The sequence below is a fragment of the Malaclemys terrapin genome, chromosome 12 (genome assembly GCF_027887155.1).
Source record: "Malaclemys terrapin pileata isolate rMalTer1 chromosome 12, rMalTer1.hap1, whole genome shotgun sequence".
Lineage (NCBI taxonomy): Eukaryota > Metazoa > Chordata > Testudines > Emydidae > Malaclemys > Malaclemys terrapin.
The window spans coordinates 49,964,871-50,083,625 of NC_071516.1; the positions used below are offsets into that span (position 1 = coordinate 49,964,871).

At 61.6% G+C, this 118,755-nt stretch overlaps 6 protein-coding genes across 7 annotated transcripts; 2 read left to right on the plus strand and 4 right to left on the minus strand.

The window, feature by feature from the left end:
- The first annotated feature begins 1,332 nt into the window (after nucleotides 1-1,332).
- Nucleotides 1,333-5,859, plus strand: NGDN (neuroguidin). The gene is made up of 11 exons (XM_054046185.1): nucleotides 1,333-2,032; nucleotides 2,338-2,397; nucleotides 2,487-2,558; nucleotides 2,898-3,035; nucleotides 3,345-3,429; nucleotides 3,516-3,568; nucleotides 3,798-3,912; nucleotides 4,830-4,998; nucleotides 5,188-5,344; nucleotides 5,427-5,487; nucleotides 5,760-5,859. The coding sequence occupies exons 1-11, from the start codon at nucleotides 1,517-1,519 to the stop codon at nucleotides 5,774-5,776; spliced, it is 1,443 nt and encodes a 480-aa protein (XP_053902160.1). The 5' UTR covers nucleotides 1,333-1,516; the 3' UTR covers nucleotides 5,777-5,859.
- Nucleotides 5,858-8,739, minus strand: THTPA (thiamine triphosphatase). The gene is given in 5 exon segments (XM_054046186.1): nucleotides 5,858-6,688; nucleotides 6,691-6,730; nucleotides 6,733-6,959; nucleotides 7,040-7,677; nucleotides 8,607-8,739. Coding segments are annotated over 4 exon segments (1,032 nt in total). The 5' UTR covers nucleotides 7,668-7,677; nucleotides 8,607-8,739; the 3' UTR covers nucleotides 5,858-6,551.
- A 2,130-nt stretch (nucleotides 8,740-10,869) lies between these two features.
- On the plus strand, nucleotides 10,870-37,000 carry ZFHX2 (zinc finger homeobox 2). The gene is made up of 11 exons (XM_054045256.1): nucleotides 10,870-10,906; nucleotides 23,311-25,493; nucleotides 26,464-26,972; nucleotides 27,312-27,552; nucleotides 28,546-28,611; nucleotides 28,901-28,953; nucleotides 29,313-29,516; nucleotides 29,953-30,079; nucleotides 30,990-31,051; nucleotides 31,106-34,127; nucleotides 34,545-37,000. Exons 2-11 carry the CDS (start codon nucleotides 23,366-23,368, stop codon nucleotides 35,348-35,350), a joined length of 7,218 nt encoding a protein of 2,405 aa, XP_053901231.1. The 5' UTR covers nucleotides 10,870-10,906; nucleotides 23,311-23,365; the 3' UTR covers nucleotides 35,351-37,000.
- A 17,277-nt stretch (nucleotides 37,001-54,277) lies between these two features.
- AP1G2 (adaptor related protein complex 1 subunit gamma 2) lies at nucleotides 54,278-68,845 on the minus strand. Its single transcript, XM_054045257.1, is given in 23 exon segments — nucleotides 54,278-54,445; nucleotides 54,529-54,627; nucleotides 55,194-55,360; nucleotides 55,698-55,827; nucleotides 55,893-56,046; nucleotides 56,400-56,504; nucleotides 57,807-57,826; nucleotides 57,828-57,935; nucleotides 58,032-58,123; nucleotides 58,292-58,412; nucleotides 60,578-60,633; nucleotides 60,716-60,861; nucleotides 60,955-61,068; nucleotides 61,957-62,012; nucleotides 62,617-62,715; nucleotides 62,844-62,924; nucleotides 63,118-63,213; nucleotides 63,899-63,975; nucleotides 64,624-64,720; nucleotides 65,811-65,952; nucleotides 66,912-67,036; nucleotides 68,194-68,398; nucleotides 68,807-68,845. Coding segments are annotated over 22 exon segments (2,394 nt in total). The 5' UTR covers nucleotide 68,398; nucleotides 68,807-68,845; the 3' UTR covers nucleotides 54,278-54,340.
- A 3,231-nt stretch (nucleotides 68,846-72,076) lies between these two features.
- JPH4 (junctophilin 4) lies at nucleotides 72,077-84,057 on the minus strand. Of its 2 annotated transcripts, XM_054046536.1 has the most exons (7): nucleotides 83,874-84,057; nucleotides 83,159-83,297; nucleotides 79,516-81,503; nucleotides 78,158-78,950; nucleotides 75,756-75,874; nucleotides 74,852-75,384; nucleotides 72,077-74,127 (listed from the first exon to the last, which is right to left on the minus strand). In XM_054046536.1, the coding sequence occupies exons 3-7, from the start codon at nucleotides 79,892-79,894 to the stop codon at nucleotides 74,047-74,049; spliced, it is 1,905 nt and encodes a 634-aa protein (XP_053902511.1). In that variant the 5' UTR covers nucleotides 79,895-81,503; nucleotides 83,159-83,297; nucleotides 83,874-84,057; the 3' UTR covers nucleotides 72,077-74,046. The 2 variants fall into 2 exon arrangements, with proteins under 2 accessions (XP_053902511.1, XP_053902512.1); XM_054046537.1 differs by lacking the exons at nucleotides 72,077-74,127; nucleotides 74,852-75,384; nucleotides 75,756-75,874 and adding exons at nucleotides 76,107-76,167; nucleotides 76,385-76,435.
- A 12,752-nt stretch (nucleotides 84,058-96,809) lies between these two features.
- On the minus strand, nucleotides 96,810-106,267 carry LOC128846447 (dehydrogenase/reductase SDR family member 4-like). The gene is given in 10 exon segments (XM_054045545.1): nucleotides 96,810-97,474; nucleotides 99,896-99,951; nucleotides 100,078-100,107; nucleotides 100,109-100,224; nucleotides 100,503-100,552; nucleotides 100,801-100,868; nucleotides 101,180-101,281; nucleotides 101,616-101,793; nucleotides 105,310-105,464; nucleotides 106,162-106,267. Coding segments are annotated over 9 exon segments (849 nt in total). The 5' UTR covers nucleotides 105,444-105,464; nucleotides 106,162-106,267; the 3' UTR covers nucleotides 96,810-97,359.
- Nucleotides 106,268-118,755: the final 12,488 nt, after the last annotated feature.

Here is a 118,755-nt window from a genome sequence, read left to right on the forward strand (position 1 = left end):
TTATGTACACTGGCCCTTTGCTCTGCAACAATTACAGCCCCTTATCCCACCACCTAGAGACTTAAGAACTGCATAGGGGAAACTGAGGCACCCACAAAGTATTCAGAGGAAACATTAAGAACAGTCCTGCTTCGTCACAGGGGCAGACTCTGTGGGGCTAGTGGTTGGGGGGGAGCCAGGACTCCTGGGATCTCGGGGGGGCTAGTGGTTAGAGTGGGGGGGCTGGGAGCCAGGACTCCTGCATTCTGTGGGGGGGGATTAGTGGTGGTGGTGGGGGGATGGGAGCCTGGACTCCTGCGTTCTGTGTGGGGGGGGTTAGTGGTTGGGGGGGATGGAAGCCAGGACTCCTGGGTTTTCTGGGCGGGGGGCTAGTGGTTGGGGGCGTGACAAAGTGGGGGGATTGTCTTGTTTTTTCCTTGTTTTTCCAATGTGTTGCATGCAGAGGGGGTGGGACTCAGTTTCCCTGGATGTTACTGGTTTAACGAGGTGAAGGGAGAGGGAGTTTGTTGTTACAGAGGACCAGTGAGAGAACTTGGGACCCCATCTGATGGCCTGGGGGTGGACACCCCAGCGACTGGTGACCTGACGATCCGGAGACCCAGCTCAGGAGTCACAGCCGGGTCTGGCCAGTGGGAGGACAAAGGGCTGCGGAGAGAGGACCCTGGTGACCTGACCAGCCGGGTCCAGCCAGAGGGGGCCAGAGGACAGAAGAGGGGAGAGGAGGTCCAGGAGACCCTGTTTCCCTGGAGAGAAGACAATGGACAGAGGCCGGGCTTGGGGCCGGGGGTATCAGATGCCCAGCTGGGAAGCAGGGGGGCTCTGGGCTGGAGAGGGGGAGCAGGCAGAGCCCCCCTGGATGCAGGGAGACTGGGATGTGCTGGGCTGGGGAGGCCAGGCCTGAGGCCCTGAGAGTTTCCTGTGCTGGGTTCAACACTCAATAAATCCTCCTGTTTTACGCTGGCTGAGAGTCGCTCCGGTCTAGAGAACAGGGCAGGGGTGGGGGGGGGGGCATCGTCCCCTTCGGGGGTGGAGGCTCCGGGGGTCCAGAGCGAGTGGACTCCCTGGGGGGGCCCACGGCGGAGACAGACGTGCTAAGGCTCAGAGAGGTGCGGCTCCAGGAGGTGGAGGGGCCTGACCCCGGGAGAGAGTGGACCCCGAGAAGGGCTGTTGCCCTGGAAGGGGCACCTCCCGCAGACCGCACGGGGCCAAGAGTGGGCACGATCTGTGAGTCCGTGACACGGGGGCTGGGAGCCAGGACTCCTGGGTTCTGGGGGGGGGGGGGGGGGCTGGGAGCCAGGACTCCTGGGTTCTCGGGGGGGGGGGGGGGGGGGCGGCTGGGAGCCAGGACTCTTAGCTTCCATGCAGGGCGGGGGAGGGGAAATCAAACAAGCCCCGCCTCCCCCTGCCTGTTTTCCCCTCAGGCTCCATCCTTTAGGCTGCTAGGGCAGCTCTCCCTCTCATTGGTCTCAGTCCCTGCCAGTCACTCTCAGCCCGCCCCCCGACCCGATCCCAGTTTATGTTTGGCCCCTTAGGGCCATGTGGGAGGAACGCGGGGGCTGATTGGCTTAAACTTTGTGCGCTGAGGCGGACACGGGGCTCTGATTGGTTGATTCCACTCCCCGCCGGAGGCGGGGTTAAGGGGGGGGGGAGCCGTGTTAGTCGGTATCTGGCCCCCCAGAAGACGAACAGGTGTATTGGGGCCGAAGCTTTCGTGGGTGCAGCCGAAGAAGCGGGTTTTACCCACGAACGCTTCTGCCCAACTCCATGTGTTCCTCGTTACGGGGCCACCGGCCTCCGGGCTGTTTTTGAGGCGGGGTTAAGCTTATTAGGTGCCACGCCCCGATTGGTCGGGTCCGCGCTAAGGAGGCGGAAGAGAGGCTCTGATTGGCTCGAGCAGCCGTCAGGAGGCGGGACCCGGGGCGCCGATTGGCTGAGGCGGGCACCGAGGCGGAAGTGGCGAGAGCGCCCAGCGCCGCGTGTCCCACTGTGCGGGGAGGCCGGGATGGAGGCGGCGGCGTGGCCCGGGCTGCGGGTGAGGGATCCGGGTGTGGGGCTGGGGAACGGGGTCTGTGGGGCACACGATGGGGGTTGGGGAAGGGGATCTGGGTGGGGCTGGGATCCGGGTGTGGGGTACGGGGGGGGGGTCGCTGAGAGAGGGGGTCTGGGTGTGGGGTATATGGGGGAGCTCTGGAGGGGGCTGGGGGAGGGAGTCCGGGGGGCACACGGGGCAGGGCTGGGAAGGGGATCTGGGTGTGGGGCACATGGGGAGGCTGGGGGTGCACTGGTGGGAGGGGGAGTGGCAGGGGTGGCTCGGTTTAAAGTCTCCCCACCCTGCAGGAACAGCTGGTGTCCGACCTGTCCCCCGCGCTGGCCCTGCTGGGATCACTCCAGGAGCAGGTGAGAGAGACCCCGACCCCCCAGATCCTGGATCGTTGCCGCCCCCCAGGGGAAAGGCCCCTACTCACCCCCTTTCTGCCCCCCCCCAGGTTGTCGGGGTCACGGCCCATGTCCAGGGGCTGCTGCAGAGGGTCCGGGCTGGCGCCTTCCCCACGGAGAAGGTGAGAGCGCGACGACCTGCTGCGTCCTCTTCTCCCACCCCCCCCCATGGTGATCCGCCCCCGACTCTGACGCCAGACCCCCCCCAGGTGTTCCCCCATCCTGCCCCCACCCCTACTCTCCCCTACCCTGGGTGTGCCCCCCCCCATATTGCCCCTGTCGCCCTGTCCTTCTCCCAGGTGTCCCCCCCATCCTGCCCTGTCCCTCTCCCGGGTGCCTCCCCAATCCTGCCCCTGTCCCCCCGTCCCCACCCCCCCAATCCTGCCCCTGTGCCCCCATCCCTCTCCCGGGTGTCCCCATCTCCCCCCCCCCCCCCTGTGATGCCTCTCCCTCTTCTGCAGGGGCTGAGTTTCCTGGAGCTGAAGGCCCAGCTGCTGCTGTTCTATCTCCAGGACCTGGCCCAGCTGGTGCTGGAGAAGACCTCAGGCCGGTCCCTGGCCGCCCAGCCGGCTGTCCTGCGCCTGGCCGAGCTGCGCACGGTGGGTGGGTGATGGAGCTTATGGGGGCCCAGGGGGAGAGGTCTTGGGGGGGCGGGGGGACTGCTGGAGGGCAGGTTCTGGCTCTGGAGGGTATCTCCAGGAGGGGAGTGGGGTCCAGTGGTTAGAGCGGGGGGAGGGGCTGTGAGCCAGGACTCCAGGGTTCTATCCCTGGCTCTGGGAGGGGAGGGGGACTAGTGGTTAGAGCAGAGGGGGGTACTGGGAGCCTGAACTCCTGGGTGCGGTGGGTGGTTCTTAGGGGGCAGGGTCTCCCCACGTCTGACCCCCCCACCACATTCTTCCTCCCCGCAGGTGTTGGAGAAGATGCGCCCCATTGAGCAGAAACTCCGGTACCAGGTTGACAAGCTGGTGAAGGTGGCTGTGACGGGCGCCGTGGGTGAGTTGGGGGCACCGAGGGGGGTGGGGGTGGGGTGACTGGGCCCTCTGCTGACCACCCCCCCCCCCGGGGCGCTCTCTTTGCAGGAGACGACAATCCGCTGAGATTCAAACCAGACCCCGGGAACATGATGAGCAAGGTGAGGGGGAGGGGCAGGCAGGACTCCTGGGTTCTGTCCCTGGCTCTAGGAGGGGAGTGGGGGCTGGTAGTTAGAGCGGGGCGGGGGAGGGCCCGGGAGCCAGGACTCCTGGGCTCTGTCTTGACTCTGGAAGGAGGAATGGGGTTCCCCACATTCCCCTGGGATTGGCCTGCCGTGGGGGGGAGGGCAGGACCAGCCCTTGATTGACAGGCTGTTTTCTCTTGGGCAGCTGAGTGACGAGGAGGAGGAGGACGGCACTGAAGGCAAAGCTGCTGGGAAGAAGCCCCTGGCCAAAGGAGGGGTCCGGAAATACGTCCCACCCCGGCTGGTCCCGGTGCATTATGGTACGTGCTGGGAGCCTGGCCACCTGGGCTCTAGCCAGAAAGAGAGCGGGGTTGTATAAGCAGCCTCTGCACCCAGCCCCGCGCCCCAGCCAGAGGTGGCTGCATCTCAGCACCGGGTGAGGGGTCCCCCTATACTCCGCCTCCGTGCCCCACCCCAGAGGTGGCCGCATCTCAGCGCTGGGTGAGGGGTCCCCCTATACTCCGCCTCCGTGCCCCACCCCAGAGGTGGCCGCATCTCAGTGCTGGGTGAGGGGTCCTCCTATACTCCACCTCCGCGCCCCACCCCAGAGGTGGCTGCATCTCAGCGCTGGGTGAGGGGTCCCCCTATACTGAGCCCCTGTGCCCCACCCCAGAGGTGGCCGCATCTCAGCACTGGGTGAGGGGTCCCCCTATACTCCGCCTCCGCGCCCCACCCCAGAGGTGGCCGCATCTCAGCGCTGGGTGAGGGGTCCCCCTATACTGAGCCCCTGTGCCCCACCCCAGAGGTGGCCGCATCTCAGCACTGGGTGAGGGGTCCCCCTATACTCCGCCTCCGCGCCCCACCCCAGAGGTGGCCGCATCTCAGCGCTGGGTGAGGGGTCCCCCTATACTGAGCCCCTGTGCCCCACCCCAGAGGTGGCTGCATCTCAGCGCCGGGTGAGGGGTCCCCCTATACTCCGCCTCCGCGCCCCACCCCAGAGGTGGCCGCATCTCAGCGCTGGGTGAGGGGTCCCCCTATACTGAGCCCCTGTGCCCCACCCCAGAGGTGGCCGCATCTCAGCGCCGGGTGAGGGGTCCCCCTATACTCAGCCTACGCGCCCCACCCCAGAGGTGGCCGCATCTCAGCACTGGGTGAGGGGTCCCCCTGTACGCAGCCCCCGCGTCCCACCCCAGAGGTGGCCGCATCTCCATCCGTCCCCCCTTCTGCCCCTCCTCAGATGAGACGGTGGCCGAGCGGGAGAAGAAGGTCCTGGAGCAGGCGAAGAAGCGAGCGCTGAGCAGCTCCGTCATCCGGGAGCTGAAAGAACAGTTCTCGGAGGCACCGGAGGAAATCCGCGAAGGGCGCTACCTGCACGCGACCAGGCAGAGCCAGGAGGATGAGCACAGGTGAGTGGGGGCTAGTGGTTAGAGCACGGGGGGGCTGGGAGCCAGGACTCCTGGGTTCTGTCCTGGCTCGGGGAGGGGAGTGGGGGGCTGGGAGCCAGGACTCCTGGGTTCTCTCCTGGCTTGGGGGGCAGAGGGGAGTGGGACCGACGGTTCGAGCGGGACCCAGGCTCCCCGTTCCGGTCGTTGCAGGAGGCGCTACGAGGAGGCCATGCTGGTGAGGCTGAACGTGAGCCGGCAGGACAAGGCCCGGCGGCGCCGGGCGGCCGCGCTGGGGGCCCAGCTCCACTCCCTGACCCACTTCGGTGATATCAGCGCCCTGACCGGGGCAGCGCCCCCCACTGGAGAGGTGAGGCAGCGTGGAACGTGGGGGGAGGGGAGGAAGCTGGGGCTGAATCTCCCTCAGCTAATTGTCTCCATTCCCCTGCCAGGCTCTGAGCCCCCAGCGGAAGAGGAGGAGGAAGATGAGTGCGAAGAGGGGAAGGAAGAAGGGTGAGTGGAAGGGCAGCCCCTCCAAAGCCAGTGGCGGGGGGTTCCACAGGTGAACAGCAGCCCGCAGAGCTGTTAGAACCAGCTGGGAGTCCGGTCACCAGGGGCCTGGCCCTGGAAGGCGAGTGGGCTGTAATGGGTTAGAGCTGGGGGGGGGGGGCAGGAAGCCAGGACGCTGGGGTTCTCTCCTGGCTCTAGGAGGAGAGTAGGGGCTGGGATCTGTCACTCGTCTGCTTGCTCTCCTTCCGCACTCCCTTATTCGCTTTCTTTTGTAGGTTTCCGGAGGCAATAGTGGAGCGATGCTTCCCCCCCCCGCTCCCCCTCCCATGGAGCGATGACCCCACCCCCACATCACCCCCCAGCAACTCTCACATGTGGACAGAATGTTTAGACAATAAAAATCAAGCCCCTGAACATGTCTCTTGGTCCAAGTGTCCACTAGGGGGCGCTGCACCCTGGGGCCCATCGCCTGGCCGGTCACTGGGGGGGCTGTGCCCTGTCACCCAGTCTGTCCCTACGGGGCGCTGGGGCCCGTCCCCGGGCTGGTCACTAGGGGGTGCTGTGCCCTGGGGCCCCTCCCTCGGCCACGGGTCCCCCCAAGGGAGCTGACGGCCGCTGGGTCCCCGTCCTATCCCATTGCTCGGCCAGGGGGCAACCGGAGCCCAGCATAACCCTTAACACCCCCCCTAGCCCCCAGCTCTTTGCCATGTCTGAACTTCCCTCCCCCCCTTGGTCTGGCTGCCTCATCCTAGCGTAACTGGGTTGAATTGGGGGGGGGGGGGGCAGCTGTCCATGCTCTCCCCCAGGGGATCAAACGGGGGCGGGTCCCACAGCTGCAGCTTTCCTCTGTATCCGCCCTCGGGCCTGGGGCCAAGCCGGGCGCGTGCTGGCGTGTGACTGGGGGTCACGCTGCAGTGAGCCACCGAGGCCAACGGAGCAGGGAGCCGCTCGGCCGTGGGCCGGCCCCATGGCGCTCTGGTGTTAGAGCCCTGTTCTGTGAGCGTGGGATCCTTAGATGGGCTGCAGCTGGGGGGAGGGGGCCGGTCCGTGCCCAATCACTCCCGGCGCTAGGGGGCGCTGTGCTGCAGAGGGGGGCCGGTCCATGCCCACTCTGCCCCCAGTGCTAGGGGGCACTGTGCCCAATCCCCACCCCAGCAGTAGGGGGCACTGTGCTGCGGAGGGGGGGGCTGGTCCATGCCCAATCTCCCCCGGCACTAGGGGGCCAGTCCATGCCCAATCCCCCCCCCCGGCGCTAGGGGGCCCCGTTTCACCCTCCGGCCCCCCCGCCAGTTCCATGACTTTGGAGGGGCCCCGTGTGGCCAGCATCTCTGGCTCGGAAGTGTTGTCGTCATGGGGGGGCAGCTGCGAGTCCCCGGCCAGCACCCCCGCCCGGAGTAGCTCCTGGTAGTGCCGGGGGCGATGCCGCTGGAGGTAGACGCTCATCTTGCCCGGCACACGGGTGGCACCGTCCCGCCCTAGGAGGGGAGAGAAGCCCTGGTCAGTGGGGGCGTCCCTATCCCCCAGCCCCTGCTCTGGTGCCCCCAGCGCTGCTCACCCAGTGCCCGCCAGAGCTGCAGCACCTCCTCCAGCGCCGCCGGCACGTCCTCCTGGGCCCCCACCAGGGCTTCCACCTCGGCCACGGCGTAGCCGAAATCCGCCTGGTCCAGGTCCACCCGCAGGCCCCCCAGCCGGTAGCTGCGGCGCCGGGTCACGAAGCTGGCAAACTCCTGCAGGCCCAGCCCAGTCACGGCCCCAGGCACCTGGTCCCAGCCAGGCACGGGGGCCACGCCTAGCACCCCGCATAGCCGGCCCATGATGGCGCGGGGGCTCGTCAACTCCTGGTAGGTGGTGGCCATGGCGGGAGGCTCCGGGGACACGGCATCTGGGACATGGCTGGAGTCTCTGGCGCCCCCTGCTGGCGGCTCCGGGGACGCGGCACCCAGGCCATGGCTGGACCCTTCGGCTCCTCCGCGTGGCACCGGGGGGCACTTGAGCTCCCAGCCGGCCCCCTGGCGGAGCCGCAGCCAGTGGTCAGCCCGCGTGAGGCGCAGGTCGGGGGTGTCGTAGTAAAGGTCACGGAAGGACGAGCTCCCGGCCGGGGCTGCCCCCAGTGCCGCCAGCCTGGCCTCCGTGTCCGGCCCGGCCTCAAACTTCGACTCCACCTCGATGCTGCCCGATGGCATTGCGGCCCCTCTGGGGACAGGAGAGGGGGAGTGAGCCACGGAGCGACCCCCTGGTCCCGGCCCCCCGCTCCTTCCCTGCTTTTTCCCCAGAGCACCCCAGCCCAGCTCCCTGCCCCACATTACACCCCCCACCCAGCCCAGCTCCCTGCCCCACAGCACCTCCCATCCAGTCCCACTCCCTGCCCCACAGCACCCCAGCCCAGCTCCCTGCCCCACAGCACCTCCCATCCAGTCCCACTCCCTGCCCCACAGCACCCCAGCCCAGCTCCCTGCCCCACAGCACCCCAGCCCAGCTCCCTGCCCCACGGCACCTCCCATCCAGCCCAGCTCCCTGCCCCACGGCACCTCCCATCCAGCTCCACTCCCTGCCCCACAGCACCCTAGGCCAGCTCCCTGCCCCACGATACCTGCCATCCAGTCCCACTCCCTGCCCCACAGCACCCCAGCCCAGCTCCCTGCCCCACGATACCCGCCACGGTACCCCAGCCCAGCTCCCCGCCCCACAGCACCTCCCATCCAGTCCCACTCCCTGCCCCACAGCACCCCAGCCCAGCTCCTTGACCCACAGCACCCAGCCCCACTCCCTGCCCCACGATACTCCCACCCAGCCCCACGGTGCCCCAGCCCAGCTCCTTGCCCCACAGCACCTCCCATCCAGTCCTGCCCCACGGCACTCCAGCCCAGCTCCTTGCCCCACGGCACCTCCCATCCAGTCCCGCTCCCTGCCCCATGGCACCCCCCACCCAGCCCCCTGCCCCACGGCAGCCCAGCCCAGTTCCCTGCCCCATGGCACCCCGCATCCAGCCCCGTTCCCTGCCCCATGGCACCCCGCATCCAGCCCCGTTCCCTGCCCCAGGGTGCCCCACTCCCGACACCACGTGCACCTCGCTCACCCCCGCCCCACTCCCTGCCCGAGGGGGTCCCGGGGCCAGCACTGACCTGACCTGGCCCGTCCCAGCTGTCGCGCGGCCAGCGGCGTGGGGGCGGGGCTGGAGTTTTCTCTTTGGAGAATTAATTTGCTTCGTCGCAAAGTGGTGGGGAGCGGGGCATGCTGGGAGCTGTAGTTCCAGTGGAGCAGGGCATTCTGGGAGTAGCAGTTCCAGGGGAGCAGGGCATTCTGGGAGCTGTAGTGCCAGAGGGAGCAGGGCATTCTGGGAGCTGTAGTGCCAGAGGGAGCAGGGCATTTTGGGAGCTGTAGTGTCAGAGGGAGCAGGGCATTTTGGGAGCTGTAGTGTCAGAGGGAGCAGGGCATTCTGGGAGCTGTAGTGTCAGAGGGAGCAGGGCATTCTGGGAGCTGTAGTTCCAGGAGACCAGGGCATTCTGGGAGCTGTAGTTCCAGACGACTAAGGGATTGGGAAAACCGGTGTCTTTGGCCTCTATCTCTGTCTCACTCCCCCGCCCCGCCAACAGCGTCTGTCTCGCTTCTTTGCTCCCAGTTGCTATGGTGACCGGAAAGCTGAAATTAAGAGCAGCAGGATGGGGGGTCCTTAATGTGGAGATGGGGTTAACCCCTTGTGGACCAGGAGGCAGGGACTACTGAGTTCTCTCCCTGGCTCTGGGATGGGAGTGGGGGCTAGTGGTTAGAGCAGGAGGGGGCTGGGGGCCAGGACTCCTGGGTTCTCTCCCTGGCTCTGGGAGGGGAGTGGGGGCTAGTGGTTAGAGCCAGGGGGCTGGGAGCCAGGACTCCTGGGTTCTCTCCCTGGCTCTGGGCTGGGAGTGGGGTCTAGTGGTTAGAGCCGGGGGGCTGGGAGCCAGGACTCCTGGGTTCTCTCCCTGGCTCTGGGAGGGGAGTGGGGTCTAGTGGTTAGAGCCGGGGGGCTGGGAGCCAGGACTCCTGGGTTCTCTCCCTGGCTCTGGGAGGGGAGTGGGGTCTAGTGGTTAGAGCCGGGGGGCTGGGAGCCAGGACTCCTGGGTTCTCTCCCTGGCTCTGGGAGGGGAGTGGGGTCTAGTGGTTAGAGCAGGGGGACTGGACTATTTGGCAGGCACACAGCTGATTATTGGTGTTCTCTCTTAGTCTGACAGCACCACTGACCACGGAAATGAGTGCAGAGGCAGCCGGGAGGGGGGGGGGGGGGATGCGGGCTGAAGAAGGCGGCGGGGCGGGGGGGGGTTGATTATGAGGGAAAGGCTGTGAGGCGGAGGGGAGATGGGGAGGTTGTAGGGGGCATGAGCGAAGTGCTCTGGGATCAAGGGTGGGTTGGGAGGGGGTCAGGGGATGTGGTGTGGGGCAGATTTAGGGGGAAGGGAAGGGATCTAGGGTGTATGGAAGGTGGGGTGTGGGAGGTTCAGGGCTATGGGTGTGGGGGGCATTGGAGCAATGGGAGTGGGGGTTAGCAGGGGCTGGAGGATTGGGGTTGGGAAAGGGCTGGAGGGTCAGGTTGGGGTGGGGTGAGGTGAGGGAGATGGGAAGGGGGGAGGGTTGGGGGAGGGGCACAGACACCCCTGCCACTTTCCCCATCCCCCCAGCTGTCACCCCCAAGGCAGGGTGGAGTTCAAGGGTGCCCTGTCCAGACAGGCTGGCTGACCCCAAGCTCCCGGCCCTGCCACGGGCTGGGCCGGGGGTGGGATGAACCCCCTGAGCTGCTCCGTGACTCAGTTTCCCCATGCAGAGAATAGCCCTGCTCTCCCTCGCAAGGGGGTCGGGAGGGGAAAGCTTGTGGGGGGCTGGGATACGGTGGGACTGGGTTGGGGGCCCTGGCTGGCTCAGAGGGGCGCTGCCACCAGGCCCAGGGGGGACTTGCTGGCTGGGGTGGAGACACAAGGCCTTTCCCCTCTAGGGGCCGCTGTGGGGCAATGGGGGAGGCAGTGCACCTGCTCTGGGGGGGTCAGACACTCCCAGCCCACCCCCCTGGCTCCCCCTCCCGCACACTTTGGTCCTTCCCAGGGTGCAGAGGCGGGGGGGGGCAGAGCCTGCGGGGGGGGGGGCGAGAGACTACATTTCCCATCATGCTCAGCTGCACCTGCTCCCTGCCGCCCCCCCGCCGGGGCGCTGGAGGGCGGGGGGGGGGAGGGAAATTGATTATTCCATTGTGTGGCGCGGCTGCCGGCAGCTCCGGAGCGAGGGAGCGGAGCAGGGCGGGCGCGGGCCAGTGTAAATCAATGGGGAAGCCCCGGCGGCGCCCCGATCGATCCGCGGGCCGGGCCTGAGCCAGGGGGAGGCGCTGGAGGAGGGGAGCGGCCGGAGCCCAGCTCCCCCCCCATCCCCACCCCCGGCGGAGCCCCCTCTTCCAGCGAGCAGAGTAAGTGGGATCGATTTCCCATCGCTTCACTCCGGCTGGCAGCGTGTGAACGGGCGGGGGGGGGAGAGGGAGGAGGATGGAGAGAGGGAAGGAGACAGGAGGATGGAGGGGGGATGGAGAGAGGGAAGGAGACAGAGGAGGATGGAGGCGGGATGGAGAGGGGGAAGGAGACAGAGGAGGATGGAGGGGGGATGGAGAGGGCAAAGGAGACAGGAGAGAGGGAGGGGGATGGAGAGGGGGAAGGAGACAGAGGAGGATGGAGAGGGGGAAGGAGACAGAGGAAAGAGGGAGGGGGATGGAGAGAGGGAAGGAGACAGAGGAGGATGGAGAGGGGGAAGGAGACAGGAGGATGGAGAAAGGGAAGATGACAGGGATGGTGGGGCATGGAGAGGGGGACGGAGAGAGGGAAGGAGACAGAGAGGGATGGAGGGTGGGGAAGAAGACAGAGGGATGGAGAGGGGGAAGGAAACAGGAGGATGGAGGGATGAGGAGGATGGAGGTGGGATGTGGAGGGGGAAGGAGATGGAGGGGGATGGAGAAGGGGAAGGAGACAGAGAGGGATGGAGGGGGAAGGAGACAGAGGAGAGAGGGAGGGGGATGGAGAGAGGGAAGGAGACAGAGGGGTATGGAGAAGGGGAAGGAGACAGAGGAGGATGGAGAGAGGGAAGGAGACAGGGGGAAGGAGACAGGAGGATGGAGGGGGGATGGAGAAAGGGAAGGTGTCAGGGATGGAGGGGTATGGAGAGGGGGAAGGAGACAGAGGAGAGAGGGAGGAGGATGGAGAGAGGGAAGGAGACAGAGAGGGATGGAGAGGGGGGAAGGAGACAGAGGGAAGGAGGGGGGAAGGAGACAGAGGAGGATGGAGGGATGAGGAAACAGAGGAGGATGGAGGTGGGATGTGGAGGGGGAAGGAGACAGAGAGGGATGGAGGCGGGTGGAGGGGGAAGGAGACAGAGGGGAAGGACGGGGATGGAGAGAGGGAAGGAGACAGAGCAGGACAGAGAGGGAGAGGGGGAATGGGACAGGGAGAATGGAGGGAGGGGAAGGAGACTGAGGACAGGGAGGAAGGAGAGGGGGAATGGGATAGGGAGAATGGAGGGGAGGGGAAGGAGACCGAGGACAGGGAGGAAGGAGAGAGGGAATGGGACAGAGAAAATGGAGGGAGGGGAAGGAGAGGAGAGTGATGAAGGGGGGATGGAGGAAGAGGAGAGAGGACTTGAGACAGGAAGATGGAGGGGTGTGGGGGATGAAGTGAAGGATGGATGGAGAGGAGGATGGAGGGGGTGTAGTGATGGGGGATGGGAGGATGGATGGAAGGTGGGATGGGAGGAGGGATGGAGGGGGTGGACGGGGCATGGAGAGCTGGAGGAGATGGGAGGAGGGATGGGGGTGGATGGAAGGAGGGGTGGAGGGGTGGATGAAGGGATGGGGATGTGAGGATGGATGGAGGGGATGTGGAGATGGAAGGATGGGGGATGGAGGGATGGGAGGAGGGGTGTGGAGATGGAGGGATGGGGGTGGGAGGATGGATGAAGGGGTGGATGGAAGTAGGGATGGAGGGGATGTGGAGATGGAGGGATGGGGGTGGGAGGATGGATGGAGGGGATGTGGAGATGGAGGGATGGATGGAAGGATGGGTGGATGGAAGGAGGGATGGAGGGGATGTGGAGATAGAGGGATGGATGGAAGGAGGGATGGAGGGGATGTGGAGATGGGGGGTGGGAGGATGGATGGGAGGATGGGATGTGGAGATGGAGGAGGGATGGGGAATGGAAGGATGGGTGGATGGAAGGAGGGATGGAGGTGATGTGGAGATGGAGGAATGGGAGGAGGGGTGTGGAGATGGAGGGGTGGGTGGTGGGAGGATGGATGAAAGGAGGGATGGGAGGATGGAGGGAGGGAGAGGCGGATGGAGGGAGGGGTGGAAGGAGGGATGGGAGAAGGAGTGTGTGGAGGGGTGAGGGCCAGGCCCAGACAAGGGGTGTGTGTTCTGCTGGGGGTCCCGGTATTGGGTCCTCCCCCAGCAGAGCCCCCTTGTTTGGTTCCAGACACCCACTCCTGCCAGAGGTGGGGGATGGGGGTGGGTAGCAATGTGGGGAGGTGGAAGGAAGCAGACAGGGATGGAGGGAAGGAAGGAGCCGGGCTGGTGGAGGGATGGAGGGAAGCAGACAGGAATGGAGAGAAGGAAGGAGCCGGGACGACGGAGGTATGGAGGGAAGGAAGGAGCCGGGCCGGTGGAGGGATGGAGGGAAAGAAGGAGCCGGGCCAGCGGAGGGATGGAGGGAAGCAGATAGGGATGGAGGGAAGGAAGGAGCCGGGCCGGTGGAGGGCTGGAGGGAAGCAGACAGGTATGGAGAGAAGGAAGGAGCCGGGCCGGAGGGAAGCAGACAGGGATGGAGGGAAGGAAGGAGCCAGGCCGGCGGAGGGATGGAGGGAAGGAGGGAACCGGGCCGGTGGAGGGATGGAGGGAAGCAGACAGGGATGGAGGGAAGGAAGGAGCCGGGCCAGCGGAGGGATGGAGGGAAGCAGATGGGGATGGAGGGAAGGAAGGAGCTGGGCCAGCGGAGGGATGGAGGGAAGCAGACGGGGATGGAGGGAAGGAAGGAGCCGGGCCGGCAGAGGGATGGAGGGAAGCAGACGGGGATGGAGGGAAGGAAAGAACCGTGCCAGCGGAGGGATGGAGGGAAGCAGACGGGGATGGAGGGAAGGAAGGAGCCGGGCCATCAGAGGGATGGAGGGAAGGAAGGAGCCGGGCCAGCGGAGGGATGGAGGGAAGCAGACAGGGATGGAGGGAAGGAAGGAGCCGGGCCAGCGGAGGGATGGAGGGAAGGAGACAGGGATGGAGGGAAGGAAGGAGCCGGGCCAGCGGAGGGATGGAGGGAAGCAGACAGGGATGGAGGGAAGGAAGGAGCCGGGCCAGCGGAGGGATGGAGGGAAGCAGATGGGGATGGAGGGAAGGAAGGAGCTGGGCCAGCGGAGGGATGGAGGGAAGCAGACGGGGATGGAGGGAAGGAAGGAGCCGGGCCGGCAGAGGGATGGAGGGAAGCAGACGGGGATGGAGGGAAGGAAAGAACCGTGCCAGCGGAGGGATGGAGGGAAGCAGACGGGGATGGAGGGAAGGAAGGAGCCGGGCCATCAGAGGGATGGAGGGAAGGAAGGAGCCGGGCCAGCGGAGGGATGGAGGGAAGCAGACAGGGATGGAGGGAAGGAAGGAGCCGGGCCAGCGGAGGGATGGAGGGAAGGAGACAGGGATGGAGGGAAGGAAGGAGCTGGGCCAGCGGAGGGATGGAGGGAAGCAGACAGGGATGGAGGGAAGGAAGGAGCCGGGCCAGCGGAGGGGTGGAAGTCGGAGTGTATCAAGGAAGCTCATATATCCATGTGGGCGACAGCTCCGTGCCCTGGCTGGCTCAGCCCATCGATTTTACAATCCTTCTTCCTCCGTCACCTGCTTCTTCGTTCCCTCGCTCCTCCCTTCCCCCCCGCAGCATAGAACCCACAGCGCGGGAGGGGGGCGGGTTACAGCGGGTGGGCTAGGAGCCAGGACTCCTGGGTTCTCTCCCTGGTTTTATGGGACTTCCCCCCTCTGGGCAGCGTGGGGTATTTGAATCACTTGTTCTCTCTGGCTGGGGCCCAAAGGAGTTGTTGCCGTGTTGCCGTTCTGTGCGCGTTGAGTTGTGTAGCAGCCCCAAGGGGCTCGTGATGGGACACAGCAGAGGAGATGGCAACACAAACACACCAAACACAAGCCAACAGCAGGACACAACACATGCAAAACACAACCAGGCAGGGGTATCCAGCGCACAATCGCACAGGAGAGAATCACAATGCAGACCCACAACACAACAGCTAACCCCTTACCTCCAAAGTCCCACACAACGCAAAGATAGAACACAACCAACCGACATGCCACACAAAAACACACCCTCGCAAAACACAACCTGCCAGAGGGATGCTGCACCACAAACACACAACCAGGCCACACAAGAGGCAAATGAAGCAACAAATGACAACACCACAACAGCCCAGGACAAACACATCTCCCAAAATGAAGCCAAACACAACATGACAAATGTAATACAGAATCATACAAACCCCACCAAGGTTTCACAAAACACCCCCTCCAAATGATGACACAACCCCCCAGAAATCAAACACCAAAAAGCACAACCAAGCAACAACACACAAAATACAAATCACACAACCTCAGAGAACCCACAATACAACCAGAAACATACAAAACCCTCACAACGCAAACCCACAAAACAATGCACAAAGCCCCAAACCCAACCCCACAAAAACTCCACCGCCAAGACACAAAATACAAAACCCACAACACCCCCTGCCAAAAACACAACCAGCCAACACAAAATCCAACCAATAACACACACTATACAAAACCCTCAACAACCACAAAGGACAAACAGCCAACAATATGCAAAATGCAAAACCCACAAGAAACACAGACCACAATCAACAACACACACAAACCCAACCTTCACAAAAAGTACACAACAGACACCCAGAAAACCAGTCACAACAAACAAAGTAGAAACATTGTCTAATACAACCCAAAAAACATATGACTTCAACACAAACCCTAAAGACACCCACACACCCTAACTGCACACTACACCACAACAGAAACCCACAGCACACAACCGGAGAACAAATACAACAACACAAAACCCACCTGACACACTCTCCAAATGGAAACAACATCACAGCACATACCCCCCTGCAACAACACAACCACCACCACATACCCCTCCCATTCCTTGCCACAGTAATACAACCCATCCCACCAACACACCACCGTCTTTTTCTCTCTCTCTCTCACACACACAATCCACTCCCACAGCCAGATACAACCACACAATCCCCAGTAACCTAACACTTGCTGTCAGCCACACACACACCCCGACACTGAATAATGTACACACAACCACCAACACCCAGATGCACACAACTCACATGTGGACACTTCTATATGACCCCCCAATCACACACGCCATATACATATAGGTACAAACCAAAACACACAACACCGTCACACCACTACACAACACCACAACATATACACAAGCATCTCACAGGAATACACAGGAATACACACAACATGCACGTCAACACACATGCAACCCTCCACCCTCCAAAAAGATGGGTCACTCAACTGCGACTACACAAATGCAACACACTGAGCCACACAACCCAGGACACACGGAGACAGCACTCCCTGCACAACCCCATTCTGTAACACCCAACAAACATCCCCACACAGAGGCTACACACAGAGTAGCACAATGACACACTTGGCACAAACATGACAGTCGCACATGTGTGCAGTCGACACACACAGCAAGTGCACCAATGCACAGCTGGTACACAATTGACACACACAACATAAACAGCACACACAATAGATATACACAACACACACAATATACACATACACAATTGACACACTCAATTGATAAACACAACACACACCCAAGTGACACACCCAATCAATATACACAACACACACACGCACAGTTGACACACTCCATCGATATACATAACACACATCCAAACGACACAGCTTGTTGATATACACCACACATACAGTTGACACACCCAATTGATATACACAACACACACACAGAGTTGATGCACCTGGTGGATATACACAACACACACCCAATCGATATATACAACACACACTTGATGGATATACACAACATGCACATGCACAGTCGACACATCCGATGGATATACATGCCACACACACAATCAATACACACAACACACAATCAATACACACAACACACAAGCACACACAGTCGACACACCCTACCGATATACACAACACACACCCGATTGATACACACAACACACACCTGCAAAGTCGACACACCTGTTGGATCTATATAACACACACCCGATTGGTATAGAAAACACACACCCAATGGATATACACAACACACACCCGATTGATACACACAACACACACATGCACAGTTGACACACCTGATGGATCTACACAGCACACACCTGATTGATATACAAAACACACCCACGATAGATATACACCACACACACGCACGGTCAATACACCCGATGAATATACACACATCCGATTGATACATACAACACACACATACAAAGTGGAACACACCTGATGGATCTACATAACACACACCTGATCGATATACAACACACACACACAATGGATATACACAACACACATATGCACAGTTGACACACCTGATCAATATACACAACAGCCCCCTGATGGATATACACCAGGCACACACAGTCAACACACCCGATGGATATACACAACACACATCTGATTGATACACACAACACACACATGCACAGTTGACGCATCTGATGGATATACACAACACACACCCAATTGGTATACAAAATGCACACCCGATGGATATACATGACACACACCTGATTGATACACACAACACACACAGTTTACACACCCTACCGATATACACAACAGACACCCAATCAATACACACACATACACACACAGAGTTGACACACCCAATGGATATACATAACACACACCTGATCGATACACACAACACACAGTTGACACATCCGATGGATATACATGACACACACCCGATTGATGCACACACACACACAAACACACAGTCGACACACCCTACCGATATACACAACACACACCCGATTGATACACACAACACACACATGAACAGCCAACACACCCGATGGATATACATGACACACACCCGATCGATACACACAACACACAGTTGACTCACCCGATGGATATACATGACACACACCCAATCCGTACACACAACACACAATTGACACACCCGATGGATATACACAAAACACACACGTTTGATGCACACACACACTCACAGCCGACACACTGATGGATATACACGACACACACCCAATCGATGAACACACATGCACACACAGCTGACACACCCGATCCGTACACACAACACACAGCCAACACACTCGATGGATACACATGACACACACACACGCACAGCCAACACACCCGATGGATATACACGACACACACCTGATCGATGCACACACATGCACACACAGCCGACACATCCGATCCATACACACAACACACAGCCAACACACTCGATGGATACACATGACACACACACACAGCCGACACACCCGATCCGTACACACAACACACAGCCGACACACCCGATGGATATACATGACACACACACTCACACGCACAGCCGACACACCCGATGGATATACATCACACACGCACATGCACAGCCGACACACCCGATGAATATACATGACACACAACCAATAGATACACACACGCACATGCACAGCCGACAAACCCAATGGATATACATGACACACACGCACACGCACTGCCGACACACCCGATGGATATACAGGACACACACACGCACAGCTGACGCCCGATGGATATACAGGACACACACCCAATCGATACACACACGCACACGCACAGCTGACACACCCAATGGATATACACGACACACACCCAATCGATACACACACACGCATGCACACACACAGCCGACACACCCGATGGATATACAGGACACACACACGCACAGCCGACACACCCGATGGATATACAGGACACACACACACGCACAGCCGACACACCCGATGGATATACAGGACACACACACACACGCACAGCCGACACACCCGATGGATATACAGGACACACGCACACACGCACAGCCGACACACCCGATGGATATACAGGACACACACACACGCACAGCTGACGCCCGATGGATATACAGGACACACACACGCACAGCCGACACACCCGACGGATATACATCACACACACACACACAGACATGCAGCCGACACGCTCGATCCGTACACACAAGAGAGCAAGAGAATGTTGAGGCTTTTACAGTAGCTCTGCCCTGGGCCCTCTGATGGGAGTTGCATATTTGCATATGCAGATGAGTGGGCGGAGCCTCCAATCCACCACTCCCCCATCCCTTCAGCACATGGAACAAGATCAGAGCAGCTGCTTAGATACCCAAGGCTCACTATTGTATGCAAATTTGAGGCAAATGAGTGCCCTTGTGCATTGTGGGATGCCAGGCATAGGAGAAAGGCCAACCACTGCAGGCCTTGCCCCGCTCCAGCCAGGCCCTGCCCCCCCAGCGCCCTCTGCTGGAACCATCTGGAGTAGCTGGGGGCTCCCCTCTCTGGGCTGCACCTGCTGCTCCAACAGGCCCTTGGCTGGTAATGAGCGTTTCTCATCTCCCGCCAATTTGTGCCATAATCCAGCCCTGCTCCCCAGGCGAGGGCGAGGGGGGCAGGGGCTGCGGGTTGGGAGTGAGGGGCACTGGCAGGGCTGTGGGGGGGCAGGGCTGTGGGTCAGGAGTGAGGGGCACCGGCAGGACAGGGGGGCAGGGGCTGCGGGTTGGGAGTGAGGGGCACTGGCAGGGCTGTGGGGGGGCAGGGCTGTGGGTCAGGAGTGAGGGGCACCGGCAGGACAGGGGGGCAGGGGCTGCGGGTTGGGAGTGAGGGGCACTGGCAGGGCTGTGGGGGGGCAGGGCTGTGGGTCAGGAGTGAGGGGCACCGGCAGGACAGGGGGGCAGGGGCTGCGGGTTGGGAGTGAGGGGCACTGGCAGGGCTGAGGGGGGGCAGGGACTGTGGGTCGGGAGTGAGGGGCACCGGTGGGGCTGTGGGTCAGGAGTGAGGGGCACCGGCGGGGCTGGGGGGGCAGGGACTGTGGGTCGGGAGTGAGGGGCACCGGCGGGGCTGGGGCGGGACAGGGCAACTCCCGTTCCCCACAGGTTGGTTTCTCCTTGGCCCTGTCGCCCCCTGACACGAATCTCCCCGAATCGGCCTGCGCAGATCCCGCCCCTCCCCTCCCCCACTGCCCGCGGCACGGACCCCTGTGTCACGCCCCTATCGCTGCCTTGTTCTGTCCCCTCTGCTCTCTCGTTCCCTCCTTCCTCCTCTTCTCCCTGCTTCGTTCCCTCCATCCTCCTCTTCTTTGTCCCATTCCCTCCATCCTCCTCCTCTTCCTGCTTCATTCCCTCCATCCTCCTCTTCTCTGTCCCGTTTCCTCCTTCCTCCTCTTCTCCCTACTTCGTTCCCTCCATCCTCCTCTTCTCTGTCCCGTTCCCACCTTCCTCCTCTTCTCCCTGCTTCATTCCCTCCTTCCTCCTCTTCTCTGTCCCGTTCCCTCCATCCTCCTCTTCTCCCTGCTTCGTTCCCTCCATCCTCCTCTTCTGTCCCGTTCCCTCCTTCCTCCTCTTCTATGTCTCATTCCCTCCATCCTCCTCTTCTCTGTCCCATTCCCACCTTCCTCCTTTTCTCCCTGCTTCGTTCCCTCCATCCTCCTCTTCTCTGTCCCGTTCCCTCCATCCTCCTCTTCTCCCTGCTTCGTTCCCTCCATCCTCCTCTTCTCTGTCCCGTTCCCACCTTCCTCTTCTCCCTGCTTCGTTCCCTCCTTCCTCCTGTTCTCTGTCCCGTTCCCTCCATCCTCCTCTTCTCCCTGCTTCGTTCCCTCCATCCTCCTCTTCTCTGTCCCATTCCCTCCGTCCTCCTCTTCTCTGTCCCGTTCCCTCCTTCCTCCTCTTCTCCCTGCTTCGTTCCCTCCATCCTCCTCTTCTCTGTCCCATTCCCTCCATCCTCCTCTTCTCCCTGCTTCGTTCCCTCCATCCTCCTCTTCTCATTCCCTCCTTCCTTCTCCATTTCCTTCGTTCTCTCCTTCCCTGTCTGGTGCATCCCCTCCCTCCGTCCCTTTCTGTCTCATTCCTTGCATCCGTCCGTCTGGCTTCTGCCTCCAACCCTCTTTTCCAGACTCTCGCTCTCCCCAGCTCGCTCCCTCCATCCTTCCCTTTTCCTCCGACCAGCCCCTGTTTTCTTCCCTCCATCTCTCTCCCCTCCCCCACACGGCTCCCTTTGTGTCGCTGATAAGAAATACAAGGCCCAGGCTAATTACCCGCCTGCCGCTGGCTCCTTAATGAGGTGATTTGCATCCACAAGCCTCCCCTCCCTTCCCCTCACCGAACCCCAGAGCGGAGCAATGAAAGAGTGAGATGGGGGGGGGAGATGGACGGGGAAAGGGGGTTGAATGATGGCAGATAGAGGGGGCTGCGGCAAGGGATGGGTAGGAATCAATATCTGCCTATGGCCTCCCCTCCGCATCCGTCCATCCCCATCCACCCTCCTGTCTGTCCATCCACCCCCTGCACTCATCCACCTACTGTCCCCACCCTCCTATCGATCCATCCATCCACCCACCCACCCACAGTCCCCACCCACCCTCCCTCCATCCATCCATCCACCCACCATCCCCACCCACCCCTGCACCCATCCACCCTCCTATCCATTCATCCATCTACCCATCCACCCTCCTACCCAACCATCCATCCACCCACCCACCTGTCCCCATCCACCCCCTGCACCCATCCACCCTCCTATCCATCCATCCATCCACCCACCCACCTGTCCCCATCCACCCCCCGCACCCACCCACGCTCCTATACATCCACTCACCTGTCCCCATCCACCCTCCTATCCATCCATCCATCCACCCACCCGTCCCCATCCACCCCCTGCACCCACCCACCCTCCTATCCATCCATCCATCTACCCACCCACTCCTGCACCCATCCACCCTCCTATCCATTCATCCATCTACCCACCCATCCCCTGTACCCATCCACCCTCCTATCCAACCATCCATCCACCCACCCACCTGTCCCCATCCACCCCTTGCACCCACCCACCTTCCTATCCATCCACCCTCCTATCCATCCACCCACCTGTCCCTATCCACCCCCTGCACTGATCCACCCTCCTATTCATCCATCCATGCACCCCCTGCACCTACCCACCCTCCTATCAATCCACCCACCTGTCCCCATCCACCCACCCTCCTATCTATCCATCCACCCACCTGTCCCCATCCACCCCCTGCTCCCATCCATCTATCTACGTTCACCCCCTGCACCCATCCACCCCCTGCACCCAACCACCCCCTGCACCCAACCCATCCATCCATCCCCATACACCCCCTCCATCCATCCCCATCCACCCCCTCCCCATCCATCCCCATACACCCCCTCCATCCATCCATCCCCATACACCCCCTCCATCCATCCATCCATCCCCATACACCCCCTCTATCCATCCATCCCCATACACCCCCTCCCCATCCATCCCCATACACCCCCTCCATCCATCCATCCATCCCCATACACCCCCTCCCCATCCATCCATCCCCGTACACCCCCTCCCCATCCATCCCCATACACCCCCTCCCCATCCATCCATCCCCATACACCCCCTCCATCCATCCATCCATCCCCATACACCCCCTCCATCCATCCATCCCCATACACCCCCTCCCCATCCATCCCCATACACCCCCTCCATCCATCCATCCCCATACACCCCCTCCCCATCCATCCCCATACACCCCCTCCATCCATCCATCCATCCCCATACACCCCCTCCATCCATCCATCCCCATACACCCCCTCCCCATCCATCCCATACACCCCCTCCATCCATCCATCCATCCATCCATCCCCATACACCCCCTCCCCATCCATCCATCCCCATACACCCCCTCCCCATCCATCCATCCATCCCCATACACCCCCTCCCCATACACCCCCTCCATCCCCATACACCCCCTCCCCATCCATCCCCATACACCCCCTCCATCCATCCATCCCCATACACCTCCTCCATCCATCCATCCATCCCCATACTTATCATCTATCTATCTATCTATCAAGGAGGTGGAGGTGCATTTTGCAGCTCTTGGGCCCAGTTTCCCCTGAGCCAACTGGTCTCAGGGCTCCCATGCCCTGGTGATTCTGTCTCTCAGCGCGAGCCCACCAAGTGCCCCCAGTGGTTCTCAGCCCCTCCCCTGTGTCCTGCCCCCCGCCAGTGGCTCCCAGCCGGTGCCCAGCTCCATTTGCAATGGAAATTCCTCCTCCAGCCTGGGTGACTCTTATTTGCAATTTAAACAACCTCTCCCCTCCCCACCGGTCCCTCCCCAACCGGTACCCCAATCCTCCAGCCAGTGCCCCATTGAGGGGACAGGCCCCATGTCCCATTCTCCGCCCCCGAACCAGCCAGTCCCCAGCCTTGGGGCCGGATAGGAGCCGGTGCCCCCTCCAGGGGATGGGTGGAGCGGAGTCCTGGGGCCCTGGTAGCTGGTGTGGGGGGATGCAGTACTAGTCACTGCCCCAGGGGGCTCTGCTCACCCTTCTCATTCCATGCAGATAATGGTCCCAGCCTGAGTCAGGTCATGGCTGAGTGGATGGGGAAGGGGACGGGGGTAGGGGGCTCCCAAGCACTCCATTTTTCTCACCCTCCCTCTCTCACTCTGTTCTTCCCCCCTCCCCCCGCAGGGTCTCGGCTCCTGCGCTGAGATGACCCCTCCACGCGCCTCCTGCCTCCACCGCCATGGACGCTCCCTCTAACTCTGCCTCCTCCTCCTCCTCCTCTGCCCCCACAACCGACGGGCAGGATGCCAGGGCTGCGGGCTGGCCACCTCAGGACCCCTCCGCCCCTCCAGCCACCAAAGAACCCTCCCTGCCGGACCGCCCCTCCACCTCCCCTTCCCCTGCTGAGACCATGAGGCCCAGCCCCGTCCCCCAGCCGGAACCAGGCCCTGCCAATCTCCCAGCGGCCATCTTGTCCGCCCCACAACTCCAGGCAGGCTTCGGCCTAGTAGCACCAAGCCCATCCCTCCTCCATCCCTCCGCCCCCAGGGAAGATGCCAAGGAGGAGGAGGAAGAAGAAGGCAATGATGATGATGAAGAGGATGAGGAAGATGGTGGCAGCACAGCCCATCTGCTCTTCTTCCCTGATGGCTCAGCCTATCTCCTCAGCGGCGGCCATGTTCTCTTACCAAAGGGCTACCCTGGCGCCACGGCAACCCTGCCGGTGTCCACCCTCCACGTCCAAGATGGCGGCCCCAACCAAGGCTTTACGTCTACTGACCAAATGTCCCAGAATACCTCAGCGCCGGGCGAGCAGCCCCCATCCGGCGCCTTCCGCAGATACCGACTAGCCAGGGCCTCTGCTCCCACCACCTCTGCCAAAAACTCTCCCACCGAACCCAAAGATGCCGTCACCGACGGGGAGGGGGAAGCCAAAGTTGGCCAAGAGGAAGAACCATCATGGCCACCGTGGCTGTGCTTGGCCTGCTGTCTCTCCTTCCGACAGGGCCGCTCCTTGGCATCCCACGCCCTCTCAGCCCATGGGGTGCGGCTCAGCCCCGGGGAGCGCCGGGCCCTGTCCCAAGGAGTCCCCGCCGTGCTCCAGGGCACTGCCCTCAGCTTCCTAGAACCAAATAACCCCCCCAGCGGGGTGGACCTCAGCGCCGGAATGTGTAGTGGATGGGTGAATGTAATGAAGGAGGAGGAGGAGGAGAGAAGCCCCCGAGAAGGACGCAAGCCACCCGATGCCAAAGATTCAAGGGCCGGCGGCGTGGACTGGGCCAACGGGGGAGAGGAGGAGGAGCAACAGGAGGAGAAGGCTGAAGGCAGGAAGGAAGAAGGGGATGGGCTGAGGCTTCTGCCGGACCAAAGCTCACATGGCCAAAGCCCACCCAGAGGCACCAATGTCCCGGATGACCCACTGTCAGGGAAGGCCAACACCGAGCTCAACAACGAGTCCAACAGCGAGTCCAATGTTGGGTTGGCCAACAGCGGGGTCAACTCCAACACTGGAGGGGTCCCTCTTGGCTTTGGGGATGATTACACGGCCATGGCCTATCCTGGGCTCAGTCTCTCTGGCCACATGTCCCTGCTGCATTCCCGCAACTCCTGCAAAACCCTCAAGTGCCCCAAATGCAACTGGCACTACAAGTACCAGCAGACCCTCGATGTCCACATGAAGGAGAAGCACCCTGAGAGCAACAGCCACTGCGCCTACTGCAGTGCCGGAGGCCCCCATCCGCGCCTGGCCCGGGGTGAGAGCTACAACTGTGGCTATAAGCCGTACCGCTGTGAGGCTTGCAACTACTCCACCACCACCAAGGGGAACCTCAGCATCCACATGCAGTCGGACAAGCATCTGGCCAACCTTCAGGGTTTCCAGGCCAACACAAGCGGCGGGGCCCAGCCAGTGCCCCCAGCCACCCCCACAGCCCCGACCCCAGTGGCCCCTGAGGAGAAAGAGACCAAAAGCAAGACATCCTGGCAGTGCAAAGTCTGCAGCTATGAGACCGGCATCTCCCGCAACCTTCGCATCCACATGACATCGGAAAAGCACATGCAGAATGTGCTTCTCCTCCACCAAGGGCTGCCATTGGCCTTGCCCGGGCTCCTGGGACAGCCGGGGGGCAGCAGTGGGGGGAAACAGCAGCCGCAGACCGAGCTCTTCCAGTTCTATGGGGTGCAGGCTCTGGGTCACCACCACGGCCATCACCATGCAGGAGCCACCGGTGCCGTCCCGGGACTGCGGGTGGAGAAGCCCATGGACCCAGCACAGCTGCTGCTCAATGGCTTCCACCCACTGGGTCCCGCTGGGAGGAAGGGGGCGGTTTCAGCACCAGGTAAGGGGCTGCGGCCCTTTGCCTCACACCATGTCTTCACATCTCCCACTGCCACCACCATCACCGCCAGTGACCTGCCCACACTGTGTTCCCCACAGTAGTTAATGTTGGGTGAGTTGGCCAACAGTGGGGTCAATGTTGGGTTGGCCAACAACTGAGTCGACATTGGGTTGGCCAACAGTGGGGTGGCCATCAATAGGGGGATCCCTGTTCACATGCTCCCATGTCTCTCCTTCCTCCCCATGTCTCCCCATGTCCACCCCACCAGTGAGCTCCATGCCCCCTTCCCAACCCTACTCCCACCTCTGAGAGCCCCATCCCCTCCCTCCTGCTCCATTCCACCATTCCCCTTCCTCCTTCCATGGGGAAGGACACTGATAACCTGGAGGGGGCTGGAAAGGCTGGGATCCCCCAAGAGAGTTTGTGGGGGCAGTAGGGAAAATGTCTTTTCAGGTTAATATTAACAGATTTCATCCATTCTCTTCTGTCTATCTTCTCTACATTTCACTCTCTCTTTCTTTTCATTCCTTCCTTCCTTCCTTCCACTTTCATTTTTTATTCATTCCTGTTTTTTCTTTTGTTCTTTCCTTTTCTCTCTCATTCATTCATTGTTTCTTACCCATTCTCTTTCTTATACATTCATTTGTTCTTTCATTCCTCCTTTCTTGCTCACACATATTCATTCTTTCTCTCTTTCCTCTCCATTCATTCTTTCAATTGTTTCCCCTTTCTGGCTGTCTTTCTTGCTCATTTCTTCCTGTTTCATTTGTTCATTCTTTTTGTCTTCTCTCTCCCTCATTTGTTCATTCTTTCCTTCTCTCTCTTATTCATTCTCTTGTTCATTTTCTTTCAATTTCTTATTCATTCTTTATTCCTTTCTTTTGCATTCATTCTTCCCTTGACTATCATTATTTCTTCCTTTTACTCGTTCCTTTGCCTCTCATTCATTCTTCCTTTTCCTCTTTCGCTTTTCCCTTGTCTTGTTCTCTCTCTGCCCCACCGCCAGCGGCTCCGGTGCCGCTTTCCCCATCCCCATGTCCTCCGCCCCCACTGGCCCCTGCCTCCCCGCCACTGGCTGCGCTGGTGGCATCGGAGCGGCTCTTCGGCTGCCTGGTGTGCCAGCGCTTCGGCACGGACAGTGTGGAGGAACTACTTCGCCACTCCACCGCTCCGCGCCGGCTGCCCGAGGCTGAGTGGAAGGAGGTGGCGGGGGATCTCCACCGCTGCCGGCTCTGCGCCTACGGCACCCAGCTCAAGGCCAACTTCCAGCTGCACCTCAAGACCGACAAGCACGCCCACAAGTACCAGCTAGCCGCCCACCTGCGCGAGGGGGGTGGGGCTTTGCCCACCGCCACCCCCGCAGGGGCTGAGCTGCAGCCTGGCCCCGCCCCTGCCCCGCCCCCCCTCCACCTGCGCTGCAACCTCTGCGACTACGAGACCAACAGCAAGGAGAAGATGCGGCTGCACGTGCGGGGGGCGGGGCACGAGGAGGGCGAGCGAAGCTACAAGGTGAGGGGGCGGGGCTATGGGGAAGGGTGGGGCTTCAGGGTAAGGATGAGGCAGGGCTGTGGGAGGGGGCGGGGACAAGATACAAGGTGAGCAGGGGAGGGCAGGGCTACAGCAGAAGGGGTGGGGCATGAGGTGTGTGACGGGCTATGAGAGGGCACAGCTGCCATGCATTGGAGGTGGGGAATGAAAGGTGAGGGCCTGGCAACCAGGCATGGGGATGAGGCAACCAACAGAGGGGGGACCCATCGGTTCTGGGGGGGGGAGGGATATACACTGGGGGAGGGCAGGGTTCAGGAGGGGCTCCCCCCAACACCTCTGATCTCTCTCTCCCCACCCCAGTTCCTGCTGGAGTTGGAGGCGTCGGCACTGGGTCCCGACCCCCCCCACTTCCACTGCCTGCTCTGCAACACCACCGCTCCTTCCTGCCTCGCCATGTTGTGCCACCTGCGGGCCCCCCGGCACCGTGACGCCCACGGCCAGCACCGCCTCCACCTGCTGCAGGGCGGGCGACCCACAGACGAGGGCACCATGGCCCTGGAGAGATGCATCCGCCTGGCCGAGCCCGTGCCACGGAGCACCGGTACCCAGGGGCTATGGGTCAGGAGTGAACTGGGAAAGGGGGGAGCCCAGGGCTGGCAGCGCATGGGGCTGTGGGTCGGGAGTGAGGAACGCCATCACGGCCACTGTTCCCCACCCCGCTTGGTGTTTAATTCTCATGCCGCCCTGGGACACATTCAAGCGCGAAGCGGCCGCGGAGAAACGCTCCCCTCCTAATGGATTATGACAGACACCGGGACTCGTTGCCTAGCAACCAGCAGGGAGAACGAAGGAACAGGAAAAAAATGAGCGAGAGAAAGAGAGAAATTATCTCTCTGTGACTGACAGCCCCTGTGAGGTTCCCAGAACCTGCCCCCCCTTCCCGTTCCCCTGAACCTGGGGGGTTGCAGTTTGGGAGTGAAGGGCATTGGTAGAGCTGGTCTGGAGGGGAGCCCAGGGCTGGGCTAGCAGGGGGTGCGGGTCGGGAGTGAGGGGCACTAGCAGGGCTTGGGGGGGCCCAGGGCTGGGCTAGCAGGGGGCTGCGGGTCGGGAGTGAGGGGCACCGGTAGGGCTGGGGGAGGCCCAGGGCTGGTCTGGCAGGGGCTGCAGGTCAGGAGTGAGGGGCACTAGCAGGGCTGGGGGGGGGGCCAGGGCTGGGTTAGCAGGGGCTGCAGGTCAGGAGTGAGGGGCACCGGCAGGACTGGGGGGGGGGCCCAGGGCTGGGTTAGCAGGGGGCTGCAGGTCGGGAGTGAGGGGCACCGGTAGGGCTGGGGGGGGCCCAGGGCTGGGCTGGCAGGGGCTGCAGGTCAGGAGTGAGGGGCACTAGCAGGGCTGGGGGGGGCCCAGGGCTGGGCTAGCAGGGGCTGCAGGTCAGGAGTGAGGGGCACCATCTGGTTCTGGGGCCTGTCTAACAAAGCTGATGCAGGGATGGGGGGAAATGAAGCGGGGGGGGGAGCGTTTCATCAATCACATCATGCCCCCGGCCCCACCCCACTGCTCCCACTCCCCTAACCCATCTCGTCTGCCCTCCCACCAGGGAAGGAATCAAACTCTGAGCCCAGGACCCCGGAGAAAGAGACTCTGAACAAAGCCCCGCCCCCAGGTGAGTGGCCCCTTCCCCTCGCAGGACGCCTGGGTTCCTGCACCCCCATGTGAGATTCCAGCTTTGCCCTCCCTGCTTGACTCTCCTGGAGCTGGGCGGCCTAGGACGGGGGGGCCCTGACCCCACACGTGCTCCGTCCTCTCCCCCAAGCCTCGGCCCAACCCGGAGGGAGCTCTGCTTGGCGGGTGCTGGGGGGGAGGGGCCGCGTGGAGCCCCAAGGGGGGACAGGTTGGGCGGGAGGGGAGGGGAAGCAGAGCAAGTCGCTAACACCCCCCCACACACACTGCAGGACTGGACGAGACCGAGACGAAGAGCCGAGCAGCCGGGGAAACCCAGACCACGGTGAGCACCCCAAGTGGGAGGGGGCAACTCCCCGTCCCGGACACCTGGGTCCAATTCTGGTCCCTCCACCATGCCCCAAGGCCTGACAGCTGCAGGGCTGCTGTCCTAGATGCCCGAGTCTCTTTCCCCCGTCCCGGACTCCTGGGTCCGCTTTTGCCCATCCCTGTCTCTCCCTGGCCCACCCCCTGGGACCGGGAGCTGCAGGACAGCTGTCCCGGATTCCTGGATCCACTCTCTGGTCCTGGATGCCTGGGCCCCTTTCCCCCATCCCGGATGCCTGGGTCCTTTTACCCTGTCCCAAACGCCTGGGCCCCTCCCATATGATCTGACAACCCCTCTCTCCGCCGCCCCCCACCCAGGTGTTCTGCTGCCCGTACTGCAGCTATGTGAGTCGGGCGCCGGCGGGGGTGCGCAGCCACGCCGTGTCCCAGCATGCCTTGCAGCCGACCTACCGCTGCCCGCTGTGCCAGGAGGAGCAGCTGGTGGGCAGAGGCAGCCTGCGCGTCCACCTCAGTCACGTCCACAACGTGGTGCCCGAATGCGTGGAGAAGCTGCTGCTTGTGGTGAGCGCCCCTAGTGCCAGGCTAGGACCCCCCCCATGACACAATGCCCCTAGTGCCAGGCTGGGACCTCCCCCACGGCACAGCACCCCTAGTGCCAGGCTGGGACCTCCCCCACGGCACAGCACCCCTAGTGCCGGGCTGGGACCTCCCCCACGGCACAGCGCCCCCTAGTGCCGGGCTGGGACCCCCCCATGACACAACGCCCCTAGTGCCAGGCTGGGACCCCTCTGGCACAGCGCCCCTAGTGCTGGGCTGGGACCTCCCCCACGGCACAGCGCCCCCTAGTGCCGGGCTGGGACCTCCCCTGGCACAGCGCCCCCTAGTGCCGGGCTGGGACCCCAGAGCACAGCGCCCCCCAGTGCCAGGCTGGGAGATGGGGTCCAGGCCTGGTATAACTTTGCACTCATTGAATTCTCCTGTTTCATTCTCTCCCCAGGCCACGACTGTGGAGATGAACTTTGCCACCAAAGTCCTACCCAGCCCCAGCCCTGCCCTTGAACCCCCCGAGACAGGAGCGGCCCCCAACCCTGAGTGCGGGGGGGAGTGTGAATTGGCACCCACAGGTGAGCGCCCCCTGGGGCCGGGCGGGGAGATGGAGCAGTGTGGGGACCCCCTGGCACAGTGCCCCCTGGGGCCGGGCGGGGAGACGGTGGATGGCCAGGGATTGCGGAGGAAATTGGGGATGGGGGAGGGTCAGGGCCGGCTCCAGGCAACCAAGCACGTGCTTGGGGCGGCACCTGGTAAGGGGCGGCCAATCTTGGAGTGGCGGGGGAAAGTGCGGTGCTCGGCGGGGGGCGGGTTCCGGCGGCGCAGTGCTCGGTGGGGGGTGTTTGGCGGTGCTCTGTGGGGGGGGGCTTTCGGCAGCGCAGCACTCCGCGGGGGGGCAGGGGGTGTTTGGCGGCGCGGTGCTCGGTGGGGGGTGTTTGGCGGTGCTCTGTGGGGGGGGCTTTCAGCAGGGCAGCGCTCCGCAGGGGGGTGTTTGGCGGCGCGGCGCTCCGCAGGGGGTGGGGGTGTTCGGCGGCGTGGCGCTCCGCGGGGGTTTTGGCGGCGTGGCGCTCCGCAGGGGGCGGGGGTGTTCGGCAGCGCAGCGCTCGGCGGGGGTTTTGGCGGTGCAGCACTCCGCGGGGGGGCAGGGGGTGTTCGGCGGCGTGGCGCTCGGCGGGGGTTTTGGCGGCGCGGTGCTCCGCAGGGGGCGGGGGTGTTCGGCAGCACAGCGCTCGGCGGGGGTGTTTGGCAGAGCGGCGCTCGGCAGGGGTGGTTTCGGCGGCACGGCACTCGGTGAGGGGGGGTTTCGGCAGGGCGGCGCTGCGGGAGGGGGGGTGTTACGGCGGGCCGGCACTTTTTTTTGCTGCTTGGGGCGGCAAAAAAGTTAGAGCCGGCCCTGGAAAGGGTTCACCCCTGGGGGGCTGGAGTTGGGGTTATTGGAGCCTCCGTTATTGATTCCCCCCCACCTTTCTCTCGCTCCCCCTGCAGCGCCCCCTGCTGGAGATGCTGCCACCTCAGCCCCACTCCCCCCTGCCCCCTCACCCCCTCCTCCAGCGGCCGACCTGCCCCCCCCACCCCGCCCGGCCTCCCCCCTGGCTCCGAAGGCCGACGACCCGGAGGAGGAAGCCGCTGTCCAGCTTCCGGCCCCCTCTGAAGAGCAGCAGCGCCCCCCCGAGACCTCGCCGGCCCTGCAGGACCCGCGGCACCCCCTGTCCTACCGGAAAGCCACCAACTTTGCCCTGGACAAGTTCTTGGATCCGTCGCGGCCCTACAAGTGCACGGTTTGCAAAGAGTCCTTCACCCAGAAGAACATCCTTCTGGTCCACTACAACTCTGTCTCCCACCTCCACAAGATGAAGAAGGCTTCATCCGACCCCACCGCCCCATCCCGGGGCGACTCGGGGGCTCCCGGGGCCCCCCAACCCTCCTCCGACAAGCCCTACAAATGCACCACGTGCCGGGTGTCCTACAACCAGAGCTCCACCCTCGAGATCCACATGCGCTCGGTGCTCCACCAGACCCGCTCCCGGGTGGTCAAGGCGGAGGCCGCCAGCAAAGGAGAGGCGCCGGAGGCGGGGGAGGTGGGAGAGGCAGCCCCGGCGCCCCCCACCGAAGCCGAGCCCCCCAAGATCCTGGAGGTGCCAACGGCGCTGCCCTTCCCAGCACCGCTCTTCTCCCCGCCACTGCTGCCGCCGTTCCCGGTCGTGCCGGAATCACTCCTCAAGCTGCAACAGCAGCAGCTCCTCCTGCCCTTCTACCTGCACGACCTCAAGGGGGCGCCCAAGCTTGCGCTGGCAGCGCCGGCCCTGGCCCTGCCGGCCCCATCCGCCCCGCTGATCCTGGCTCCGCCCAAGGAGCCGCCCCCTCCGCCGCCACCCCCGCCGCCTGCCCCAGCCAAACTGGAGACGGAGGAGGACGCTGGTGGAGAGGAAGCCAACGTGGCCTCCCACCCAGCGGCCAAGGCTCTGCTGGAGAACTTCGGCTTTGAGCTGGTGATCCAATACAACGAGGGCAAGCAGGGGGCGGGGGGCGCGGCTCCCCCTCCGGTGGCCCCGCTGCCCCGCCCGCCAGCCGAGAAGCTGCGGTGCGGGACGTGTGGGAAGGTCTTCTCCAACATGCTCATCCTGAAGACGCACGAAGAACATGTTCACCGGCGCTTCCTGCCCTTCGAGGCCCTCAGCCGCTATGCCGCCCAGTTCCGGAAGACCTATGACAGCATGTACCCGCCGGCCGAGGGCACTGCCCCCACAGAGACACCCCCGGTGCCCCCAGGCATCACCCCTCTCTGCCCACCCTTCCTGATGCAGCCAGTGCCGGTGGTGGTGCCCCCGGCACTGCCCGAAGCTGAAGGGCGGTGGGTCCGGGGTGAGGAAGAGGAAGCAGGGACAGACCCATCCCGGGACGGTCAGTCAAGCCGGCGGTTCTCCCGCACCAAATTCACCGAGTTCCAATCGCAGGCTCTCCAGTCCTTCTTTGAAGCCAGCGCCTACCCCAAGGATGGCGAGGTGGAGCGTCTCTCTGTCCTCCTGGGCTTGGCCAACCGGGTCATCGTGGTGTGGTTCCAGAATGCCCGGCAGAAGGCCCGGAAGAATGGCGCCGAGGCTGGGGGTGCTGGAGGGGGCACCGTCACCAGCCAACCCAGCTGTAAGAAATGCCAAGCCGCCTTCCGATGCATCTTCGACCTGGTGCGGCATCTCAAGAAATGCTATGACGACCAGCCCTCAGCGGAAGGCAATGAGGAGGAGGAGGAGGAAGAAGGAGAGGAAGAGCCGGAGGAAGAGGAGCCGGAGGAAGAGCCCGAGCCACCAGCTGAGGAAGAGGAGGAGGAAGAGGAGGAAGAGGCACCAAGGGGCGATGGAGACCCCAAGGAAGATCAACCAGTGAGTGATGGAGCCATGGAGCCCCTGGAGAGCAATGCCCCCACATTCTCCTCTGATCCACCAGGAGTCCATGGCTCAGCATTCCTGGCCCCTCATGACCCGCTGCCGGAGCTGCCCCACAGCCAGGGGGCCCCCATGAAGAGGAAGCACGAGGACGGGAGCCAGTCACCGGGCGGCGGGAGCGGCGGCGAAGGGGATCCTCCGCGAGACAAGCGTCTCCGCACCACCATCCTCCCGGAGCAGTTGGACATCCTCTACCGCTGGTACGTGCAGGACTCGAACCCCACCCGCAAGATGCTGGACTGTATCTCAGAGGAGGTGGGGCTCAAGAAACGGGTGGTGCAGGTGTGGTTCCAAAACACCCGCGCCAGGGAACGCAAGGGGCAATTCCGGTGCAGCGCCAGCACCGGGATCCCCCCCATCAAGACCTCCCCATCTTCTTCCTTGGCCAAGTTGAGTCCTGGTGGCGGGATGGCCAACGTCTCCGTTGGTGGGACCCCCAACCTCTCTGTTGGTGGGACCTCCAAGGTCTCCAGCGGCGGGATGGCCAATATCTCTGGTGGCGGGACCTCCAGTGTCTCCGGTGGCAGGATGGCCAATGTCTCTGATGGCGTCTCTGACGGTGCGACAGCCACTGTCCTCTACAGCAGCAACCAGGCCGAGCCAGAGCCGTCAGAGTTGAACGAAGCACGGAGCCCATCTGGCGGCGATCTGAGTGATTCTTCTTCCTCCTCTTCCTCCTCCTTGGCCGATCCAGAGTCGCCAGGCGGGCATGGGCCGGCGTCGGAGGGGGCGGCCGGGCTGGATCTGCTGGGCCAGCGCCGCTACCGGACCCAGATGTCCAGCCTGCAGCTGAAGATCATGAAGGCGTGTTACGAGGCCTACCGAACGCCCACCATGCAGGAGTGCGAGGTGCTGGGTGAGGAGATCGGCCTGCCCAAAAGGGTCATCCAAGTCTGGTTCCAGAATGCCCGGGCCAAAGAGAAGAAGGCCAAGGCGGCCTTGGGCGAGGGGGGCCCTGGGGCTCCCTCCGAGGGCCCCCCTGAGCCTCGGGCTGAGTGCCCCGTCTGCCAAGTCAAGTACGACTTCTATGTCTCCTGCCGTGGCCACCTGTTCTCCCGTGGCCACCTGGCCCAGCTCAAGGAGGCCGTGCAGGCCCAGCTGCGCAGCGAGGGCCATGATGGAGCGCCAGGGCCCCCGCTCCTGCCCGTCCCCCCTGGAGCGCCTCCGGCAGCCGGTGCCACAGGTGAGTGGCAGGGCATGGAGAGGTGAGGGGGGTCAGTGGGGGGAGGGGAAGGGGGCTTCCCTGTCCCTGCTTCCAGTGTTCTCCCACATGCCCCCACGCCTCTACATTGCTCCTCCCTCTCCCTCCCCGGGCCCAACCACCGTCCCCCTCTCCTGTCCCACTTCCGCATGCTCCCCACTCCCTCTCCTCTAGCGGTGCCCCCCAGCTTCGAACCTCTTCCCCTCTGCTCCCCCATTTCCCTCCCCCTTCCCAACTTCCTGCCCTCTCTGGGACCCCATCGGGTGGGGGTGGGGTTCCCGTGGTTGTGCAGGGGGGTGGGGGAAGAGTGGGACTGAGGGGGAGGGGCAGGGATATTCAGCCCACCATGGTGACCTCCCCACAATGCTTTTCCCCTCCCCTTCCCCATCCTCTGAACAGGCCCCTCCGCCGCCCCCAGCACCGGACTCCTGGGTTCCACACCGTCAGGACGTCCCTTACCTCAGAGCCAGCTCGGCTCGGCGCCGGAGCCCGCCGGGGAGACCCAGCCGGAGCCGGGAGCCGCCGGAGTGTCGGTCGCCGGAACCACCAGAGTGTCCGTTGCCGGAGCCGCCAGACCTCCCAGCACCGTGGCCAACCCCACCTCGCCCACCCTAAAGACCCTGAAGGGTTTGAAGCCGACGGTGCCCACCCTCCTGGGCACCCAGTTCCTGCCCTTCTCCGTACCAGCGGGCGCCCCAGCCTCCCTGTTCAGCGCCCCGCTGCCCGGCGGCTACTTCCAGCAGCTGTATGGCATGAAGAAGGGGCTGTTCCCCATGAATCCCGTCATACCTCAGACCCTCATCAGCCTGCTGCCCGCCCCCGAGGCCCCCGAGCCAGCCGGGGTCTCGACGGTGGACGTGGCCCACCGCTACTTGTGCCGCCAATGCAAGGCGGCGTTCGAGGGGGAGGAGGCGGCCGCGGCCCACCAGGCCAGCTTCTGTTACTACGGCCAGCCGGCGCCGGCGCCGCTGCGGGTGCCCGTCTGCACCTACCACTGCCTGGCATGCGAGGTGCTGGTAAGCGGGCGGGAGGCGCTGGGGGCCCACCTCCGCTCCAGCGCCCACCGCCGCAAGGCCAGCCCCGCCCCCGCCGCCAGCCCCGCCCCTGGCCCCGCCCTGGCCTTTGCCAAAGAGGAAGCAAAGTTACCTCACTCGGACCCCAGCCCAAAAAGCAACTCTACCTCGACCACGCTTCTAGCTTTATGAACAGCGCGGGGTGCAACTGGAGATGGGGGGTGCCTGGACCCCCCCCTGCCCTGGGGAACCGCCTCCCGGAACCCTCCACCCTGGGTGACCCCCATCCTGGAACCCCCCAGTGCCAGCCCCCAAACCCCCTCACTCTGGGGAACCCCAGCCCAGGACTGCCCCGTGTCCTGAGGGACCCCCAACCTGGGACACCCACTGCCAGCTCCCAACATATCCATATACCCTCCCAACCTGCTCCTGGCTGCCTCCCCAATCCTAATGTGCCAACCCCCCATACCCAAATACCCCCTTGCCCCCCCCATACTCCCAACCCAGATGTAGAGAGCTGGCACTTCTGAGTGCGTGTGTGTGGGGGGGTGAATTCAAAGCACACACCCCGCCTTCTAGGTTGGCGAGGTGCCCACACATGTGCTAGGCGTGTTCCCAACACAGCTGGCCCCCAGACACCCCCTCCTCTCCGCATATGTGTGTGTCAGGCATGTTCCCACCATGCAGGCTCCCCCAAAGGCCTCCAGCCTTTGGTCTCACACATGCTCCCCGTGTGTCCATCCGTGTATCACGGGTGGCTCCCCAGATACACCCCAGATTCTGCCCCCCCACACATAACATAAGACAGGGCTTCCACATTATCCACCCCCCACCTCTCTCTTCCCCCCCCCAGCCTCCCTTCCCCCCATGCCAACTCCCAGGTACCCCCCCAGGTGCCCCCCCAGCACCCCATACTGTTACCGATCAAGACAGGCCAAAACCAAAACTCAACTCAACGGACAGCACGAGAGACAAACTCAAGGAAACGAAAAATGGGGGGGGCAACTCTTGGTGCCCCCTATCCGTCCCCCCCATATCCTGCCTCTTCTCCCCTCCAGCATGCTCCGCCCATTGTGTATAGAACTCGTCGGGACGGACGGACAGACAGACACTGGCTCCAGCCCCAACCAAACAGGAGACCGGGGGTCCATCCCCCCTCCGGTCTCTCTCCTCACGGCCGAGGGCTTCGCGGGACCAGCCCTCGCTCCCCAATTTTTTCGGGGTGGGGAGGAGGGCGTGGATTGACAGACGCTCCCCCACCCCCATCCTTCGAAGGCTTTAAAAGATCCCCACGCGCCCGGTTCCCCACCCAAAAAACCCCCATCCAACCAAGCTGCCGGACGGGGAACGAATTCACCCCCCTCCCGCCCGCCGCCCCGCGAAGCCAAAGCTTCTCCTACCGCGGCACCACAACCAAAAATCCCACCAACCACGCGACGGCCCAAGCAAGGACCTAACAGACGCCCCCACCCCTCCACCAGAGAACTCAGCCCCAGGTCGCACCCCAACGTCTGATGGCTGTTCCCCCTCTTCCCGGCCTCGTCACCGGGGCGGAGATTTTAAAGCTTTTTTTCCCTGTGTCCCCCGCACCCCAGGACCGAGTCATTTGTACGACGGGAAGGGGCCGTTTTCTGTGCCCACTCGTCGTCGCGAACCAAACGAACTACAAAGCGCGGGAGGGGGTGGAAAGGGGGGGAATAAAACTTGGGCTTGTGCCCCCCCCGTCTCCAACCCCCCCTCCCCACCGGAGCACCAAAAAAACCCGGCGTTTGTTGTGTATTTAAAGAAAAGGGGGGGACAAGGGAAAAGATCCCCCCCAAAAAGGAAATAAAAGGAATTGAAAATAAATGCTATGAAAGAAGAGAGGGTCGTGGGGGGCATCGGGTCACGGAGCGGATGAGCAAAGCGGGGGGAAGAGTCAGAAGAAGAAAGTGGAGGGAGATGGTGGAAATTCCCATGGTTTTAGACCTGTCCTGTTTTTTCCCGCCCCTGGCTCCGCCTCCTGTGGAAGGAGCCCCGCCCCCTGCAAGGCTCTGCCCCCTCTGGGCTGACTCTACCCCTTCCTTCCTAGCTCTGCCCCTCTACCTCAGCCCCTTTCCCTGCTCTCCCCACTCCTCCTGCAGAGACTCCTCCTTCTCCCATTGACCCCGCCCCTCCTGCCATTGGTCCTTCCCACCTCCCTAGGCCCATCCTTCCCACCCCTTTCTCCATGAGCCCCCCAACCTCTCTCCTCACCCTAGTCCCAGCCTTTTCCCCATTGGGCACCATCTCTTCCTCCTTAGCCCCGCCCCTTCCCCTTATTGACCCCTCCCACTTCCTAAGAGCTACTCCTTTGGCCCAACCCCTTCCTGCATTAGTCCCTCCCATCTCCCTGGTTCCCCCTCACCCCCATAGTTCTGTTTCTTTATTTGTGACCAGAATTGACCCCGCCCCTTTTTCTTTGACCGCCTCTCATGCTCCATGTGGGGGAAGAGGGGGAGCATAAGGAGACTCCACATACTTATCCAGACCCCTGCCTCCTTCCCTGCATGGGAAGAGGTGGGGCTAAGGAGGTGGGAGGGGCCAACGGAGGAAGGGGTGGTGGCTAAGGAGGTGGGCGTGGCCAGGGGAAGCGGGAGTGGGGCCAATGGAGTTGTGGGGCGTGGGTTATGAGGTAAAAATGAGGTGGGGTGACCATGGAGGTGGGCCTGTGGGGATTGGCATATGGCGAGGAACTAACTGGATGCCATTTTGGTGTGACCCACCAAAATTAAAACCTGGCTGTATTACCCTTTCACCCCCAAATCTAGCCTCATCTATCCTGGGAGGTCAGGAAATAGTCTTGGGGATGCAGGTGGGAAGTGGCAGACAAGGTGTTCCCCCAATTCCCCATCATGCACCCCACATACGGGCCCCAAGCTCCCCATAGCCCTCCCCTCCATCCTGCCCTACAACTTCACTCCCCCCACCACTGGTCCCCTCCCCCTCTCCCATCCCAGCCCCACCTCACCCACCTACTGCCCCACCCCCTCCCTTCTCCCCACCTCTCCCCCTTCCTCTCACCCCATCATCTCAACCCCTTCACCCACCTGACTCCCCCCTTTCCTTCCCCAACGATTCCCCAAAGCACCCACTTGGCATTTTCTAACCCAAGGGCAAGAGAAGACGGAAGAAACAGGAGGAGTAAAGTGGGGTGGGGGGGTGGTTCCCCCATCCACCCCATGTTTCCCTCTCCACCAACACCAAAGATCTGAAGAAATTGGATGTGCAGATCTCAAAGCACTTCACAAAGGAGGCCGGGTCATCAGCTCCCACTTCACAGATGGGAAACCTGAGGTATGGAGCAAGGTCACCCAATGGTAGAGCTCGGAATTGAACCCAGGAGTCCTGGCCTCTAGTCCAGTGCTCCACCCATTAGGACTCACCCCCCGCCCCCCCAACACAGCCAGGACCCAGGCACCCTCCCCACAGCTGGGGCATCTTGCCAGTTCTGCTTTGGTAAGCGAAAAAACATCCCCTGTGGCTCAGGGTGATTGCGTTCACCTGGACTTTTCGATTCCAGTCCAGAGCTAAATAGCCTAGATCTGGATTATACATATAATATGAAAGGCGATGGACAGAGCAGAGGGTGGTGAATTTTTCCCTTCAGAAAGGGTTGTTGTTGTTTTTTTAGCAAAAATGCCACTTTAGTCTAAATTAAAAGACTTCGACCAACCTGACCGTTTCAATAACATTTCGTTTAGGGAAGAAACCAGGACGTGTTTTTGAGACGGCAGGAAAATGTTCAGAAACAAAATCCATTGAGTGCCTTTAACAACGTTCAAAAAGCTCACCAGCCGAGCGAAATGTTTTGATTTTATCGGGGGAAAGCCCCCCCAACATTTCAATCACCCAAAATGATTTTTTCCCCACAATTTCGTTCTGGGGGAAATTGTAAACATTGTGGTTTTCCTGCCATTTTTCACAGTTTTCCATTGAGCAATTTCCCATAACCAGAAAATCCAATTCCCATCCATCGCTCTGTATGATTGAATATAGCATAGAATATTAAAAGAGTTAATCTATTTCTGTATGTATACATATATTAATTACTATATTATTTAAGATTATTGCTCTATCAAATAATTTTTTCACCAGATCTAGCACCAGGCTGGCACTCAGGAAACTTGGGTTCAAACCCCTGATCCACCCCAGACTCCATGGTCAACTCAGTTAACCGATCCATGCCTCAGTTTCCCTTCTTCCTAACATTCACATTTCCCTACCTGATAGAAGTATTGCAAGAGTAAATACGGTAAAGGTTGTGAGGGACTCAGATCTCATGGTAAGTACCTTTGGTAGACACGGATACCCCAGTTTTGATGGGAATTGTGTACCTAAGAATCTCTTGAGAGCTCTATCGATTTTTACACCCAAGGTGAAATATCGTGAACCCCAACTGGTGCCATGGCTGGGCAGAAAGGGTTCACCTTTGTGGGGCCTGGGGTTATTAACCATGAAACAATGCCAATGTGAGAAGAACATAAGATACGGGTCAGACCAAACGTCCATCTAGCCCAGTATCCTGTCTTCCGACAGCGGCCAAAGCCAGGTGCCCCAGAAACAGACGGGTCACGATGCTCATTCTCTTGTCCTGCCTCTCTTGTTCTCCTCTTCGCTGGAGTTCCCACCCAAAACAATTGGCTCTTTTGCCAAAGGAGGGGAAGAGGGACCTGTCTTTGGGGAGGAGGAGAAAAGAGATGGGGAAGGTGCAAGGAAGGGGAAGCGATGGGAAAATAGAGAAGATGGAAGTGGAAACTCTCAGGGTGAAGGGAAGGGGACAGGATCTGTGGCACGAAGGGAAAGATGGGTGGAAAACATACTGTCCATGTGGCAATTTGGAAAAAATGAAGAAAATCTTCATTTTGGGTGGATACGTAAATGAATTGTTTCAAACCTTTCAGCGCGTGGAAAAGTGAAAAGAAGTTGAATTCAGGTGGCACAAGACGGTGGGTTTTTTGGACAAAATTGGCTTCAGTTGTGACCTTTGCATCCAATCGGACCTGTTCACTGGTTATTGGAAGGGAACTAAGGGGAAAGGGGAGAGAAAAAGTCGTTCAAAACCCAAATGTCAAAATGTTGGAAAGCAGTGAGAGAAAATACCAAGATTTTCCTGGGATTGTTTTTGAGGTGGGAGGTTGACAAAAGGTATCTGGTGAAATGGCCACAAATTTGCCAGAAGATTTTGTGTCTGTCTTTCATAGGGCAGCAGCTCTCTGCAACGTGGACCCGTAGCTCGAACGCGGGGAAGGGGATGCGACAAGGACTTGGGTTGAGCTGGAAACCCATCAATCTCCATGATGGGAATGACGGGAGAATTATGGATGAACAGACACAAAGGCAGACACGGCTACATGTCCCCTGCTATATCCCCGACACCCAGACACGGCCCCTTCCCCCCCCCATTACATCCCAGCCCCCGGGAACCCCCGGCACCCAGACACGGCCCCATCCCCCCCCACCATTACATCCCAGCCCTCGGGAACCCCCGGCACCCAGACACGGCCCCATCCCCCCCGCCATTACATCCCAGCCCCCGGGAACCCCCGACACCCAGACACGGCCCCATCCCCCCCGCACCATTACATCCCAGCCCCCGGGAACCCCCGGCACCCAGACACGGCCCCATCCCCCCCCCCCATTACATCCCAGCCCCCGGGAACTCCCGGCACCCAGACACGGTCCCATCCCCCCCCCCACCATTACATCCCAGCCCCCGGGAACCCCCGACACCCAGACACGGCCCCATCCCCCCCCCCACCATTACATCCCAGCCCCCGGGAACCCCCGGCACCCAGACACGGCCCCATCCCCACCCCCATTACATCCCAGCCCTCGGGAACTCCCGGCACCCAGACACGGCCCCATCCCCCCGTCCCCCGCTACATCCCAGCCCCCGGGAACCCCCGACACCCAGACACGGCCCCATCCCCCCACCACCATTACATCCCAGCCCCCGGGAACCCCCGACACCCAGACACGGCCCCATCCCCCCACCACCATTACATCCCAGCCCCCGGGAACCCCCGACACCCAGACACGGCCCCATCCCCCCACCACCATTACATCCCAGCCACCGAGAACCCCCGACACCCAGACACGGCCCCATCCCCCCACCACCATTACATCCCAGCCCCCGGGAACCCCCGACACCCAGACACGGCCCCATCCCCCCACCACCATTACATCCCAGCCCCCGGGAACCCCCGACACCCAGACACGGCCCCATCCCCCCCCCCATTACATCCCAGCCCCCGGGAACCCCCGGCACCCAGACACGGCCCCATCCCCCCCCCATTACATCCCAGCCCCCGGGAACCCCCGGCACCCAGACACGGCCCCATCCCCCCCCCATTACATCCCAGCCCCCGGGAACCCCCGGCACCCAGACACGGCCCCATCCCCCCTCCCCCCACCATTACATCCCAGCCCCCGGGAACCCCCGGCACCCAGACACGGCCCCATCCCCCCTCCCCCCACCATTACATCCCAGCCCCCGGGAACCCCGGCACCCAGACACGGCCCCATCCCCCCCCCACATTACATACCAGCCCCCGGGAACCCCCGGCACCCAGACACGGACCCATCCCCCCCGTCCCCCGCTACATCCCAGCCCCTGGGAACTCCCGGCACCCAGACACGGCCCCATCCCCCCACCACCATTACATCCCAGCCCCCGGGAACCCCCGACACCCAGACACGGCCCCATCCCCCCACCACCATTACATCCCAGCCCCCGGGAACCCCCGACACCCAGACACGGCCCCATCCCCCCCCCCATTACATCCCAGCCCCCGGGAACCCCCGGCACCCAGACACGGCCCCTTCCCCCCACCACCATTACATCCCAGCCCCCGGGAACCCCCGGCACCCAGACACGGCCCCATCCCCCCCCCCATTACATCCCAGCCCCCGGGAACCCCCGGCACCCAGACACGGCCCCTTCCCCCCACCACCATTACATCCCAGCCCCCGGGAACCTTCAGCACCCAGACACGGCCCCATCCCCCCCCCCCACCATTACATCCCAGCCCCCGGGAACCCCTGGCACCCAGACACGGCCCCATCCCCCCATCCCCTGCTACATCCCAGCCCCCGGGAACCCCGGCACCCAGACACGGCCCCATCCCCCCATCCCCCGCTACAACCCAGCCCTCGGGAACTCCCGGCACCCAGACATGGCCCCATCCCCCCGTCCCCCGCTACAGCCCAGCCCCCGGGAACCCCCGGCACCCAGACACGGCTCCATCCCCCCCGTCCCCCGCTACATCCCAGCCCCTGGGAACCCCTGGCACCTTGCCACGGCCCCATCCCTCCGTCCCCCACTACATCCCAGCCCCCGGGAACTCCCGGCACCCAGACACGGCCCCATCCCCAACTCCCCCGCTACATCCCAGCCCCCGGGAACCCTCGGCACCCAGACACGGCCCCATCCCCCCCCCACATTACATACCAGCCCCCGGGAACCCCCGGCACCCAGACACGGCCCCATCCCCCCCGTCCCCCGCTACATCCCAGCCCCTGGGAACTCCCGGCACCCAGACACGGCCCCATCCCCCCCCCACCATTACATCCCAGCCCCCGGGAACCCCCGACACCCAGACACGGCCCCATCCCCCCACCACCATTACATCCCAGCCCCCGGAAACCCCCGACACCCAGACACGGCCCCATCCCCCCACCACCATTACATCCCAGCCCCCGGGAACCCCCGACACCCAGACACGGCCCCATCCCCCCCCCCATTACATCCCAGCCCCCGGGAACCCCCGGCACCCAGACACGGCCCCTTCCCCCCACCACCATTACATCCCAGCCCCCGGGAACCCCCGGCACCCAGACACGGCCCCATCCCCCCCCCATTACATCCCAGCCCCCGGGAACCCCCGGCACCCAGACACGGCCCCTTCCCCCCACCACCATTACATCCCAGCCCCCGGGAACCTTCAGCACCCAGACACGGCCCCATCCCCCCCCCCACCATTACATCCCAGCCCCCGGGAACCCCTGGCACCCAGACACGGCCCCATCCCCCCATCCCCTGCTACATCCCAGCCCCCGGGAACCCCGGCACCCAGACACGGCCCCATCCCCCCATCCCCCGCTACAACCCAGCCCTCGGGAACTCCCGGCACCCAGACATGGCCCCATCCCCCCGTCCCCCGCTACAGCCCAGCCCCCGGGAACCCCCGGCACCCAGACACGGCTCCATCCCCCCCGTCCCCCGCTACATCCCAGCCCCTGGGAACCCCTGGCACCTTGCCACGGCCCCATCCCTCCGTCCCCCACTACATCCCAGCCCCCGGGAACTCCCGGCACCCAGACACGGCCCCATCCCCAACTCCCCCGCTACATCCCAGCCCCCGGGAACCCTCGGCACCCAGACACGGCCCCATCCCCCCCCCACATTACATACCAGCCCCCGGGAACCCCCGGCACCCAGACACGGCCCCATCCCCCCCGTCCCCCGCTACATCCCAGCCCCTGGGAACTCCCGGCACCCAGACACGGCCCCATCCCCCCCCTCACCATTACATCCCAGCCCCCGGGAACCCCCGACACCCAGACACGGCCCCATCCCCCCACCACCATTACATCCCAGCCCCCGGAAACCCCCGACACCCAGACACGGCCCCATCCCCCCACCACCATTACATCCCAGCCCCCGGGAACCCCCGACACCCAGACACGGCCCCATCCCCCCCCCACCATTACATCCCAGCCCCCGGGAACCCCCGACACCCAGACACGGCCCCATCCCCCCCCCCATTACATCCCAGCCCCCGGGAACCCCCGGCACCCAGACACGGCCCCTTCCCCCCACCACCATTACATCCCAGCCCCCGGGAACCCCCGGCACCCAGACACGGCCCCATCCCCCCCCCCATTACATCCCAGCCCCCAGGAACCCCCGGCACCCAGACACGGCCCCTTCCCCCCACCACCATTACATCCCAGCCCCCGGGAACCTTCAGCACCCAGACACGGCCCCATCCCCCCCCCCCACCATTACATCCCAGCCCCCGGGAACCCCTGGCACCCAGACACGGCCCCATCCCCCCATCCCCTGCTACATCCCAGCCCCCGGGAACCCCGGCACCCAGACACGGCCCCATCCCCCCATCCCCCGCTACAACCCAGCCCTCGGGAACTCCCGGCACCCAGACATGGCCCCATCCCCCCGTCCCCCGCTACAGCCCAGCCCCCGGGAACCCCCGGCACCCAGACACGGCTCCATCCCCCCCGTCCCCCGCTACATCCCAGCCCCTGGGAACCCCTGGCACCTTGCCACGGCCCCATCCCTCCGTCCCCCACTACATCCCAGCCCCCGGGAACTCCCGGCACCCAGACACGGCCCCATCCCCAACTCCCCCGCTACATCCCAGCCCCCGGGAACCCTCGGCACCCAGACACGGCCCCATCCTCCCGTCCCCCTGCCACATCCCAGCCCCCGGGAACCTTCAGCACCCAGACACGGCCCCATCCCCCCATCCCCTGCTACATCCCATTCCCCGGGAACTCCCGGCACCCAGACACGGCCCCATCCCCCCTTCCCCTGCTACATCCCAACCCCCGGGAACCCCCGGCACCCAGACACGGCCCCATCCCCCCATCCCCTGCTACATCCCAGCCCCCGGGAACCCCCGGCACCCAGACACGGCCCCATCCCCCCTCCCCCCACCATTACATCCCAGCCCCCGGGAACCCCCGGCACCCAGACACGGCCCCATCCCCCCTCCCCCCTCCATTACATCCCAGCCCCCGGGAACCCCGGCACCCAGACACGGCCCCATCCCCCCCCCCCATTACATCCCAGCCCCCGGGAACCCCCGGCACCCAGACACGGCCCCATCCCCCCCGTCCCCCGCTACATCCCAGCCCCTGGGAACTCCCGGCACCCAGACACGGCCCCATCCCCCCCCCCACCATTACATCCCAGCCCCCGGGAACCCCCGACACCCAGACACGGCCCCACCCCACCCCCATTACATCCCAGCCCCCGGGAACCCCCGGCACCCAGACACGGCCCCATCCCCCCCCCCATTACATCCCAGCCCTCGGGAACTCCCGGCACCCAGACACGGCCCCATCCCCCCCCCCATTACATCCCAGCCCCTGGGAACCCCCGGCACCCAGACACGGCCCCATCCCCCCACCACCATTACATCCCAGCCCCCGGGAACCCCCGACACCCAGACACGGCCCCATCCCCCCCCCCATTACATCCCAGCCCCCGGGAACTCCCGGCACCCAGACACGGCCCCATCCCCAACTCCCCCGCTACATCCCAGCCCCCGGGAACCCTCGGCACCCAGACACGGCCCCTTCCCCCCACCACCATTACATCCCAGCTCCCGGGAACCTTCAGCACCCAGACACGGCCCCATCCCCCCCCCCACCATTACATCCCAGCCCCCGGGAACCCCTGGCACCCAGACACGGCCCCATCCCCCCATCCCCTGCTACATCCCAGCCCCCGGGAACCCCGGCACCCAGACACGGCCCCATCCCCCCATCCCCCGCTACAACCCAGCCCTCGGGAACTCCCGGCACCCAGACATGGCCCCATCCCCCCGTCCCCCGCTACAGCCCAGCCCCCGGGAACCCCCGGCACCCAGACACGGCTCCATTCCCCCCGTCCCCCGCTACATCCCAGCCCCTGGGAACCCCTGGCACCTTGCCACGGCCCCATCCCCCCGTCCCCCCACTACATCCCAGCCCCCGGGAACTCCCGGCACCCAGACACGGCCCCATCCCCAACTCCCCCGCTACATCCCAGCCCCCGGGAACCCTCGGCACCCAGACACGGCCCCATCCTCCCGTCCCCCTGCCACATCCCAGCCCCCGGGAACCTTCAGCACCCAGACACGGCCCCATCCCCCCATCCCCTGCTACATCCCATTCCCCGGGAACTCCCGGCACCCAGACACGGCCCCATCCCCCCTTCCCCTGCTACATCCCAACCCCCGGGAACTCCCGGCACCCAGACACGGCCCCATCCTCCCATCCCCCTGCCACATCCCAGCCCCCGGGAACCTTCAGCACCCAGACACGGCCCCATCCCCCCCCCACCATTACATCCCAGCCCCCGGGAACCCCCGACACCCAGACACGGCCCCATCCCCCCCCCCATTACATCCCAGCCCCCGGGAACCCAGACACGGCCCCATCCCCCCCACACCATTACATCCCAGCCCCCGGGAACCCCCGGCACCCAGACACGGCCCCATCCCCCCACCACCATTACATCCCAGCCCCCGGGAACCCCCGACACCCAGACACGGCCCCATCCCCCCATCACCATTACATCCCAGCCCCCGGGAACCCCCGACACCCAGACACGGCCCCATCCCCCCCCCATTGCATCCCAGCCCCCGGGAACTCCCGGCACCCAGACACAGCCCCATCCCCCCGCTACATCCCACAGCCCCATCCCCCCTCTACATCCCAGCCCCCGGGACTCCCCGGCACCTAGACACGGCCCCATCCCCCCGTCCGCCCGCTACATCCAAGCCCCGGGGACCCTCAGTAATGAGATATGGCCCCATCCCCCGCCCGCTACATCCCAAATCCCAGGAACTCCCAGCACCAAGACACGACCCCATCCCCCCCACATTATATCCCAACCCCAAGGAACCTGCAGCACTGAGACGCACCCCCCCTCCTGTTTATCCCAGCCCCCAGGAACCCCCGTCCCCGAGCCACGTTCCCGTCCCCTCCCCCGCTATATCCCCACCTCCGGGAACGCCCGGCACCCAGACACGGCCCATCCCATGTTTTTCACTATTTCTCTTTCACAACCAATGTGCGTGAAGGGACATTTTCCACTCACCTCTGGCTGGGATGTTTTTGCTCTTTGAATCCTTCCACTGTCCTCAGCCTGCAGGAGATTCGACTGCAAAGTCGCTTGCCTTTGTCCCGTTGCATTTATAAATCATTTCCACACCTCCGAAGGTCTCCCAAGTCTGACACCCCAAAAGGAGCTGGTGGAATCTCGCATTTTCCCTTCCGAGGGGAATTCCGGCTTTTCCCAATTTCCTTTGGTTCCGGACCGGGACGGGAAGTGAGGGATGGAGTCTGACTGAGAGAAGAAAATCCCTGAAAATTGTGTGTCCAAAGTATCAAAAAAACTTCATGGAAACACTTCTCTGGAATGAATTTGTTTTGACTTCAATATACATGGAATTAGATTGGACTAGATAAGATATCTTTCTAAAAGATAGACGAAATATATATATAATACACACTCATCTATCTAGCTATCCATCCATTCCCATACACATCCACCTAATCTAAACTATCTAGTTAGCCTTCTCAATAAACATCCGTATATCTAATCTAGCCATCCATTGACCCCCGTCCTCAGCAATCTATGTAATCCAGCCATCCACACCCATCTATCTAGCCAGGCAACCCTCTCCATCCACACATCTATTTACACAGCCATCCATCCATCCATCCATCCATCCTTCCAGATACATGTCTAGCTATCTATTCGTCCATCCATCCATCCCCATCCACACCCATCTAATCTATTTATCTATCCAGCCAGCCAGCCCCTTATCTATCTATCGATCGATCGGCTGGTCTACACTGGGGTGGGGGGGTCGATGTAAGATACGCAACTTCAGCTACGGGAATAGTGTAGCTGAAGTCAACATATCTTATTTCGACTTACCTTGGGTCCTCACGCGCGAGATTGACGGCCGCGGCTCCCCCGTCGACTCCGCTACCGCCGCTTGCTCCGGTGGAGTTCCGGAGTCAGATTCATAGATTCATAGATTCATAGATTATAGGACTGGAAGGGACCTCGAGAGGTCATCGAGTCCAGTCCCCTGCCCGCATGGCAGGACCAAATACTGTCTAGACCATCCCTGATAGACATTTATCTAACCTACTCTTAAATATCTCCAGAGACGGAGATTCCACAACCTCCCTAGGCAATTTGTTCCAGTGTTTAACCACCCTGACAGTTAGGAACTTTTCCTAATGTCCAACCTAGACCTCCCTTGCTGCAGTTTAAACCCATTGTTTCTGGTTCTATCCTTAGAGGCTAAGGTGAACAAGTTCTCTCCCTCCTCCTTATGACACCCTTTTAGATACCTGAAAACTGCTATCATGTCCCCTCTCAGTCTTCTCTTTTCCAAACTAAACAAACCCAGTTCTTTCAGCCTTCCTTCATAGGTCATGTTCTCAAGACCTTTAATCATTCTTGTTGCTCTTCTTTGGACCCTTTCCAATTTCTCCACATCTTTTTTAAAATGCGGCGCCCAGAACTGGACACAATACTCCAGCTGAGGCCTAACCAGAGCAGAGTAGAGCGGAAGAATGACTTCTCGTGTCTTGCTCACAACACACCTGTTAATGCATCCCAGAATCATGTTTGCTTTTTTTGCAACAGCATCACACTGTTGACTCATATTTAGCTTGTGGTCCACTATAACCCCTAGATCCCTTTCTGCCGTACTCCTTCCTAGACAGTCTTTTCCCATTCTGTATGTGTGAAATTGATTTTTCCTTCCTAAGTGGAGCACTTTGCATTTGTCTTTGTTAAACTTCATCCTGTTTAACTCAGACCATTTTTCCAATTTGTCCAGATCATTTTGAATTATGACCCTGTCCTCCAAAGTAGTTGCAATCCCTCCCAGTTTGGTATCATCCGCAAACTTAATAAGCGTACTTTCTATGCCAATATCTAAGTCGTTGATGAAGATATTGAACAGAGCCGGTCCCAAAACAGACCCCTGCGGAACCCCACTCGTTACGCCTTTCCAGCAGGATTGGGAACCATTAATAACAACTCTCTGAGTGCGGTTATCCAGCCAGTTATGCACCCACCTTATAGTAGCCGGGAGCGCGTTCAGGGATCGATGTATCGCGTCTAGACGAGACGTGATATATCGATCCCCGATAGATCAATTACTAACCACCGATTCGGCGGGTAGTCTGGATGTACCCTATCTATCTATCTATCTATCTATCTATCTATCATACACCCCCTCTATCTAATCTAATCTATCTATCTATCTATCTATCCCCGTCCACCCCCTCTATCTATCTATCTATCTATCCCCATGCACCCCATCTATCTATCTATCTATCTATCTATCCCCATCCACCCCCTCTATCTATCTATCTATCTATCTATCCTCATACACCCCCTCCAGGGCCGGCTCCAGGCACCAGCTGAGCAAGCTGGTGCTTGGGGCGGCAGATTGTTGGAGGCGGCATTCTGCCCAATCCTAGGGTGGCACGGCCGCTTTTTTTTGTTTTGTTTTGTCCTTGTTCCGCTCCGGCCGCCCTGTAGGGGGCGGTGGCGCAGAGAACCAGAGCGCCCTGCAGGGCAGTCCTCTTCCTTCCCTCCCCGCCGACCAGAGCGGAGCCCTTGCGGCAGGCAGCAGGAGGCGGCGCAGCGGGAGGGGCATCCCATGGAGCAGCTGCCTGGAACTGGTGTTTGGGGGGGCTCCTGGGGGATGCCGTGACTTTGTCCGGTTGGGAAATGTCGGAAAGTTCTGAGCCCATTTGGCTCATTCTGGTGGCCGAAAGTGGATGAAAGGAAGGGACGGGCCCTTCAGGAGTAGTACAGAGAAGACACCCTTTGTCATCCCATCCCCTCAGCCAATCCGAACATAGCATTGGCTTTTCACAGGTGTGGACATCCCTCCCTTGGCCAATCAGGAAGCATGGCTGGGAAGATGCCCCACCTCCCCTTTTCTTTAACACCTCCATTGGTTTCCCCACCTCTGCTCTTGCCAATGCCTCCCTTCCCTCCACCACGTGCTCACCCTGCGAGATGAAGAAACTCTTCGCGTCTAGGTGGCAGGACCAACAGGGGGGTTGAGATCTTCCTCGGTGACATCTCCTCCTCTTCCTCAGCCAGTCTCTGTGGAAGATAGATAGATAGATAGATCTTTCTCTTTGCTCTGGGATGTCCCCATCTCTCTGCTCCAGCCCTGGGTCTCACCCATCCAGCTATTGCCCATGGTGCCCCACTGGTATCTGGCCAGCCCCACTGCGGCTAGCTAGGCCTGGATGCGGCTGGCTGGCCTCCTTCCTCTCTTCTCTGCCTCTGCGGCAGTGCCGGGTCAGGCAGGCTGCTCATCCGCAGGGCGATGGCAGCCCTGCTTGGAGGGTACCAAGGGCCATGGTACCCAGGGGTGGGCGACAGGGAGGGGAGAGAAAAGCGGAAATATTAAAAGTGCTGAAAATTCTCAATGGCCGGTTCCAAGCCTCTTTCTACCTCCCGGCCTGGTGAGTGAAAGGATCTCACTCCTCCGCCACTTCTATATCCCTCGCTCCATCCACACCCCGCTAACCCTGCATCTGTCCCACCCTCGATAGGTATCCATCCCTCCCTCCATCCCTCCCCACTCCTCTCTCTCCCCCAGCTACCTACCTAAGCCAGCCATCCAGCCCCATACGCCCCCTCTGTCTATCGTTCTACCCATCCCTGTACATCCCTTTTTCTATCTAGCCATCCAGCTCTGTGCACACTCGTCTATCCATCCCCATGCACTCCCTTTTTCTCTCCATCGATCCATCCATCCCCATGCTATTTATCCTTCCCTGTACACACCCATCTCTCTCTCTGACAATGCCAGTGCTCCGTGCCAGTCGCTCTGCGTGTCTGTGTTGGGGGCTGTGTGCCAGCCGCTCCCCCCGCGCGCCCACCAGCCGGCACCTTTGACTCTGTGCCAGCTGGCTGGGGGCTGGCACATGGCGGGGGGGCTCTGTCCCCATGGGCACGAGGCTGGCACCTCCCCCTCGTGTGAGGGCGCCCGCTGGGCTGCCCCCCTCCCCCTCCCGGGTGGCACCGAGTCATGCCGCAGCGAGGGGGGAGGGGGGCATCTCCCTGGCAGCTGGTGCCCCTCCCCCCGCGCAGCGTCACTCTGGGCATCAGGGCTGGCAGATGCTGTAGCCCCTCCTTTCCGCCTGCCTCGTTCTTTCGCTCTGGCCGGCCCGCCCACTTCCTCTGCTCTCCCTCCCTCCCACTGCCACTATCATGCCATCTTCACCCCGTCTCACTCCCCCTTTCCCTGCCTGGCACGGCGGGTGCCCATCTCTGGAGCCGTAGGGGGCAGGGAGACAGCCACCCCATCACTCCTCTGCCCGCTGACCTTCTTCGTTCTGTCCATTCCCCTCCCCCACCCTGGCCAGTTCCCCCAGACAGTGGTGGCATCATGCCAAGCCAGCTGGGCCCATCCGCCCCCCCTTCCCCCCTCAAATCTGGGCCCTCCACCCCCCCCCCCGCATCATTAATTAGCATCTGAATTAATTAAATCTGAGACACTAATTAAAATTCTTCCGGAGCAGGGAGGGGTGGTGAGGAAGGGACTACAAGGGGAAGAAAGAAGGAGAAAAAGGCATGTGGGAAGACAAACAAAACTCCCAGGCTGGTCCAGGGAGCCAGGATGCCTGGGTTCCATTCCCCAAATCTGGGAGGGGAGTGGAGTCCAGTGGCTAGAGGAGAGGGGGCTGGGAGCCAGGATGCCTGGGTTCTATCCCCTGCTGTGGGAGTGGAGTCTAGGGGGGGCTGGGGGCCAGGACGCCTGGGTTCCATTCCCCAGATCTGGGAGGGGAGTGGGGTCTAGTGGTTAGAGTGGGGAGGGAGGGGCTGGGAGCCCGGATTCCTGGGTTCTCTCACTGAGGCTGGGCCCATGTTGGTAGCTGTGCAGTACAGGTCACCATTTGCTGATACTCTCTCAGCCTCATGTTGCCGGGTGAAGACCCCCTTCCCCCCTCCACCCCCGGAGCCAGAGACAAGAGACCCACTGGCTTCTCCCTCACCCCCTTCATGCCCTCAGCGTTTTCTCCCCCCAATACCCCTGCCCCAAATCACCAGGGACAGAAATTCAGTTCACTGAGGAGCAAATTCGTTTGGGTGGCGAGGGCAGGGAGAGGACCGAAGGGGCTGGCACGGCCCCCCCACCCCTGTGATATGGGACAGACAGAAGCAAACAACAGAGAGAATCCAATGCCAGGTGAACAGCAGGGGGGCTGCGGGTCGGGAGTGAGGGGCACCGGCTGGGCGGGGGGGGGGCAGGGGCTGCAGGGCGGGGGTGAGGGGCACCGGCTGGGCGGGGGGGGGGCAGGGGCTGCAGGGCGGGGGTGAGGGGCACCGGCTGGGCGGGGGCTGCAGGGCGGGGGTGAGGGGCACCGGCTGGGCGGGGGCTGCAGGGCGGGGGTGAGGGGCACAGGCTGGGCGGGGGGGGCAGGGGCTGCAGGGCAGGGGTGAGGGGCACAGGCTGGGCGGGGGGCAGGCGGGCTGCAGGGCGGGGGTGAGGGGCACAGGCTGGGCGGGGGGCGGGGGCTGCAGGGCGGGGGTGAGGGGCACAGGCTGGGCGGGAGGCACGGCTGGGGAGGGGTGCGGGTCGGGAGTGAGGGGTATCAGCTGGGGGGGGGGGCGGGGGGCTGCAGGGCGGGGGTGAGGGGCACAGGCTGGGCGGGGGGGGCAGGGGCTGCAGGGCAGGGGTGAGGGGCACAGGCTGGGCGGGGGGCAGGGGCTGCAGGGCGGGGGTGAGGGGCACAGGCTGGGCGGGGGGCAGGGGCTGCAGGGCGGGGGTGAGGGGCACAGGCTGGGCTGGGGGGGCGGGGGCTCCAGGGCGGGGGTGAGGGGCACAGGCTGGGCGGGGGGCAGGGGCTGCAGGGCGGGGGTGAGGGGCACAGGCTGGGCTGGGGGGGCGGGGGCTGCAGGGCGGGGGTGAGGGGCACAGGCTGGGCGGGGGGCGGGGGCTGCAGGGCGGGGGTGAGGGGCACAGGCTGGGCGGGGGGCAGGGGCTGCAGGGCGGGGGTGAGGGGCACAGGCTGGGCGGGAGGCACGGCTGGGGAGGGGTGCGGGTCGGGAGTGAGGGGTATCAGCTGGGCGGGGGGGCGGGGGCTGCAGGGCGGGGGTGAGGGGCACAGGCTGGGCGGGGGGGGCAGGGGCTCCAGGGCGGGGGGCAGGGGCTGCAGGGCGGGGGTGAGGGGCAATCCCAGGCCCCGAGATATTACGGCTCCTTCACTCCGCCGCTTCCCCTCCCCCCAGCGCGATGGGGGCGGGGGGCGGGGACGCCGCCGTGAGGCAGCAGAATTAATTGGCGGCGGAGGTGCGGGGGGGGGGGGGGGGGGGGCGCGTGGCCGGAATATGAATGAAGCCGGGAGGGGGGAGGGGCAGCAGCGCCACCTGGCGGAAGGACCAGGATGCTCCAGCCTCAGCCTCTCCCGGCAGGGGGCGCTGGGGGGGGGCGGCCTGGCAGGCGGGTCCCCCCCCAACCGCGTCCCTGGTCCGCCGCCGGCCCGGATTCCCCCCCTCCCTCTGCCCCCCAAGATCACTCCTCCCTCTGCCTGCCCCCCAACCAGCCCCTCCGGGATCCCTCCCTCCCTCTGCCTGCCCCCCAACCAGCCCCCCATCCCTCCTCCCTCTGCCTGTCCCCCTTCCAGACCCCCCAGGATCCCTCCCTCCCTCTGCCTGCCCCCCAACCAGCTCCCCCATCCCTCTGCCTGCTCCCCAACCAGCTCCCCTGGGATCCCCCTCCCTCTGCCTGCTCCCCAACCAGCTCCCCCATCCCTCCTCCCTCTGCCTGCCCCCCAACCAGCCCCTCCGGGATCCCTCCCTCCCTCTGCCTGCCCCCCAACCAGCCCCCCATCCCTCCTCCCTCTGCCTGTCCCCCTTCCAACCCCCCCAGGATCCCTCCCTCCCTCTGCCTGCCCCCCAACCAGCTCCCCCATCCCTCTGCCTGCTCCCCAACCAGCTCCCCTGGGATCCCCCTCCCTCTGCCTGCTCCCCAACCAGCTCCCCCATCCCTCTGCCTGCTCCCCAACCAGCCCCTCCGGGATCCCTCCCTCCCTCAGCCTGCTCCCCAACCAGCCCCCCCGGGATCCCTCCCTCCCTCAGCCTGCTCCCCAACCAGCCCCCCCGGGATCCTTCTCCCCTCAGCCTGCTCCCCAACCAGCCCCTCCGGGATCCCTCCCTCCCTCAGCCTGCTCCCCAACCAGCCCCCCCGGGATCCTTCTCCCCTCAGCCTGCCCCCAACCAGCCCCCCCCGGGATCCCCCTCCTTCACCTCCAGCCCCCTCCCATCTCACCCGCCCCCCCCACACACACTGGACACAGACGCATAGCTCCAGGGAGGCTGTTTATTCACACCCCCCCCAGCTGGGTCCGGACGATGGGGCACGGGGGCGGTCACTGCCAGGCGGCCGCGGGGAAGTCGCTGAGCTCCAGGGTCTCCTGCACCGGGCGCCCCGCGGGGGGGGTGTAGGCCAGTCGCAGGCGCATCCGCAGGGGGACCTGGGGGGAGAAGGGGAGTCAGGGGGTGGGGGGCTGGGGGAGGAGCGGGGGAGGGGATCCCTGGGCTGAGCCCCCCCCCTCACCCGGCCGGGGTTCCGCACACGCAGCCGCTGCCTCAGGGGGGCCCCGTCCGGGCCCGGCACCGACGTCCCGCTGGGGGCCTCCAGCTCCACCTGCAGAGACTGGGAGGGTGGGGGGTTAGCGGGGGGGGTCACGGACACACGCCCTGCCCCCCCTCCTATGCCCGTCTCACCCCCGGTACGCGCCCTGCCCCCCTTCTACTCCTGCCCCACCCCCGGCCTGTGCCCTGCCACCCTCCTACTCCTGCCCCACTACCGGCACACGCCCTGCCCCCCCTCCTATGCCCGTCTCACCCCTGGCATGCACCCGCCCCACCCCCCGGAACGCGCCCTGCCCCGCCTCCTATGCCTTCCCCACCTCCGGCATGCGCCCGGCCCCCCCATTTTGCCCCACCCCCACACAGCCTCTACCCCACCCCCACCCGCACCTCTACTGTCCCCTCCTCCTGCCCCCACACTCTGCCCATTCCTCCGCCTGCTCCACCTGCACCCCAAACACGCACCCTGACCCCCCGCTCTGCCCCTTCCTTCCTCTTCCCTATGCCTCACCCCGACACAGCCTGTTCCCTCCCCCCACCCTGCTCACCCGCACCAGTTCCCCCTCCCCCACCCATCCCAAGCATGACTTCCCCTCCGGCAGGAGGGGTGGGGAGCACGGGGGGGCTCACCTTGGGCACGGCCGCCTGGAGCAGGAACCCCGAGGCGGTGCCGGGGTGAGTGCGGCTGGCGCTGGCCGTGACGAGGAGCAGGTGGGGGTCCCCCGGGGGGCGCTGGAAGGCAAAGTCCAGCCGCAGCCCGTCCCCCTCCCACACCGTCAGCGGGGGGATGGGGGGCGCTGGGGGGGGAGTGACACCAAGGACTCAGGGGTGTCCCCGCTCCCCCCTCCACAAAGTGCCCCCCACTGAGTCCCACCTCCCCATTCCTCACCCCCTTCCCAGCCCCCCATTCCCCACCCCCACCTGTTCCCAGCCCCCCCATTCCTCACACTCTGCCTGTTCCCAGCCCCCCAGTCCTCACCCCCCCGTCGTAGCCCCCCATTCTCCACCCCCTGCCTGTTCCCAGCCCCCCATTCCCCACCCTCTGCCTCTTCCCACGCCCCCATTCCCCACCCCCGTCCGTTCCCAGCCCCCCCATTCTTCACCCCCACCTCTTCCCAGGCCCCCATTCCTCACCCCCTGATTTACCACCGGTGGTCAAGTCTTCCAGCAAGTCCAGCAGCGATTCAGTCACGGGAGCGTCTGAGCCCACGGGGGCCTGGGGGGGAGCTGGGGCCCCCGCAAGGAGATCCAAGAGGTCAGCGACCTAGAGGGGAGAGATGGTGGGATGTGGGTTAGGGGGGGCAGGGGATCATCCAGGACCCCCCCAACCCAGTGCCCCCCAGGGCCAGGCCACATTCCACACCTGGCTGGGCTCCTCCTTAGAGCTGGGGACGGCGCCCTCTTCTGGCCTCCTGCTGCAACAAGCTCAGCTCCTTCCTCCTCCTCCGCCTTCACCAGGGGCATCTTCTCCAGCACAGACGCCCTGTGGGAATGAGCCTGAGAACCCAGGAGTCCTGGCTCCCAGCCCCCTCCCCCGCCACCACGGGACCCCACTCCCCCTCCCAGAGCCAGGGAGAGAACCCAGGAGTCCTGGCTCCCCGCCCCCCTCCCCCCACCACCACGGGACCCCACTCCCCTCCCAGAGCCAGGGAGAGAACCCAGGAGTCCTGGCTCCCCGCCCCCTCCCCCACCACCACAGGACCCACTCCCCTCCCAGAGCCGGGGAGAGAACCCAGGAGTCCTGGCTCCCCACCCCCTCCCCTGCCACCACTAGACCCCACGCCCCTCCCAGAGCCGGGGAGAGAACCCAGGAGTCCGGGCTCCCCGCCCCCCCACCTGAGGTGGTCATATCTTCTGAAGAGGGCGTTGTACTCCACCGCCCTCTGCTGGAGCTCGATGTCATGGCAGCTGCCGAACACAGAGACGATCCGCCGGATGCGGCTGGTGGAGACAAATTGGGGCCCCATCACCCTCCAGCGGTAAAGGGGGGCCCGGGGGTGCAGGGAGACCGGGGAGAGAGGAGGGACAAAACTTCCCCCGGGTGTCAGGGCTATGCTGGAGATGTGGGGGGGCAGGGTGCGTGGGGGAGCTGGTGGGGTTGTATGGAGATTTGGGGTGCATACACAGCATTGGGGTGTCCCTGGTTTGGAGTCACAGTGGGGACATGGGGTGCAGGGAGACTTCCAGGAGGATTCGCAGAGATCAGGGAGGGGAAAGAGGATTTTGGGGGTGCAGGGAGCATGCACAGGGATTTTGGGGGTTCTGAGAGGATGTTGGGGTGCAGGAAGCCCAGACAGGTTTTACTGGAGTGTAGAGGGGATTTAGGGGTGCTGGGAGCATGCACAGGGATTCCAGGGTGCAGTGAGGATTTGGGGGTACAGGAAGCATGGGGAGGGATTCAGGGGGCTGCAGGGAGCATGCAGAGGGATACTGGAGGTGCAGAGGGGATTTGGGGGTGTAGGGACCATGCACACAGGGATTCTGGGGTGCAGAACGGTTTTGGGGGGTTCAGGGAGCATGCAGAGGGAGTCTGGGCTGCAAGGACCATGCATAGGATTATGGGGTTCAATTTGGATTTGGGGGTGCAGGAGAAAGCACAGGGATAATGGGGGTTCTGAGATGGATTTCAGGGTGCAGGGAGCATGCATAGGGATTCTGAGGGTCCTGAGGGGGGTCTGGGGTGCAGGAAGCATGCACAGGGATTCTGGAGGTGCTCAGGAGTATTTTGAGGTGCAGGGAGCATGTTAGGGGATTCTGGGGGTGCTGAGGGGGATTTGGGGGTGCAGGGAGCAGGCACAGAGATTTGGGGGTGCTGAGGGGGATTTGGGGTGCAGGGAGCAGGCACAGAGATTTGGGGGTGCTGAGGGGGATTTGGGGTCCAGGGAGCATGCACAGGGATTTGGGGTGCTGAAGGGGTTGGGGTGCAGGGAGCATGCACAGGAATTTGGGGTTCTGAGGGGGTTGGGGTGCAGGGAGCAGGCACAGGGATTTGGGGGTGCTGAGGGGGATTTGGGGTGCAGGGAGCAGGCACAGGGATTTGGGGGTGCTGAGGGGGATTTGGGGTGCAGGGAGCAGGCACAGGGATTTGGGGGTGCTGAGGGGGATTTGGGGTGCAGGGAGCAGGCACAGGGATTTGGGGGTGCTGAGGGGGATTTGGGGTGCAGGGAGCAGGCACAGGGATTTGGGGGGTGCTGAGGGGGTTGGGGTGCAGGGAGCATGCACAGGGATTTGGGGGTGCCTCACTCAATGTCCCCCTGCAGGCGGGGTGCTGAGTTTCATGAGGGCCGTCAGGGCGAGGGCACGCGTAGGGGGCAGCGAGAGGTGAGACTGCAGCACCTGCTCCAGCAGTGCCAGCACCTGCCCCTCCTCCACCTGCGGGGGCGACATGGGGCAAAGGGTGAGCCGGGACCCAACCCCCACCCCAGTGTCATCCCCCCTCTGCCCCCCAACCAGCCCCCGCCCCCTGACCTGCACAGGCTCCGCCTCCTCGCAGCTCGCAGCTAGGAGAAGGTCGCCATATTCGCCGATGCACCAGGTGGCCACCTGCACCAGGGGGTTGCTGGGGAAAAAAAGCGGGGTGGGGGACGACCCCCCAAATGAGAGAGTGTGGACTAGCCCCGCCCCCAAAACTGCCTGGCCCCTCCCCCCACCAGGATTCCGCCTCCCCCCCACCAATCACCTCCGCCCTCCCCCTTCTCCCCCTCCCCCACCGAGACCCCCCCTCACCGGGGAGATGTCGCAGGCCAGTGCCTCATAGAGACGTCTCACGATGTAGGGTGCAGCTCCCCGGCCCCCCCCAATCAGCTGGATCAGGCGGGAGACAGCATCGTCCGGCACCGAAGAGCCGGCCTGGGGGGGGGGAGACCTGGTTACCCCCAGTCCCAGCTCCCCCCCCAGCCCCCATCTTCCCCCCTCCCCCCGGACCCCCATCATTCCCAGCTCCCCCCCAACCCCCATCTGCCCCCCTCCCCCCGGACCCCCATCAGTCCCAGCTCCCCCCCCAACCCCCATCTGCCCCCTCCCCCCGGACCCCATCAGTCCCAGCTCCCCCCCCCAGCCCCCATCTTCCCCCCTCCCCCCGGACCCCCATCATTCCAGCTCCCCCCCAACCCCCATCTGCCCCCCTCCCCCCGGACCCCATCATTCCCAGCTCCCCCCAACCCCCATCTGCCCCCCTCCCCCCGGACCCCCATCAGTCCAGCTCCCCCCCCAACCCCCATCTGCCCCCTCCCCCCGGACCCCCATCAGTCCCAGCTCCCCCCCCCAACCCCCATCTGCCCCCCTCCCCCCGGACCCCCATCAGTCCCAGCTCCCCCCCCAGCCCCCATCTGCCCCCCTCCCCCCGGACCCCCATCAGTCCCAGCTCCCCCCCAGCCCCCATCTGCCCCCCTCCCCCCGGACCCCCATCAGTCCAGCTCCCCCCCCCAACCCCCATCTGCCCCCTCCCCCCGGACCCCCATCATTCCCAGCTCCCTCCCCAGCCCCCCATCTGCCCCCCTCCCCCCGGACCCCCATCAGTCCCAGCTCCCTCCCCAGTCCCCATCTGCCCCCCACCCCCCGGACCCCCATCAGTCCCAGCTCCCCCCCCCAGCCCCCCATCTGCCCCCCTCCCCCCGGACCCCCATCATTCCCAGCTCCCCCCCAACCCCCCATCTGCCCCCCCTCCCCCCGGACCCCCATCAGTCCCAGCTCCCCCCCCAACCCCCATCTGCCCCCCTCCCCCCCGGACCCCCATCAGTCCCAGCTCCCCCCCCAACCCCCATCTGCCCCCCTCCCCCCGGACCCCCATCAGTCCCAGCTCCCCCCCCCAGCCCCCATCTGCCCCCCTCCCCCCGGACCCCCATCAGTCCCAGCTCCCCCCCCAGCCCCCATCTGCCCCCCTCCCCCCGGACCCCCATCAGTCCCAGCTCCCCCCCCAACCCCATCTGCCCCCCTCCCCCGGACCCCCATCATCCCAGCTCCCTCCCAGCCCCCCATCTGCCCCCCTCCCCCCGGACCCCCATCAGTCCCAGCTCCCCCCCCCAGCCCCCCATCTGCCCCCCTCCCCCCGGACCCCCATCAGTCCCAGCTCCCCCCCCCAGCCCCCATCTGCCCCCCTTCACCCGGACCCCCATCAGTCCCAGCTCCCCCCCCAACCCCCATCTGCCCCCCTCCCCCCGGACCCCCATCATTCCCAGCTCCCCCCCCCCAGCCCCATCTGCCCCCCCTCCCCCCGGACCCCCATCAGTCCCAGCTCCCCCCCCAGCCCCCATCTGCCCCCCTCCACCCGGACCCCCATCAGTCCCAGCTCCCCCCCCAACCCCCATCTGCCCCCCCTCCCCCCGGACCCCATCATTCCCAGCTCCCCCCCCCAGCCCCCATCTGCCCCCCTCCCCCGGACCCCCATCATTCCCAGCTCCCTCCCCAGCCCCCCATCTGCCCCCCTCCCCCCGGACCCCCATCATTCCCAGCTCCCTCCCCCAGCCCCCATCTGCCCCCCTCCCCCCTGGACCCCCCATCATTCCCAGCTCCCTCCCCCAGCCCCCATCTGCCCCCCTTCACCCGGACCCCCATCATTCCCAGCTCCCTCCCCCAGCCCCCATCTGCCCCCCTTCACCCGGACCCCCATCATTCCCAGCTCCCTCCCCCAGCCCCCATCTGCCCCTCCTCCCTGCTACTTACCCTGCTGCCTCCTCCCATCTCTTCCCAGCCAGCGATCACCCCCTGCCCCCCCAGATCTCTCTGCGTGCTCCCCGTACCCCGGTCGCCCCCTGCCCCCCCAGATCTCTCTGCCTGCTCCCCGTACCCCGGTCGCCCCCTGCCCCCCCAGATCTCTCTGCCTGCTCCCCGTACCCCGGTCGCCCCCTGCACCCCCAGATCTCTCTGCCTTCTCCCCGTACCCCGATCGCCCCCTGCACCCCCAGATCTCTCTGCCTTCTCCCTGTACCCCGATCTCCCCCTGCACCCCCAGATCTCTCTGCGTGCTCCCTTCACCCCCAATCTGCCTGCTGCACCCCTAGATCCCCGCCTCTCACCATGGTCAGCACTTGCAGCATGGTGTCTATATGCCAGCGTTTGTTTAAATCTGGGGGGCGACAAGAGATAAAGGGGGTGGGGGGGCCACATGCTGACCACCCCGACCCCACTCCCCACAGCGCCCCCTGCCAGCCAGACTCACCTCTCAGCGGCGAGGAGCAGCCCTGAGGCGCAGGGGGGCTTCATGGCCGGGGGGCAGGTCTCCAGGAAACCCAGCAGCTCCTGGGTCATGGTCCGGACGTTGGCGCCCGTCAGCAGGGCCAGGCTGAGATCCAGGGCGCGTCTAGGGGCAGAGAGGGAGGGGGTCAGTCGCTGGGGGCCGGGCCCGCCCCAGCTCCCCCCCCCCCCCGGTGCCCCCAGGTCTCCCGTGTCTCACCGGTGGATGGAGGGGTCTGGGTCACGCAGACAGGCCAGCACGGTGGCACGGTGCCTCTGGAGGGCGCTCTGCTCTGCATGCACCAGCCGCAGCAGGGACGTCAGGGCCACGGACCTGGGGAACGGCCCCCCGCCTCGGGGTGAGCGCCCCGCGCGGCCTCCCGGACGCCTGGGGTCCCGTCCCCAGCTCTCCAGTCACCCCCAACCCCTCCCCGCCCTGTGCCCCCAAACTCAGATCAGCCGACCCAGCCCCTCCGTGCCCTGTGCCCCCAAACTCAGATCCCCCAAGCCAGCCACTCCCCGCCCTGTGTCCCCAAACTCAGATCTCCCTGCCCTGTGCCCCCAAACTCAGATCCCCACACAGCCCCTCCCTGCCCTGTGCCCCCAAAACTCAGATTCCCCCAGCTCCTCCCTGCCCTGTGGCCCCAAACTCAGATCCCCACCCAGCCCTTCCCTGCCCTGTGCCCCCAAACTCAGATCTCCCTGCCCTGTGGCCCCAAACTCAGATCCCCACCCAGCCCCTCCCTGCCCTGTGCCCCCAAACTCAGATCTCCCTGCCCTGTGCCCCCAAACTCAGATCCCCCCAACCCAGCCCCTCCCTGCCCTGCACCCCCAAACTCAGATCCTCTCACCCAGCCCCTTCCCACCCTGTGGCCCCAAACTCAGATCCCCCACCCAGCCCCTCCCTGCCCTGTGCCCCCCAAACTCTCATCCCCCATTCAACCCCTCAAAACAGCTCCTCCCCATCCTCTGTCCCCCCAATCTAGCCCCACCTCCTCTCTCTTTCTCACTCCAAACCCAGCCCCTCCCAGTCATCCTCCCTGACTCCTCCACCCCCAAACCTAGCCCCATCTCCCGCTCCCTCCATTTCCCCCCACCCCCCGCATCCCACAGGGCGCTAATGTCCAGGACACCTGGGTCCCATTTGCAGTCCTGGTCTCTTCCCACCCCCTTTCTTACTAGGGGCCACAGGGAGCGTCCCGGACACCTGGGTCCTTTTTACCTGATGTTCCGATCCCTGCTGAGGAGGAATCGTCCCAGAATATTGACAGCCAGAACCTGCGGGGGAGCAGGGGGAAGAGGCTGAAGGGGAGCTAGGAAGGAGGGGATGGGGCAGTGCAGCCAGGGAATGAGCCGGGAATCAGATCCCAGGATTGGGTGGTGTTAACCTGCAGAACTACCCGCTACTGGATTGTGGCCCAAATGTTGAAGGGCGGGGGCTGGGAACGAGGGAAATGGGCAGAGAGATTGGAGGAGGAGTGGCGGGGGGGGCGGAAATGGGGCAGAGCAGCCAATGAATGAGTGGGGAATCGGGTCTCATGATTAGATTGCTCCTGGGGGCAGTTTGGGGGCATTGACCTGGGGAACTACCTGCTACTGGATTCTGGCTTGACTGGGGGAGGGAACGGGGCTCTGGAAGGGGGAGCAGGGCAAAGAGAACGAATGAGTGGGGAGGAAGGAGGGGATGGAGCTGAGCAGACAGAGAGGGGGTGGGGATGAGGCCCCAGGGTTAAATTATGCCTGGGAGGCGGTTGGGGGGCATTAACCTGCGGAACTACCCGCTACTGGATTCTGCACTGATTGGGGGAGGGAGAAAGGGGGGAGCATGGCAGAGTCCCGGGCGGAGGAGTGCTCGGGGGTCAGGTTTGTGCCCCCCCCGTACCCGCAGGCCGGGCGCCGAGCGCACCGCTGTGATGGTCAGCACCGTCTCGTACAGCACCGCGCTGCCCACGTTGTGCAAGGTCTCCGTGTTTGTGGCCACCTGGTGGAGGGGGAGACAGGGTGGGGGGGTCAGCACCGGCTCGGTGCTTGCTCCCCCCTCCTCCCACCCCTCCCTTCCCTGCCCCCACATCTGCCCTCCTGCCCCTCCCCCTCCCATGCCCCACCCACCTGGGCCAGGATGTCGTTCATGGCCTCGCTGGTCTCCTCACTGCCCTGTCCCAGGACTCTCAGCAGCCGCAGGGCGCGCACCTGGGAGGGGAGATTGGGGGTGTCAGGGAGGGGGTCGGGGGAGGGAACCCCAAGGGGCAGCAGGGGGTGGGGGGACTAGGGGGATGGCTGGGAGCATGGGAAGAAGGTGGGGGGTATGTTTGAGGGGATGGGTGAGGGCAAGGTGAGGGGACAGGATGGGGGAATGAGGCTGTGGGGCAGGGAAGGGGGGTACCTGCAGGAAGGGGTCACTGACCCCCATGATGCTGTGCTCCGGCGAGTACCCCGACACCTCTAAGTTGCGCAGCATCTCCACCACTTGGGGCACGGCCTGGAGGGGGGACGGGGGTGAGTACATTGTCCCCCCATATCACTCCCATCACCCCCTCCCTTCTCTCCCCACCCCCCCCAGCCCTCCATATCCCCTACCACCTCTGGAAACACCTATCCCCAGCGGGGGTGGGGGGCTGGGAGCCAGGACTCCTGGGTTCTCTCCCAGCAAGGGGACCCCCTCCCCAGCTGGTAGTTAGAGCAGGAGGTGCTGTGGGCCCGGACTCCTGGGTTCTCTCCTGGCTCTGGGAGGGGAGTGGGGGCTAGCGGTTAGAGCAGGGGGTGCTGGGGGCCCGGACTCCTGGGTTCTCTCCTGGCTCTGGGAGGGGAGTGGGGGCTAGTGGTTAGAGCAGGGGGTGCTGGGGGCCCGGACTCCTGGGTTCTCTCCTGGCCCTGGGAGGGGAGTGGGGGCTAGTGGTTAGAGCAGGAGGTGCTGTGGGCCCGGACTCCTGGGTTCTCTCCTGGCTCTGGGAGGGGAGTGGGGGCTAGTGGTTAGAGCAGGGGGTGCTGGGGGCCCAGACTCCTGGGTTCTCTCCTGGCCCTGGGAGGGGAGTGGGGGCTAGTGGTTAGAGCAGGAGGTGCTGTGGGCCCGGACTCCTGGGTTCTCTCCTGGCTCTGGGAGGGGAGTGGGGGCTAGTGGTTAGAGCAGGGGGGTGCTGGGGTCCCGGACTCCTGGGTTCTCTCACCTTGCGGAAGTGACTCAAGACATCCGGGCTTCGCTCGCACATTTCCGTGATCAAGAGCAGGGTGACGTGAAGAAGGCCTGACAAGAGGCCGACAGGTGTCAATCAACTCCCTGGGCTCAGGGTGAGGATTCTAACCCCGCTCCCTTCTCTCTGGGCTGTAGCCCCTCACCATGGCATCAGGACAATCCTTGGCAGGGGCCAGCTCCTCTGCGGCTGGGCGTTATGGGCCAACGAGGGTATTTTGGTAAGAGGGGTATGACCCCTAGGCGTGCCTCAGTTTACCCACGGACTCCCTAGCCACTGGGGGAGGGGGGCTGAGTCCATCTGGGTTGAGGTCTAATGGACCAGGAAGGCCTGGGCGGACTCAGCGCAGGTGGGAAAACCCAACGCTGGACCACGGAGGGGCGACACCTCTTGTCTTCACTCCACAGCCAGAGGAGGGGCTGGAGCCAGAAGGGCCCCTCTAGGGGTCCCTCCCTCCATCCCCAGATGTCTGTTCCGCCCCCCCCCCCCCCGAAAGGTCATCATGGAAGGACCTCAGGGGATCGGCTGAGGCGGGATCACGGTGCGGGATGGGGGCAGAGGTTCCTGGCGGCCGGGGGGGCGGCACTGAGGATTGGGGGGACGGGGCATTTCAGGGGTCCCTCACCGTGGTGGCAGTTCCTGGCAGCTGGGGGGGCGGCACTGAGGATTGTGGGGGACGGGGCATTTCAGGGGTCCCTCACCGTGGCGTCGCTCCTTGAGGAGCCGGTCGCAGACGGGGACAAAGACGTCAGAGAGCTCCGGGACTTTGCGGACGATGTGGACGGCGCAGGCCACAGCCTGGGGGGGCAGAGTGGGGGTTAGGGGTTGCGGGGGGGTTAGGAGTTGCAGGGGGAAGGGGGGGTTAGGGGCTGCGGGCAGCAGAGGAGGGGCTTAGGAGTTGCAGGGGGCAGAGGAGGGGGTTAGGGGTTGAGGGGGCCAGAACAATGGGTTAGGGGTTGTGGGGGGCGGGAGGGATAGGAGTTGCAGGGGGCAAAGGAGGGGGTTAGGGGTTGCAGGGGGCAGAGGGGGGTAGGGGTTGCAGGGGGCAGAGGGGGGTTAGGAGTTGTGGGGGGCAGAGAAGGGGGTTAAGGGTTGCGGGGGGCAGGGGGTTAGGGGTTGTGGGGGGCAGAGGAGGGGTTTAGGGGTTACAGGGGCAGAGGAGGGGGTTAAGGGTTGCGGGGGGCAGGGGGTTAGGGGTTGTGGGGGGCAGAGGAGGGATTTGGGGGTTACAGGGGCAGAGGAGGGGGTTGAGGGTTGCAGGGGGCAGGGGGGTTAGGGGTTGTGGGGGGCAGAGGAGGGGTTTAGGGGTTACAGGGGCAGAGGAGGGGGTTAAGGGTTGCGGGGGGCAGGGGGGTTAGGGGTTGTGGGGGGCAGAGGAGGGATTTAGGGGTTACAGGGGCAGAGGAGGGGGTTAAGGGTTGCGGGGGGCAGGGGGGTTAGGAGTTGCGGGGAGCAGGGGGGTTAGGGGTTGCGGGGGGCAGGGGAGGGATTTAGGGGTTACAGGGGCAGAGGAGGGAGTTAAGGATTGCGGGGGGCAGGGGGGTTAGGAGTTGCGGGGGGCAGGGGGGTTAGGAGTTGTGGGGGGCAGAGGAGGGATTTAGGGGTTACAGGGGCAGAGGAGGGGGTTAAGGGTTGCGGGGGGCAGGGGGGTTAGGAGTTGCAGGGGGCAGGGGGGTTAGGAGTTGCGGGGGGCAGGGGGTTAGGGGTTGTGGGGGCAGAGGAGGGATTTAGGGGTTACAGGGGCAGAGGAGGGAGTTAAGGGTTGCGGGGGGCAGGGGGGTTAGGGGTCTGGGTTAGGGGAGGAGAAGGGGCTAGGGGTTGGGGGAACAAGAGAGGCTTGTAGGGGACGGGGGTCACGGCGAGGAGGGGTTGGGGGGTCCCCACTCACCTTCCTGCGCACCGGGGCTGGGGCGTCCCCCGCCAGCTGCTGCACCTCCCCCGCCAGGTCACGGCACATCCCCGCCGAGCCCAGGCAGCCCAGACAGCCCAGCGCCAGGCCCTGCACGCAGGGGGAGGGGTGCGCAAGGTCGCTGCGGGGAGAGGGGGGGTGAACCCCAAGGACTGGCCCAGCCCCCCAAACCCCAGCCCGGACACCCCAACCTCATCCTCTGAACCCCACATTCCTGTCTTCACCGCCCAGATTCAACCCTAGCCCCCCAAACCTCCGGTGCCCCATAGCCAGAAGCTCCTCTGAGTTCCTGAACCCCAATACCCCAGCCTGAGCCCCCCAGAACCATCAGCCCCCTTGGGGTCCCCCCAAGCCCCCATACCCCAGCCTGAGCCCCCCAGAACCATCAGCCTCCTTGGGGTCCCCCCAAGCCCCCATACCCCAGCCTGAGCCCCCCAGAACCATCAGCCCCCTTGGGGTCCCCCCAAACCCCCATACCTCAGCCTGAGCCCCCCAGAACCATCAGCCTCCTTGGGGTCCCCCCAAACCCCCATACCCCAGCCTGAGCCCCCCAGAACCATCAGCCCCCTTGGGGTCCCCCCAAACCCCATACCCCAGCCTGAGCCCCCCAGAACCATCAGCCCCCTTGGGGTCCCCCCAAACCCCCATACCCCAGCCTGATACCCCCAGAAACATCAGCCCCCTTGGGGTCCCCCCAAACCCCCATACTCCAGCCTGATACCCCCAGAACCATCAGCCCCCTTGGGGTCCCCCCAAACCCCCATACCCCAGCCTGATACCCCCAGAACCATCAGCCCCCTTGGGCTCCCCCCAAATCCCCATACCCCAGCCTGATATCCTCATAACCATCAGCCCCCTTGGGGTCCCCCCAAGCCCCCATACCCCAGCCTGAGCCCCCCCAGAACCATCAGCCCCCTTGGAGTCCCCCCAAACCCCATACCCCAGCCTGAGCCCACCAGAACAATCAGCCCCCTTGGGGTCCCCCCATACCACAGCCTGAGCCCCCCAGCACCATCAGCCCCCTTGGCATACCCCCAAATCTCCAATCCTCAGCCCCCCCAAACCCGATCTCCCCCTCACTTCTTGATGCTATTGGTCAGGAGCAAGTGGGCATCCTGCCTCTCGTCCAATAGGAGCGCAGCACCCAGGTAGCCTATCCGCTTCTGGTGGAATTGGGGTGAGGCCAAGAGTTTCAGACACTCCATCTGGGGGGACAAGGGGGGTGTGGGGTAGAGGGGATCAGTGAGGGGAGGGGCTATTGGAGGAATGGGACGCAGAGGGGTGCAGGGTGGGAGGATTGGGGGTGCAGGCAGTTCAGGGGCAACAGGTGGAAGATAAATTAACAATAATCTTAATCCCCATCTTGCCCTGCTGGGGTCCCCCCAGGAGGAGCAGACAGGGGGTTAGGGATACTGGGGTCCCACCAGGCCTAGGGCACAGCAGGGCCAGGGTTTGGAGATCCCGGGGGAAGGGAGGGAAGATATTGAGATGTCAGGGGGACTAGAGGTGCAAAAGGGGTTACTGTGGTGTGGGGGTGCAGTGTGGAGCCTGGGGGTTCAGTGGGGGATCTCGGGGCCTGGGGGTGCACTGGAGGACCTGGTAGTGCAGTGGGATATATTGGGGTGTGGGTGTGCAGTGGGGTTCTGGGGGTGCAGTGGGGGATATCAGGGTCTGGGGGTACAGTGGGGTTCTGGGGGGGTGCAGTGAGGGATATCGGGGTGCAGAGGGGCAGTAGGAGGTCTGAGGTGCAGTGGGGGATATCAGGGTCTGGCGGTGCAATGGGGGATATTGGGGTGTGGGGGTCCAGTGGGGTTCTGGGGGTGCAGTGGGGGATATTGGGGTACAGAGGGGCAGTAGGAGGTCTGGGGTGCAGTGGGGGATATCAGGGCGTGGGAGTGCAGTGGGGTTCTGGGGGGTACAGTGGGGGATATCAGGGTCTGGTGGTGCAGTCAGGGATATCAGGGTGCAGAGGGGCAGTAGGAGGTCTGGAGGTGCAGTGGGGGATATCAGGGCATGGGGTGCAGTGGGGGGTATCGGGGTGCAGGGGGGCAGTAGGAGGTCTAGGGTGCAGTTGGGAATATTGGGGCATGGGGGTGCAGTGGGGTTCTGAGGGTGCCGTAGGGGATATCAGGGTGCAGTGGGGGGTGCCTGGCAGTGCAGTAGGGGATATCGGGGCCTGGGGGTGCAGTGAAGGCCTGGGGGTGCAGTGGGGGGTGCCTGGCAGTGCAGTAGGGGATATCGGGGCCTGGGGGTGCAGTGAAGGCCTGGGGGTGCAGTGGGGGGTGCCTGGCAGTGCAGTAGGGGATATCGGGGCCTGGGGTGCTGTGGGGTTCTGGGGTATAGCGGGACGCGGTTCCCTTACCTGGCCGAAGTGGGCAGGGTACCCCAGCAGGTGGACGTAGAGCAGTTTGGTGAGGTTGGCAGTGCCGGCCTGGGGGTCCCCGGCCCGAATGGCCCCCCGGATCCGGGCACACTCCCGCTGCACCAGCTCCCGCTCCACCGCCTGCGTCCGCGCCCCCCGCACCCTCCGGATCAGCTCCGGGAGCGTCAGGAGGGGGTCCCCCATCCTGGGAGGAGAGGGAGGGGGTTACCCCCGAGACACAGCCTCCCTTAACCGAACCCCACCACCCCGTATCCCAGTCCCCCCCTCACTCCCTCCCCCCACACCTGGGCCCTGTCTCCTCCCCATCACCCTTCCCCCACTCACCACGTCTCTCCCCCCACTTCCTTCCCCCCCATAGGTCCCCCTGGGCCCCATTTCCCCCTCCATGGCCCCATCCCCCCACTTCCCTCACCCGCCACGTGCACCTGGGCCCCCTCCCTCTTTGTCCCTCACATTCCCTCCCCCCCCCCCCGACCCCTCCTGGCACATCCCTGGGCCCTCGCCTCCCCCTCACCTGGCTGCTCTCCTAAACCAGCCCCTCCCCCTCCATCTCTTCAGGACGGGGGGGCTCCGCTCCCTGCCCCCCGTTTACCTGCCTGTCTCCAGACTTCCGCAGAAGACCTCACCTGTGCGCTGCGCTCACCTGGCGCCCGCCGCCCCCTGCTGGCCGCGGGGCAGAACTGCACCCATGGGGCCGGAGAGGGACTGGGGAAGTAGGGGGATGGGGGCAATGACTGAGGGGTTGGGGGTTCTGGGGGGTTTCGGGGGAAGCCTTTGGGGGGGAACCGGGGGATAGTGGGTTTTCGGGGGGAGGTCTGAGGAAGAGGGAGGGGCTTTTGGAAGAGCTGGTATGGGTCGGTTCTTGGGGGCGCTGTGGTGCTGGGCTGTGTGTGGGGGGCCCACCCAGGGGGAAGGAGCCTGGCCCATCCCCCTTCGACCCCAGCCTCGGAGGGGGTGTGGGGCTAGGGGCAGCCCCCAGGCTCTGCAGACACTACAGTCAGGGACACTGGGTAATGAGGGGCTGGGAGCCTGCCCGGATTCCTGGGTTCTCGCCCTGGCTCTGGGAGGGGAGTGGGGCCCAGTGGGTTGGAGGTGGAGGCTGTGGGCCCAGACTCCTGGGTTCTCGTCCCCTGGGAGGGGAGGGGAGTCTAGTGCTTAGAGTGGGGATGGGGGATGGGAGCCAGGACTCCTGGGTTCTAGCCCCAGCTCTGGGAGGGGAGTGGGGGCTGGTGGGTTGGAGGTGGAGGCTGGGGCCCGGATTCCTGGGTCCTCTCCTAGACTCCTTGGTGCTGAGCGATGACGGGCTGGGGGTGCTACTGGTGGGGTCGAGCAACCCATGGCCTCTCTCTGGTTGTGGGAAATAACAGCTCTCCCTCAGAGCCCATGGTCCAGCCCCTCCCCCACCCCTGGGCTGGAGTGGAGCGGGGGTGGGGGCTGGAGTTGGTGGGGCTGAGCCCAGGGTCTGTACAGAGTCAGGGTCCCCGGGCCATGCCAGGTCCCCTATGCCCACGTCATTACAACATTTCCCCCCCCCCATGTAGTATCCCCCTCAAATTGACCCCCCTGAGTCCCCGTCACAGACACAGCCCCTGGCTCCATCCTTGCTTAGCCCCCAGCCCCTGGGGGAACCCAGTGACCCCCCCAATGCCTGAGCCAGCCCCCCCCCAGGGTCTCCCTCCTCACTCCCTGCTCTCCCAGTTCTGTCAGCAGGTGCCATGTAGGGGACTCCCCCATGGAGAGGTGCTGAAATGGGGGGCACCTGGGGGGTGCTGTCAGGGGGTGTTTCTCACACCCCTGCGGGGGCTGAGATGGGGAGTCCCAAGCGCATTGGTTAGAGGAGGGTCCAGGAGCACCCCTAGGATCCCGGAGACGGATCGTCTGCCAGATCCCTGGACCTGCAGAGATGCTGGAGGGGCACGGGGTGGCCAGGTGGGGGCGCCGAGGGGCCCTTTCCCACAATCCTCCCGGGCTGGGGATGGGAGAACTTCACGGGGTATCCCTGGAGAGACGCCAAGGGGACCCTTCCCAGAATCCCCAGGGGCTGGGGTAAGAACATGGGACAGCATCGGGGGGAACAGACGGGGCTGCATCTAGGACTGCTGAAGTCATGGAGATTGTGGGAGACCACAGCATGTGGCTGGAGAGATGCTGGGGAGGGAGGACCCTACCCAGGATCCCTTAGGGCTGGAGACCCCAGAATCCTCAGCGTGGTAACAGCCGGGGCAGCTCGGGGACCCTGACAGGGGACCATCCTCTGGAGGGGGTGCCCCAAGCGGACTCCCCACCCAGGCAGCCCCAGACACGACGGGGGCCCTGATCTCGGCTGGCGTCTGTGCAGCACCTGGCACAACGGGGCCCTGATTTCAAAGTGGAAATAAACCCGTTTTTAACTAGGAGAGAATTACTGACTGGATCTGCTTCGTTCTTCAATGCCTGGACGCTTTGTACCCAGACTTGGCGGCTCTGTCCACTTTCCTCTCCAGCTCGCCCATCAGATATGGGCTGGTGAACCACGCCAGCCTGTATTGGACAGACCGCGACCCCCCGGCATCCATACCCAAATGGCTAACGACCATGCTGCCAACTCTGCTAAGTTGCTCCCAGCCCTGCCCCTTAAATTGCCAGCTTTGGGAGTCCTGACATTTCACCTTCCCTCTAGGCCATTCCCAGCCCCTGGGATGGCGGGGACCAGCTGGGGAACAGGAATCCACGAACCACAGAGGGGGTGAAGAGCCCTGGAAATGGGGCATTTTTCACTTTCGTGGTTTGCTCGAGGTCCCGGTGGCTGATTTCTCTGCCCCCGGGGGCCACGTGGTTGTAATTAGAGTGGGTGGGTTAGAGCAGGGGGGCTGGAAGCCAGGACACCTGGGTTCTCTCCCCGGCTCTGGGAGGGGAGTGGGGTCCGGTGGTTGGAGGGGGCGGGGCTGGGAGCCAGGACTCCTGGGTTCGCTCCCCAGCCTGGGAGCATCCGAAGAAGTGAGATTTTTACTCACGAAAGCTTATGCCCAAATAAATCTGTTAGTCTTTAAGGTGCCACCAGACTCCTTGTTGTTTTTGTAGATACAGACTAACACGGCTACCCCCGATACTTGACAGCCTGGGGGAGGGGTCTCTTTAAGACCATAGAGACACTGAGGAGTCCTCCAGGCTCCTCCCAGAGCGTCCTCTCACTCCCTGCGCACCCGCTCTATCTTGCACTCGATGGTCGGAGCCTCTCTGGGAAGCGCCGTCTCTATGGTGAGCGGCGGCCGCTCTGGGATGTGAAACCATAGAGCCCCGCCCCGCGCCCGCTCCCAGCCCCGCCCCTAGCGGCAGCGGGGGCCGACGCAAGAGCCCGGGGAGCCCGGACTCCTGGGTTCCCTGCCCGGCACCGGGAGGGGAGTGGGGGCCGGTGGTTAGAGCCCGGGGAGCCCGGACTCCTGGGTTCCCTGCCCGGCACCGGGAGGGGAGTGGGGGCCGGTGGTTAGAGCCCGGGGAGCCCGGACTCCTGGGTTCCCTGCCCGGCACCGGGAGGGGAGTGGGGGCCGGTGGTTAGAGCCCGGACTCCTGGGTTCCCTGCCCGGCACCGGGAGGGAAGTGAGGGCCGGTGGTTAGAGCCCGGGGAGCCCGGACTCCTGGGTTCCCTGCCCGGCACCGGGAGGGGAGTGGGGGCCGACGCAAGAGCCCGGGGAGCCCGGACTCCTGGGTTCCCTGCCCGGCACCGGGAGGGAAGTGGGGGCCGGTGGTTAGAGCCCGGGGAGCCCGGACTCCTGGGTTCCCTGCCCGGCACCGGGAGGGGAGTGGGAGCCGGTGGTTAGAGCCCGGGGAGCCCGGACTCCTGGGTTCCCTGCCCGGCACCGGGAGGGGAGTGGGGGCCGACGCAAGAGCCCGGGGAGCCCGGACTCCTGGGTTCCCTGCCCGGCACCGGGAGGGAAGTGGGGGCCGGTGGTTAGAGCCCGGGGAGCCCGGACTCCTGGGTTCCCTGCCCGGCACCGGGAGGGGAGTGGGAGCCGGTGGTTAGAGCCCGGGGAGCCCGGACTCCTGGGTTCCCTGCCCGGCACCGGGAGGGGAGTGGGAGCCGGTGGTTAGAGCCCGGGGAGCCCGGACTCCTGGGTTCCCTGCCCGGCACCGGGAGGGGTGTGGGAGCCGGTGGTTAGAGCCCGGGGAGCCCGGACTCCTGGGTTCCCTGCCCGGCACCGGGAGGGGAGTGGGGGCTGGTGGTTAGAGCCCGGGGAGCCTGGACTCCTGGGTTCCCAACACGAAAGAAGATGATGTCAGTCCATTTTCCCTTTTTTTTATTAATATATTTTTATTAAATTTCTGTTTTTTTTTAAATCTGCAAGACTTTTTTGTTTTCAATCCCAAAGACACGATATAAGAAATATCCAGTGGAAAAGGCAATCCGGGGGAGGGGACATCGGATCAAGGCCGGAGCAAGGGAGGAGAAAGCCAGCAGGGAGGGAGGTAGAAAACTGCAGGGCCGTGGGGATTGGAGTCGATTATACACATTCCCAATACACTGAGCATCCTCATGCATTTTCTGGGGGACCGAGAGGGAGATTCCTGCCAGGGGGTGCCCCCAAAGGGCCCCCCAACTTCCTAACCCTGCCCTGGGTGATTGGAGGGGATATATCCCCCACAACTATACAGCCCCCCTCTAAGTCACCACGTATCTTGGGGTATCATTGCATTCCCCTCCCATGGTCAGGCAGGACCATCTAGCCCCCCTCATTGGCCGAAATCGTGTCTCCCTGCCTTCCAGAAGATGGGACTTCTTGTTTTGCACCCGCCAATCTCTGCAAAAAGGCGGGACTTCCTGCTTTGCCCCCTTTAGGAGTATTTTCCACCCTCCGGAAGGCAGAACTTCCTCTATTGCACATCACGTCCCTTTAAAAAGATAGGACTTCCTGTTCCACCACTCTGACGAGTATCCTCAACCCTGCTGAGGGTGGAACTTCCTGTATTGCACCGTCACATCCCTACAAAAGGCAGGACTTCCTGTTTTGCCCCTTTGGGGAGTGTTCCCTACCCACTTCTTTTATTGCACCATCACATCCCTGCAAAAGGCGGGACTTCCTGTGTTGAATGCTTGGGGTGGTTCTCCTGAAGGAGGAATTTCCCCACCCTCCAGTAGATGATGTTCCACACCATGAGGTCCCTGCTTAGCCCTCTAGGAGGCAGGACTTCCTGTCTGACCCCTTTAGAACCATCCTTCGAAAGGCGGGACTTCCTCTTTTCCCCACTAGGTGTAGCAGCTGCCCTCAACAGCCTCGCACCAGGATTGAGCTCCCCAGTCGCCCCCCAATGGCAGAATCGTCCCCTTCGCCCCCTTTTTAATTTTTAACTAGTTATTTCATTCAGACGCAGCGAGAAAAGTTAAAAAAGCAGAAATAAAAGTTCGCCATTTTTGTTTGGTTTTGGAGGGGCGGGGCGAGCACACCCCCTGCTGGGATTCCCCCCCACTCCCAGCCCTGGGGTCCCCCATCCCCGATTTACTGAACCCCAAAAGAAGGAGTGCATTAAGGGGAAAGGAACCTCAAATTTCAAATGGGGGGGGTTGTCGTGGTCTCAGAGAGAAAGAGAAATCTGCTAGAAAGAGCCCTTCGTATGTAAACAATCTAGAGAGAGAGGGAAGGGGGGCAGAGCAGGGACGGAGGAATGAAAGACACAGACCGACAAAGAATGAGAGAGAATAAAATAGAGAAGAATGAGTGAAAGAGAGAGAGAGGGAACGAGAGGAGAAAAGAACAAGTGACACAGAGAGAGGGAATGAGACAGAGCGGCAGAGAACGAGTGACAGGTGGGGGGGAAGGGGCAGAGGGAGGGGTCTGGTGGGGAGCCGCCCCCCCCGTCTCAGGTGAGAAGCAGAGAGAACAGGTGAGCCAGGCAGATGTCAATCAACACGACGGCCAGAACCACCAATGGGTGAGCTCCCTGCAAGGTAAAAGGGAGGGGTGAGACATGCCCCCCCGACACCCCCACCTTACCCTCTCCCCAAACACCCCCTTCCCCCATAACCCCACCCCAGCTGACGCCGACACCCCCCATACAGCTCCCAACTCCTCAGCCTCAACCCCCCCCTGCAAACACACCCACAACTTCCCACCCCACATCCCCCACCCTCCACGTGACTCCCAGCCCCCCGCCCCACTCCGCTCTAACCCCCTACAACCTTCTCCTCTCCCAGAGCCGGGGAGAGAACCCAGGAGTCCTGGCCCTCTGTCCCCCCACTCAAACCCCCTAGACCCCCTCCCCTCCCAGAGCCGGGGAGAGAACCCAGGAGTCCTGGCTCCCAGCCCCCTGCCCTCTAACTCACCAGACCAGCATCCCCCCTCCCCACCGCCAGTTCCTCCCAGCACCCCCCACTGCGGCTGTGCTGGGAGGGGCTGAGATGCTGCAGTGGGGCGGGAGGGATGCTGGATGGAGGATGCAGTTGCTATGAGACAGGAGCCAGGACACCAGCCAATCCCATGGAGCTTCATCAGCTGGGCCACGCCCACAACCCCCCTCCCGTCCTGACAGACTCCTGGGTTCTCTCCCAGCTCGGGCACGGGAGTGGGGGCTGGTGGTTGGGGGGAGGGGCTGGGAGCCAGGACTCCTGGGTTCTCTCCCGGTTCTGGGAGGTGGGAAGATGGGGGTGCCCCTTTGCCCCTCTTACCTGTCTCATGGCTGCTCCTGTCTCCTTCTCACCCTGAGCCGCAGCCCCCACCCCTGAAGGCAGCTTGTCAGCCCCCAGTCCAGAGTGCCCCAGGGGTCCCGCCACCTCTGGCCCCGCCTGGGGCTCCCCAATATCCAGCTGGGGGAGATCTTCCTCATAGTCCTCCTCCTCCTCTTCCTCCTGGAGGCTTCCAGAGCTGCCGCTGGGTGGGGTGCCCACCAGGGGGCGCCCTGCCTCGTCCCCCTCCCACAGTCCCTCGGGTGGGAACCCCGGTGTCCGGGCAGGGAACCTCCGGCACCCCCACTCGTCCTCAGGGTCTGATGCATCCGCAGGGGGCACTCGAGGGGGTCCGCCGTTCTCCAGAGGGTGCCAAGTCCGGCGGGGGTCCCCCCTCCAGGGCTGCAGCGGGGTGGGGGGGTAGCTGGGGTCTGGGGTCACGTCGGATGGGGTGACCCCATTTTCGTAGACCCCCGGGCTGTCATATTCTAACAGGTCCGTGTCGGTGCCTTCGGAGTCCAGGCGGGGCCGTGGCTCTGGGTTTTTGGGGGCAGAGAGAAAAGGGGGGTCAACAGTGGGGTTCAGTTGATAGCATCCCACAGGGTTCAATGCCCCCCACAAATTCAGCCCCCCTCACTGTCAGGAGAATCCAGGTTTGGGGGTGCAGGGAGAAAAGGGATGGGGGGGATCAGGAATTGGAAGGCAAATACAAAATGGGTGCCGTGGGGTGAGAAAGGGGGTTCAGGTCAAAATCACCCCCATACAAGCATGGGGAGCAGTGGATGCCCCTTCCGCAAAATGGGGGACCCCACAGGCACCCCTGTACAGGGGGGGCTGGGCCGGGGGGCTCCCCGACAGACCCAGGATTAGGTGCTCCTTCTTCCCTGCCCCCCCCCCCCCAACTCACCAGGGTCATCCAGGATGGGTTGAAGATCCTGGGCCAGGATCTTGGCCACTCGAGCCGCCTCCACGGCCTTCTCGGCAGAGGCCAGCGCGGCTGTGGCCTTCAGCCGGGCATCGGCCGCCCTGGGGAGAGGGCAGGGTGGGTCTCTGTGGGGTGGGACCTCCCGGGGTCAGCGCTGGCCCCTCCCCCAGCCAAGCCTGCCCACCTATCCTGCACCCATCCCTAGTGCAACCAACCTAACCCTCGGCACCTACCACCCCTCCCCATCCATCCTACCCCCCAGCCCCGATCCCCCCATCCAGCCCCACCCTGGGCCCCAGCACCTGTTCCCACCCATAGTTACTGATCACACACCCTGGACCCCAGGAATCACCCCAGATCCATCCCTACACAGCGCCCAGCCCCCACCTTGCCCCTGCACTTCACCCAGTCCCCAACACCCTCCCCCTAATTCCCAGCCCCCTCCCCCGCCATGCCAAGGGAAGCGCCCTTCCCCCACCAGCAGCCTCTCTGCCCCCCCCAAGCCCAGTGGATGCTGCTGCTCCGCTGTTTCCACAGCAACCGCCAGCCAATTGCTGTTGCCATCACCCGGTTGCCTAGGAGACCAGGCAGCCTCTGCTAGGCCCTTGCACACACTCCATGTAACCTGTCTTCCCCACCCCCAGCCCCCAACCATGCCCTGACTGGGGATGGCAACATGGCAGGGAGGGTGGGGGGGAAGAGCAGGGAATGGTGGGGGAGGGAAAGAAAGAAAGAAAGAAAGACAAAACGAGACACAAAACGAGACAGCCAGCGAAAGAAATAATTAACAAAAAGCAACAAGAGAAGGAGAGTGCCAGAGGAAAGGAGAGAAAAGCAAACTCCAGCCAGACAGAGAGGAGCCATCATCGCTGTTTGTTGGCAGAGCCAACGTCTCAATTCCAGTGCTGGGCAAGGACACAAGTTCTGGCAGCCAAGTCCATCCACCCACCTGCTTTCCCTATGTCAGCTAGAAACCCAATGATCCCCAAGAAAGCACCTCAGTATGGTCAAGTTTGGGCGGTAGGGCCTTCCCCTTCAGCACCCCAATCTCAGCAAGGCCTCCACACCATTCACCCAGCCACCCAGCTTCTCCCCTGTCTGGGCCAACTGGACAACTTTCAAGATGACTGCCCCAATTGGGGTAACTTGAACCAACTTCAAATGGCCGCCCCAACAGGGGTCATTAGAACCAACTTTCAAGATGGCTACTCTTGACCTCACCCTAATGCAGGGTGAACTCCCCCTTCTTAGTAGGGGTGGGACTTCTTCTGCAGCCCCTCAACTGACCACTGGGACCTTCCAATTCATTTGCCTACTGGGACTCCATCATTAATTAGTTCCCATCCAGCCCCTGTTTCACCCATGCATGCCCGCAGGGAGGGTGGTTGACAAAATAACCCATGTGCCTCTGGGAGAATGGACAAGTTGGTGTTCCATGGTCATCAACAAGCTTTCAAGATGGCTGCTTAGTTGGGGTGGTCACTTGAATCAACTTTAAAATTGCTGCCCAGCTGAGGGTGGTTTGAACCTGATTTCAAGATGGCTACCCCAGTTGAGGGTCACTTGATCCAACTTTCGAGACGGCTACCCAGTTGGGCTGGCTTGAGCCAACTTTCAATATGGCTACCACTTGGGGGTGTCACTTAACCCATGTTTCAAGATGTCTACCCACTCGGGGGGTCACTTGAGCCAACTTTCAAGATGGCTGCCAGTGATCCCCTCATGACCTCTCCCCATCGTGGTTTGAGGTCTCCCTTCCCAGGCAGGAAGTGAAGGTTCAGGAAGGAGGGAAAATGGCACCTGGGGAGGGGGTTGTGGGACAAGAGGCCCCTCCATGTGGATGGAGGAGTTATGACTTTGGGCCTACTGAGGCCTACAAGGCCTATGTGAAGCCTGGGCCTTGGCTAGATTTGTGGCCAGGAGAAAAGGCAGTGTTCTGGGATGTTTTTCAGAGGTGAATCACAGGACCCAGAGGGGCTCCCTGCCCAAACCCCTGAAGCCCAATTCAAATCCCAGACCCACTGCAGGCCCCAGAGAGTGTAACAGGGAGTGTTATTTAGACACACGTCCACTGCCCCCTGACCACACACACTGCCCCCCCGCCATTCTTCTACATCTCCTCTCCCCTCTGCACCCACTCCCCTCCTACATCCCCAATCCCCCGTCCCCTTTCCCCCCAAAACCCACCCCATGCTCTGCCTCCACATCCCCCACTCCTCCATGTACCCCATTCTCCTCAGTCCCATATGTCCCCACCCCACATTCCCCTCCACAGTCCCTCTCCCCCCACACTCCCTGCACTCCCCCACCCACACCTGACAGTCCCCAATGCTCCAGCTCCCCAGCACCCCACAGCCGCCAGTGGCCCCCGTCTGCCAGCTGACCTGGTGGCCGCCATTTCCTGCTTCTGCCTGGCCAGGCTGACGGCTCTGCGGGCCATCTCCACTGCCCGGTCCACCTTCTCCTTCACCTTGCTGCGCCGGAGCGGGATGAGGTTCTTGACCTTGCCGCTCACCAGGCGGTTGAGCTTGTACTTGCCCTCTTCCTTGGTGCCGTCAGGGTAGGTGGTGCGCCCGTAGCCATGCCGCCGGTTCCCCAGCCACTCGCCTTCGTAGCGCAGCCCGTTGGAGCGCCGGCTGACCCCGTAGCCGCTGCGCCGGTCAGCACGCCACTCCCCGGCGTACACCTCGGTGGAGGAGCCCTCGATGGCCAACCGTGATGGCATCTCAGGGGGTTCGGTCTCGGCGTAGCTCAGGGTGGTGGCTTCGCTCCCGGTCGAGCTCACCCCGGCTTCGCTCTTCAGCGAGCCCCGCTTACTGCCCAGGGAGGCTTTGGACTCGGCCCGGCGCACCCGCAGGCCGCTCAGCAGCAGGGACCGCCGGAAGAAGAAGCCCCCCGTCTTCTTCTTGGCCCCCTTGGGGAAGTGCGGGTCACCGGGGAAGGCCAGCACGAAGCCACCCCGGGAGCCCGAGGCTGGGCTGTCCCCTGGGAGCAGCGGAGGGGGCAGGGGAGGGGGAGGGAGAGGAGCAGGGGGCCCGCCGGGGTCGGGGTCGCTGCGGAGGGATTCCAGCGAGGTGCGGCGCAGGGAGCACACCAAGGCAGCCTGGCGGTAGGGGACGCTCTGGCGAACGCCGTAGCCGTGCCGCTTCCCGGCTTGCCACTGGCCCTGGTAGGTGCCTGCAAAGGAGGGCACCGGGGGTTAGAGCGGGGGGGACGCCAAACCGGGGGGCGGGGGATGGAAACTGGGAAGAGAGGGAGGAAGTGAAGGGAGGGAGGGAGGGAAGGTGGAACTGCAGGGATAGAGGGATTGGTGGCAGGTGGATGGATGGATGGATGGAGGGTGGAACCGCAGGGATAGAGGGATTGGTGGCAGATGGATGGAAGGATGGATGGATGGATGGATGGATGGATGGATGGAGGGTGGGCGGGAGGGAGGGAGGGAGGGTGGAATGGCAGGGATAGAGGGGTGGGTGATGGACCTGGGTGGATGGATGGAGGGAGGGCGGGCGGATGGTGGGCGGATGGCTGGCGGATGGCTGGAGGGATGAATGCGGATGCAGCGATGGAGTGCAGAACAGCGCAGGAGAGCAGATGGAACGTGGGCCTGTGCGCGGACGTGGTTGGATGGAGGGAGCGTGAAGCTGGGCAGATGGAGGGCCCGCGCAACTGGCCAGACAGACAGATCCCCCCTTCCCCTCTCTCCCGCCCCCACCCCCCGGAGTTGGCACCCGTCTGCCCTCACCTCCGTCGGCGTAGGTCTCGGTGCCGTAGCCATCCTGTAGCCCGTCCCTCCACATGCCCTCGTAGGTGACCCCGGAGTGGCTCTCCCAGACGCCGGCCCGGCCCTTCAGCCCATGGCTCCACTCCCCCTTGTAACACCACTTGCTCTTGCGCTCCACGCCCAGCCCTTCCCGCTTGCCCTGGCTCCAATGGCCTTGGTAGGTGTTGCCGCTGGGCCAGGTGTAGACGCCCAGAGACTCGAACCCGCGCCGCCATTGCCCACTGTACTCGCCCTGGGCCCCAGGGCCGGTGCAGACCCCGTACCCGTGTGCCCGGCCATCCTGCCAGTCACCCACGTAGCAGCCGCCATCGTCAAAGTCGAACCTGCCCCCGTGGGACATGCATGTAACGAGGCCCCGCCTCCCCCGGCACCGGCTACCCACAGGACCCTGCGCTCATCGCCGGGGCCGGCCCCACCGCGCGGGGCTGGCTGTAGGTGACAGAGTCAGGGTTCCATCTGGAGCAGCAACTTCCACTCCTCCGACAGGCAGACAATGGGACTAACAGTCGTACGTCGGTCCTGGAGTTCTTCCCCTACAACTGGAGTGAGGTCCCAGACTTCACCACCTACAGGCAGGGCAACAGTCACATGCCACTCCTGGAGTCCTGCCCCTTACAGTCGTAGGGAGATCCCCGGCTTCTCTGTCTGCGGTCAAGTAGTTTAGCTACAGGCGTACGAAGAACCAGGAGTTCTCCTCCTACAGGTTGACAGTGGAGCTACAGAAGTGTGCCAGTCCTGGAGTTCTCCACCTACAGGCACATGGTGGTGGGGGGAGGGGGGAGGGTTTAGAGTCAGACAGCGACCTCTGAGTTCTCTGGCTACAGATGTGTACTTCAGCTGCAGTCATACACAAATCCCAGACATCTCCACCTACAACCATTCAATGGATATACAGATGGGGTGTACGGGGATAGATAGATATTATACAGACATCCTGGAGTTGTCCCCTACAGGCGTACGGCAGTGTTACAGTGGTACAAAAGACCAGACTTCTCCACCCACATGTGTAAAGTGGGGGTCAGTCATACAGCAGTCCCAGACATCTTTGGCTACAGGCGTATGGTTGCTTCAACACCTACAGTAATCTGGCTATGGTTGTATGGTGCCCTACAGCCTGAAATTCTGTAGCTACTGGGGTATGGAGGCTGTCTGATTACACCTGTACATGGCTCCTGGAGTTCTCTGGTCACAGATGTAGTATGGTCCTGGAGTCCATGTGTTACAGGCAGACAGTGGCCTCCAAATCTGCAATGACTTGGTTCTGGCTCTGCACTGCCATGCTGTGACCTGGGAGTCTCTGTATTTTACAGGCAGATGGGGGCTGAGAGTTCTCTGGCTACAGGTGTGCAACAGTCCTTGATTTCTCCAGCTACAGGCATACAATAAGTCCAGGGGTCTTTTGTGACAGGCGAGTCCTATGTTCTGTAACTACAGGTGTAGAGTGGTCCTGGAGTTCTTGGCTACAGGTGTACAGCCATCCCAGGGTTCTCTGGCTACAGGCATACAGCGGTCCTGGCGTTCTCCAGCTACAGTCATACAATGGTCCTGGAGTTCTCCAGCTACAGGTGTACAGCGGTCCTGGAGTTCTCTGGTAACAGGTATATAGCAGGGACTGTATTTCTCCAGCTACATGCAGAGAGTGGTCAGTTCTCTGGCTACAGGCAGACAGAGCCCTCTAGACTTGCAACCACCTGGTTACGACTGTGTGCTGCCAGGCTTGGAATTCTTGGTGTTCTACAGCCCAGGAGTTCCCCAGCTACAGGTATAGTGTCCAACAGGCATAGAGCAGGCCTTGGGAATCTCTGGCTACAGGCGTCGGGATATGCTCCCAGTCCCCTGACTCAGAGAGGCTCCAGGTGTTCCCAGGAAGCAAACGAGCTGCTGGGGGTGCGGAGCAGAGTTGGGGGGCCAGGGAGGGCTCCCAACAATGGCCTCATGATGTGGGGTACCTACAACGAAAGAGGGTGAGAGAGTGGCTGGCCGAGGGAGGGAGGAACAACCATACCCCCAACTTAGAGAAACAGACAGCCTGAAAAATACCCCCAACACACACACAGACAAGGGGCAGGTCCCATCCCCTCCAGCAGGGGGCAGCAGGGAGCTAGTTAGCTAGCTAGCTAGATAGATAGATAGATGGGGTGTACGGGGATAGATAGATAGATAGATAGATAGATAGATAGATAGATAGATAGATAGATGGGGTGTATGGGGATAGATAGAGAGGGGGGTGGACGGGGATAGATAGATAGAGGGGGTGGATGGTGATAGATAGAGAGATAGATAGAGGGGGTGGATGGGGATAGATAGAGAGGGGGGTGGACGGGGATAGATAGATAGAGGGGGTGGATGGGGATAGATAGAGAGATAGATAGAGGGGGTGGATGGGGATAGATAGAGAGGGGGGGTGGACGGGAATAGATAGATAGATAGATAGATAGATAGATAGATAGATAGAGGGGGTGGATGGGGATAGATAGGGGGGGTGGATGGGGATAGATAGATAGATAGATAGATAGATAGATAGATAGATGGGGCGGATGGGGATAGATAGATAGATAGAGGGGGTGGATGGGGATAGATAGATAGATAGATAGATAGATAGATAGATAGATAGATAGATAGAGGGGGTGGATGGGGATAGATAGATAGATAGATAGATAGAGGGGGTGGATGGGGATAGATAGATAGATAGATAGATAGATAGATAGATAGATAGATAGATAGAGGGGGTGGATGGGGATAGATAGATAGATAGAGGGGGTGTATGGGGATAGATAGATAGATAGATAGATAGATGGGTTGTATGGGGATAGATAGGGGGGGTGGATGGGGATAGATAGATAGATAGATAGATAGATAGATAGATAGATAGATGGGGCGGATGGGGATAGATAGATAGATAGAGGGGGTGGATGGGGATAGATAGATAGATAGATAGATAGATAGATAGATAGATAGATAGAGGGGGTGGATGGGGATAGATAGATAGATAGATAGATAGAGGGGGTGGATGGGGATAGATAGATAGATAGATAGATAGATAGATAGATAGATAGAGGGGGTGGATGGGGATAGATAGATAGATAGAGGGGGTGTATGGGGATAGATAGAGAGGGGGGTGGACGGGGATAGATAGATAGATAGATAGATAGATAGAGGGGGTGGATGGGGATAGATAGATAGAGGGGGTGTATGGGGATAGATAGAGAGGGGGGTGGACGGGGATAGATAGATAGATAGAGGGGGTGGATGGGGATAGATAGATAGATAGAGGGGGTGTATGGGGATAGATAGAGAGGGGGGTGGACGGGGATAGATAGATAGATAGATAGATAGATAGAGGGGGTGGATGGGGATAGATAGATAGATAGAGGGGGTGTATGGGGATAGATAGAGAGGGGGGTGGACGGGGATAGATAGATAGATAGAGGGGGTGGATGGGGATAGATAGATAGATAGATAGAGGGGTGTACAGGGATCGATAGAGGGGGTGGATGGTGATAGATAGATAGATAGAGGGGATGGATGGGGATCGATAGATAGATAGAGGGGGTGTACAGGGATAGATAGAGGGGTGGACAGGGATAGATGGACAGATACTCACTCTGTATTTATTTCCTGAGAGGCAGAGAAGAAGCAGGAAGCGGATCCATGCGGCCAGGCAAGAGGGAGGTAGAGGAACCTCGCTAGAGTGACAGACACACCCAAGGCGGCAGTGCGCGGGCAGGAATCTCGTCCATGCTCTGGAGGCAAAAGAAGGGAGTGTGAACGGAGGGCTGAGTGGGGCTGAGATAGGGTGACCAGATGTCCCGATTTTATAGGGAGAGTCCTGATTTTTGGGTCTTTTTCTTATATAGGCTCCTATTACCCCCCACCACCATCCGGATTTTTCACATTTGCTGTCTGGTCACCCTAGGCTGAGAGGAGGAATGAAGGGGGGGCAGGGCCGGAGGAATGAAGGGGGGGGCGAGAGGAGGAATGAATGGGGGGGCTGAGGAGGAATGAAGGGGGGGCAGGGCCAGAGGAATGAAGGGGGGGCGAGAGGAGGAATGAAGGGGAGGCGAGAGGAGGAATGAATGGGGGGGCTGAGGAGGAATGAAGGGGGGGCGAGAGGAGGAATGAATGGGGGGCGACAGGAGGAATGAAGGGGGGCTGAAGAGGAATGAAGGGGAGCGGGAGCTGAAGCAGCTCAGAGGGGCAGTGAGTTGGAGGAAATTTCCAACTGGGGGGAAGATCTCGGGGTGCAGAGGGGGGCCCAGGAGGGCGGGGTGCGGGGCAGGGGCAGGGCTGGAGGGAGGGGGAAAAGCGGGGAAGCGAACCTGAGCCGCGGAGGAGCGGAGCCGGGAGCCGGGAGCCGGGAGCCGGAGCGGAGGGATGGAGGGAAGGAGGGATCCCCCGGCGGAGAGAGGACGGGCCAGTGCTGGATGGAGAGAGACGCTCTCCCGGGAGGCAGAGCCGGGCGAGGGATGGAGGGAAGGTGGAAGGCGGCGGTGGAGGAGTGTGTGAGCGGGGCGGGGGGGGGGCTCTCGACAACACAGCCCCCCCTTGCGGAAACGGGGGAAACGTAACGGGGGGGCGGGATTCTAGCTACGTCCCGCCCCTTTTCAACCCGTTATAGACCCCTGCCCCTCCCCCATTACAGACCCCTCCCGCTCCGTTCCCTCCCCCTCCCCCCTTTACAGACCCCTCCCGCCCTGTCCCCTCCCCCCGCCCCCCTTTACAGACCCCCTCCCGCTCTCTCCCATCCCCCCGACCCTCTTACAGACCCCTCCCGCTCTGTCCCCTCCCCGCCCCCCCTTTACAAACCCCTTGCCCCCTTCTTCCCCTCCCCAATTATAGACCACCTGCTGCCCCCCTTTTATAGACCCCCCCAAAAAAGAGGCAGACAGAGGACGCAGAAACAATCTATCAGGTCTTTGGCGGGTGGCTAGTACCTGGAGAGATGGGGAAGGGGGGAAGGGCAGGGGTCCCTGTGCCCCAACACTCAGCCCCCCTCCCCAAATGGCCACCTGTTCCCAAATCCGCCCTTCCAGACCCCCCGAATCTCCCCTTCTCCTCCTTGCCCCACCCCTCCTCCCTGATGTGTACCCCAATACTTCCCTCATGCCCACTCCCTGCCCCATCTACCCCTTGGTCCCCCACTTCCTGCCCCCATCCCCAGAACTGCCCTGCTTCTCTCTCCTGAAAGGAGATCCCCCCATACAGGTCACCCCAGCTCCCTACCCCCCAAAAGCTGATCCACTGGCTCTCTCCAGCACCCCAATGGACCTCAAACTCCACCCCCCCCAAATCTTGCTCCCCCACTTCCCTCTAGCCCTTCCCCAGAATTCCTGCCATCCAAACCTGCTTCTCTCCCAGACCCCCAAGAGGGGACCCAAAGACCCCCCTCTACAGAGGAGTGTAACCCAATAGCCATCAGACCCCCCAGACACCAATTTGGAGTGGGGCCAACCAGGGCCCACCCATCCATCCATCCATCTGTCAAGCCATCTGTGTTCTGGGACTCAGAGGCGGGAGGGGGCGCCCCCGCTCACCACCACGGTCTCCCCGGTGATGTAGCTGGCGTTGGGGGAGCACAAGAAGGAGACGATCCCAGCACAGTCAGATGGGACCCCCAGCCTGGAGAGAAGAGACAGGGTGAGCCTGGAGGGAAGGGACTGGGCGGGGTGTGTGTGTGGATGGATGATTAGAGGGGTGTGGGGGGATGGATGGAGAGGTGTGAATGGGGATGGATGGAGGGATGGATGGATGGATGGATGGAGGGGTGTGTAGGGGATGGATGGAGGGATGGATGGATGGATAGAGAGGTGTATATGTGGATGGATGGATGGAGGAATGGATGGAGGGAGGGATGGATGGATGGATGGATGGATGGAGGGGTGTGTAGGGGATGGAGGGAGGGAGGGATGGATGGATAGAGAGGTGTATATGTGGATGGATGGATGGAGGGGTGTGTAGGGGATGGAGGGAGGGATGGATGGATGGATAGAGAGGTGTATATGTGGATGGATGGATGGAGGGGTGGATGGATGGAGGGAGGGATGGATGGATGGATAGAGAGGTGTGTATGTGGATGGATGGATGGAGGGGTGTGTAGGGGATGGAGGGAGGGATGGATGGATGGATGGATAGAGAGGTGTATATGTGGATGGATGGATGGAGGGGTGTGTAGGGGATGGAGGGAGGGATGGATGGATGGATAGAGAGGTGTGTATGTGGATGGATGGATGGAGGGGTGTGTAGGGGATGGAGGGAGGGATGGATGGATAGAGAGGTGTGTATGTGGATGGATGGAGGGATGTATATGGGGATGGATGGATGGATGGATGGATTGATGGAGGGATGGAGGGAGGGGTGTGTATAGGGATGGATGGAGACGTAGCTGGATAGAGGTGTGTCTAGGGGGATGGATGGAGGGAGGGAGGGGTGTGCAGGAGGATGGATGGGGGATGGAGGGAGGGGTGTGGTTGGGGATAGGGATGGATAGAGGGATGGATGGGGGGATGGATGGATGGATGGATGGATAGAGGGATAGAGGGATGGAGGGAGGGGTGTGTAGGGGGATGGATGGAGGGGGGATGGATGAGTAGCTGGATAGAGGGGTGTGTGGGGGGATGGATGGAGGGAGGGAGGGGTGTGTAGGAGGATGGATGGGGGATGGAGGGAGGGGTGTGGATGGGGATAAGGATGGATAGAGGGATGGATGGGGGGATGGAGGGATGGAGGGAGGGAGGGGTGTGTAGGGGGATGGATGGAGGGGGGGATGGATGAGTAGCTGGATAGAGGGGTGTGTGGGGGGATGGATGGAGGGAGGGAGGGGTGTGTAGGAGGATGGATGGGGGATGGAGGGAGGGGTGTGTAGGGGATGGAGGGAGGGATGGATGGATGGATGGATAGAGAGGTGTATATGTGGATGGATGGATGGAGGGGTGTGTAGGGGATGGAGGGAGGGATGGATGGATGGATAGAGAGGTGTGTATGTGGATGGATGGATGGAGGGGTGTGTAGGGGATGGAGGGAGGGATGGATGGATAGAGAGGTGTGTATGTGGATGGATGGAGGGATGTATATGGGGATGGATGGATGGATGGATGGATTGATGGAGGGATGGAGGGAGGGGTGTGTATAGGGATGGATGGAGACGTAGCTGGATAGAGGTGTGTCTAGGGGGATGGATGGAGGGAGGGAGGGGTGTGCAGGAGGATGGATGGGGGATGGAGGGAGGGGTGTGGTTGGGGATAGGGATGGATAGAGGGATGGATGGGGGGATGGATGGATGGATGGATGGATAGAGGGATAGAGGGATGGAGGGAGGGGTGTGTAGGGGGATGGATGGAGGGGGGATGGATGAGTAGCTGGATAGAGGGGTGTGTGGGGGGATGGATGGAGGGAGGGAGGGGTGTGTAGGAGGATGGATGGGGGATGGAGGGAGGGGTGTGGATGGGGATAAGGATGGATAGAGGGATGGATGGGGGGATGGAGGGATGGAGGGAGGGAGGGGTGTGTAGGGGGATGGATGGAGGGGGGGATGGATGAGTAGCTGGATAGAGGGGTGTGTGGGGGGATGGATGGAGGGAGGGAGGGGTGTGTAGGAGGATGGATGGGGGATGGAGGGAGGGGTGTGGTTGGGGATAGGGATGGATAGAGGGATGGATGGGGGGATGGATGGATGGATGGATAGAGGGATGGAGGGAGGGGTGTGTAGGGGGATGGATGGAGGGGGGATGGATGAGTAGCTGGATAGAGGGGTGTGCAGGAGGATGGATGGGGGGATGGAAGGAGGGGTGTGGATGGGGATAGGGATGGATGGATGGATGGAGGAAGGGAGGGGTGTGCAGGAGGATGGATGGGGGGATAGAGGGAGGGAGGGGTGTGTAGGAGGATGGATGGGGGATGGAGGGAGGGGTGTGGATGGGGATAAGGATGGATAGAGGGATGGATGGGGGGATGGAGGGATGGAGGGAGGGAGGGGTGTGTAGGGGGATGGATGGAGGGGGGGATGGATGAGTAGCTGGATAGAGGGGTGTGTGGGGGGATGAATGGAGGGAGGGAGGGGTGTGTAGGAGGATGGATGGGGGATGGAGGGAGGGGTGTGGTTGGGGATAGGGATGGATAGAGGGATGGATGGGGGGATGGAGGGATGGAGGGAGGGAGCGGTGTGCAGGAGGATGGATGGGGGGATGGAGGGAGAGGCTTGTAGGGAGTTGGGAGACTCTTCACTCTCAGGTTCTTCAACATTTTCTCCTTTACGGCCTCATCCTTCCGCAGCTGGAAGAAAATACAGAGTTGGGGGTCACTGCCCTGCCCCCCCAGGTGAGGCCCCTCCCCCATCAGTGACCCCATCAGGCCCCGCCCTCAGCAGTGCCCCCCTTGCTGCCTCTGACCACCCACTGCCACCCACGCTGCCTATCCACCCCATCAGCCCCCTCCGTCTGCCCACCAGCCAACCATCCCCCCAGACACTCCTCTCCATCCCTCCCTAGCTCCCTCCTTTGGGGCTGGGGCATCTTCCCGGGAAGGGGGAGAACCCAACGAGGCCGATGGAGCCACCCCTGCACAGAGAGAGGGAATGAACCAGAGACGAGAGACCTGGTGCCCCCTCATGTCCCCTCCCCCCCCCACATGTTCCCCCCACACTCGCACCCCTTTCTCCATGTGGGTCACAACCAGGCTGACCAGCAGCACCAGCGCCATCACAGTCACCTGCAGGGTCAGAAGGGGGGGGTTCAGGAGAGGTCCTGATTCTCCCCACACACACACACAGTGCTGTGCTGCACCCCCCCCAGACCTCCTCATGCCCCACACTCTGCCCCCCAGCTGCATTTCCCCCTCTCCTCCCTGTGAGCCCCTGTACCCCATGGTCACCACTTTTATAGGGCTATGATAAATCCTGGTCGAAGTATGCCTTGGGAGGTTACCCTGTGAAAAGTCATAATCTGCTGAGTATCAGTGTCCTGTTGAAATATTCATAGCCAAACGGTGCAGGAAGTTATGAGATTCCGCTGTCCCGTTGTTACTGTATCATGCTGTGGTTCTGGGGGGAATGGTCCTCGCCTGGTAATTTCCCGAGTGCTGAAAGCGTTTGGGTGAGAGAAACCGTTCGACTTTCAACCTGCTGGGCTTGCTCAAGTCAAGGAACTAGCCTGCGGATTTCACGTTTATTTCATTTCTAGCCAACTCCGACCTTGGTACTTCATCGCTTAATAGTCACTTTAAAATCTTCTGTTCTCTAGTAACTGGACTGGTTTAACTGTTTGACTTAACCAGTTTGTGCAAACCCTAGACTGGAAAATTAAGGGGGTGGGGCGGCCGTTCCACGGTCCAGATTGTCCCCTGGGGAATGGCACACTCCCCCCTCTGTCCCCCCCCCCGCAGCTGCCCCCTCTCCTCCAGTGCCCCTCCCCCATCCCCACAGAGCCCACCTCACCCCATCCCCGTCCTCTGATCTCAGCCCCCCTCTGCCCCACGACTCCCCCTTCTCCACCAACCTCCACTCTCTGCTCTGCCCCCCCACACCTTGTTTCCACGTCCTCGCTGGTGTGGCGCATGCTGCTGAAGAACAGGTTCACGGCCACATTGGAGACCAGGGTGTCGATACCCCTGTGACGCTCCAGGGCCTGGAGAGATGAGACGTGGGGAGGGCAGTTACTGACCGTGATCAGCGCCCCCTGGGCCAGGGGCTGCCCTCCCAGGGCTGGGGAGAGAACCCAGGAGTCCTGGCTCCCAACCCCCTGCTATAATGACTAGACCCTGCACCACTCCCTGAGCCAGGCAGAGAACCCAGGAGTCCTGGCTCCCAATCCCTCCCCCCATATCAACCACTAGACCCCACTTTTCCGCCCATGATAGAACCCAGGAGTCCTGGCTCCCAGCCCCCACTTCCATCCCAATGCTGGGCTCACTGTGGTGATTAGGGGGCTGGGGAGTGAGGGGTTCCAGCAGTGCTGGGGGGGCAGGGCTGGGCTAGCAGGGAGCTGCGGCTTGACCATTGAGGAAAACAAGTATTTTAAATGTGTAGGGGGAATCTGAGGGCTGTGTGTGTGTGTATCTGTTGTGACGGAGCAGGGAGTGGGGCGGATTGACCTGGGAATGTTGTGTGGGAGTTTTACTGGTGCTGTCTGCATTGATGCTGCATGGTGATGGGAAATCAGGGTGATACCTGAGCCCAGGAGGGGGCTGGGGCCAGGACCAGGTGACACCTTGTGCCCGGGAAACTGGACAAAGGCTGGAGGAGCCGGGGGTGAGACTCCTGGAGGGGATTTCAGTTTGGAGCTGGCTGGGGATACGGAGGGAGGCCCTGCACCAGGGTCTGGGCTCCCCACCCCCAAGATGAACCTGCCTGGGGGGTCCTGTTTCCTGTACCTACAAGCTCTGTTTGGGATTGTGTTCCTGTTGTCTAATAAACTCTCTGTTTTACGGGGTGGCTGAGAGTCATGGTGAATCGCAGGAAGTGCAGGGTGCAGGGCCCTGACTCCCCCACACTCCGTGACAACTGGTAGTAGCGGTGGGATGTGCTGCACCCCATGGATGGTGCTTCCTGCAGTAAGTGACTTGGGAGCAGTAAAACGAAGGGGGATTAACAAGGACCAGGCCTGCTGAAGGCTCAGAGAGGAGCAATTTCGGGGGCGGAGAAGTTACGATTAACCCCTGGGAGTGTGTGACCAGCGAGGACTGTTGCAGTAACGGGGTCCCCCTGGGGACTGCGGCGAGTGGTTCCAGGGGCGGAGCCATCTGCGGCTTGACCCCGGGAGAGAGGTGGTGACCTGGAGAAGGGCTGGCACACTAGGGGTTCCTCCTGAAAACAGTGGAGAGCTGAGAGCACGCAGACCTGCGAGTCCACAGCAACTTGGGAGCAGCGGGAAGATGTATAACCATCTCCACAGCTGGTCGATCTGTGCAGGCAGAGGGGACTGCGCAGTGGGAGCCTCACCAAAGAACAGCTGATTTCCCAGCTGGAGGAGGAGGATCGCTCGGAGGGGCTGATCCCTGTCCCTGAGGGAAGTAGCCCGGCAGATGCAGCGCCGGCACCGGTGTCTGTCCCAGCTGGGAGGGGTCAGACTGCTGCCGAGGGCATCCCGAGACCCCTCCTACCTATGACTAGGGAGGGGCTAGAAGCAGCGAGGTGAACCCTGGGGGCACTGTGACCCCCACGCCAGCAGGGGATCCTCACCGCCAAGCTCCCCATTGCTGGAGCTGAGGTGGCTGGAATGGGAGTGGGAGATACAACTGAAAGAGCTGGAGGATCGGGAGAAACAGTGGCAGCATGAACTGGAGCTGGCAAAGTTGAGGAGCAGTGAGCCCCCCTCTGCGGTGAGTGAGGGGGGACCCAAGACTACATGGAGCTTGGATAAGTGCATCCTGTCCCAGCGTAAGAAAGGGGAGGACATCGATGAATTCCTGATGGCCTTTGAGACGGCCTGTGAGCTGACAAGGTTGACCCTGCAGACGGGCTCCGGTTTCTCACCCCCTTACTGGATCCCAAAGCCGTGGGGCTGTACAGCCGAATGGAAGGGGTGGAGGCAGGGGACTAGGAACTGTTCAAAAAGGCCCTGCTCTGCGAGTTTGGGGTGACTCCTGAGGCGTTCTGGAGTCTGCGTAAAACCCCTGAGGTCACATATCTAGAACTGATCCTCCGAATGGAGGGATATGTCCACAAGTGGGCAGATGGGGCCCAGACGAAGGACCTGGTTAAACTGGTTGTACTGGAGGGGACCAACGGAACATGAGCTGCTATCGCTGTGGCCAGAGGCCACATACAAACCCAAGCTCGAGGACAGACTGAGCAGACCGAACCCGCACAGGGTTAACTGGGTAGGGACCCAGCCGGAGGAGGGGCCGGCTTCCCAGGCAAGGGGGGCTGGCAGCTTCCCAACTGCTCAGGACAGAGGAGTTTCCCAGACCAGCTCCTTGGCGGGTGGATGCTCCGGACTCAAGGTTCTCTGTTTACAGGGTGGGCGCAGGGCTGTCCCTGCAGACCGAGTGCCTTGTTCCCCTGGAGGTGGATGGGAGGAGGGTCAATGGATACTGGGACATGGGCGCTGAGGTGACGCTGGCCCGGCCTGAGGTGGTGGCCCCAGATTGGATGGTGGCCAATACCTACCTGACCCTGACAGGTGTGGGCGGGACCCCATTCAAGGTGCCTGTGGTGAGGGTACATCTGAAATGGGGGGACCAGGAGGGCCCCAAGGATGTGGTGTTGCACCACCATTTGCCCACTGAGGAGTTGATGGGGGGTGACCTGGCAGATTGGCCGGGCGGTCCCCAGACCACCCTAGTTGTGACCCGTAGCCAGAGCCGCTCAGGGGCACTACGCCCTGACATTGGGGAGGGTACCTCACTGGAGGTACAAGACCCTACCCTGGTGGGGAGGGAGCGTCCAGGGACATGGCTCAGGGAGGCTACAGCTTCAGACCCAGCCGGCGACAGGGAGCAGGCCCCCATCCCCTCCCCAGCCGCTGAGTTCCAGGCCAAGTTGCAGAAAGATCCCTCCTTGCGGAAGCTAAGGGACCTGGCCGACCTCAGTGCAGCACAGACCATGAGGAGAGGTTGCCGGGAGGGGTTCCTGTGGGAGAAGGGATTCCTGTACCGAGAATGGGCTTCCCCAGGGGAAGTGGAGTCGTGGGCAATCCGGAGGCAGCTGGTGGTCCCCCAGAAGTATCGCCGCCAGCTACTGTACCTGGCCCATGACATCCCTCTCGCAGGGCACCAGGAATCCGGTGCACCCGGCAGAGGCTGCTACAGAACTTTTACTGGCCCGGGGTCTTTACTACTGTCCAACAGTAAACCAGTAAAACTCCCATGCAACATTACCAGGTCAATACTCCCCACTCCGTCACATATGTGTGTGAGTGTGTCTGTGAGTGTGTCTGTGCGAGTGTGTCTATGTGCGTGTGTTTGTGTGCGTGTTCACACATGAAGGCTTAAAGAAAACAGGTCTTCAGCAAAAAATAGTTTCATAGGCATTTTTTGATAAAGTAGAAAATAAAGCGGATGATGACTGGAAAAATACCAAAAAAGAGAGAGTTTTAAAAGCTCTAGTGACAAAAAATGTTTGTGTGCTTCTTTTTAACATAAAGGAATTACATTTTTAGGAAAATGAGGGTTCTGCGTGGTTCAAAAGAAACACGGTATTAGAGATGAGATTTTTAGAAAAAAGCAAGCATAATGCATTTTTTTAAATAAGAATATCAAATATTAGGGGGGGTTAAACAAAGTAAGTGTTCTGCATTTTTAACATTAGTTTATAGAGCAAATGGGTTTTATACCTGTAGGTTATTTTGAAGCAGAGTTGGAAAGGTAACCATGTGCGCTTTGAAAGACGCATGCGTGTCTTTTTCTCGAGAAAACCAATGAGACGGGAAGTGAGAGGGAGCAGCCGAGACAAGCGAAAACCTGTCACGGAAAGAGGAAAAACGAAAGGGAGAGAAAGTTTTCAAGCAGCAAGAAAGCCAGGTCGCTGAGCACATGGCAGAGAGAGGTCAGAAGGGCAGCGTACCGGGCCCCACGGCTGGGCCGGTCAGAAGCTGTTCTGTAGCGAACTCGGAAAAACGGGGGCACTTTTTTTTGCAGGGCAGGGGTATAGTTCCCTATATAAGACAAAGCCCCTGATATCGGATGTCTGGTCGCCCTTGTTGGGCTGAAGGAATGAAAAGACAGTCAGTATGCACTGCAAGGTTGGGTAAACGTATGCCAGCCTTCAATGACGCAGCGTTTGCTGGCTTTTGAAAGCTTGGCCTAAAGGAAAACTGCTGTCAAGAAATCTTTCTAGAAAACAAACACGGAGGCTAACTTCTAAGACAAACTAGCTCATGTTCCCGCTTCTGACCCAAGCAGTGTATGTCCCCCCCAACACACGCGCCTTTGCTCTTTTCCTTCATGAACGTGTTTTTCAAACCTAACCACGTTAAAGACGTGAAGGTTTAACAAACAAACCAACTTCTAAGCCACCAACCGAAAGGCCATGGGTGTAGATGTGTGTGCGACGTTTATGTAAATTAGGCAAACATCCTTTTTGTGTTTTGTGAAATTACCTCTGGGCATGGGCGTGAAAAATGGTCGAAAGGAAAGTTACATTTAACCTTTATATCCAGCTCCCCTCTTCCGTCTACTTAAAGGAACGTAGTTTTTGAGCTGTGTCCATTTATTGGAAATTAGCTATTGTTGACTTTTGCTGTAAGGAGACATTTGAATTGCAAGTCTGTGACGCCGGTAGACAGGATACCCTTGGGACAGCGCAGAGATTTGGGGGCAAATCCAATAGACCCAGGGCTTACCCTTCTTATCTGAAGTGGTTACCTGGTGCAGCGAAAACAATTGTTTGGTTAGAAATAAAGCACTTCTATATCGGAGCTAAACACGCCACAAGGATGCAGTGATGGGCAATGGAGGAACCTGAGGGATAGCTCAGTGGTTTGAGTGTTGGCCTGCTAAACCTAGGGCTATGAGTTCAATCCTCAAGGGGGCTGTTTAGGGAGCTGGGGTAAAAATCTGTCTGGGGATTGGTCCTGCTTTGAGCAGGGGGTGGGACTAGAGACCTCCTGAGGTCCCTTCCAACCCTGAGATTCTATGATTCTCTCTGCCCTGACGCCAACCTTTTCTAACTGTACAAAGCAACAGATCCCCACAACCCCCCAGGCTTATCTGAAGAAATAGCCCCAAGAACCCCGTACCCCAACTTTTCCCCGTTAGCGTGTTCTTCCGCTGACGTACGGGTTCTAAGCATATCAACGGTTCACACAGAAAAGCAGCACGGGGCATTCGCAACCGAGGCGACGGAACGACAAGGCCCGTTCCTGGGGCGCGGGGCGGAAGTTGAATGAAATAACAATGTCGGAGCCTTTTCAGACGTTTGGAGGAACCAAACCAAAGCTGTTCTGCGGGTGAGCTGCCAGGCACGACCCGAAAACCCTCCGCAGGGAAACGTTATTTACCAACGCAGGGAAATGGCACTGGAGATACAAACAGATTTCAACAAACAACTTCATGTTTAAAGCCGCCTGAAGGAGCCTGTCACTCTATGCATCCGAAGAAGTGAGGATTTTACTCACGAAAGCTTATGCCCAAATAAATCTGTTAGTCTTTAAGGTGCCACCAGACTCCTTGTTGTTTTTGCCTAAACCAATTGCCCAGAACACAAAAACCAACCAACCAAAAACTGGCTCTGCTTGTAAATTGCAAAGAAAGCTGCGAAATCCGGGGGACGGTAAAACCCCACAACCGGGGCTGTTTTTACAGTGACAAGATACAAACTTGCCTTTGCGGCCGCGTGAAATTCGGCTGCGGACGCGGTTGTCTGAAGAAACGGCTCCAAGCACACGCCGACTTTTGGTCACTGTCAAAGCCGGCGTCTTCTCCGTGTTCTTTTTGCTAAACGCGCCACTTTGACTCATAGCAAATCAAGCGGGTTTTTCATTTTTTAAGGGTTTAACAGGCACAGCAGGCCAGAGGGAAAAGGGAGCTGGCGTGAAGATATTCTCATCCAGGTTACGAGGCATTGTCTCCCCCAGACAAGACAATCAGAAATCGTCAATAAATCAGATTAACCAAAGCATCGGGGCATCGAACACTTGCCGAGATTTTCTAGGAGCACCTGCAAAGCAACAATGGCTTTTGTGTGTTGGTTTATTACATTGTGTGGACACACTAGAGAATTGTTTGCTGTTGTTTTTCTACAACACTTGATGTGGTACTTTTATCCAACAGTGTTTTGAAGCATTGGCCCTAAACTATTCGCTCTGAAAGTCTCACACAACCGTCGAATACAAGAGGACCAATGGTTGGAACATGCCTGTTGACTAAAGACAGACACGCCGAATGTCACCCCGCACTGAAACCAAGAGGCCCTCAGTCTGCGAGCGCTACGTTATAACTCTCCACGAAAACGTATTCTACGAGAAATGGCGACTGGTCGCACCAACGTGGCATATTGACCCTACATTGGCGTAGGACCCGGCAAGCTTGGTGGCTATAGATGACCCTCTGGAAAACAATCACAAATCTCACAACAGTATGTACATTTTTTAACTGGCAACCTCACTTGACGTTCGGTCAGCTGGAAGAGTCTCCAAAGTCAACATTCGTACGTCTGGAAAGAAACCGTTGAGCCAGTCCAAAGCCAGCTGGTTTATGAGGGAAGGCGGCATGTTTGCTGCCGTATGAGCTTCCGCTTTTAGCTGGTTGGCCAAAGCCATGGAGAAGTAGTTGACTATGATTAAAAGGAGGCCTCCTGATACAGATAAAACGTACAGGGTCTTCCTTCGTATCGGTAAACACTGGCTTATTTTGATTTTCCCAGTCCTCAACTGTAGTTGTAGGAAGAACTTTGCCACACAAGCACAGCCGAGGCGAAAGGAAACCCACCACGTTTCCCGGTTGGCCGTAGCATTGGTGCTGAAATTCAGCGCCGAATGAATAACCACAAAGGCAATGAACCAGCCCGTCTTGTGCCTCAGCCCTTTCGGCGATTCCGCATGAACGGGACCAACGGTCACCAGAAGGGGCATGAAAACGCTTGTGGAAACGCCAGCACCGTCCCTGGGCTCCGGAGGCGAAATGGTTGAGCCGTCGAGTTGAGCTGGTAACACGAGAACTCAACAGCTTTGTGCAGGCAGAGCCGGGCGAGGGACCGAGAGAAGGTGGAAGGAGGCGGAGGAGGAGTGTCTGTGATGGGGTGGGGCGCGCTCTGCAACACACAGCCCCACTTTGCGGGAACAGGGTGGTGACATAACCTGGGAGGGCAGGATTCCAGTTAGGACCCGCCCCTTCTACACACCTACTATAGCCCCCTGTCCTCTCCACCTCATTAAAGACTCTTCCCCTGCCCCCATTATACACCCCCGCCCTGCCCCCTCCTTCCCCTCCCCCATTAGAGACCCCCTGCCCCCACCTTCCATCCCCTCCCCCTGCAGCCCTGATAGAGACCCCCTGCCCCATTACAGACCCCCTGCCCCCTCCTTCCCCTCCCCATTATAGACTCCCCCCACCCTTTCCCCTTCCGTCCCCTCCCCCTGCAGCCCTGATAGAGACCCCCTGCCCCCTCCTTCCCCTCCCCCATTAGAGACCCCCTGCCCCCTCCTTCCCCTCCCCATTAGAGACCCCCACCCTTTCCCCTTCCGTCCCCTCCCCCTGCAGCCCTGATAGAGACCCCCCGTCCCCTCCTTCCCCTCCCCCTGCAGCCGTGATAGAGACCCCCGTCCCCTCCTTCCCCTCCCCCATTAGAGACCCCTGCCCCTCCCCACAAACGAAGGATGCAGACAGAGGATGCAGCAACAATTTATCAAGTCTAGAACACAGAGAGATGGGGAAAGGGGGAAATGGCAGGGGGTCCCCGTGCCCCCCAATACTCAGCCTCCCTCCCCACATGGGGGTCCATCCCCCCAAATCCACCACCGCAGCCTGCCTAAATCTCGCCTTCTTCTCCCACCCCACCGCTGTCCCCCAAAATTACCCACACCCCTCCTCCCAGATGTGTATCCCAGTACTTCCCTCGTACTCACTCCCTGCCCCCCATCTACTCCTTGGGTCCCCCCTTCCTGCCCCCATCCCCAAAACTCCCCTGCTTCTCTCTCCCCAAAGGAAACCCCCCATACAGGTCACCCCAGCACCCTGCCCCCCAAAAGCTGATCCACTGGTTCTCTCCAGTCCCCCCCAGATCTTGCTCTCCCACTTCCCTTTAGTGCCACCAACAATTCCTGCCACCCAAACCTGCTTCTCTCCCAGACACCCCCCCCCCCCGAGGAGTGCACCCCAATAGCCAATGAGGGCTCGCCCGTCCATCCGTCCATAAGGCCATCTGTGTTCTGGGGCTCAGAGGCGGGAGGGGGCGCCTCCGCCCACCACCACGGTCTCCCCAGTGATGTAGCTGGCGTCAGGGGAGCACAAGAAGGAGACAATCCCAGCACAGTCAGACGGGACCCCCAGCCTGGAGAGAAGAGACAGGGTGAGCCCAGGGGGAGGTGACTGGGGGGGGGGGGGGCGTGTGGATGGATGGAGGGGTGTGTATGGGGGTGGATGGATGGATGGATGGGGAGGTGGATGGAAGGATGGATGGAGGGAGGGGTAAATGGATGGAGGGAGGGCTGTGTATGGGGATGGATGGATGGAGGGAGGGCTGTGTATGGGGATGGAAGGCGGGGTGGCTGGATGGATGGAGGAGTAGATGGATGGAGGGAGGGGTGTGTATGGGGATGGATGGATGGAGGGAGGGGTGTGTATGGGCATGGAAGGCGGGGTGGATGGATGGATGGAGGAGTAGATGGATGGAGGGAGGGGTGTGTACGGGGATGGATGGAGGAGTGTGTACGGGGATGGGTGAATAGATGGAAGGAGGTGTATGGGGATGGATTGATGGGTGTGTGTGTATGGGGATGAATGGATGGAGGGAGGGAGGGATGGATGGATGGATGGATGGATGGATGGATGGATGGAGAGGTGCATATGGGGATGGATTGATGGGTGTGTGTGTATGGGGATGGATGGATAGCTAGGTGGATGGAGGGAGGGAGGGGGGTGGAGGGATGGATGAAGGGAGGGGTAAAAGGATGGAGGGAGGGGTGTGTATGGGGATGGATGGATGGGGGGATGAATGGATGGATGGAGGGAGGGGTAGATGGATGGAGGGAGGGGTGTGTATGGGGATGGATGGGGGGTGGATGGATGGAGGGGTGTGTATGGGGATGGAGGGATGGGGGGATGGAGGGATGGATGGAGGGAGGGGTGTGTATGGGGATGGATGGAGGGAGGTGTATGGGGATGAATGGATGGGTGTGTGTGTATGGGGATGGATGGATGGATGGAGCGATGGAGAGGTGGATGGTTGGAGAGAGGGGTGTGTATGGGGATGGATGGATGGGGGATGGATGGAGGGAGGGGTAGATGGATGGAGGGAGGGCTGTGTATGGGGATGGATGGAGGGAGGGGTGTGTATGGGGATGGATGGGGGGATGGAGGGATGGAGGGGTGTGTATGGGGATGGATGGATGGGGGGATGGAGGGATGGATGGAGGGAGGGGTGTGTATGGGGATAGATGGAGGGGTGTGTACGGGGATGGACGGATAGATGGAGAGAGGTGTATGGGGATGGATGGCTGGAGGGAGGAAGGGGTGGATTGATGGATGGAGGGATGGATGGAGAGGTGGATGGATGGAGAGAGGGGTGTGTATGGGGATGGAGGGAGGGGTGGATGGATGGAGGGAGGGGTGTGTATGGGGATGGAGGGATGGATGGAGGGAGGGAGGGGTGTGTATGGGGATAGATGGAGAGGTGTGTACGGGGATGGACGGATAGATGGAGAGAGGTGTATGGGGATGGATGGATGGAGGGGTGCATATGGGGATGGATGGAGGGGTGTGTACGGGGATGGACGGATAGATGGAGGGAGGTGTATGGGGATGGATGGCTGGAGGGAGGAAGGGGTGGATTGATGGATGGAGGGATGGATGGAGAGGTGGATGGATGGAGAGAGGGGTGTGTATGGGGATGGGGGGATGGATGGAGAGGTGGATGGATGGAGAGAGGGGTGTGTATGGGGATGGAGGGATGGATGGAGAGGTGGATGGATGGAGAGAGGGGTGTGTATGGGGATGGGGGGATGGATGGAGAGGTGGATGGATGGAGAGAGGGGTGTGTATGGGGATGGGGGGATGGATGGAGAGGTGGATGGATGGAGAGAGGGGTGTGTATGGGATGGAGGGATGGATGGAGAGGTGGATGGATGGAGAGAGGGGTGTGTATGGGGATGGAGGGATGGATGGAGAGGTGGATGGATGGAGAGAGGGGTGTGTATGGGGATGGGGGGATGGATGGAGAGGTGGATGGATGGAGAGAGGGGTGTGTATGGGAATGGAGGGATGGATGGAGAGGTGGATGGATGGAGAGAGGGGTGTGTATGGGGATGGGGGGATGGATGGAGAGGTGGATGGATGGAGAGAGGGGTGTGTATGGGGATGGGGGGATGGATGGAGAGAGGGGTGTGTATGGGAATGGAGGGATGGATGGAGAGGTGGATGGATGGAGAGAGGGGGTGTGTATGGGGATGGAGGGATGGATGGAGAGGTGGATGGATGGAGAGAGGGGTGTGTATGGGAATGGAGGGATGGATGGAGAGGTGGATGGATGGAGAGAGGGGTGTGTATGGGGATGGAGGGATGGATGGAGAGGTGGATGGATGGAGAGAGGGGTGTGTATGGGGATGGGGGGATGGATGGAGAGGTGGATGGATGGAGAGAGGGGTGTGTATGGGAATGGAGGGATGGATGGAGAGGTGGATGGATGGAGAGAGGGGTGTGTATGGGGATGGGGGGATGAGGGAGGGCTGTGTGGAGGACTGGAGGACGTTGGTACCTTTGCAGTTTCAGGTTCTTCATCATTTTCTCCTTTACGGCCTCCTCCTTCCACAGCTGGAAGAAAAAACAGAGTTGGGGGTCACTGACCTGCCCCCCAGGTGAGGCTCCCGCCCCAGCAGTGCCCCCATCAGGCCCCCCCCCGTGAGGCCCCGCCGCCAGCAGCCCTCCCCCCGCACTCACGGCAGAGCTGAAGTTGGTCTGTATGATCCCCCGGTGCCAGGCAGTTGATGCGGATGTTGCGGGCGCCGAGCTCGGGCGCCAGGACCTTGGTGAGCCCCAGCAGGGCCGTTTTACTGACGCTGTACGGGCCCAGCGCCTGGGTAGGGAGGGGGGGGGATCAGCACGGCCAGTCCCTGCCCCGCCCCCACCAGCCCCCCACCCCCCCGCCCTGCCCCTCTGCCAGCCGCCCCGCCCCCGCCAGCCCCCCCGCCCCGCCCCTCTGCCAGCCACCCCGCCCCGCCCTCTCTGCCAGCCACCCCGTCTCCTGCCTGCTCCCCCGCCAGCCCCTGCCCCTCTGACCCAATAGCCTGCCCACAGCAACCGCCCCTGGTCCCCGTCAGCCACCCCACGCTCCCCTGCGCCCGGCCCGGGGGCATCTCACCGGGATGGGGAGAACCCGGCGATGGAAGAGACGAGGACGATGGAGCCGCCCCCTGTGCAGAGAAAAGGAATGAGCCAGAGACCTGCTGCCCCCTGGGCTCCCCACTTCCTTGTCCCCTCCCCCTCCCCCATATGTCCCCTCATCGCCCTCCCCCTGGGTCCCCTCCCCCCCTTCATCGCCCCTCCCCCCCGGGTCCCGTCCCCGTGTGTCCCCATCCCCTCCCCGCTCATCCAGTCTTCCTCATCGCCCCCCCGATCTCCCCCCTCGTTCCCCCTCCTCCCAGGTCCCCCCGCACTCACCCCCGTTTCTCCATGTGGGGCACGACCAGGCCGACCAGCAATGCTGTTGCTGTCACATTGATCTGCAGGATCTGAAGCGAGGGATCAGGGGGAGTCCGGGTTCTGCCCCCCCCCATGCCCCATGCCCTCCCGCTCCACAGTCTGCCCCCCAGCTGCACCCAGGGCCCTTTCCCCTCCCCACCCCGTCGTCTGTGCCCCCCAGCTGTCCCCTCTCATGCAATGACCCTCCTCCCACCCCTCTGAACCTCAGCTTCTCTCCCCCTCCCCCCCGATCCCCAGCTGCCCCTAACTCCCACTACATCCCCTAGTCTCCCAACCCCCCTCTGAGCCCAGCCCCTCTCCCCCACCAACCCCCGCTCTCTGCTCTGTCCCCATCCCCCACCTTGTTCCACACGTCCTCGCTGGCCTCGAGAGTGTTGCCGAAGAACGGGTTCACGGCCGCATTGGAGACCAGGATGTCGATACCCCCATGACGCTCTAGGGCCTGGAGAGATGAGACGTGGGGGGGCCGGTTACTGACCGTGATCGGTGACCCCAGGGCCAGGGAGAGAACCCAGGATCCAGGCTCCCAGACCCCCCCCCCCTCCGCAGTAACCACTAGACCCCACTCCCCTCCCAGAGCCGGGGACAGAACCCAGGCGTCCGGACTCCCAGCCCCCCCCCCTCCCCCCGCTGTAACCACTAGACCCCACTCCCCTCCCAGAGCCGGGGACAGAACCCAGGCGTCCAGGCTCCCAGCCCCCCCCCCCCCCCCCGCTGTAACCACTAGACCCCACTCCCCTCCCCGAGCCAAAGAGAACCCAGGCGTCCGGGCTCACCGTGGCGACCAGGCGCTCCCGGTCGGCGGCTCTGCCCACGTGACACACGGTCCCGGACACGCTGAGGCTCTGGGCGCGGAGCTCGGCCACGGCTCGGTCCACGTTACTCTGCTTCCGGCTGCTTAGCACCACGTGGGCCCCATCCTGCGCCAGGCGCCGGGCAACAGCGAACCCAATCCTGAGGGGGAGAGGGGGGTCAGGAGTGGGGGCACGGTCGGGCTGGGGGGGGTCCCAGGGGCTGTGCGTCGGGAGTGGGGGGGCACCGGTGGGGCTGGGGGGGATCCCAGGGGGTTGTGGGTCGGGAGTGGGGGGGCACCGGTGGGGCTGGGGGGATCCCAGGGGCTGTGGGTCGGGAGTGGGGGACACCGGTGGGGCTCGGGGAGATCCCAGGGGCTGTGGGACGGGAGTGGGGAAACCAGTGGGGCTGGGGAGGATCCGGGGGGTTGTGGGTCGGGAGTGGGGGGCACCGGTGGGGCTGGGGGGGATCCCAGGGGCTGTGGGTCGGAAGTGGGGGCACCGGTGGGGCTGGAGGGGATCGGGGGGTTGTGGGTCGGGAGTGGGGGGCACTGGTGGGGCTGGGGGGGGGATCCCAGGGGGTTGTGGGTTGGGAGTGGGGGGCACCTGTGGGGCTCGGGAGGGATCCGGGGGGTTGTGGGTCGGGAGTGGGGGGCACCGGTGGGGCTGTGGGGGATCCCAGGGGGTTGTGGGTTGGGAGTGGGGGGCACCGGAGGGGCTGCGGGGGATCCAGGGGGTTGTGGGTCGGGAGTGGGGGGTACCGGAGGGGCTGGGGGGGATCCCAGGGGCTGTAGGTCGGGAGTGGGGGGCACCGGGGCACCAGTGGGGCTGGGAGGGATCCAGGAGGTTGTGGGTCGGGAGTGGGGGGCACCGGAGGGGCTGGGGGGGATCCCAGGGGCTGGGGGTCAGGAGTGGGGGGCACCAGTGGGGCTTGGGGGGATCCCAGGGGCTGGGGGTCGGGAGTGGGGGAAATAGGTGGGGCTGGGGGGCGATCCGGGGGGTTGTGGGTCAGGAGTGGGGGGCACCGGTGGGGCTGGGGGGATCCGGGGGGTTGTGGGTCGGGAGTGGGGGGCACTGGAGAGGCTCGGGGGGATCCGGGGGGTTGTGGGTCGGGAGTGGGGGACACCAGTGGGGCTGGGGGGGATCCCAGGGGCTGTGGGTCGGGAGTGGCGGGCACCGGTGGGGCTGGGGGGGATCCCAGGGGCTGTGGGTCGGGAGTGGGGGGCCCCAGTGGGGCTGGGGGGGATCCCAGGGGCTGTGGGTTGGGTGTGGGGGACACCAGTGGGGCTGGCGGGGATCCGGGGGGTTGTGGGTCGGGAGTGGGGTCCCAGGGGCTGTGGGTCGGGAGTGGGGGGCACCAGTGGGGCTGGGGGGGATCCCAGGGGCTGTGGGTTGGGAGTGGGGGGCACCAGTGGGGCTGGGGGGGATCCCAGGGGGTTGTGGGTAGGGAGTGGGGGACACCGGTGGGGCTGGGGGGGATCGGGGGGTTGTGGGTCGGGAGTGGGGGGCACTGGTGGGGGGATCCCAGGGGGTTGTGGGTTGGGAGTGGGGGGCACCTGTGGGGCTCGGGAGGGATCCGGGGGGTTGTGGGTCAGGAGTGGGGGACACCGGTGGGGCTCGGGGAGATCCCAGGGGCTGTGGGACGGGAGTGGGGAAACCAGTGGGGCTGGGGAGGATCCGGGGGGTTGTGGGTCGGGAGTGGGGGGCACAGGTGGGGCTGGGGGGGATCCCAGGGGCTGTGGGTCGGGAGTGGGGGCACCGGTGGGGCTGGGGGGGATCGGGGGGTTGTGGGTCGGGAGTGGGGGGCACTGGTGGGGCTGGGGGGGGGATCCCAGGGGGTTGTGGGTTGGGAGTGGGGGGCACCTGTGGGGCTCGGGAGGGATCCGGGGGGTTGTGGGTCGGGAGTGGGGGGCACCGGTGGGGCTGTGGGGGATCCCAGGGGGTTGTGGGTTGGGAGTGGGGGGCACCGGAGGGGCTGCGGGGGATCCAGGGGGTTGTGGGTCAGGAGTGGGGGGTACCGGAGGGGCTGGGGGGGATCCCAGGGGCTGTGGGTCGGGAGTGGGGGGCACCGGGGCACCGGTGGGGCTGGGAGGGATCCAGGAGGTTGTGGGTCGGGAGTGGGGGGCACCGGAGGGGCTGGGGGGGATCCCAGGGGCTGGGGGTCAGGAGTGGGGGAAATAGGTGGGGCTGGGGGGCGATCCGGGGGGTTGTGGGTCAGGAGTGGGGGTCACCGGTGGGGCTGAGGGGCGATCCGGGGGGTTGTGGGTCAGGAGTGGGGGGCACCGGTGGGGCTGGGGGGATCCGGGGGGTTGTGGGTCAGGAGTGGGGGACACCAGTGCGGCTGGGGGGGATCCCAGGGGCTGTGGGTCGGGAGTGGCGGGCACCGGTGGGGCTGGGGGGGATCCCAGGGGCTGTGGGTCGGGAGTGGGGGGCCCCAGTGGGGCTGGGGGGGATCCCAGGGGCTGTGGGTTGGGTGTGGGGGACACCAGTGGGGCTGGGGGGGATCCAGGGGGTTGTGGGTCGGGAGTGGGGTCCCAGGGGCTGTGGGTCGGGAGTGGGGGGCACCAGTGGGGCTGGGGGGGATCCCAGGGGCTGTGGGTTGGGAGTGGGAGGGGCACCAGTGGGGCTGGGGGGGGATCCCAGGGGCTGTGGGTCGGGAGTGGGAGGGGCACCGGTGGGGCTGGGGGGGGATCCCAGGGGCTGTGGGTCGGGAGTGGGGGTCACCAGTGGGGCTGTGGGGGATCCCAGGGGCTGTGGGTCGGGAGTGGGGGGCACCGGTGGGGCTGGGGGGGATCCCAGGGGCTGTGGGTTGGGTGTGGGGGACACCAGTGGGGCTGGCGGGGATCCGGGGGGTTGTGGGTCGGGAGTGGGGTCCCAGGGGCTGTGGGTCGGGAGTGGGGGGCACCAGTGGGGCTGGGGGGGATCCCAGGGGCTGTGGGTTGGGAGTGGGGGGCACCAGTGGGGCTGGGGGGGATCCCAGGGGGTTGTGGGTAGGGAGTGGGGGACACCGGTGGGGCTGGGGGGGATCGGGGGGTTGTGGGTCGGGAGTGGGGGGCACTGGTGGGGCTGGGGGGGGATCCCAGGGCGTTGTGGGTTGGGAGTGGGGGGCACCTGTGGGGCTGGGGGGGATCCCAGGGGCTGTGGGTCGCGAGTGGGAGGGGCACCGGTGGGGCTGGGGGGGATCCCAGGGGCTGTGGGTCGTGAGTGGGAGGGGCACCGGTGGGGCTGGGGGAGATCCCAGGGGCTGTGGGTCGGGAGTGGGGGGCACCGGTGGGGCTGGGGGGATCCCAGGGGCTGTGGGTCGGGAGTGGGGGGCACCAGTGGGGCTGGGGGGGATCCCAGGGGCTGTGGGTTGGGAGTGGGGGACACCAGTGGGGCTGGGGGGGATCCCAGGGGGTTGTGGGTCGGGAGTGGGGGACACCGGTGGGGCTGGGCGGGATCTGGGGGGTTGTGGGTCAGGAGTGGGGGGCACCAGTGGGGCTGGGGGGGATCCAGGGGGTTGTGGGTCGGGAGTGGGGGGCCCAGGGGCTGTGGGTCGGGAGTGGGGGGCACCGGTGGGGCTGGGGAGGATCTGGGGGGTTGTGGGTCGGGAGTGGGGGGCACCGGTGGGGCTGGGGGGGATCCCAGGGGCTGTGGGTCGCGAGTGGGGGGCACCGGTGGGGCTGGGGGGGTCACTCACCCTTCCGTAGATGCCGTCACAAGAGCCACCTTGTCGGCCAGGGCTCCCCGGCTCGCCCCGGCGGTGCCCATCGCCCGCAGCGAGCCCCGCACGGGGCGGCAGATCCCGACCCCCGGCCTGAGCCTGCCCCACATGCCGCCTGCGGACTCTGCCCCCTGGCAAGGAGAGAGCGTCGGGGGGAGGGGCCAAGCCTGTGCTGACCCTCCCCCGCCCCAGGGAGCTTCCCCCCTCCGCGCCCCGCCCCCAGCCTCCCCCGCCCCCACAAAATGTCGCTCCCACAAAACTTTTCCCCTTCGCTGCCAGGCGGGACTGAGCCCCTGGGTCGCTTCCTGCTGCCCCCGACTCTCCCCACGCCCCTCCCCCCACATCCCGGACACCGCCCGGGGTCTGCCCCCCTCCCCCCGTCCCCCCCATTCGCCCCCCGGGGGCTGCCCCCCACTCCCTCCGCGCCCCTCCCCCCACATCCCGGACACCGCCCCGGGGGCTGCCTCCGACCCCCCGCGCCCCTCCCCCCACATCCCGGACACCGCCCGGGGTCTGCCCCCGTCCCCCCCATTCGCCCCCCAGGGGCTGCCCCCCACTCCCTCCGCGCCCCTCCCCCCACATCCTGGACTTCCCCCCAGCCCCCCGAGCCCCTCCCCCACATCCCGGACACCGCCCGGGGTCTGCCCCCCTCCCCCCGCCCCTCCATTCTCCCCCCGGGGTCTGCCCTCGACCCCCCGCGCCCCTCCCCCCACATCCCGGACACCCCCCGGGGGCTGCCGCCCCTCCCCCCACACCCCGGTACCCCCCTTCGCCCCCCGGGGCTGCCCCTGCCCCCCACTTCCGCCGCCCCCCGAGTTCCGCTGGCACCTGCGGGCTGCGCGCAGCCCCGGCCCGGCGGGGGTGCGGGGTGTCGGGCGGGGCGGGACACCGAAAGCGAAAGCGGATCGAGCAGAGTCCGGGACGGGACCGGGGCGCCCCCTGGCGGGGAAGCGGGGCTCGGGCGGGGCGACACGGGGCGGTCTTGAACGAGGTGCGGGGGGGGGGCGGACTCGGTCTCTGCGGGGGCGGCTGAGCGTCCAGGCGGGCTGGGGTGTCAGACAGACAGATAAATAAAGCCAGGGGGGTGGATGGGGATGGATAGATGGGGTGGATGGGGGTAGATAGATAGATAGATAGATGGGTGGATGGGGGTAGATAGATGGGTGGATGGGGATGGATAGATAGATAGATGGGTGGATGGGGATGGATAGATGGGGTGGATGGGGGTAGATAGATGGGGTGGAAGGGGATAAATAGATAGGTAGATAGATAGATAGAGGGGGTGGATGGGGATAGATAGATAGATAGATAGACGGGTGGATGGGGATGAATAGATGGGTGGATGGGGGTAGATAGATGGGGTGGAAGGGGATAGATAGATAGAGGGGATGGATGGGGATGGATAGATAGATAGATAGAGGGGGTGTCTGGGGATAGATAGATAGATAGGGTGGATGGGGGTAGATAGAGGGGATGGATGGGGATAGATAGATAGACGGGTGGATGGGGGTAGGTGGGCAGACAGGCAGGTAGATACCTAGGTGGGGTTAAAATGAGTCATTTGAAATTGTTGGACGTCGAGGAATTGTATTTTCTAAATGAGGAACAATCTTTAGTTTAGGGGAAGCCAAAATGACTTTCCAGCGGTGACTGTTTGTTTCACTGCCTGACAAGTCCAGGGCGTCTTTTCCTTCTCTTCGGGGCCCCCCTGCTCACAGCCCTGTCAAATCCCCCCAGTTAAAACCACAGCTCTTTTATTATTAAAGGAAGAACAATAAAACAAAGGGAGGGGTTGGGTGAGCTCGATCACGGGCTCTTCTGGTTGACTTTCGGTGGGGCACATCGAGCGCAGATTGTGCCTGGGCAGGTGACGCCTTTTTCTCTTGGGACGCTGAGACCAGAGTCTGTTATTTCCCCAAATTCTGGAGCCTCCATTCGGAGCCTCTCGCCTGCCGGCCTGGAAGGATCCGATTTTATCGGTCAACCTTGGTAAAGGTCCATGTCGCCACACACAGACCAAGATCTCCACCTGTGGGGATCGACACTTACAGGTGGGCAGCTGCTTGCGGACCGAGCAGTGTCTGATCCCGCGCTACGCGCCTTTGGCCCTGCGATGGTGAGACCGTTTGTGCTTCAGCGGCGCCACGGCCTTCACTTTTCGAATCTCAGCGTCAATAATTATCGTCTGGTGGCCCATTATTTTGCACAACTGTGAACCTTAAAATTGATAAACCTCAAAAAAAAGGCTTCAAGCCCCGTCATTTCGTGGACCTGTGAAAACGTAACGTGATAAAACTCGAATAAAAGGCTTCAAACTACTCAGCGATATTCTCTGTCACCAGGAATCGAGTTCTGCCAAGGCTGCTGCTTAGATACCTAACAACTGTTTCCGACTGAGCAAAAGAATTGTGTTTACCAAATTCTGGAGCCTGCAGGTTATTACTAAATAACCCAGAGAGTTTATAATTGGGCAGAGTGAGAAGCCGGGGAAGGAGGCGTTTTGAGACAGGCCAATCACAAATATTAAGAATCAAAAATCCAATTAAACCCACTATTTCTTTGTGAACCAATGTTTAGCCCCTGCCTTCTTTCCCGGTTCTAACCAGCCGATGATTAACAGGACAACGGCTTCGTTATTTCAGATACGACAGTGTTTTCATCTCCCAATCTGCAGAAACAGAAAATAACACAATCAAAAAAATTCACTGTACACAAAAAGCTAAACACACAGAAAATAACACAATATACGCACAAACACACAACGTGCACACACAACTAAACAAACATCTACAATACGTACAAAACATTCACAGTACACAAAATACTTAAACACACAGACAGAACTAATGCAGTACACGCACAAGGCATACACAGTACATGTACACACACACTCACACACAGAACAACCGGCATGTGTAGCCCAGGCTAACAGAGCATGGCACAAAAGGGGAGAGGGATAGCTCAGTGGTTTGAGCATTGGCCTGCTGAACCCAGGGTTGTGAGTTCAATCCTTGAAAGGGCCACTTAGGGATCTGGGGCAAAATCAGTACTTGGTCCTGCTAGTGAAGGCAGGGGGCTGGACTTGATGACCTTTCAAGCTCCCTTCTAGCTCTAGGAGATAGAATATTAACTTTAAAATCAGGTGCAATGGTGGTGATCGTCCTCTCTCCAATGTTAAAGTCTTGGTGGGGAAGGGTTGTTCCTTGTATTGGCTTCTTCTTGAGTCTTTCGTGTTCTTCTTTCCTGTCGGTTGTAGTTTGCTTGTAAACAGGACCCGCCGATGAGCGGATGACGGGCATGCGTGGGTTACACACTTCCGAGTTTTTAAATGCTCTTTTCCTTTCTATTTCCATGAAATTAGGAGCACAAACGTGTAAATGTACGTTCCCATCTCGGGACAAAGCGTGTCGGCCGCACTTACCGGACGGGGGACTCTCTCCTGGGGGGCAGTGACTCTGAAAGAGATTTGGGGGTCACGGTGGAAAATCAGCTGAACCTGAGCTCCCAGTGGGAAGCTGTGGCCAAAAGGCCTAATGCGCTCCTGGGCTGTATAAACAGGGGAATGTGGAGCAGGGGCAGAGAGGTGATTTTACCTCTATATTGGGCACTGCGGGAATCCTGGGTCCAGTTCTGATGCCCACACTGCAGGACGGATGGTGATAAATTGGAGAGGGGTCAGAGAAGAGCTACGAGAACGAGTCAAGGATTAGAAAACCTGCCTTGTCGTGCGATACTCCAGGAGCTCGATCTATTCAGCTTAACCAAGAGAAGGTTCGGGGTGACCTGATCCCAGTCTGTCAGTACCTACATGGGGAACAAAGATTTAATAATGGGCTCTTCAATCTAGCAGAGGAAGGTGTAACCCCATCCAACGGTTGGACAGTCACATTGGAAATATGGTGTAAATTTTTAACGGCGAGGGTAACTAACCACCAACCAAGGGTCACGGTGGATTCTCCAACATTGATAATGTTTAACTCAAAATTGGATGTTTTTCTCAGAGATCTGCTGTAGGAATTATTGCAGGGCAGGTCTCTGGCCTGACCTCTGCAGGAGGTCAGACTATGTAATCGCAGGGTTTTCTTCTGGCCTTGGAGTCTAGGGAGCTGGGAATTTCAGGCTTGTGGAGATTCAAAGTTGTCAGTTGTCACTCTTCCCTAGGCTCCATGCCAGCGAGGTTGACACCTTCAGCTCCTGAATAATGCAGTTTATTCACTGAGTGCACAACAGACATTCCTCGCTCTTTGTGCAGCGGGAAGATCCCAGATAACCTTTTCAAGTTGGAGTTCACCTTCTCCTTTTTGTTTGCTTCCTTGCCTGAGCGGTTCCTTCCATCTCAACGGGAAATGCAATCCTGCTCTCAGAGAGCCCAAGTGCCTCTGTCCTTTTCAGTTCTCAGAACAGTCTTTTCACATTCACTCCCTCTCCTGAAGCCATGAGCTTCAACAACTAAAAAGTTCTTGATTCTTGTACCAGGTTTTGGAGACAAGCTCGTCTTCTGGGCTTGGCTGAGGGTTTGCTTGCGCACTGCCAGTAGTTAGTTCATTCCCTGTTAATATAAATATTCTGTACTTAAATGGCTTCTTACGAGGGAGATTTGGGTTACATAATAGCAACAACTTTCTGACTATCAGAATCAGCTCCCGAGGGAGGTTTTTAAGAACAGGTCGGACAAACACCCATCTGGGATGGTCTCAGTTTACTTGGCTTGACTAGGTGACCTCTTGAGGGTTCCTTCTAGCCCCACATTTTCTACGATTCTGTGGTTAGTAATTTGTTGACAGCACTGAAAAGAAACTTCCCATATTTGTATACAAAACATTTTCCTTTTCATATAACAACAATAAGGGGCAGTTATGATACAAAGGCTTGCGTTTGGATACAACATACACAACTATACAAGATAAACAAATCTACATTTTAAAAGGCATTTGGTGCCACCTTAAAGCATTTGAGGAAGAAGACCGAAACGTGAGCTGAAAGTAACCAATGTGTTCTGTGAGGCTTTTCTCACCATAAACGTTCGCTGCGTTTAAAGAATGAAGACTTGAGCACGGTTGCAGAGGAAATCAGTTTCAATCGGGAGATTTCTAGAATTGAAATGGGTTTGAATGAAGATTTTTCTTGGCAAAGAGGTGGGGGTAAGATGCCCACTTTTATTACCTGGTTTATAGCTCTGAGAACTCACACGGAGTATTATTAGTTTTTGAAATGTTCTGACTCAAACATCCTTGCATTCTTTTACAAAACCAGGACTCTTTGGCAAACATCAGTGTCTTAGAACATAAGAACGGCCAGACTGGGTCAGAGCAAAGGTCCATCTAGCCCAGTGTCCTGTCTTCGGACAGTGGCCAATGCCAGGTGCTTCAGAGGGAATGAACAGAACAGGGAATCATCCAGTGATCCATCCCCTGTCGCCTATTCCCAGTTTCTGGCAAAATCTGTCTTCTTGAGATAAAGAGAATATCTTTACCATCTTATATGTGCAGAATGTGTCCTATTCTTTGATAGGATCCAGCGATTGATTGGCTTGCTCTTTGACCCAGTGTGGTTTAGATTTGCAACTGACGCTTTGCAGGAAAGAAGAACAAAGGAGAAGATAGGCGGAACATTTTTTGGCTGTTTGAAATAGACCAAGACCAAGCAAACCACCAGAAACACACACGAAGAAGGCCTACTGTGAGAGGTTGATACTGATTTAGGAGATATTACAATGGAAGAAATTAGAAAAGCAATCCGTACACTTGGAAATGGGAGAGCAGCGGGAAAGGGTAACGTCTCTGTAACGAAACAGCCCTCCAGATTTTCCTTGTGGTTTTGGGTAGAAGGTTCCTAGATTCTCGGGCCAGAATGTGCCATTGTGAGAGGCGGCTTCCCCACCCCAGAACGAAGAACCCAACCCAGCAGAAGAGAGGCCTTCTCGTAAAATTGTCAAAGAACCTTACCCACTGCCGTGGCTGGAGAGGGACGACATTATGATCAGAGCCTGGGGAAATTGTGTACAACCGTGTCCTGGGCCATGTCAACAAACAGACAGACCTGCAACGTAGAGAGGACCACGCAGGTTTCAGACCTCTGAGATCCTATTCAGGCTGTATTGCTGTATTATTGTTCTCAGGGATGCTGTAGAACAAAGCCCACCCCTCCTGATACATTTTATAGCTTTCCAGAAGACTTTTGACAGCGTACACAGAGACAGTGTCTGGAAACGTATAGAGACAAGCTGGGGGAGATGAGATCTTTTAGTGGGCCAACTTCTGTTGGTATGAGAGACAAGCTTCCGAACTTCCACAGAGCTCTTTGGGTCAGCTAAATACAAGGTGGAACAGACTACTTAGGGTAAGTAGTTAACACATATTTCAAGGGACCGTTCAAAGGAAGTGGCCAGTTAACACCCCTCCAGTTGTAGGGGGGAAGGGTGAAAGAAGAGGCTTACAGCTCATTGTAATAAGCCATAAATCCAGTGTCTCTGGTCAGTCCCTGGCTTCGGTGTCCAGCAGAGTTATGCATTTAAGCTCCCAGGCTCCTCTTTTAAAAGTTTTCTGCACTGAGGACTGAGAGGTCAGGTATGGAGTGATCACTTTGTGAAACATGTTCACCCACAGGTAATGGCGGGTTTTTGTCTTTGATCATTTTCCTGTGCGAGTTCATTCGAGAGTGGAGTGATTGGCAGGTTTCACCCACATAGTTGTTGTCGGGTGTGACGGACTCACAGGACTTGTGCTCTCTTGGCTCCGTAGGGTCCCTGGGGGGAACCCCCTTCAGAGCCACAGCCCTTCTCGGGGGCCCACTCTCTTGAGGGTTAAGCCGTCCGCCCCTCCGCCTCCTGGAACCGCACCTCTCCAAGCTTTCAGCACGCCTGTCGCTCGCCTGGGCCCCCTCAGGGAGTCCACTCGCTCTGGACTCCAGGGCCTCCACTCCCAGAGGGAATAATGCATCCCTGTTCTCTAGACCGGAGCGACTCTTAGCCGGAGTAAAACAGGAGGTTTAGCGAACATTTGAACCCAGCACAGGAAACTCTCTGGGCCCTCGGGCCTAGCAACCCTCAGCACATCTAGTTCTCCCCTGCATCCAGGGGGGCTCTCCCCAGCCCAGAGACCCCCTCCTTCTAGCCGAGGCATCATATATCACCGTCCCCAACAGCTCCTCCCCGTCCTTTGTCTTCCATCCCAGGTAAACAGGTCGCTGGGGCCCTCTCTCTTCCATCCTTTGTTCCCCTCTGGCTGGAACTGGTTGGTCAGGTTACCGGGGTCCTCTCTCCTCAGCCCTTTGTCCTCCCACTGGCCAGAACCAGCTGTGATTTCCAAGCTGGGCCTCCCAGTCATCAGGTCACCAGTTGTTAGGGAGCCCCCTCTCCAGGCCATTGTCTGGGGGTCCCGGCTGCCAGGCGAGGTCACACCTGGTCCTCTGCAACAACAAACCCTCTCCCACCACCTTGTTAAATGTGCAGCACACAGGGAAACTGAGGCACGCACATGCTATTCATGTAAAACACTACAATAATCCCCAACTTCGTCACATTGGGGCATTTAGTGCACTGGCGGAGGTACACATGTTGTGATACGCAGGTGTAGGACCCATGGATCTTGAAAGGGTTGATCATTGTAGCAGTGGAGATGTGTCTGCAGGTTTTGCATCTGTTGTTCTGGCAGGGTCTGGTGCCACTTTGAGTTGGTGGGTCCTGGTCTGTGGGGAGCTTCTGATGATGGGCTTGGAGCACTTGGGGGTTGTTTGAAGGCCAGAAGATGGGGTCTGGGAAAGATTTCTTTCAGATTGGGGTTCCCACTGAATATGGATTGTAATTGGTTGATGATACCGTGGATGGGTTCCAGGGAGGGGGGAGGTTTTATTTCTGTATTGAAGCAGATTCTCTTGGGACATTTGGGTGACTCATCCCATGATGTGATCTACTTCTCTGGTAGAGTGTCCTTTGGTTTGGTGAAGGTGGTTTTGAATTGAATCTGTTAGAGTGTGCATCCAGTTCTCCTCGGAGCACATTCTGTGGTATCTGAGTGCCTGCCTGTAGATGACAGATTTCTTGGTGTGTTTGGGCTGGTTACAGGATCTATGAAGGTAGGTGTGGTGATCTGTGGGTCTCTTGTGTATTGTTGTCTGTAGAGTCCCATTGTTGAAGCTAATTGTGGTGTCCATGATGTGGATGCCAGTGCAGGAGTGTTTTAGAGAGAGTTTACTGCAGGGGTGGTGGTTGTTGAAGTTGTGGTGGAAATCACTGAGGCAGTTTAGGTCGTCTGTCCGGAGGATGAAAATACCACTGAGGTAGCTCAGGTATATCATTGGGTTTGTGGTGCATTTGGAAAATTATGGCATTCCCTGGAATACCAGAAAAAAGGATTGGACTCGTCAGGGATCTGTATGACTTTGCTGAATGTGCAACCAGAGACGGTGGCGACGTCAGGCAATGGTTTGCCTTGACAACAGGCGCCAGACGAGTGTGCGTTGTTCACATTGGTCACTGACTCCATCGTAAATGAAGGACCCGCCGGACACAACGGAGGAATTTTATGGAGAAATGAGAAAGCACAGTTGGCCGACCTCATTTTTGCGGATGTCATCGTGCTGCTTAGTTCAACACACCGACCGCTTAAAGGAAGGAAAGAGCCAACTCTTGGCAGACCCAGCAAAACACGTTGGCTTGTTTATCAAGAAGTGGAAGACAAAATATACGGCCCTCAATCTCCCGCAAACAACCAGCGGAGTAGACAGAGACACACTCACAGAAGAAAGTCCTTTTAATGATGGTGAAACCGGGCTAGACGTTGAAAAACGAAGATCTAAAGTGGCAAGGAACTTTCATTCACTTGAAAAGATCGGGAAAAGTAGCATGATGGGCCCTGACACTGCAATATAATTTCTTTAACACCAGCATCACGTCTGTCCTCCTTTCCATGCAGAATCATGGAAATCTACAACAAATGAATAAGAAGATCAACTCATTCCAAAGTAAAGGTCTGTGGGAGACCTTCAGAGTCCAGGGGAAAGAGTTTCTTGCAACATCCAAAAGTCTAAGTACAACAAGCCAACCTGAAGCCTGGTCAAAAGACGATGGACGTGTGTTAAGGACGCCACCAAAACGACTTCTCCATCATGTGCAGATAATGTGATAATGTGGAGACCACTTGGGAAAAGGAAAACACAAATGATAAACAAGCCAAATCCATTAACACGGCACTGAAGAGCCTGAAGAGACCAGCCCAAGGGTGCAGGAGGAGACAGAAAAGCATCAGCGGTAGTTTATCCCAATAATTTGACCCATCCAGACAGTTTTCAGAGCCCCGCGTGACGGAAAACAGTACAGAACCTTACTGTGGACTAGAAGTTGTAAAGCTGCATTGCAGACTGTGTAAACATGCCAGAAGGCAATAAACGTCTCCTTCAGCAGTCAGAGACTCAAAGGTCGACAGAAGCACTGAGATCATCTAGGCCAGGGGGTTTCAACCTTTCTTCATTTGCAGACCCCTAAAAAATTTCCTATGGTAGTGCAGCCACCTTTGGAAATCTCAGACATAGTCTGCGGACCCCCAGGGGCCTGCGGAGCACAGGATGGAAACCACTAATCTAGTCTGACCTCCTAGAGAAGTTCCCCCCAATGATTCCTCAAGCAGATCTTGTAGGGCTGGTCGACACTAGAAAAGGAGAGTAGCCCAGCTAGGTCCCATGGGGGCGTGAACAATCCACACCTTTGAGTGACGTAGTTCAGCTGACCTGAGCCCCCGTGTAGGCAGCTACCACCTCTCGGGATAGCGAGAGAGATAGATGGATAGATGGGGTGGTCGGGGATGACTGGATGGATGGATGGATGGATGGATGGAGGGAGAGGTGTGTATGGGGATGAATGGATGGAGAGAGGGGTTGATGGATGGATGGATGGATGGATGGATAGCTGTGTTTGGGGATGGATGGAGGGAGGGAGAGGTGTGTATGGGGATGGAGGGAGGGAGGGAGGGAGGGAGAGGTGATGGAGGAATGGAGGGAGGGAGAGGTGTGTATGTGGATGCATGGATGGATGGATGGATGGAGAGTGGGGTGGATGGAGGGAGGGAGAGGTGTGTATGGGGATGGATGCATGGAGAGAGGGGTTGATGGATGGATGGATGGATGGATAGCTGTGTTTGGGGATGGATGGAGGGAGGGAGAGGTGTGTATGGGGAGGGAGGGAGGGAGAAGTGATGGAGGAATGGATGGAGGGAAAGGTGTGTATGGGGATGGATGGATGGATGGATGGAGAGAGGGGTGGATGGATGGAGGGAGAGGTGTGTATGGGGATGGATGGATGGATGGAGAGTGGGGTGGATGGATGGAGGGAGAGGTGTGTATGGGGATGGATGGATGGATGGATGGATGGATGGAGAGTGGGGTGGATGGATGGAGGAATGGATGGAGGGAGAGGTGTGTATGGGGATGGATGCATGGATGGATGGATGGATGGAGAGAGGGGTGGATGGATGGAGGAATGGATGGAGGGAGAGGTGTGTATAGGGATGGATGGCTGGAGAGGTGATGGCTGGAGAGAGGGGTGGATGGATGGATGAAGAGATGATGAATGGATGGAGGAATGGATGGAGGGAGAGGTGTGTATGGGGATGCATGGATGGATGGATGGATGGATGGATGGAGAGAGGGGTGGATGGATGGAGGGAGAGGTGTGTATAGGGATGGATGGATGGAGGGAGAGTGGGGTGGATGGATGGAGGAATGGATGGAGGGAGAGGTGAATAGGGGGATAGATCAGCCAGGCCTACACAGAAGCTGTTGGTTGTTCTGGAGCTCTGTGTGTTGTGGGTGGCTTTGGTCTGGATCCTGGCTCCTTCGTGCTCCCCCTGCCCTGGAGGCGGGGGTGACCCCTGGAGGGGGGGTGACCTCAGGAGGTGGGGGACAGGCAGCCACGCCGGGCTGTAGGGAGGAGCCCTGGGATCCCACCCCAGGAAATGGGAAGAGTGGGAGCCCCAAACCTATGTGTCCCCCGCACTGCCCCAGACTGGGGAGGGGACCCCAAAACTACCATAGAGGGGCTCAGGTTCCCCCAGCTGTGGGACAGGCCTCGGGGGCTGCCTGCTGGAGGGCTCCCCCCTGCTGAGGGAGACCCCCCCCCCAACCCCGGACAGGGAGGGGCAGGGCAGGCTCCGAGCAGGGCCGGCTCCATGCACCAGCTGAGCACGCAGGTGCTTGGGCGGCCAAGGGGAAGGGGCGGCACGTCGGGCTCTTCGGCGGAGGGTCCCTCGGTCCCTCTCGGAGGGAAGGACCCGCCCCCGAATTGCCGCCGATTGCGATCGCCCTGGCTCCGGGGGTGAAACTCCCCAGCTCCGGGAGACATGGACGCTTTGCTGCCAACAGCCACTAGAGGGCACCAAACCACAGCAAACAGGAGCTACTCCCACATACCCCCCATCTACCCCATAGACACCCCCTGTCTTCCCCTATAGAAATCCCCACCTACCCCATAGACACCCTATCTACCCCATAGACACCCCCTGTCTTCCCCTATAGACATCCCCACCTACCCCTGTAGACACCCCATCTACCCCATAGACACCCCCTGTCTTCCCCTATAGACATCCCCACCTACCCTGTAGACACCCCATCTACCCCATAGACACCCCCTGTCTTCCCCTATAGACACCCCATCTACCCCATAGACACCCCCTGTCTTCCCCTATAGACATCCCCACCTACCCTGTAGACACCCCATCTACCCCATAGACACCCCCTGTCTTCCCCTATAGACATCCCCACCTACCCCTGTAGACACCCCATCTACCCCATAGACACCCCCTGTCTTCCCCTATAGACATCCCCACCTACCCCTGTAGACACCCCATCTACCCCATAGACACCCCCTGTCTTCCCCTATAGACATCCCCACCTACCCCTGTAGACACCCCATCTACCCCATAGACACCCCCTGTCTTCCCCTATAGACATCCCCACCTACCCCTGTAGACACCCCATCTACCCCATAGACACCCCCTGTCTTCCCCTATAGACACCCCATCTACCCCATAGACACCCCCTGTCTTCCCCTATAGACATCCCCACCTACCCTGTAGACACCCCATCTACCACATAGACACCCCCTGTCTTCCCCTATAGACATCCCCACCTACCCCTGTAGACACCCCATCTACCCCATAGACACCCACTGTCTTCCCCTATACACATCCCCACCTACCCCTGTAGACACCCCATCTACCCTATAGACACCCCCTGTCTTCCCCTATAGACATCCCCACCTACCCCTGTAGACACCCCATCTACCCCATAGACACCCCCTGTCTTCCCCTATAGACATCCCCACCTACCCCTGTAGACACCCCATCTACCCCATAGACACCCCCTGTCTTCCCCTATAGACATCCCCACCTACCCCTGTAGACACCCCATCTACCCCATAGACACCCCCTGTCTTCCCCTATAGACATCCCCACCTACCCCTGTAGACACCCCATCTACCCCATAGACACCCCCTGTCTTCCCCTATAGACACCCCACCTACCCCTGTAGACACCCCATCTACCCCATAGACACCCCCTGTCTTCCCCTATAGACACCCCACCTACCCCTGTAGACACCCCATCTACCCCATAGACACCCCCTGTCTTCCCCTATAGACATCCCCACCTACCCCTGTAGACACCCCATCTACCCCATAGACACCCTGTCTTCCCCTATAGACACCCCATCTACCCCTGTAGACACCCCATCTACCCCATAGACACCCCCTGTCTTCCCCTATAGACATCCCCATCTACCCCTGTAGACACCCCATCTACCCCATAGACACCCCCTGTCTTCCCCTATAGACATCCCCACCTACCCCTGTAGACACCCCATCTACCCCATAGACACCCCCTGTCTTCCCCTATAGACATCCCCACCTACCCCTGTAGACACCCCATCTACCCATAGACACCCCCTGTCTTCCCCTATAGACATCCCCACCTACCCCTGTAGACACCCCATCTACCCTATAGACACCCCCCGTCTATCCCTATAGACATCCCCACCTACCCCTGTAGACACCCCATCTACCCCATAGACACCCCCTGTCTTCCCCTATAGACATCCCCACCTACCCCTGTAGACACCCCATCTACCCCATAGACACCCCCTGTCTTCCCCTATAGACATCCCCACCTACCCCTGTAGACACCCCATCTACCCCATAGACACCCCCTGTCTATCCCTATAGACATCCCCACCTACCCCTGTAGACACCCCATCTACCCCATAGACACCCCATGTACCCCTATAGACATCCCCACCTACCCCTGTAGACACCCCAATCTACCCCATAGACACCACCTGTCTATCCCTATAGACATCCCCACCTACCCCTGTAGACACCCCATCTACCCCATAGACACCCCCTGTCTTCCCCTATAGACATCCCCACCTACCCCTGTA

Excerpts from the sequence above, each read along its gene's own strand:
- NGDN (XM_054046185.1), top strand. The coding sequence starts at position 1,517 with ATGTTTGGCCCCTTAGGGCCATGTGGGAGGAACGCGGGGGCTGATTGG. Across the intron at positions 2,559-2,897 it reads GCGCCTTCCCCACGGAGAAG|GGGCTGAGTTTCCTGGAGCT; the intron begins GTGAGAGCGCGA and ends CCTCTTCTGCAG. Across the intron at positions 3,036-3,344 it reads GCCTGGCCGAGCTGCGCACG|GTGTTGGAGAAGATGCGCCC; the intron begins GTGGGTGGGTGA and ends TCCTCCCCGCAG.
- ZFHX2 (XM_054045256.1), top strand. The coding sequence starts at position 23,366 with ATGGACGCTCCCTCTAACTCTGCCTCCTCCTCCTCCTCCTCTGCCCCC. Across the intron at positions 26,973-27,311 it reads AGGGCGAGCGAAGCTACAAG|TTCCTGCTGGAGTTGGAGGC; the intron begins GTGAGGGGGCGG and ends TCCCCACCCCAG. Across the intron at positions 29,517-29,952 it reads TGGAGAAGCTGCTGCTTGTG|GCCACGACTGTGGAGATGAA; the intron begins GTGAGCGCCCCT and ends TTCTCTCCCCAG.
- JPH4 (XM_054046536.1), bottom strand. The coding sequence starts at position 79,894 with ATGTCCCACGGGGGCAGGTTCGACTTTGACGATGGCGGCTGCTACGTG. Across the intron at positions 78,951-79,515 it reads CGAGACCTACGCCGACGGAG|GCACCTACCAGGGCCAGTGG; the intron begins GTGAGGGCAGAC and ends CCTCCTTTGCAG. Across the intron at positions 75,875-78,157 it reads CAGGAAATGGCGGCCACCAG|GGCGGCCGATGCCCGGCTGA; the intron begins GTCAGCTGGCAG and ends CCCTCTCCCCAG.